The sequence below is a fragment of the Neovison vison genome, chromosome 2, assembly GCF_020171115.1.
Source record: "Neovison vison isolate M4711 chromosome 2, ASM_NN_V1, whole genome shotgun sequence".
Taxonomy (NCBI): domain Eukaryota; kingdom Metazoa; phylum Chordata; class Mammalia; order Carnivora; family Mustelidae; genus Neogale; species Neogale vison.
In genome coordinates, this window is record NC_058092.1 from 108,245,346 (window position 1) to 108,388,966 (window position 143,621).

Below are 143,621 nucleotides of genomic sequence, written 5' to 3' on the forward strand. Positions count from 1 at the left end.
TATAGGTAGAAAAGAGGAAGGATCCCGGGTTCAAGGCTCAAGACTGAGCCCTGGGCATGCCAATATTTTTTTTTAAAGGATTTTATTTATTTACGAGAGAGAGAGGGGGGGGGGTTGAGAGAATGAATGGGAGAAGGGGCAGAGGGAGAAGCAGACTCCCCGCTGAGCAAGGAACCTGATGTGGGGCTCCATCCCAGGATGTTAGGATCATGACCTGAGCCAAAGGCAGACGCTTGACTGACTGAGCCACCCAGGCGCCCCAAGAGAGAAATTTTTAAATCACAGAAATAATGGTATATTTGTATGCTGATGAGAAAGATTCCATAGAAAGGAGGAAATTGGTAATGCAGAAGAGACCAACAAGAATTAATGCAGCGATATTCCTGAGTAGACACAAAGAAATAGGTTTTGGGCATGGGAAATCAATCTAGGGGTTGTCCTTTGCCTGATAGGCGGACAGTTCACCCAGTTACTGAAGGGAAAAGAATAACTGAGTAGAGGTAGAAGGTGAAGGAGTGGGTGGTGGGAGCTTGTTCTCTCTGAAAGCTCCTAATTGCTCATGAAGCAGGATGCAAGGTTACCAGCTGAGAGTGATGATGGCTGGAGGAGAAGGTGACTCTAGGGTTTGGGTAGGTACCAGGAGAGGAACAATCACCCAGGAGGACAGGGGAGTGAAAGCTCTAGGGAAACGCAAGCTGGCAGCTGGGCAGTACTGCAGGCTTGCCTGGAGGATAGCAGCCGTAACTTTATGCTGCAACCAAACAGCACGGTTGTGAGAGTTTTCTCTAGCTGTATTCAGTTATACAAATGCAGGGAGAAAATGGGCAGAGATTTGGTTCAGGATTGTGCTCAGTCATTGATAGTTCACTTTCTGGCTCCCTCTCTCCTTCCATTTCCTTCTCTTGGTGGATAAAATCAAGGGCACATACAAGTGCACCCACTGCCTGGGTCGCACAGCAGTGGGACTGAGAATGGAGTCTAGATAATTCACAGCCTCGCTACCTCAGTCAGGGTCAGGTGAGGTGAGGAAAACAGCACCTGCTGGGCAGTTCAACAGAGGGAGTTTAACACAGGGAACTTGTTACGAAGGTATTGAAAGAGCTAAAAAGGCAGATAGGCTGGTGAGCACAGTCTAGCAGAATCTGGGACTTTGGAGACACAGCCTTTCAAAGCAAAGAGAAGGGGAGAACTCTTAACTTCTTGCTACTTCCCGCCTTCCAAATGGTCACCAGAGCCTCTCAAAGGTGACAATGGGACACCTGGGTGGCTCAGTCGGTTGAGCGACTGCCTTTGGTTCAGGTTATGATCTCAGGGTCCTGGGATTGAGTCCCACATCCAGCTCTCTGCTCAGTGGGGAGCCTGCTTCTCCCTCCGTCTGCTGCTCCCCCTGCTTGTGTTCGCTGGCATTCTCTCTGACAAATAAATAAATAAAATCTTAAAAAAAAAAAAAAAAAGACGAGTGACAATGGAGCCTGGTTTCCCAGGTTGTGGGCACTGGCTTTGCCCAATCCAAGGCAGAGGAGGGATGGAGGAGGGATCTGAGAGCCATCAAGCAAATGACTGCTGCACAGAGGAACCACAGGTGAACTTAACGAGAACAAGATGTCAGACCTGGAAGGAACTTAGACGTCACCTCACCTGTCCTTCCATTTTTATAGAACAAGGAACAGAGCTAGAATGCCATGATGTGCCAAATAGTAGCAGAGTTAAGGCTAGAAGCTAGATCTATGTTAAAGAGCATTTTTTGTTTTCTTGAACCCTAGAGGTCTTTGGATTGGAGCAGAACTGCTCCCTTCAATGAGGCCCAGAGTGCTGCCTCCTTGCCTCCACCAGCACTATCACTGCCACTCCTGGAGAACATCACATGTGACCCAGGGCCCTGATCGCCTTATTCCTGCTGGTGCCATTGTAGAGGGACCCCTGGAAGACTGGGCATTACAGAAGTTATCTGGGTTCAAGCCTGATGAAGAGGCAGGCAGGACTTTCTCCCAAGTAGGCAGGCAAGTGCTATAAGACTCCCTGGGCTTTTGGGTCTTGCTAAGCTCTCTGCCCCATGGCCTTGAGTAGTGGCCTCAGCATGATTTGCCACAATGTTCACTGTGGGCACTGGCAGGTGATGGAGTTGGTGATACGCTGTGTCTTACAGCTCTGGCTCCTTACCTAAGACCTTTGATGAATGACTTAGCTCTGCAGTTCCAGGAAGGTCTTAGGGGCCCTTTTTTTAAGAGCTGATATGAGCTAGTGTCTCCTGCCTTCTTGACCTGGTTGCTCTTACAATTGCATTATCCACTCTTCGGTTCTCTTGGCCCTGGACTCAGACATCTGGAGAAAACATATCCTCTGGTTTTTTTTTTTTTTTATTTTTTAAAAAAATTGATTGATTGATTTGACAAAGAGAGAGAGAGAGAGAGAGAGAGAGAGCGAGCGCACAAGCGGGGAGAGCAGGAGAGGGAGAAGCAGGGTCCTTGCTGAGCAGGGAGCCCGAGGAGGGGGTCTGTTCCAGGAGCCTGGTGTGATGGCCTGAGCCAGAGGCAGATGATTAACTGACTGAGCCACCCAGGCAGCCCTATCCTCTGCTTTAAGCAGTATAAGCTGCCTCATTTGCCAGGATGGCCAGTGGATTCCATTCCATCTACCTTTAGTGTAGTTGCATTTCCGATGACTTTTTTCAAAGTGTGGAGGCAGCAACTCCCCTTTCCTACCTAGAAAGCTGTGATACTTGACCTCCTGGAAAGGAGAGGGACTTCTCAAAGCCCTAGAGCCTAGAGAAGTGTGCCAGCAGCCGATAACCTTATTTCCCTTACCAGGATCCCTGCCTGCTTTATCCAGTCAAGCCTGATATTCCCAGCCCTGCTGTGGGGTCTTGCCTGAGACATTCCCAGCTCTGTAGATTTCCAACCCATGCCTGTTTCTGTTAGAGGTGCCGGGGTAGGGGCCCCAGCTCCTGGAACCTCAGCCTAGGCCCGAACTTGAATTCTTTACTTTCCAGGGTGTGGGTTTGGATATAGACTCTTCCTTCCTCTGCCCATTCTCCTCTCAAACGGAGACCATGGTTACCAGCTATTCACCCTAACCTTTTCCCTTTCTTCCCCAACATATAGTTAGACCATGTTCTCCTTTTGTTGTTTAGTGGGGCCTTGTGACTGAGTTCTGGTCAATGGAAATATTTTGAGGCTTGGTCCCTAAACACCTCTATTATGATTCTTTCTTCTCTTATCTGGCAACTATATGTTAACATCAGGATGATCTTGGAAGTCATGTGTTAAAGACAGCAGAGCTTCCATCTGCCAGATTCCTGAATGACTCCTACACACCAACAGCTGGACTTTATGTCCATTCTTTTTAAAATATGGTGACACTTCAGAGATGTAAAGGTATACCTGTCTCAGTATTTGGCTTTACCACACTTGATAATAAAGTCCTTTGTGATATGCCCCCTTGGAGTTCTCATTCTTTGGTAAAACTTCTCAAGCCCTTGACCTCTTCTTGGGCCTCACCTGCACCCCTTTAGTTTGGATGGCATTCTGCCCATCCCGGAGGCCGCTGCTCAGTTTCCCACTTCTCTTCTCTGCAGGCTCAGAGGAGGCTCTGGCTTCTCCTTGGTGATGATTTCCTCCTTCAGTCTGTATTCTTCTTCATGTCAGACCATTCCTTCTTAAAAATATTCTCCGGCCATATTCTTTTTCCTCTGTCACTGCTGTTTCCTTGCCTGGCTTACTGGCCATTGTCCCGTAGTCTTGCCAGCTGGCTCCCACCTTCCATTCATCCCAGGTCAGTACACTCCAGACCCCCATTTTCCATCAGCAGTTGGGCCTTCTGCATGCTTTGGCCCACGTGTACCTGGTTGGTTTGTTCTGATCCCCACAGTGGCATATGGCAATCATTGCCCTTCTTCCAGACCCCTCTCCCCACTGAGGGCCTCGCCTCCTGTTTCACTGAGGATGCTGAAGTCCTCTGGCATGAAGCTCCTTCCCCTCCCCGCTACTATGCACTCCCCCTTCTACTAATTCCTTTTTTGGTATCAGAGTCACTGATTCTGTCTCCACCTGTGCTCTCAATCCATCTCTGAGACCAGACAGGTGTTCTACTGAATGACACCTCTCTCCCTCCTAGAGTGTCAGCCTTTCTCCACTAGCTCCTTCCAAAGCAATTTATAAATATAGTCAACCCTCTTTCCTTAAATAACTTCATCAACAACAACATTCCTAGAAAGAATCATCTAGATTCACTTGTCATTCCCACCCATCTTTTCACTCACCGTAATACTGATTTTGCTCCCACGTGGCAAAGAAGACCCTCATCTTCCTCATTGCCAAAGGCAAAGGCCTATTTTTAGTCCTCATCTGTCTTGCCTTCTCTTGAGTGTTTGACACTGCTGAGCTCTTCCTCTTCAGAATGGTCACTCCTGTCCTATCCCCAGTCTCTGGTGGCTTTTCATCCTTTGCCCCAACTTTAAGGCTTAGCGTGACTAAAAGTTCTATCTGTGACCCTTTCCCTATCCTTCATTTCTCCCCCCCCACCTTTCCCTCCTTTCACTCTGCATGCTTCACTCCCCATGGTTCCATGTCCCTTTTTATACTGACCACTTACAGACCGAGTCAGTTGCTCATCAGTCTGGAGCTCCAGACCATAATATCCAGGTTCCTGCTGGTGCCTGCCATGTGGCTAAAACACCACGAGCACATCAAGCTCCATGGGTGGAAAACTAAGCTCATTATCCACCCCCACCTCAAAACTGCTCCTCTCTACTCCCGATAATGCCCCTTGCAATTCCTAGGCCAGAAACCTGGTGTCATCCTGCAGAGCTTTTCACCAGTCCATGACATGTAATTAGCAGCAAAGTCCCACACTCTTTTGTTTGTCCCATGTTCCATCTCTTTCATCTTCAAAGCTCTGACCCATGTCAGGCCCTTACTATCTCTAGCTGGGGGCCGTGATGGGGTCTCCCAACCAGGGTTCCCACCTTTGGGCTTACTGACCCTTGCTTCACTGCCACCAGAGTTCTCTTTCTAAAAAACAAAACTTTATGTCCCATGCACCGCTCCCCCCGCCCTGCCCTTACTGACCACCACCAGGCTATACCCTTTAAAGTCTTTCCTTGCTGTGTGCTTGGTGCCTCACCCAGAGCCTGGAACCTGCAGGTGCCCAGGAGATCTCTTGGTGCTAAATGGGAAAGTGGGTGTATGGGAGGTGCTGGTGGGATTCTGATTTCGGGGCACAGAAGGGTCTCAGCCTGAGAATGAGGCCATAAATCTATTTATTCAGAGGAGTGCGCCCTCTCCTTTACCTCACCAGTCACTTCCTGGGGACCCCTCCCTGCTGTGTAGTGGGTCCCTAGCAGGCAAGGCAGTCAGAAGGAATGCTTAGTGACTATTACTGGGATGATTCCTCTTCCAGTTGCAGCTGAAGGAAAACACCTGCGGGGGAAGAGGACAGGCTGAATGGCAGGAGCTGGATGGGGTGCCTGAGCATTTGCATCTTGTTATCTGGCGCCCGATCCTGTCCCTGTGAAACAGGTCAGGCCACTCATACATAGAAAAAACAAAACAAACCAAAAAACCCTAGCCTGGTTCTACAGATGCCAGTCCCACTCTAAAAAGCTGGTCCCTGCTTGGGCCAGCATCATCAGCGTTCTTCGTTCTGTTTGCCTTGAGGGTGATGGTGGCAGGGGGTTGAGGCTGAGAACCTCTTTACCTGAAGACTTGGCATAGACTGTCTGCTGGTCCCTACTCTGGGCGATGCAAGACATGTAAAGCTTCTGGTCCTCGATCTTTTCCACGTCAACATTCAGGATAGCCACAGAGCCCACAGGGATCAAGCTGGAAAAGGAGGTGGTTTAGCCCGTCCCCCATAGGACTCCCCAGCAGCCATCCCTTCACCCCTCCATTTCCCCCAGCCTTCTCTTCATTCTACTCTGCCTCAGGGAATAAGTGGCTCAGGACGCAGGGCCCCGTTTGCAGACTTGCAGAGTCTGACAGCAGAGGCTGTGCTCTGGCTGGGACCCAAGGAATGGCTGAGCAGTGGCTGGGGAAGGAGGGCAGCAGACAGGGCTCCCACACCACCACCGCTGAGCATGGCCACTCCTCAAGGATAATAAGGGCATGACTTTGGCCAGGGCCCCAAGGACCCATACTTACTTTTTGAACCTGATGTTGAGGCTTACTGTGAACAGCCCCTCTCCAGCCAGGTAAGCCGTTTTAGAGAAGGTCTCGTCCATCAGGGCAGCCAAGGACCCTCCATGTGCAAACCTGGGGGTGGGGCAGGAGCTAGGCGGGGGCGCAAACTTCCCCGCCCCCCTCCCTGATCCCGACAAGGAACCGCCCTGCCTCTGCCTCTCTACCGGAGAGAAAACAAGCAGAGCAGCATCCCAGCTCATCAAACTGGTCCCAGTCACTTCAGCTTTTCTACCATGTTCCTTCAAAGGTGTCAGCAACCACCTGACATAATTCTTTTATTTTTCCAGGAAAACTTGTTGTTGTTGTTTTTCCAATAAGGTTAATGGGAAAACATTTTTTCTGATTCATCACCTAGTGGCTGGCAGAAATGGCCATCATTTGGAAAGGTGCGCTTGTACAGGGCCTGGAAAATGCCTGGTGTCTTTCAGTGTGGGCTCCAGGGAATGGCCTTGGGCCAGCTCCCACCTTATCCATCAGTACATCTGGGGCCGAGCCCACATTTTCAAGGCAGAGAAATGTGAACTGTAACTTATGTTCTCTACAGGGCCAATAGGACAGACTCCTGAGCAATCCTGCCTGCAGAAGGCCCAGGCCCCCCTTTGGCAGGTTGCTGCCAACACCCGCTTTCCTTAGAGCGAGAGAATTTCTCAATCTCAGTTGTGTAAGCCGACCTTATGCCAAAGCTGCTTTGTTGGTGGTGAAGTTGGGAAAAAGAGAAGTGCGCTGAAATCTAGAATGCAGATAACATGAGACAGATTCAAGCTTCTGATTTCCAGAAGCATGATTCTCCACAGACCAGGCCAGCTGTCCCCGCTGTGCTAGCGTGGATTACCTACCCTCCGGTTCCCTACCACCAGGAGGGGAAAGAGCTGGAAGGCTGTGGAACCACCCTCCACCTGGTTTGACTTCCTGCCCCACCTCCCACTACCTGTCTGATCTTGAGCAAGCTGCTAAGTTGCTGAGCTGCTAAGTGGCTAAGCTTTTCTGAGCCGAAGTTTTTTCACTATAAATTCTGAATAGAAATAATTCCTATTTCAGCAGATTACATGAAGTAATGTTCATAAAACCCCCTACTTCTACATTGCTTTAAAGAGGGGAAAATAAGTTGGTGCCAAAGAACCCCAAATCTGCTCTTCCCTTGGCATCCTCATTGGGCAGACAGGGACCCACTGACAGGCTTGTGGATTCTGCAGGATAGCTCTTGGCCAGCCCGCAACCTAGCCCTCCTCATTGCCTAGGGGCTGGGTGGACACTTGTGATAAGATAGGTGATATATATTGGTCTCTGCCCTGGATTCAGCACAGTGCTGTCGAAACCCTTGTAATTTCCTGGGTGGTGGGAGTGTCTTGTTTTACTGAGGTGGCTCTGGGCAAGCTTCTGGATGACTCCTGGATGAGGGCTGGTCCCCAGAAAGACCAAGCCATGATTAGAAGCTTCTAGAGAAGGGAGAAGGGCTAGAAATGGAATATTTGATGGATCACACCTGGTGAGGAAGTCTTCATAAAATCCCAATGGTACAAGGTTCAGAGAGCTTCCAGGCTGGCAAACACAGGCCCGGGGGAGGGTGATGCATGCCAACCCCACAGAGACAGGAGCTCCTGCATGTGCTTAGGACCCTCCCAGACCTCGCCGTATGTGTGTCTTCATCTGGCAGTTCTTCTGTATCCTTTATCATATCCTTTAATAAACTGGTAAATATAAGTGTTTCCTTGAGTTCTGGAGGTCTCTCTAGCAAAGTAAGTGAGCATGAGGAGGGGGTTGTGAGAACTCTGACTGGTAACTGTAGGGGCCAAGGCAAGCTGCCCCAGGATGGACCACTCGAGCACAGATATTATTTTGAGCTGAAGGCAGTTGAGACCCTATGGAATTCCTTCACTACATAGAAGAATTTAAACTGGGAGTCTTTCCCAGAGTAAAGGTTATTACCAGAGATTAAGTTTTACCTGAGTGACCCATCTGTAAGGCAGGATAAGCATCTAATTACCACACATCTGCTCTTCTTCTTATTACCATGCAAAGTGCATTCCTTCCCTTCTAAGTCCCAGATCCCTGCCCTCTGCTCCTTAGTTCAGGATGACAGATAGGCTTCATTTTGCCTGTCTTTGGAATTCCCATGTCTATGTGAATTTCCTGCATGTACACTATTAAATTTGACTTTCTCCCTGTTAATCTGTCTCAGGTCAATTTGATTCCTAGTCCAGCTGCAAGGACCCTTGAAAGGGACGGGAAAATCTTGCTTCCCAACATAGCCAAGTCAGACAAAAGTTGTGGGAACCTGGCAACCTGCCACTTGCTCTTGGCGTCTTAAGTGGGGGGCAGTCTTGTGGACTAAGCCTTTACCCTGTAGGATCTGATGCTGTCTCCAGGTAGATGGTGTCAGAATGGAGTTAAATTGTAGGACACCCAGTTGGTGTCCCAGAATTACCTGGTGTGGGGAAAAGCCTCTAAACATTTGGTGATCAGAACTACCAGAAGTGTCCTGTGTGAGCCGTAAAGGAGATGCACAGGAGAAAAAGACATAGTAGTTGAGAACTGTTGTTCCCCCAACCCCCCCCCACCCATGCAGTAGATAGACTGAACTGGGTATCTCTTTCTCTTCAGTATTCATCTCTTCTCTGAACCACTCAACCCACTGCCTTCAGTGTTGGGTGGTCCTCTGCTGCCTTTCCATGAGCCCCTAAATAAAAATCAGCTATACTTCACCCCTTAGCCCCGCCTTCTATAGTTTTCCTCTTGAGAAGGACAGGCATTCCTGACCTGTGTAGGGCTCTGACCTAGTCCCCCAGTGCTCAGTGGGAAAATCAGTGTCCTCATGGAAGATGCCTTTGGGATGGCCAAGGTGGCCAAGGGCTGCAGTCTGAATCCATGGCCTGTGGAGGTGCTGACATCTTTTAAGATCTCTGAATTTAACTGCGAGTTTCTCCCAGGCCTTAGGACCCTAAAGCTACCCCCCACCATTCTTTTTTTTTTTTTTAAAGATTTTATTTATTTATTTGACAGAGAGAGATCACAAGTAGGCAGAGAGGCAGGCAGAGAGAGAGAGGAGGAAGCAGGCTCCCCGCTGAGCAGAGACCCTGGCACCACTAGCAGGCTTTGGTGACTGTCTAAAGAAGGAACAGGGATGCAGGAGAAGGCAGACAACCATGGACTTGGTGGCCCAGTGGCCTTGGGCAAGAGGCTCAAGGCCAGCTTGATTTCCCTTGTGGAATTTACCTAGTGTGAGTTCCTTCCTGGGCCTATCCCAGGTTCAAAGGCAGCAGAGTATAATGGAGAGATCAGTGGCTTGGAGTCCCAGATCCTGGACTAGAGACCTTATTGGTTGCATGGGCTGCTGTGCTACCTTATCTCTGTGTTTGCCTCTAGGCAAAAGATGAAGTCTGGAGAGATGGTGTCTGAGAGCTAAAATTGTGTCATATGATTTGTGAGTACATAGACATGGTCCTGTAATACCGTATCTCTCAGTCATTCTGGCAGCTAGGTATTATTGCCCGAGGTTTCAGGTAAGAAGGCTGAAGGCCAGAGGTTGAAATGCTTGCTTAGGATGCCAGCAAGGCAGAACAGAACTGAAAGCCTGGCTCCAGATCTTGTCCTCTTCCAAGTTCACAGCACATTTCTCCCAAGTGGCCTCTAAGACCACCTTCTAATTGGAAAAAATTTCAGGCCTCCATACAGAGGCTCTCCTTATCTGCCCAATGAGGCCTGGACCAGGTGACCCAGAGTGCCCTTCCAGGCCTGGTGTGGAGACAGAAGCCCAGTGCCCACCCTCCCATCCCCCAGCTCCGAGGAAGAGGGACAGACTCTGGGGCCCTGTGTGTGGCCCATCTGAGCCGAGCCCAGAAAGCAGCCAGGGACATCCACACAGGCTCTGTCTGCGGCTTACCCTGGGGGCCCCTCCAGGTAGGGGCCAGGTTGGAAAAGACAGATGGACTTCTTCTTGGATGGGTGGAAAAAAATGACATACTCGTAGCCTTGTCCTTCCTCTTGGATACATCTGGTGAAGATGCGCCAGTCGCTTTTGTCTAGGGAGAGATGGGCAGTGCTGTAGCTCGAGAAGTGGATGCACAAGTGTGTGGGGCCTAGTTGGGATTCAGCACCACGGTGGAGCCCTGCCTTAGGCACAGGGTCCAGGAGAGAACCAGAGGATGCCCTGGCTCTGCCCTCAAGGAGCGTTCAATCTGAGAGTGGAGAGTCTGCCCTTTCCTCAGGGAGCCCTTGGTCTGGAGGGGGAAACACTCAGGAAGTTCCCTAGCTGAGGGGTAGAGACAGGCTCATGGCCAGATCAAGACTTTAACAGACCTTACACCTGGGAAATTAAAAATGTAACATGTACTGCACATATAATTCAAAATAACAACAGTACTAAACCATAAAATCAGGATGCCTGGCTGGCTCAATTGGTAGAGCACATGACTCTTGATTTGGGGGTTTGAGTTTGAGCCCCATGTTGGGTGTAGAGATTACTTAAAAATAAAATCTTAAAAAAAAAAAAAACCACAGTAAAATAAAATGCAGAAAAGTCCTCCAAAGTCCTGATTTTTCCCCCAAGATGACTACTACAACAACTACATCCTTTTTTGGTGGACATAAAATTCTTTGAATAAAATTAATTTGGTGACCCTGCTTTGTGGTATAAATGCAAAGGTCATGTGCCTACCGTACCACAGATTCATCAGTGGGCTGGAAAACCACATGCATGAATGAGAGAGACAAGAAAACAGGGACATGTGTGCGCACAGGCACACATACACGCACCCACACACATGAAGGAAGGTGAAGGTGGAAAGTTCTATCCATCTGATCTGGTGGGAGTTTGGGGAGCCTGGCTATGGAGCCAGTAGAGTGGGGACGCTGTGTTGGGGCCTGCAGTCGGGGAGGCAGGCCCCAGGGCCCCTACTGGGTGGAGAGGAGGACTTGGGATAAAGCTTGACGGCATAGGAAGAACACCCAGTGGGAAGGCAGAAGGGTAGGGGGCTAAAGGCTGTGCTCAGTGGGGGCTCTTGGCTGGAAGCAAAGGCCAACACTAGGTTGTGTTCTCTCAGATACGAGGAAAGAACCAGAAATCGGAGGGAATACTCTTCTCTTTTCCTGGGTCAGACACAGAAAGAACTTCCTGCTGAGAACTAGAAGGGAGGTTATGGATCCCCTTCCTGAGGGTCCTGACGGTCAACACAGTGAATGGGACTGGCTGAACTCCCCGTGGGCTGGGGAGCAGATGTGCCCACAGGCCCTCCCAGGCCAGGCCTTACCTGAGGCAACTGCTAACCCAAATGGGAGTTTCAGCCCCTGGATGTGGTCTCTGTTGGACTTGAAGGAGGGGAGTTTGACCCAGCCATCGGTCTTGGTCTTCTCCAGAAATTCCTGGTATAGGTTCAGCATGTCTGGACACCAGCTGGCATTGGGAAGGGCGTAATCCTTCAAATCCGTCTTCTCTGGACAGAACCTTGAGACCTGGGCAGGAAAAGTCAGAGAGATTAAAGAGCTTCTTGAGGGATGGGGGCTGCTGCTTGTGCTGTGGGACCTCTAGGTGGTTTGCTCCTGGATTCACTGGCTCCACCAGTGTCGACTTACAGGAAGCAGCCCAGGTTCCTTGCAGAGGGTTAGGGGACTCCTGTGGTGATGGGCAAGGGGACCCTACAGTGCAAAGGAAGGATAGAAAAGGAATGGGGGCTGACAAGTAGAGGCATACCGCTCTGTGGTGTGCCTTGCAACTGTCCTGTTTAAAAACCCATGAGCTGTTCTTTGAGGCTGAGAACTACTAGTCTAAGCCTCACTGTACAGATAGGGAAACTGAGGAAATATGGCTAAGGTTGCCAGGCTTGTGAGTGTGAGAGCTGATGGTCATACTGGAGCCTGTCCTGAGATACTGTCTATCCCAGAGGGTGCATCCAGTTGTTGAGGGCCATTGCTGCCACCTGCTTGCTTTGGGGGCTAGTCCAGGTGTCTATAGCTATGGGCATGCCCTGGCAAGGTGGCTCCTTTTTTTTTTTTTTTTTTAAGGTGGCTCCTTTGAAACATGTTTCAGGTGTCCACACAAGGGTGTTACTATCTGTAGGAAGAGTGAGCCCTCTGTGGTGTCAAATACTCACAGACCTGTCACAACTATGGGCAGTGGGCTGGCTGCTGGCCAAACCACACACAGGTCTGTCCATCGGGAAATGCCCAAATGCAGCTGCAGCAGTCTGAGTTCCATGGGAGGAAAGTGACTCATGCATGGCTGCACAAGATCCAGACCAGGATACAAGTGTCCTGGTGGTCTTAGTTTTGGATTGCTTGCCCTTTCTTTCTTTCTCCCTGCTTTCCTCCCTTCCTTCTTCCCTCCCTCCTTCTCTCCCTCTCTGCCTCCCTCCCTCCCTCTCTCTCTTTCTCTCTTTCCCTTTCTTCCTTCCTTCCTTCTTCCTTCCTTTTTCTTTTTCTCTTCCTTTCCTTTTCTTTCTTCCTCCCTTTCTTCCTTCCTCCTTCCTTCCTTTCTTTCTTTCTTTCTCCCTTCCCTTCCCTTCCCTCCTCCCTTCATATCTTTAGGCCCATCATGGGGGTTGAACTCACAACCCTGAAATCAAAAGTCATGCTCTACCAGCTAAGCTAGCCAGGAGCCCCTTGGTCTGGGTGACTTGATATCCCAAGAACACCTTCCCTTTGCCAAATCACATAGCTCCCCAACACACTGCCCACTTGCTCCAGCCATCATCTGGAAAGAAGAAATTTGGGGTGTTCCTTATGCCCTAAGCCCCCAAGAGAAGGAGGACTGCCTACCTGGCTGAGCTGGGAACTTACCAGGGAGTCCGCAGAGGATCCGAATGCTGAGGTGGGGCTGAGTCTGGGTAAGACCTGGGGGACGCCAGGAAGGACCCTGTGCTGGCCAAGTCTTACTGCCCCCAGGAAGCTTCTCCTGATCATGGCTGAGTTCTGAGGCTGGGGCTGGTGGGACCACTGGCAGACTCTTGAGAAAGCAGCAAAGTGAGTGAGTGCTTTTTGGATGTACCTGGGTGCTGCGGGTATCGCTGCCACCTCTGGTACAAGCCTCTCACCTTTTCGGTCACCAGGCTTCCAGCAGCAAGCTGCCTCCGCAGATGATTAGGCAAGGCTGGGCTGGGTTGACACAAGTCCACAGATGTTTGGAGCCTTTCACTGGTCCCAAGCCCCGCCTAGCGCTTGGGGAGGAGCGAACCCTGCTTGGGCAGGAATGCTTAACAGGACTGGGCTGAGTCCAGAAAGAAACATTTGTTAAAGAGAAAGAAGCACATAAGGAAATAGCATATGGTACACGGGGCCTCAGAGGGCTGCCCTGAAGTGTTTGGGGGGGCGTGATATGAGAAAATTCCCAGAAGGATAAGGGAGGTCTGTCTCTCGATTGGAAAGTGTTGGTGGAGTGTCTGTGTGTGTTGGTGGAGCCTTTGTGGCATGTGCTTTGCAGCAAGACCACTTAAGTCCCCTGGTATGGTCATGGCACCTCTTCGTATATCGCAGACAAGGGGTCGCACAGAGAAGCCTCCATCTGCTGATCCCCAGAGGGGATTCTGGCAAGGAGGAGATGGTCTTAGAGGCACAGACAGAAAATCATTTGGGAGCAGTGAGCTTAGCAAAGGTACTTTCATGCTTTGGGAAGCCCAGCGAAGGGCATGAGTGCTGGGGGTGAGGTGGGGAGCTGGGCAGTGGAGGCCTTGTTCCTGACAAGCCTGGAAGAAAGACAGCTTTCAGGGGAAAGTGGAGAGGAGTGTTCAGCAAAGTGTCTATGAAGTTGCAGGCTTTTCTAGTGCTGGTATTTTTTCTATTGAATTAAAACTGCCAGTTTTCCACTAGAAGTCCTGGTTTTTAATTTACTGGAGAAAAGCATGTTCTGACGGTCAGAACCATGTAAAGGTGGAATTCTGATGACGATGGTGGAGATGGTGGTGATTGGGGCAGTTTCTAAACAATCAAACTGATTTAATAGGAAAGTTTACAGGGTTTGTCCCACTTTCGGTATTTGGCTTCCCCAGAAGACTAGAGTATAACTATTTCCCTCATGTCCTCTCAAGATTTGAATGAAATTTCTTCAAGGACGGGGAAACCAGGTTTTTGATTGAGTTAGTCTCTCTATCTAGCCCAAACAATTAGAATTAGTTGCTAGCATTTAAAAAACAGGGAGTTTCACACAAAGCAGGTCAAGGATCTCCAGATAAGTAGGAAGATCTGGCAGCAGTGTCCTTCTAGCACTGTGCTGCAGCAGCTGGCCGGGGGCAGGCATTGTGTTCTCTGGCTTGGCCCAGGCCTCCCCCGGTGCCTGGCATCCCTTCATTCCCTTGAAGCCTCTATATGTGATACCTGATGGAAACGACGGGGCCTGAGGAGGCGACGAGAGAGGAAAGAGGAATCTCAGAAAGACTGGAGAAGGGTCTGAGGAAATGGGAGTAGGGAGGAGGAAGGGCTCCACAGGGGCCTGATCCCAGAAAGGTTGCCGTTTTTGTCCAGATTCCAAGAAGAATCAGTAGCTGAACCTGAGAAAGGAAGTCCTTGTTTTCTTGCTCAAGAGCCATGTGGAAGCTAGGTTATCGCCCTTGCACAGCCTGAATTCCCTTGCAGATCACATACCCCAGCGGGATCAGCTTCTCTTCTTGTTGGACTAGCAGAGAAATACTCTCTGCAAAATAATAGAAGATATATATATTGGTTTCTGAGCACAGCTCCTAAATCCCTTGGAGTTTTCTGGATGATCCAAGTGTCTTTCATTCTAATGAGGCAAATCTGGAAAAGGAGTCTCCTGGATAGCTTCAGGGTGGAGACTGGTCAGCGGAAGGACAAACCCAGGATGAGAAGCTTGGAACTTACAGTCTCTGTTGGTTTGAAACCCCTTGGGGGCACCTGGGTGGCTCAGTGGGTTAAGCCTCTGCCTTTGGCCCAGGTCATGATCTCAGAGTCCTGGGATCAAGCCCCACATTGGGCTCTCTGCTCAGCGGGGAGCCTGCTTCCCCCTCTCTCTGTGCCTGCCTACTTGTGACTCTCTCTTTCTGTCAAATAAATAAATAAAATCTTAAAAAAAAGAAGAAAAAGAAACCTCTTGGGAGCTTCCCTGTGTAATCTGAAACTAGCCCATAAGGTAACAACAAAGAGAGACTGGGGAAAAGAGGCAGGCCACGCCAGGTTGGTAGGTGGCAGTTTTAAGGAGGCAAGGGAACTTATAGGAGAGGCTAGTCTTGGGTGGCAGCAAGACAAATGGAACCCTGCACCCACCTGGCACCTTTTAGGTTCAGGGAAAGAGGGGCCCTAACTGGATTCAGTCATGTAGACTATGCAGGGCTTCTCAACAGCACATTGTTACTCAAGGCTGTGTCCTTGGATCAGCCTCTCAGAGTAGGAAAGGCAAATGAAACCCACATTCCAAGGACAGGGGTGGAGGCAAGAACCTCTGATCACCAGGTTCCAACTTATGGTTCAATCGGCAGTCATGTCTTCTTGATGACCTTCCCCAACAGGTACCCTCCTCCATTCTTCCAGAAGGGGACGGAGGCTGGAGATTGAGTTAATGATCCACCATGCCTATGTGAAAGCCTCCATACAAATACCAAAATTATGGGGTTTGGAGAAGCTTCCAGGTTGGTGCATCTCAACCCAGTGGGAATAGCAGTTTCCGAGCTCAAGACCCTTCCAGACCACATCTTACATATCTCTTCATCTAGCTGGTCATCTGTGTCATTTATCACGTGCTTCATTATATAATAAACCAGTAAGTGTAACTGCTTCCTGGAGTTCTGTGAGCAGTTCCAGCCAACAATTGAATCTAGGAAAAAGGGTATGGGAACCTCCGATTTGTAGCCCAGACAGACAGATGTTGTAATTAACCCAGGGATCTACCGCTTGCCATTGGCATCTGAAGTGGGGGGTAGTGTTACAGGACTAAGCCATTAACCTGTGGTGTCTGCACCTAATTCCAGTTAGTGTCAGGATTGAACTATAGGGACGCCTGGGTGGCTGAGCTGGTTGAGCCTCTGACTCTTGGCTTCAGCTCAGGTCATGATCTCAGGGTCATGAGATTGAGCCCTGCATTGGGCTCCGTGCTCAGAGCACAGTCTGCTTGGGATTCTTTTCCTCTTCCTCTCCCTCTGCCTCTACCCCTCTCCCTGCATGCTCTCACCATCTCTTAAATAAATTAAAAAAAAAAAAAAGAAAAAGAATTGAATTGTAGGACATCTACCTGGTGTTGCAGAGAATTGCTTGGTGTTGAGAAACCCCACACATCTAGTGTCAGAAGCGCTGTGCAATTAAAAAGGAGAAATGCAGGAACATTTTCCGATGGACATCCTCCCACTTAAGTTGTTTCACAACTTTTGGTTAAATCTGCTTTCAAGTATTTACATCATTATGCTTATGTAAGTTTTGTTCCCAGTCTGCTCAAGCCCTATTGTTAAATTTCCTTACTTGTGTAACTAATTTTCCGTGAGCTGATGATTCCCAAGGTTCTGCTGGATGCTGTGGTCCGGGGCAACACAGGGAACTGAAGGAGCTGTGCTGCAGATCAACCTTCATTTCCCTGAGAGAACATCTATGCTGATGGCAAATGCATGGGTATGGCCTTGCAATTGGTGAATGGAGGAAGTTATTCAAGGCCATTCCACATATCTTGCAGGTTCTCTGTGCAATACGGAGCCCCTTCTAGAAATGGGCTGGGAGGTCAGCTATGCAGGGAGGTGGAAATGTGTTGGCTAGGGCCTTCAGTGGATTTTGTTACAACATGAAATTTGGCCCTGATCCTTCACTGTGAACTCAGCTTAGAAAGAACAACAACAACAACAAAAACCAAACCCAACTCAGCTCAGGGGAAAGAGAGCTTCTCCCAGACCTGGACTCTCTGGAGAAACAATTAGAAAAAAGAGGGAGTGGAGTGCCTGGCTGGCTCAGTCTGAGGAACAGGTAACTCTTGATCTCAGGGATGAGTTCAAGCCCCATGTTGGGTATAGAGATAAAAATAAAACTTAATGAAGTACTGTCTGATGACTAACATAACATAATAAATAAAAATAAAAATAATTAAAAGGGAAGAAAAAAAGAAAACAGAAGGAAGCCAGTGAAGGTTCATTATAATTTAGAACTCCTGTTGAATTCTGATTCAGCCTGTTTGCCTGTTCGGTTCATTTCCTATTTGGGACCCATGGGGGGATGTGGAGTCTGGGAATTTCTCTCACCAGGGTTCGGCCTGTCCCCAGAAGCATGTCCTAGGCCAGATCTGACAGGTGGGTGGTCCATCAGGAGAACCAGATAATTTACAACTGCCTCTTGGGGGTGGGGAGAGCTCAGAAGTTTACCAACTTCTGGGGTGGAAATATTCCCATGATGGCTGGTTTCAGGCTACTACTATGAAGCCACGGACTCTGACTGTGATGCTGGGAAAAGATGTAGACAGTTGTCTCCTGCAAGCTGGTAGGTATTGGCTCCAGCACTCCACTGATCTAGGAATTTCTCTGGTGTGTTGTAAAGCAACAGGGGTGATCAAGGGCTGGTAGATTCCGTGGATCACTTCCCAGTCCCAGGACTCTTTCTTCCTTATAGCAGGTTCCCAAATCTGAATGCACACCCACCTCTGTCTCTTTGGGAATTTCTTTCACTGTAAGACTATGTGGTAGCCCTTAGTCTCCCCAGCCTGCCCTCCTTCCCTGCTCTCACCAAACAAACTCAGAGGACCCTTTTTGCTTAGGGGGATTTACTGTAAATCACAAAAAGGAAACAGGTAAAGATGAACATTGCCAGAAATCTTACAAGGTCCTTCTCAACTTGGGGGCTCTGGAAGCCCTCTCAGATCATTCTGGACATGTAGTGGAACTCCCCATATGGGCTGGCCGGCTCCCACCTGTGATGGTGGGTTCTGGGCACTTCAGAGTTGTTCTGTCAGAATGGCCCCAGGCCCTTCTGGATGAGGAAGGGACTTCCTAGATGTCTTTGCTCTTCTGTGATCTCGATCCCTCCTGAAGACTTGGCTCTTACACTCATCTCTGCAATTTCTAGAGGGCTCCCAAACTACCCCAGGCCTCTCTCAGTCTGTGACTGATCTTCAAACTTGTCAGGCTAGCCCCAACCTCAGGGAAGCTTGGTTTCTTGACCTTCTGAGTTAAGGGTCAGGGGCCAGGCTGAGTGATGTGAAACCGAGGGCACTCAGAGGGGGCTGCCCTGGTCTTGCTCCCCTCAGGAGTTGCCGTGAAGGAACACAGGCTCAGTTACCAGCTTTCTAATTTCTCCAGAAAAACTAATATAAAATCAGACTTTTATGTTTTGTGAAACCTTCCAACCTGCAACCGTTGCCCCTAATTTATAAGTACACAGCATACACCAATTCAAATGCCTTTGCCTGGATTCTATCTGGCAGGCTGCTTGATGACGCCAGCTGGGTGTAAGTTCATGTCTGGACCTTCTCACACTACTGCTCTCCCGGGAGTCCGCTGCTCTTCTCTTCGGGTCCCATCTCTCTGACTATCCCCAAACAGTCCTCTTTTTATGGCTCCCTGAGGCAGGGACCCTCCTCAGATGCATTTATATCCTGGACACTCACCATGGGCACTTTGGAAAGGAAAATAACTGTCCAGTGTTGAAACTGATAAATCAGTTGCCTTAAGAGTTTTTCCCTCCATCCTGTTGCTAAGAGGTTTTGTCTGTGCTGGTCATGGGACCTGTGAATGAGCAGCCTGGGGAAAGGCAGAGGCTCAGCCTCAGGATAGCCAAGACTGGAAGGGGTGGGGGAGGCTGCCTTCAAGGACTGTGCCCAGAGGGGCCCTGACTAGGTGGGCTGGTGGGTGTTGCCTGGGGGAAGGGTGAGCAGGGCTGTGGCAGGAGACCTTGTGTCCAGGGGAGCTGGGCAGCCGATAAGCAGACACTAGATCCTGATATGATCATTGCACTAATGGAGGGGGTCGCAGCAGAATACAAAGCAGGGACTGCGCCGGGACTGATGGGGACCTGCTCTCCTCCTCTGAGATGTGAGTGCCCCTACCTCAGCTCAGCCAGAGTTCCTATTTGTGAACGGCCAAGAGGCAGAGAGTTGGGACCTCTAAGCTCGGAAAGTGACAAATCCTGAATGGGTGTGTGTGGGTGTGTGTGTGCACACTCAGGGTAGGGCTCCCAGTTCCCAGCCAGGCCTGTATGTAAAATCCTTTCTTCTTCAAACCCAGACGGTCACTCGAGAGATAGCACCTTCACATCAAAGGGACAGCCACATGGTGCCACTGGCAAATCTGCTTTTACGATCTTCGGACACAGAGTAAGGTCACATTGCCTTTTGAAAACATATCACACGGCTAACACAGATCCCATGATACCTGGAACCTTTTCTTCTCCAAAAGCTCTGGAACAGGGGTGTCAACGATCTATTGAACGAGTTCAGGGGCCAAGTCTGTGAGGCCTCCAAGTACAGGGGACAGTGGCTTCACTAGCTGCTGCGGTGTGTCCCATATTTCAGCCCACTTTCCTCAAGTCACGGGCATCCCAGTGGTAGAGTGTGTGTCTATCCCATGGGCATGGAGCCAAGTCCTGTGGCCCTGACACTCCCTGGCATGGGCTAGGGGAGGAGGGTGTGAAGGCAATTCCTCTTCAGGCCTCCAGGAGGAGCCTCCTCTAGGCCTTGGGAGTGGGCTCACAGGATGAGTCAGTGGCTGACTAGGTCCTCGGAGGAGGCCTTGAATAGTGACCTTACAGGGTAGCTTCCTAAGACTGTCCCCTTCAAGGTCCCACCTCTGTGCTTCCCAGGCAAGGAACCCCCTCCTTTTTGGGGCAGTTTCCCCTGCCAGCTTCCTTGTAGCCCGCCGTCTCCACCTCCCCTTCTCTCCAGCCAGTCCTCAGACCTCCACTTAGTCCCCATGTGGAAGGCCCACTTCCTTCTCCAAATTCTTCCCATAGAGTTCCCAGAGCCCATAAACCCTGAATGATTAGCATCTGACAAAAAAAAAAAAAAAAAAAAACCCAAAACCCAAAAACCAAAAAACCAACCCAGAACAGTTCTTCCTTTTGTAGGGTATTGTAGGGCACTATTTCCCACCAGCTCTGGGAGATAAGAAGAACCATCCCATCTTTGAGTGGCAAGTAAAGATTAAGTTTGATATTAAACCAGCCTAACCTTGGATTCCCTCCTCAAAGCCAGGCTGCCCAGGAGTGCCTGGCTGGGGCTCTGCCTTGGGTTCTACGAAGACAAAGAACCCAGAGGGAGGTCCCTTCCTGAGGTCGGGGCTCCTGGTTCAGTGGGGCAGGGGAGCTCGGAGGATGTGGCCTCCTCAGAAGGCGGCTCTCCTGACCACGGCTGGGCACTGGGCACACGGCATCAGCACTGGGCCTTGGTGGTCCTGTCAGCAGAGTGTTGCAGCCACTCCCTGGTGTCAGGAAAGCATTGCTCCCCCCGTTGGTGTCCCCTGCGAGGCTGAGCTGGCCTGGCTCCTGGCCACCATGAAGCCCAGGGCTTTACTCCTCTCGCCTACCTTCGGCCCAGCAGCCTGAGTCTCCGCCGTCTCAGTGCATACACACGCACATGAGCGCACACACACCCACACATGGGCACGTGTGCTCATTTACAAACATACTATGCATGGCTACACACACTTACACGTGCACACACATACTCACCTGCTGGACTGGGAGAAATTACCAAAGAAAGGCTTTCCCCTCATCTTTCACAGCGTGAGGGGCAGTGAAGTCCGTGAAGGGAGGGGAGCCCGTCACAGGCCATGTGCTGTAGCTGCCTTCTGGCCAGGGGCATCTCTGGCCAGGTGTCTGCAAGTGACATTGGTGTCATCACCCCCTAATGGAAGCAGGTGGAAAAAAATAAAAATTCTTTTGTGAAATGTTGATTTGATGGACATAAAGTTCAGATCGGTAGAGGAGTTTCAAGGGCAGGAATATTTGGCCATCCTCATCTCTACCGTATCATCAAATGAAAACAGATTTGAAGATTATAGATATTTTTGGGGTTTCTTATCCAACTCAAAAAGATCTAATGTTGCGATCACCAGACCCAAAGCCTTGCTGGGAAATCCTCATGTTTTAGATCCCTGCTTTGGTGCTTTACTGGAATACAGCATTACTAGGGGTGTCCACACGGGGTGCAATTCACCTCCTGAACTGCAGTTTCTACAAAAAGCCAGGATCAGAGGAACCCACAGGACCAGGTCCACAGCCTCTGCTGGTACCACATCTGAGGGAGCTGCTATCCTCACCTCTGTGCCAGGGCCCCTGCAGCCTGCCTCGTGTCCCGGCCTTCGCCATGAGCATGGGGGCCATGGGGTCCGAAAAAGCCTGCTGTCCGTTCTCCACACCAGCTGATTCCAGCCACTGGGCAGTTACTACAACCTGTCACTGAAATAAATGCTCACATGGGACACCCAGCACGACTGGCTGGAAGAGGCGGGCATCAAAGTGCAGGTTGTCTGGCTGAACGGCTGAACGGCGGGCCACGTCCTGGTCAAAGACTGCAAAGACCTGGACTTGATCTTTCACGTAGCTCTTCCCACAGAGGCCGAATTTTAACTGGTCAGGGATGTGCTGCTGAGCTCCCTTCTGAACTTCCTGCCAGAGGGCGTGAACAAGCTCAGAATCAGCCGGGTCACTCTGAAGGAGGCGTACATGCAGAAGATGGTGAAAGTGTGCACGGACACGGACTGCTGGAGCCTGATCTCCCTCTCCAGCAAAAAAGGCTGGAACGTGGAGCTGAAGTTTTCGACTCCATCCAGTGCCAGTTTGAGTTTGACGTGGACTCAAACTCGACTCTCTGCTCTTCTTCTCAGATCATCCTGGACTCTCTGCTTGTCTTCTACGACAGCAGACCCTGAACCCCATCTCCCTCCTGGCCTCACACGTGCTGGCAGAACAAAAACATCATCCCCAACGCCACCAATGTCACCTGTTACTACCAGCCAGCTCCCTACGTCAGTGATGGCAACTTCAACAACTACTACGTTGCCCATCCTCTGGTCACCTACAGCCAGCTGTACCCTACCTGGCTTCCCTGTAGCTAAGCTTGAGACCTGAAGACTTCCACAGTGGGAATCCCAAACGGGCAAGGGTTTTTAGGGAGGGGTGCCTCCTTCTCAGTGTAGGTGTTTGTCAGCTCTGATTCTGCTCTTTTTTTTCTTTGTGCACCCATTGGAATGGGTTTACAGTCTATCATGAGCCAACCCTAAAGGGACCCGTTATTCCACTGCCACTCTGGAAAATGCTATAGAATGGACGACCTCTCCACATCTTTCCAGGATCGACAGTAACACACATGTCCCCAACACCCGCATGGGGAGATTGGAGCTCCATGCTCTAATGGAATCTGGGAGAAAGCTTGGTCAGTGTCTCTTCTTTCTCACTCAAGCTGAGAGTATGTTGGCCCTCACATGGGATTCTCAGCTGTTCTATGAAAGTTGTGGTTGCAGTCTATTTTCTTGTACCGATTTTAGTCACGCAGAAAATGGTGGATGTGAGAGTGGTCTCGTGGCTTCATTTTTGTTCAAGGGACTGAATTGCTTATGTTTGTTCCCTATTAGCAGAGCTGAGGATTTCTTTCCTGAACAAACCAAAGCTGGTAGCTGGAGAATTGAGATATGGTTGCAGTGGTTTATGGTTTAGCAGCTGTGTTCTCATGAGGAATTGCTTAGGAAATATCTCATGAGATATTGCTTAGGGAAAAAATGACCTTTGCTTGAAATGTAACTTGAAAACAAAATAAAATGTAGAACGTAATGTCTTTTGTTTTTGTTCGTTTTGCCAAACGCTTTGTTTTTTTTTTTTTTCATGCTGGGCCCGAAGGCCCATGGGTGTCCTTCTCCACCATTTCACCAAGAAAGTAGCACTGCCCACTCCCAGTCTCCCATGACCTGGTCCCAAGGCCACAGAGCAAATGCCTAGAATCAGAATTGTTTTCTGAATCGAATGCAAAGTTCTCCAAGGGCCCTGAGGCTGCCTGGCTCAGCCTTGGGTCAGGCTGGCTCTGCCCGCAGGAGAAGCAGGGCTGGGGGTGTGCAGTGGGGTTGCACAGGAGAATTCCAGGGTGGTCTTCCAGGTGACGCTGGGGACAGAGCCTGGGGTACTTAGGAAGGCCACGGCTTCCCTCTTGTTTTATGCGGCCTGCTGTGATGCTCCCTTTGAAACAGAGCAGGGAAATCAACCCGAGAGCCTCTCTCCCAGTGGTTGCAGGTTCCATGTTTGGGCAAGAGTGGATGACGTACAAAGTAAGAGGAGGGGTAACAGCACTACAATTCCAGTGGTTTCGACTCTAGAGTAGGCTCTTCTGAAATTCGGGGATGTTTGTGGGGCATGTCACAAATGGACAGAGGACTTGGAAGCTCTTTTTTTAATTCCCCCATATTTTAGATATGGGTGAAGTGGATATTATTCTTGAATCTTGTTTCCAGTTGCTTTCCTTCATCACATTTATTCTTACCTGTGGTGGCTGATTAATTTTTCCTGAGAACAGAAAGTTACTTCAGAGGAAATCAACAGCCTGAGTCTCCTCCCCTTACTTAGAGCATTTTGTTTGTATTCCTGACAGCACTGATGTACTCAGCTAATCAGAAACAATTAGCTACAACTCTGTAACATTTACCCCTAGCCCTTTACACTTACTTTACTTAGTATTGTTTACTTCAGAGGTTTTTCTCCTTGACCCTTAAAATGGACACTAGTGATATACTACTATTAAAATTTGCCTTATGATTAAAACTTTACCAATTTTTCTTTTTTTTTTTTTAAGATTTTATTTATTTATTTGACAGACAGAGATCACAAGTAGGCAGAGAGGCAGGCAGAGAGAGAGAGAGAGGAGGAAGCAGGCTCCCTGCTGAGCAGAGAGCCTGATGCGGGACTCAATCCCAGGACCCTGAGATCATGACCTGAGCTGAAGGCAGAGGCTTAACCCACTGAGCCACCCAGGCACCCCAAAACTTTACCAATTTCTTGATTGGAGTATCATTCTTAATAAAGTAGAAAGTTTTCAAAATTCAAGTTTGTAAATTCTGGCCTGAAATCAGTGATAAAGGAAATGTCTTCCGCCTTTGCCTCCTTGTGGACCTCTGTGCATCACACTTACACACCTGCCTGGGTTTGTAACAAGAGGAGGACAGTAAATCCTGGTGGTGGAGTCTTGAGATCTGGAGTTAGAATGACAGATGCAAATCCCAGGTTTGCCTCAGCTTCCCCATCTGTAAAATGGGAACATCAAGAGTTCCTACTTCATGAGGTGGCTATGCGATTTTGGGAAATTTACTTAACCTCACAGTTTGCTCACAGGTACAATAAGAAGTAAAGGAGGTAAGGCAATAATGTGTTTACACAATGACTGAAAACTTGTAATTTTAGGCAATAGCTATCCTTTTTTTTTTTTTTAAATAATTCTTAGACTGTTGCAGGCTTGAACCACCCCAGAGAAGCCCTATGGGCCAATTTGTCTTCGTTTCATTCACACAAGGATACAGCCTCTGTAAACAGCCTGTGCACACCATCTCTAACACTGCTTTTCCCAGGGGCAACTCAAGACACCGTCAGCCAATGAGGGCAAAGGCCTTGTAAAAATCTATTGTACAGGTTCTGAGAAAGAAGATTCCTATTTTTTTTTTTTAAGGTTTTACTTCTTTATTTGACACAGACAGAGAGAACACAAGTAGGCTTAGCGGCAGGCAGAGGAAGAGGGAGAAGCAGGCTCTCTGCTGAGCAGGGAGCCTGATGCAGGGCTCGATCTTAGGATCCTGGGATCAGGACCTGAGCGGAGGGCAGACGGTTAACTGACTGAGTCACCCAGGCACCCCGAGAAAGAAGGTTCTTTTTTCTTTCTTTCTTTCTTTTCTTTTTTTTTTTTTTTAAAGATTATTTATTTATTTGACAGAGAGGTCACAAGTAGGTAGAGAGGCAGGCAGAGAGAGAGGGGGAAGCAGGCTCCATGCTGAGCAGAGAGCCCGACGTGGGCCTTGATCCCAGGACCCTGAGATCATGACCTGAGCTGAAGCAGAGGTTTAACCCACTGAGCCACCCAGGCACCTGAAAAAGAAGATTCTTAAGGTCCGTGTAGATTGCTGCCATCTTGAATTTGATAGCCCTTGGGTTTGGGTCCCTTTCCTCTCCTCTCCATTTCTGTCCTTGCCTAGATTGCCATGCTGTGGAAGCACAAGGCTGAGGGCAGAAAAGGGTTTACAGGAGGGTGGGTGGATTGCCACAGTTCAAGGCTGACCACAGTTTCCCCTGGGGAGCTAGCTGGGACCTTCACATTTATAATTGTGCACACACTAGTCAGAGTGTTTAATGCTAGTTCTAATAGTATGGGGTAGGGATAGCAAACACAGCGTAGGGGTGCTGAGGGAGCCTATCTCTGTGGCGGTGCTCTGCTATTTCTCTAGTTGACCCTTAGTTCACTGTAGTGACTGAGACATGTCCCCCCACCGACCTTGTCTTTCTTCCACGGTTACTAGGAGTCACCTAGGCACATCTTGCTTTCATGGTGAGAGCCACCACTGCTTTCTGAGGGGAGGATGGCAAGTTGTTTTCCCAGAGTGAGGCTCACCTCTTTGTGTTCCTGCCAGCTGGGCCTGGGTTCCAACTGTGCTCTAAGGGTAAATTACAGATAGACACCGTTCTTCAGCAGGGGTCCCGGATGTGACCACTTCTGGGTCTGCAGACCAAAGGACTGGGTCTGGCACCCAAAGGGCTGAAAGGAGTCAACTCTAGAGTCCAGCCCTCTCATACACCTTCCAACTCTTGCCCATGACTTCTGCCTCTTTCTGCCCCTCTGCCTCCCACCGCACCTTACTCCCCCACCTGGATACCTCCAGACATGATTAAAACACTCGACTCTTAGAAAGGTCCCAGGATCCTTATGCAATTATCTCCCTACTTCCTCACGGACTCTCTGGGCTTCACATGTCAGTAGTTGAAGGGGAAGAGTTTGTGAGGGGGTGGAAAGAAGGATGATTTGGTTCCATTTGTCCCTCTGCCAGTCTGACAAGATTCCACTAGAAGAGACAGAAATGGGGTGACATGTCAACCAGAAATGACTAATCCTCTTCAAAAGATGTTTTGCTATATTAACTCACCAGGCACTTCTCCATTAATTGTAGGTTGAGTTTATCTCATATAAGTTATATGAGGCTATATATATGGTTCCTGGACTATAGCTATGCTTATTTAACATTTAAACTCTAAATACTTCACACATTGCTGCATCCTGTGGGCTCAGTAGTGTGCTGGCATGGCTCCCAACCAATGTGGTGAAGAGGAGAGTGACAGTAACAGCAAACATGCATTTTACATTCATTTACTCACTTAATTCCCCTTACAATCAAAACTAGGGACTAAGATTACTTAACTTGCTCCAAGGCACAGTCAGGGATGTGAAGCTAGGCTGTTAAACTCTGAAGAGTAGGCTCTGACTTTCTTTCCCTGTGACAGACCCTGACAGACCTTGACTGACAGAGCCTGAAAGACCCTGACTGACAGACGCTGACAGACACTGATGAATCGTGGGCTACCAGAAGACTTCTCTTTTGAGGAAACCTGGGCGGATGAGAAGCTACCAGTAAGAGGAACTATAGTTACCAAGCTCTTCCACCAGCCAGAGGCCATAAATTACTGCGTAAACGTCTCCTTAGATGAGCACAGAGCCCAGCCCTAGCCAGCAGAAGCCAAATTTCAACAAGTTTTGTCTTCTTCTTAAGGGTAAGGGTGTCCTATTCAAATCGCTTCTCTACCTGGGAATTCATACACATTTTTGCTGAACTCTTTCTCTGCATCATACTAAATGCTGTGTATGGATTTGCTGTTTTAAGCCTCATATCCTCATGAGGTATGCATTATTTTTAAAAAATTTTCTACAAAAATTAATTTATTTAACAGAGAGAGAGAGAGTGATAGAGCACAAGCAGGTGAGGGGAAAAGGGAGAGGGAGAAGCAGGCTTCCCACTGAGCAGGGAGGTTGATGTGGGGCTCAATCCCAAGACTCTGGGATTAAGACCTGAGCCAGATAATTAACTGACTGAGCCACTCAGCTGCCCCAGGTATGCTCTATTTTAAAAATCCAACTTCTATTTTATCAAAGTAATTTCTTCTTCTTGTTCTTCTTTTTAAAGATTATATATATTTATTTGACAGAGTGAGAGAGATCACAAGTAGGCAGAGAGGGAGGGAGAAGCAGGCCCCCTGCTGAGCAGATAGGCTGATGACGGGCTCGAACCCAGTACCCTGGGATCATGACCTGAGCTGAAGGCAGAGGCTTAACCCACTGAGCCACCCAGGTGCCCCATCAAAGTAATTTCTTGCATAGAGTTTAAGGTTAAGCTTTATGGAAGTAAATTTTTTTTAAAAAGATTGTATTTATTTGAGACAGAGTGTGCGTGACAGAGTGAGAGCGCGAGTGGGGAAGAGCCGAGGGAGAGGGACAAGCAGACTCTGTACTGAGCCCAGAGCCTGATGTGGGGATTGATCCCATGACCCTGAGATCATGATCTGAGCCAAAATCAAGAGTCAGATGCTTAACTGACTAAGCCACCCAGGCCCCCACCCCCAAAGTAAGGTTTATTATTAAAGACAACATATTCCCTTCACACTGCTCCGTTTTTCCACTTCCATAGATTCAATCACTTTTAACTATTGTAGTGTTCCTTTGGTTTTTTAAAACTTGATTAAAATGATTTTCCATTGTTGGGTTTATACTCTGGGTTTATTTCCGTAATATTTCCATATTTTATTTTGAATTAGAACTTATGAAACTTCAAAAATATTTAAGCTATATTTTTAATAGGAGCTTTGTAAGAATTTGTGTATTCAGCAATTAAATATTTGCGATTTTTATTATATTAAATTGTCTCTTAAGAAACTAAATTTTAAAACTCAGTACTGGCACTGGGAGCCTCAATCCTAGTTTTATATTATTTTTAAAAATATCACGAACTCACAAGATGGGACTGGGGAGGGAGACAAACCATAAGAGACTCTTAATCTTAGGAAACAAACTGAGGGCTGCTGGAGGTGTGGGGGGAGGGATAGGGTGGCTGGGTTATGGACATTGGGGAGGATATCTGCTATGGTGAGTGCTGTGAATTGTAAAAGACTGATGATTCACAGACCTGTACCCCTGAAGCCAATAATACATTATATGTTAATAAAAAAATGTATCACGAACTTTGGTCTTCTGTGATTTATTTGCCAATATTTAACCCGTATTTTTTAAAATTTAAATTCAATTAATTAATGTATAGTGTATCAGTTTCAGAGGTAGAGTTTAGTGATTCACCAGCTGCATTTAACATCCAGTGCTCATCATATCACATGACCTCTTTAATGCCCATCACCCAGTTACCTCCTTCCCCGACCTACCCTTCCCTCCAGCAACCATCAGTTTGCTTCCTATAGTTAAGAGTCTCTTATGATTTCATCTTATTTTTCCTTCTCTTCCCCTATGATCCTGTTTTCTCAAATTCCACATCTGAGTAAAATCACATGATAATGTCTCTCTGATTGACTTATTTCACTTTGCATAATAACCTCTAATTCCATCGGTGTCATTGCAGTTGGCAAGATTTCACTTTTGGATGGCTGAGTAATATTCCAACATATACATCACGTCTTCTTTATCCATTCTTCTGTCGATTTGGTCTCTTTCCATAGTTTGGACATTGCTGCTATAAACATTGGGGTGCAGGTGCCCTTTTGGATCACTACATTTGTATCTTTGGGGTAAATACTTAGTAGTGCAAATGCTGGGCCATAGGTAGCTCTATTTTTAACTTTTTGAGGACCCTCCATACTGTTTTCCAGAATGGCTGCACCAGTTTGCATTCCCACCAAGAGTGTAGGAGGGTTCCCCTTTCTCTGCATCCTCTCCAACATCTGTTGTTTCCTAACTTGTTAATTTTAGCCATTCTGACTGGTGTAAGGTGGTATCTCATTGTGGTTTTGATCTGTATTTCCCTGATATCAAGTGATTTTGAGCATTTTTTTCATGTGTCTGTTGGCCTTCTGGATCTCTTCTTTGCAGACATGTCTGTTCATATCTTCTGCCCATTTCTTGACTTGACCCCTATTTTTGTATCAACATCACCCCCACACTTTTATCACAGATAAATACAATGTACACTCAGGAAATCACTCACTCCTCCTAATATCAGTCTATTAATTAGACCTGAAAACTTGCTACATAAAAACTTTTCTAAAAATTCACAAAATATTCCCTCTATCATTATCTATTTGGAATCATCTGTGCCACTAACATTTATTCACCTAATTCTCTATCAATTGTCTAGTGCCACATTACAAATTACCTAAAATTTTAGCTCAAAATAACATTTATCTCATATCATTTCAGAGGGTGAGGAATTTGGAAGTGTGTTAACTCTGTAGTTGTGGTCCTGTTTCTCAGGAGGTTTCGGTCAACCTGTTGGGTGGGGTGGAGAGAGAGATCGTATGGGGAGAGGGAAAAAGGAAGGGGGGACGGGAAGAGAGGGAGGGAGAGAAAGGGAGAGATAGAGATGGGGAAAAGGAGGATTCAAGATGTAAAGATGTAAGCTTTTTTTTCTTTTAAAGATTTTTATTTATTTTATATAGAGAGAATACACAAGCAGGGAGGAGGGGCCGAGGGTGAGGGAGAAGCAGACTCCCAGTTGAGCAGGAAGCCCTGATGTGGGGTTCCACCCCAGGACCCCAGGATCACGACCTGAGCTGAAGGCAGATGCCCAACCAATTGTGCCACCCAGGTGCTCCAAGATGTAAGCTTTCTATTTGTTAGACGTGCCATTAAGTCCCACCCACACTCAAGGGGAGTGGAATTAAGATATAGTATAGTTAACATACAGTGTTAGTTTCAGGTGTACAATATACTGATTAAACAATTTATACATTATTCAGTGCTCATCATAAATGTACTCCTGGGTGGGGGGATGGGTTAAATGGGTGATGGATTAGGAGGACACTTGTAGGGGGTCCCTGGGTGGCTCAGTTGGTTAGGCATCTAACTCTTCATTTCAGCTCAAGTCACGACTATCGTGAGATCAAGCCACGTCAGGCTCCACACTAGGCATGGAGTCTGTTTAAGAGTCTCTCTCTCTTTCCCTCTGCCCCTCCCCACCACTTCCTTCTCTTAAAAAAAAAAAAAAAAAAGGCTAGCACTTGTTGCCGTGAGCACTGGGTGTTGTGACTAAATTCTGTACCTGAAATGAATATTACACTGTACATTAACTAACTGGAATTTAAATAAACTTAATTTAAAAAATAAAATTTATAAAAACTTTAAAGAGATAAAAACATTTATGCAAGAAGTTGTGGGAAAATATATAATACAGTATCAGCCATTTAAACCATGTTCAAGTGTACAATTCAGTGGCATTAATTGCATTTATGATGTTGTGCACATGAAATGTAAAACTATTTTCCAAAGTTTTCAACACCTGGAACAGAAACCATATCCATTATGCAGTAACCCCTCATTCTCAGCTCCCCCCAAGCCTCTGCTAACCTGTAATCTACTTTGTGAATAAATTTGCTTATTCTAGGTATTTCATACAAGTGGAATCACACAATATTTGTCCTTTGGTGTCTGGCTTATTTCACTTAGCATAATGCTTTCAAGGTTCATTCACGTCAGAATTTAGTAATAGCATTCTTTTATATGTATATACCATATTTGTTTATCCATCCGTTGATGGACACTCTGGTTATTTCTACCTTTTGGCCACTATGAATAATATGGTAATGAACACTGGCATCCAAATATCTAAGTCTCTTTTCTTTTTTTAAGATTTTATCTGAGGGGCACGTGTGTGGCTCAGTGGGTTGAAGCCTCTGCCTTTGGCTCAGGTCATGGTCTCAGGGTCCTGGAATCGAGCCCCGCATCAGGCTCCCTGATTGGCAGGGAGCCTGCTCCGCTCCCCCCACTCTCTGCCTGCTTCTCTGCCTACTTGTGACCTTTGTCAAATAAATAAGATCTTAAAAAAAAAAAGATTTTATTTGAGAGAGAGAGAGAGAGCATGAGCAGTGGGGAGCAGCAGAGGGTGAGGGAGAAGTAGGCTCTCTCCTGAGCAGGGAGCCCGACATGGGGCTTGACCCCAGGACCCCGGGATTGCGACCTGAGCTGCAGGTGCGTCTCTCTTTTTAATTCCTGTGCATTGCCAGGGAATGTGGGAGGAGAGAAGAGGGTGTGACTACTAATGGCGCTGTCTTCTGGGGTGATGAAATTTTGAAACTAGGGAGAGGTGGTTGTTGTACAACACTGGAAATGTACTAAATGCCCTGAGTCATACATTTTATTTTATTTTAAAGATTTCATTTATTTGACAAAGAGAGAGAGAGAGAGAGAAAGAGGGAATACAAGCATGGGGAGTGGGAGAGGGAGAATCAGGCTTCCCGTGGAGCAGGGAGCCCAATGCAGGGCTCAATCCCAGGACACTGAGATCATGACCTGACCTGAGAGCAGACGCTTAATGACAGCCACCCAGGCATCCTGAGTCATACATTTTAAAAGTTAATTTTATGCTATGTGACTTTCATCTTGATTAAAACACACATGCACAAAGTGGTTTCTCTTCACATCTACTGGGATGGCCATATATACATACAGGTATGCGTGTATGTACGCATGCGTGTATGTATATATAAATATATAGATACAGATTTATTTATTTTTAAAAAGATTTTATTTATTTATTTGACAGGCAGAGATCACAAGTAGGCAGAGAGGCAGGCAGAGAGAGGGGTGGAAGCAGGCTCCCCATTGAGCAGAGAACCTAATGCAGGGCTCCATCCCAGGACATTGGGATCACGACCAGAGTGGAAGGCAGAGGCTTTAACCCACTGAGCCACCCGGGTGCCCTGATTTTTTTTTTTTAAACAAAGAAAAAAACTAAGTGTCGGGAAAGATGTGGAAAAATTGTAACCCTGACATGATGCTGGTGGGGATGTAAAACGGTGCAACCATTATGGAAACAGCTCAGCAGTTCCTCAAGAAACTCAACAGAATTACCATATGAACCAGCAATACCACCTATAGGTATTTACCCACAGGAATTGAAAAGAGAGACTCACCTGCATCATATGGGGGTTACAATTTCTCCACATCTTTTCCAACACTATTTCTTTCTTAAAACAGACAAGATACAGACACATGGCCATCCTGGTGGTATGAAGAGATACCTCCTTGTGCATGTGTGTTTTAATCAAGGTGAAATTCATGTAGCATAAAATTAACTATTTTAAAATGTATGACTCAGGGTATTTAGTACATTCACAGTTGTACAACCACCTCTCTCTAGTTTTAAAATTTCTTCACCACCTCATCAGTAATCACACTGAGTTCTCTCCTCCCCCATTCTCTGGCAACCACTAACTTACTTTGGGCTCTGTGGATTTTCCTCTTCTGCATTTTAACTTTTCATTTAGCATTTAAAAAAATATTTTATTTACTTATTTGACAGAGAGAGAGAGATCACAAGCAGAGAGGCAGGCAGAGAGGGAGGGGGAAGCAGGCTCCCTGCTGAGCAGAGAGTCAGGCTCCATCCCAGGAGCCTGAGATGATGACCTGAGCTGAAAGCAGAGGCTTTAACCCACTGAGCCATTCAGGTACCCCTCATTTAGCATGTTTTCGAGGTTCCTTCAAGTTGTAGTATTCCTCAGTATTCCTTTTTATGGCTATATTCCACTGTATGGATATACCTCAATCTGTTTATCCACTCTTCCACTGCATTTGGGATGAATAATGCTACTATGAGTATCTGTGTCCAGGTTTCTGTGTGGGTGTGTTTTCATTTTTCTTGGATTAGAATTGCTCAGTCACATGGTAATTCTATGTTTAGCCTTTTGAAGAACCACCAAACTGTTTTCTAGTAGTAGCCGCACCATTTTCTAACTATGAACAGCAATGTATGAAGAGTTCTCATTTCTCCACATTCTTGCTGACACTCATTTCCATAAAAAATACCTATATATATGTGTATATATACATATATATCTCTCAGTGACTGTGAAGTGGTATTTCATTGTGGTTCTGATATGCACTTCCTTAATAACCCAATATGTTGAACATCTTTTCACATGCTGACTGGCATTTTCTTTCTCTTCTTTGGAGAAAGGTCTATTCAAATCCTTTACCCTTTTTAAAAATTTTAAAGATTTATTTATTTTAGAGAGAGCGTGAGCAGGGGGTAGGAGCAGAGGGAGAGGAAGAATCCTCAAGAAGACTCCCTGCTGAATGTGAGCTCGACACAGGGCTCAACCCCATGACCCGGAGATCAAGACCTGAGCTGAAATCAAGAGCCAGCTGCCTAACCAACAGAGCCATTCCGGCACCACCACCCCACCCCAGCTCATTTTGAAACTGGGTTTTTGTTAGGTTGTAAGAATTCTATATTCTGGATACTAAACCCATTATCATATAAATGATTTGCACATCCTTTCTCCCATTCTGTAGGTCATCTATTCACTTTCCTGATGGATAAAAGTTCTTAATTTGTATGAAGTCTTTGTATCCTGCAACTTTGCTGCATTCGCTCATTAGCTCTAGTAGTTTTTTGGTGGATTCTATGGGATTTTCTACATATGGAATTATGTCACCTGGAAATAGTTTTACTTCTTTCCAATGTGGGTGCTTTTTCTTTTCGTTGCTCAAATGCTCTGCCAAGACTTCCAATACTATGTTGAATAGCAGTAGTAAACTTACAAATCCTTTTTTAAAAAAAATGTTTTTTAAATTTTAATTCAGTTAATTAACAATGTATTACTGGTTTCAGAGGTACAGGTCTGACTCATCAGTCTTATGTAGCATCCAGTGCTTTTTACATCACACGCCCTCCTTAATGCGTATCACCCAGTTACCCTACCCCCCACTCCCCTCCAGCAACCCTGTTTGTTTCCTATGATTAAGAGTCTTTTGGTTTGTCTCCCTCTCTAGTTTCATCTTGTTTCGTTTTTCCCTCTTTTCCCCTTTGATCCTGTTTTTTAATTCCATATAGTAAAAAAAAAAATAAATTCCATATATCAGTGAGATAACTGTCTGATTGACTAATTTCACTTAGCATAACAGCCTCTAGTTCCATCCACATCAGTGCTAACAGTAAGATTTCACTTTTTGATGGCTGCATATTGAATCCTTATCTTGTTCCTGATCTTTGCAGGGAAGCTTTCAGTCTTTCACCAAGTATGCTAGCTGTAGGTTTTCCATAGATACCCTTTTATTATGTTCTGCAAGTATTCCTAGTTTTCTTGAGTGTTTCTTCATGATAGGGCATTGAATTATGTCAAGTGCCTTTTTTGCATCAATTGATCATGTGGTTTTATTCCTTTGTTCTCTTAACATGGTGTATTACATTATATTCTTTTGAACTACCCTTGTATTTCTGTGATAAATCCCACTTGGTCATGGTGTTTAATCTTCTAAAATGTGCTGTTGGGGGAGGTGGCCCTGGGTGTTTCAGTAGGTTGGATGTCCAGCTTTTGATTTCAGCTCAGGTCATCTCAGGGTCCTGGGACTGAGCCCCAATCCAGACTCTTTGCTCAGCTGAGTCTGCTGGAGATTCTCTCTCCCCCTCTGCCCTTCCCCTCCACTCTAAAATAAATAAATCTTTTAAAAAATAAATGTGCTGCTGGATTTAGTTTGTGTTTTGTTGAAAATTTTTGCATCTATATTCATAAAGGGTATCAGCCTATGGTTTTTCTCCCTTATCTGTCTGCAGTTCACTTAATTTTAAATCCGTAACTAAGATGAAAAATAAGCCAATTCTGTAATTCTGAGCTGATCTTAGTAGTGACAAAGAATATTATCAAAAGAAATTTTGAGGGATGCTAGGTGGCTCAGTGGTCAAGCTGCTGCCTTTGGCTCAGGTCATGATCCCGGGGTCCTGGAATGGAGTCCCACACTGGGCTCCTTGCTCGGCGGGGAGCCTGCCTCTCTGCCTGCTTGTGTGCCTTCTCTGACAAATAAAATCTTAAAAAAAAAAAAAAATTTAAATCTTCCTGAAACATAAAATCCAAGACTTTAGTGATTTAAACTTGAGATTTTCTTGTGTGTACCATAGAGAATGCTGTATGGTTGGCATTGGAAAGAGGGGTTTGCCTAGGGTTCCATGATGGCTGGTTATTAGATAAAATAGTCATTTGGCCTCATGACTCCCTGTGATAGGTGGTCAGCATCTTGAGGAGGAAATGCGATTTGAAACATAGAACACGAAGGACATCTGTACCCTAAGAACAATAGGTTTTTCTTGACTTCCTTTTATGTTTCATTCCACCTTCCCACTGGAGAAAAAGTTAATTTTTAAAAATTCCTTCAATGTACTTCTGTACATGACCATCTATTATATTTCCTAGGCATTTAGAAACCTGGGGTTAAGAGCAAAAGCTGGCTGCCTAATTGTTTGCCCTGATAGTTCAAAGGTATTTTAACACCGACCCACATCAATTCCTATCTTTATTCAAACTGTTCCCTACCGGCCAGGGTAATGAGGGGAAACGGGCATGGAGGAGTATCTGCATAGCAACAGCTACATAGCAAGCTAGTGACTGAGCAGAACTGGCCCAGTTCTCAGGAGACCTCCCTCCTAAGCCACTGCCCTCCAGCTTACAGATTTATCAAAAATGAAGGCAAGAAAGCAAGCTTGGTCAAGCCTAGGAACAGAGTCTACTGCATAGCAGGGAAACCATTTTGCCCTTGCTGGCTGTGGAAGGCCCTGCGTAGACAGCCGCCAAGCCTTTCCCGCGGCTGACCCTGTGCAGGTGCAAGCAGAACACCCGCAATACAGACAGCCCAGACACCAGCAAAACAGTGAGACGAAAACCTTACATGTGGATGGGAAGGAAGGTATGCACATATGTAATAAAACCTGGTCCTCTGGGAATCTTTGTTAGGTTCTTTTTAGCTTGGACGATGGCCTGGTATGCTTTAGCAGTTTGAAGTACCTTCTCTGTCTAAACTCCTTTCTAGATGGCAGTGTTGGCTCATTCCTTCAGCTTCACATTTTTACACATGCCTACTATCCATGAGAAGCTATGAGAGCGGCATCAAGAGCCCACAGGCTCCAGTATCATTAGATGGAAGATCTGGAAGAGAGGCTGTTGCCAGACATGCAAACTACACAGATGCGGGCCAGGCACCTGCCCAAGCTCTGCCAGGATTTCAAGGAAGAAGGAACTGTTAGCTTCACCTTTACTGTGACCCTGATCTTCTGCTGGGGCCTTTCTTGCAGCCTGGAAACTGCAGGTGTGCCCTAGGGATGGGAATCTTCTTTGGGCTTGGCCATCCCGTCTAGCTGATCTTTCAGCTGTGCAAGGATGACTGGGTAGGGGGCTGCAAGGGTATCCCTAAGTCATTAGGTTGAGCCACAGGAAATTGTATTTGACCATTCTGACCTTTGAAAATGGCTATTTTGTGTGGTTCAACCTAAACTTTCGTAAGGGAAAAGAAAGACAAGAAACCGAAGCCCCAACTATTGTCTGCAGTAGATTCTATTTGATCTATTAGAAGCAGAATAGGTTTCCTAGAACATTAGTCTCCCAATTCGTTTTTTCATCTTTCATCTTGTTTAAGGTTCTGTTATGGGGTGAACCATGTCCTCCCAAAAGGCATGCTGAAGTCCTAATTCCCCTACCTCATAATGAGAACATATATGGAAATGGAGTGTTTTTAAGTAGGGTCCATGACCCCCGTGCAGGGCTTGAACTCATGACTCTGAGATCAAGACCTGAGCTGAGACCAAGAGTTAAATGCTTAACTGACTGAACCACCCAGGTGCCACAGAAATGGGATCTTCATCAAGGTAATGAGTTTATTTATTTTTTAAAAAAGATTTTATTTATTTATTTGACAGACAGAGATCACAAGCAGGCAGAGAGGCAGGCAAAGAGAGAGGAGGAAGCAGGCTCCCTGCTGAGCAGAGAGCCCGATGCGGGGCTCGATTCCAGGACCCTGAGATCATGACCTGAGCCGAAGGCAGCGGCTTAACCACTGAGCCACCCAGGCGCCCCAAGGTAATGAGTTTAAAGCAAGGTCATTAGTGTGGGCTCTACCAATGACTGGTGGCCTTATAAAAAGGGGAAATCTGGCCAGAGGGAAGATGATGGGAAGGCAGGAGTGATGCATCTACAAACCAAGGAACTGCTGAGGCTACCAGCAGCTAGGAGAGAGACTTGAGCAATCCCTTCCCTAGAGCCTAACTCTTGATTTTGTATTTCTGGTTCCAGAACTGTGAGGCAATGAGTTCCTCTGTGGTTTTAAATCACCCAATATGTGATACTTTGTCATGGCAGCCCTGATGTGAAGGTCTGAATGTTTGTTCCCGCCACTGCCTTCGTGTGTTGAAATCCTAACACCCAACGTGATGTTATCAGTAGGTGGGCTGTAGAGAAATATGTAATAAAGTGGAACCCTCGTGTGTGGTTAGTGTCCTAATAAAAGAGGATCTAGAGAACCTCTAGCCCTTCCTACCATGTGAGGACACAGTGAGAAGTCATCAGCTCTAAGCCAGTTAAGCTAGCCTTCACCAGGTGACTGTGCTGGTGTTTGATCCTTGACTTTCTAGGTTTAAGAGCTGTGAACAATAAATTTCCGTTGGTTATTTTGTTCTGTATTTTGTTATAGCAGCCTGAATGGATGAAGATACCTGGGAAGTAAATACAGGTTCCTTCCAGTGAAGATCAACTACGCTGTTGGTTAAGACACAACAGGACAGCTTACGTTGGTACAGCTATTTAATCCCTAGGATTCAGAGTTGAGGTATCATTCATTCCTAGGAACTAGTTGTGCTTCCTACTGTGGCCAAAAAGATTTTGTTCGGATATAATAAAGCTAGCTTTGTAATTTACCTCTCTCTCTCACACACACACACACACACACACACACCCCTTCCTTCGGTTTTCTGGCATTTTCTAGTTTGTGGTAAGAGTTTCAATATGAATTTTCTTCAGTCTGTAATGGGGAAGACACTATGCTTATGCAACCATAAGAAGCCCATTCAAATTTAGGAGAACCAGAACTTATTCTGAGGACACACAAAAAACTGCTGGTACTGTCACAGAGAGTCCTTCCGTGTTAAAAGAGTTTAGAAGGTGCAAACACCTCCTGGAGTTGTATTTCGAAGATTTGTTCAGGAAGATCAGTGTTAGCAGCCTTCACCTGCTGGGGGGGCCTCAAAAGTGGGTAAGCGGGGCAGGATCAGAGACACCAGCTTCTTCTGGAGGGAAGGAGAGCCCAGTGCAGGTTGGTGCAGAATGCACCAGAAACTTTTATGGCGAACTTTTTTTGGGATCCAATTTTACAAATAAGCCTAAACAAACAAAACAACAGAAGGTGATTATAAGCTGGCTGACTCCAGTCGGATGGGACTTCTCTGAGTAGAAATGTATACATAAGGAAAGGGATTTTCATTCATATTTGTACCTTCCCTCTTTGGGCCTACTCTCCTTTCTTAGCCAAATTAAGAGTCAGCTTTTGACTATCCCAACACAACAGCGCCTCCAGGAACCGTCCGCTCCCACTTGGGTCATTTTCATGGTTCATTACCACTTCCATTAGAGAGAGTCAGGAAGTGAAAGGAGGTGAAATTACAACTAAGTCATATGGAACCTTTGATACTGAAAGCTTTAGGGAGACAGGACATATAAACCACAGCCTGGAATGGAGTCTTTAAATTTGCTATGGATTCAAATTATTCAGGATCCTATTCCTGCTTCTTTTACCCATCATTTCTGCAAACAGCTACTAACTGGCAGGGGGTGGGGAGGAGGAATAAATATTAAGACACAAAAAGGAGTAATTGTAAAGGAAAAAAAATTAATAAACACAACTACATTAGTGTGAAAAAAAAACAAACTTCCATTCATAAAAAAGATACTTCAGAGCAAATAAAAGAAAACTTACATACTGGAAGGTGAGGCTTGTATGTCCAACAAAAACACTAGTTTAATACAAAATAAAGAAAGAACTCCTATAAATCAGGTAAAAAAAACAATAGAAGAGGCTGAACAAATAGGAATTTTACAGAATGGGAAACTAATATAGTAGAGAAATAATATGATGAAATGCTCATCTTCATGGGTGATTAGGAAAATGCAAATCAAGATCACACAAAAATAACATTTTACAACCATTTCACTGGCAAAAATCCAGAAGTCCAACTTTACCAAATGCTAGAGAGGACAGGGCTCAACGGAATCTCATATATTGCTGGTGGGAGTATAATTTATTAACAGCTTTAGAAAACAAGCTAGTTTCCTCTCTGAAGCTGAACACTCCCATACTCTACAACCCAGAAATTCTACTACCTATATGCCAAGCTCTTGCCCGTGTACACCACCAGAATGCTCACAGCAGCCCATTCACGAGTCCAAGGCCCATGGGAGACTTGAGTGGCTCAGTCGGTTAGTTGACCAACTCTTGGTATCAGCTTAGGTCATGATCTCAGGGTCCTTTGATTGGCCCCAGGCTGGGTGTAGAGTCTGCTTAAGATTCTCTCTCCCCACCCTGCCCCCCACCCTCTACTCTCCCTGCCTCTCTTTAAAAAAATAAAGTAAAATAAAAATAAAAAAGAATCCAAAGCCCAACATCAGAAGAGGATATAAATCCACTGTGGTATAGTAACACAATGGAGTATCACTAAGTAGAAAAAACGAGGAAACTACATGCCAACAACAGAATGAACTTCAGAAATGTGAAGCTGAATGAAAAGACCATCAACTCTCAGAAAAATACATACAGTGTGTGATCTTTTTACAAAGTTCAGAACAACTAAACTGTACATTCCTTAAGTACACACACATATATATTCTTGATAAAACTTATTAAAATAAAAACTAGGTATAAGCAAATATAACTTTTTTTTTTTTAATTTATTTGACAGAGAACATAAGCAAGGGGAGTGGGAGAGGGAGAACAGGCTTCCCGCCAGAGCAGGGAGCCCGAAATCAGGGCTCGATCCCAGGATCCTCGGATCATGACCTGAGCTAAAGGCAGACACTTAAAGACTGAGCCACCCAGGCGCCCCTAACATTTTATGTTTATTATACTTCAAAAACCTCAGGAAAGCAGGAGGATGAGATGGGAAAATAATTAGATAGAAAGATGATAGTAGGATTCTGATTCTTGGCTGATGGTAGGTTTTCAGAGTGTTTCTTATTAAACTGAAAAATACTTTAGTGAATAAAGAAATAAAAGATGACTGTTTCATGCATCAATGATGCCTACTGTGTCCTAACTCAAAGATTCTGATTAAGCCAAATGTGGACATCTGAGGTCCATTAAATAAAACGGAACAGGGGCGGCCTGGGTGGCTCAGTGGGTTAAGGCCTCTGCCTGTGGCTCAGGTCACAATCCCGGGACCCTGAGATCGAGCCCGGGATTGAGCCCCGCATCAGGCTTTCTGCTTGGCGAGAAGCCTGCTTCCCCCTCTCTCTGCCTGCCTCCCTGCCTACTTGTGATCTATCAAATAAATAAATAAAATCTTAAAAACAAAAAACAAAAACCAGAACAGAAACAAACAAAAAGCACTGGATATCTTAATTAACTCGTCTACCAGCTTAAGCTAAGGAATGTAAGGCTTCAAGGGCTCCTCCCTTGCAAAGGCCCAGTCAGTCGAGGGGCCGTGAGTGCGCAGGGAACCACTTGTGAACAGCTTAGAGAGACCACAGAGGGAAGGGACCTGCATGTCCAGACAGCAGCAGCAGTAGCAGCAATGCTGCAGTTTCTTTCCTCTTTTTAAATAAAGACTCACATTTGTACCCAATTCTGCATTCTTTACACTGTTCAAGTTTTAGGTGCCACGAAACCTAGCTCTTGTCCTGCTAATCCACTGACATAATCATGCCACAAGCTACACACAAGGGCCTATGGTGGCCTCTCCCTCCAACCTACCTGGTCCTCCTCCCAGAGGAAACCAAAGTTTGTGTGGCACTCCTGAAGGTCTATTCAACACAAGAATATACAAATACTTCCCCCTCTCTCCCACTTTTTACCTTGAAATGTCAAGCTGCCAGAAAATTGTGAGACTAGTACAAAGAATGGTCTCCTCTGGCACCACTGGAGTTTAACTTGCCAAAATGTGTGTAAAATGACAACATACGAAGTTACTCACACTGTTATTTCTAAGAGCAAGAGACTAGGAAAACATTCATGTCCAAGATCTTCAATTCCAACCAACATCACAGCATTCATTCTAGTTTTCTCTTTCCGTATCTGGAAATCCCTTCTCTGACAGTAAGGCACCTGGCTCCCCTCTCGGCAGCCAGCCTGTATAGATGCCACCGTCCCACAAGGCTCTGACACCCTGCACTGGGCCACCTGCCCTTCATTCCACTCGGGCTCCAACATGGTGCTAAGCCATCATAGCCAGACCTCACCATAGCCATACCTCACCGCAGCCTTTGGTCAATCCCAAGCCTATCTTGCCCACTCTACCTAATGGCTTTTGGAATAAATTATTCAGGAAGGAGGGAAGGAGTAAAAGGGAAAGAGGAAGAAAAGGGTAAGAGAATGTATTTTCTGTATTAATGATAATGATACCACATTCACAGTCCTGTATCTTGGGGTTTTCATTCAATATATATTAATGAGATAGCCCCATAGCTAAAGAATTTCCTTATTATTTATGGTACCATAACATTCCACAAAATTTCTTGTGGCACACAGAAAAATGGTTGCTCAACCAGTCTCCTACTGATAGGTATCTGTGTTCTGCCAATCCTTTGCTCTCCCAAGTATCTTTACAAGAGTAACACAATTACTGTGATAGTAGAGCAACATATACATTGTAATTTTGCTCATTTTAGTACACCTGTGGGATAAATCCTAGAAATAAGTGAAAAAGAGTACAATGACTATGTAGGGGTGTTTGTTTTTTGTTTTTAGATTTTATTTATTTGACAGAGAGAAACACAGTGAGAGAGGGAACACAAGCAGAGGGAATGGGAGAAGGAGAAGCAGGCTTCCCACTGAGCAGGGAGCCCCACATGGGGCTCGAACCCAGGACTCTGGGATCATGACCTGAGCCGAAGGCAGATGCTTAACGACTGAGCCACTCACGTGTCCCATGACTTTATAGTTTTGGTAGATTTTTGCAAGTAGCTCTCAACCAGTGTTTAAGAATACCTTTAACTTTTATTTTTACATGATAGGGAACTAAGAATTTCTGGGCATTTGTGGGTTATAAAGCCAAAGCAAAACAAAAACAAAAACAAAACCCAACCACTTCCAAGTCCCCAAACACAAAACCCAAGAAACTAAACCAAACCAAAAAAAGACATAGTAGCAGTTTCTTACTTGTTGCCTCAGAGTATAGAGTCTTTTCATCCACACTTTGGACATTACAGGAAACAAACAGTTTCCTTCCTTCAATTTTATCAAGCTGGCTATTTATCACAACAACAGAACAAAGGGGGATAGGCCTGCAGGAAAAAAAAAAAAAAGGAGACAAAATTTGTTTTTATTAAATTTATATAACACTGAAATGACCAAGTGCTTGTGAAGTGCTGGAAATCTCTGATAGCTGGTATCAGCATGTGTCAGATAGAACTACCTTCTCAGATCAGACACCCCTACCCTGGGCTGAACCCAGGCTGCCCTTGATGTTAGCTTCAGAGACCCTGAGGGATTCCAGCTTTTCAATGGCACAGGCTGTCCCATCTGAAGACCCAGAGCAAACTCTGAAGCATACTGGAATCCTTTAAAGAAATGAAAACAGGGCCACGGGAGGTCTCATTTTCTATCATAATCCAAATTTCTCACCCAATCCCCTTTAGAGTGACTGTCACTAGAAAGACACCCAATAACAACAAACTGCAGGTAACAGCTTAATGTACTAAGCTAGGGCCATCCAAGAGAACTTTCCATAGTAACAGAAATGTCCCACCTCTGGTGTAGTTGTCCACTACAGAAGCCACCTTACAATGAATACCCAAGAGGAACTGCTGTGAGTTAGAAACTGAATCTTTAAATTTAATAAATTTGTATTTCATTTTAAATAGCTACACATGACCAGTGGCTACAGTGGCCTTTGGGAATCCTGGAGACAGAGTGCCATGATGAAAGAGGTACCTTTTCAAAGGTGAAGTGTTACTTGGCAGAAATGTAACGTGGAGCAGGATGGGGTCTCTGCTCCTACAGTGCCACCACAGAAAGGAACTACTCCAGGTGGACGGGAAGTCATCACAAGTGATTACCTCTGCCCTGGTTTTGCTCCCAATTAGCTTTTCCTGAACCTCCTGACAGAACAACCTAATTCCACTTTTATTACTTTAAACATATTTAAATATATTCTTTATCATGTAGAAAAACCATCTCTAGGATCTAATTTTATAGTATAAATAGTATAAAACTATTTGTTTAATGTCAATGTATAAAATATATATATACTGTATAATATATTTAAGTATAAATGTATAGTAAAGTGTATATATATAAATGTATAAAATAAAGTCAATGTAAAAAACCACTGACTATATGTAAAGATGACCATTTTTCCCAAGTTGATTTTTAAGTTAATGCAACTGCTATCAAAATCACATTTTGTTTTTTGGTAGATTTTAGCAAATTTATTCTAATTTTCATTTGATTCATTCAAATGATACAGAGGTGGCTGGTAAGACACAGGATTATGTAAGAGAAGGTATGACGACAGTTTGGATGAGGAGTTAAAAATCTCAAATACAATTAGGAATAAAGGAAACTACCTCAACGTAATAAAAGCCATGTAAGAAAAGCCCTCAGCTAACACCACCACTCTATGAAGACAGACTGAAAGCTTTTCCTCCTAGATCAGAAACACAACAAGGATGCCTACTTCTGTCACTTCTATTCAACAATTCCACTTCTATACATTAACAATGAACAATCAGAAAAGAAAATCAAGAAAATAATTATATTTAAAGTAACAGAAAAATAAAATACTTAGGAATAAACATAACCAAGAAGGCAAAAAAAACGTGTACACTGCAAACTACAAAGCCCTGTTAAAAGAAATTAAAGACAGAAATAAATGGAAAAAGTATCTGTGCTCATGGACTAGAAGAAAATACTAGTAAGATGTCAGTAGTATGCAAGCCAATTTACATATTCAATGCAATCTTAGAAAATCCCAGTAGCTTAATTTTTTTGCAGAAAAAAGAAAAATCCATCCTAAAATTCATAGTATTCTCACGGGACCCTGAATGGCAAAAACAGTGTTGAGGGGTGGGGAAGCAAGCTCCAAGTCTCACACTTTCAGATTTCAAAACATATTACAAAGTAATAAAAACAGTGTGGTACTGGCATAAAGACAGACATACAGACCAATGAAATAGAACAGAGAGCCCAGAAATAAACCCTTTCATCTTGGTCTAATGATTTTCATTAAGAGCATTAAGACCACTCAATGGACGGTGCCCCGGTGGCTCAGTTGGTTAAGCGTCTGCCTTCCCAGGTCAAGTTCCTGGGACCAAGTCCTGCATCAGGCTCCCTGCTCAGCGGGGAGTCTGCTTCTCCCCTTTCCCTCTGCCTGCACCCCCTACTCGTGCTCTAACAAATAATATCTTAAAAAAAAAATGCAAATCAAAGCACAATCATGTATCACCTCATACCATTAGGATGGCTACTATCCAACAAAAGCAAAAACAAAATATCCAAGATAACACAGGCTAGCAAAAAGATAGGCTGCCGATGGGAATGCAAAATGATGCAGCTGCTATGGAAACTTGTACAGTGGTTCCTCAAAAATTAAAAATAGAGCTACCATGTAATCCAGCAATTCTATTTGCTGTTTAGTACTTACTCAAAAGAACTAAAAGCAAGATTTCATGGAGATATTTGCATACTCACGTTCATTACAGCATTATCTGTAATAGGTCAGCAGTGGCAACACCCCAACTATTCAATGATGGATGTATGGATAAACAAAATGTGATATATACGTGATGGCATATTATTCAGCCTTAAAAAAGAAAAAAAAAATCCTGGGATACCTGAGGCTTAGTTAAGTCTCCCAACTCCTGATTTCAGCTCAGGTCATGATCTCAGGGTTGTGAAATCAAGCCCTGTACTTGGCTTGGCACTCAGCGGGGAGTGTGCTTGAGATTCTCTTCCTCTCCCTTTCTTTCTCTGTGTATCTCTCCCACCTGCTCTCTCTCTCATATATATATATATATATATATATATATATATATATATATATCAATCTTTAAGGAAAAAAGAAAGAAAGAAAAATCCTGTTACATGCTACAACATGGACAAAACATGAGGACATTTTGCTAAAATAAGCCAGTTACAAAAAGAGAAAATGTTGTATGGAGTCCAGATATATATATATATATATTAGTCAATTCATAGAAACAGAAAGAAGAATGGTGGATGCCAGGGGTTATAAGGACAGGAAAATAGGGAGTTAAGGTTTAATGGGTATAGGGCCTCAGTTTTGCAAGATAAAAAAGTTCTGAAGATTAGTTTCATAACAATATGAATATATTTCACACTACTCAAAAAAATGTTAAAAATATAAGGCACAGGGGCATCTGGATGGCTCAGTCATTGAGCATCTGCCTTTGGATCTGGTTGTGAGATCCTGGGATCCTGGGGATCAAACCCCGCCAGGAGACTCCCTGCTCAGCAGGAAACCTGCTTCTCCTTCTCTTACTCCCCCTGCTTGTGTTTCCTCTCGCTGGGTTTCTGTCAAATAAATAAATAAATAAAATCTAAAAAAAAAAAATATATATATATATATATATATGGCACAAAGCCCATTAAATCTAATCCACTGTGGGGATCCCTGGGTGGCCCAGTCAGTTAAGCATCTGCCTTGGGCTCAGGTCATGATCCCAGGGTCCTGGGATTGAAACCTGCTCCTTGCTCAGCAGGGAGTCTGCTTCTCCCTCTGCCTGCTTTGCTTGCCACTCCCCCTGCTTGTGCATGCTCTGACAAATAAATAAATAAAATCTCTAAAAAAAAATTTAAAATACTATAAAGTAAGATACCAAAAAAACTAAATACCATGTGAACTCATAAACTTACTAAATGTTAAGAATTTTCCAGCTATGACACAGAAATGGCCCAGCAGCAAGGTTATCCTGCCCACCATGAGAACACATCTAATATTTTCCTAGTCTTCTGCACTATTCTCCACTCAAAAGAAATCAGCTATCTTTACAGAGTAGCTACTATACATCTTGGCATAGATACACCTCGTTGTTGCTAAAATAAAAGTAATGATAATAACAACACTAATAATAATAATAATAAGCAGCCAACACTGAGTACTTATGTGGCCAGGTATTGTTTTAAGTGCTCTACATGCATTCACTCATTTACAGCTCATAATGACCCTATATTTATGGTGGGTATTATTAACCTCTTTTTAAAGATGATGAAATTAAACAGAGAGGTTAAGAAACCTGTCCAGGGCCATGCAGGTAGTAAGTGGCAAAAGGGGCATTTGAACCTGCTCCAACGTCTGTCCTCTTAACCACTACATTATACTGTCACTCTGGAGATAAAAGTACTTAAAATTCCATCTGGAAAGAACTGAAAGGGCAGGACCTAGGTCCAAAGAAACTCCTAACAGGCCAAATGCAATTTAAGCTGTCGGGGACCGCCTCCGGCCGGGAAAATCCCCGCCATTACAAGATGGCGTTGGCTCACTGCCAGCAAAATACGCTGCAAGTGAACACCGAATTTTCTGGTGAAGCCCACCTAAAGGAGGACATAGTCATTGGCTGTTTCAAATTTAATCAGCATAGTAACAGGACTCTCATTGGCTCTCCCCATTGTTTGGCCCCTTATTGGTCACCTTGTTCACTGATTGGTCATGTAAACATACATAAGTGTGTGGACTTGGGGAAATAAAGAGAGAGAAGATAGATCTGAACCGGGGCTTCTTGTCGTCCTTGTGGGTCGAGGGCGACAAAAGCACAGAAAAGAGTGTGATAATTATGACTATGTTATGGAAAGCCAGGAGTCCCTAATGATTCTGAAAAAAGGGAAAAATTAACTCAAGAACTATAAAACTATAGCTGTAATTAAAAAATAAGGATAGCTATAATTGGATAGGTTTAATTTTTTAAGCAGTTTACATATAGAGAACAATGAAGATAAAAGAAAGGTCATGGTTAACAGCTGAGCTGACAGGTGAAAAGAACACCTATGCACATTGGTGGATTTACACCCAGACAACTGCCATTTGGGGGTTTATGTATGTCTCGCACAATCTAAGAGCCCTCATTAACCCTCTCCCCACATCAACAGGCAGAGAACTGTCAGGAAGCCAAACAATTCCAGAAAATGCAGGAATGGTACCCTTTACAGAAAGGACTGATTTCAGAAAAGAACCAAGTAGAAAGAAGGCAAATGTGTTGCCCAACTGAGTATCTCTGAAAGAGAAAGCTAGCTTCCATAAGAAGCATTTCCTTTACCGTGTGCACACCAATCTCTGTCTCAAGGTATGCTGCCTGATCCAGGACATGTAAGAACCAGGTAATACCCAGGAATTTACCTTCTAAAATTGATGTTGAGATTGGCAGTCATGACAGCTCCCCCAGTTAAAACTGCACACATACCAACAGTAGAATCAATCATGGTTGCAATGGCACCTCCGTGAAGGAATCTAGTTACAAGAGAAAAAAAAGAAAAACGTTTTCAGGAAGGTCTAAAAACAGAGCCTCTGGAGAGAAACTACCCAAGCACATCTCCATATAATTTACTTATGAAAGGTCCATTTGGTCCATGTTCAATGAACTCAAATATCCACGTCCACAGATTTATTTCATTCTTAGCATAATACTATAGTGTTGCTAATACACCAGAACTTAATGGTAATCGGATACCAAATCATTTGTTTTATTTAACTGTATATAACACTGTTTAAAAATATAAGAAATGCAGGGGCGCAAGGATGGCTCAGTTGTTATGTGGCTGCCTTCGGCTCAGGTCATGATCCCAGGGTCCTGGGATCAAGGCCCACATCAGGCTCTCTGCTCAGCGGGAAGCCTGCTTCTCCCCTCCTACTCCCCTGCCCCACCCCCCCCACCCCCCGCCCGTGTTCCCTCTCTCGCTGTGTCTTTCTGTCATATAAATAAATAAGGGATCCAGCCCTCCGTAGGGCTCTCTGCTCGGCGGGGAGCCTGCTTCCTCCTCTCTCTGCCTACCTCTCTGCCTACTTGTGATCCCTGTCTGTCAAATAAATAAATAAATAAAAATCTTTAAAAAATATATAAAACAATAAAATCTTTTAAAAAATGTAGGAAGGGCAGATCAACAAAGAAAAATAAATTAAAAATTGGAAGGCCTATAATGCCACCATCTAGTGACAAATCAGCTAACATGTTAATGATACTCTCTTGTCCTCATACTTTTGAAATTTAGTATTTATAAACATCTTTCCATGTCAATAAATATGTATCTACACTGCCACTTCAATGCCTTTATTGTAGTCTATGGATATGTATGACTACAAGCTAGCCATCTTTCAGATGCTACTAATCAATGGGATGCTATCATTCTTACCCAGGTATTCCTTGCAGGTAAGGACCTCCTTGCAATATGCAAGCTGTCCTGTTTTCAACATGATTATGGAACATCGCATATTCAAACCCCAGACCTTCCTCAAGGCTTCTGGGAAAGAGCCGAGCCTGTGACAATGATTCTTCTTTCACAGGCTTTGCATCTGTAGGGAAATGAGGTGGATGAGCATATGAGAAAACAGGATGAGAAAGATGCCCTGACAGAGCTAAGCATCTGTACCGTGCAAGAACCACGTTAATGGATGACTGATTAAAACGTCAACGAGGTATAAAATTAGAGGGAATGGGAGCATCCCACAGAAACAGAATATAGGGTCTTGGGGCACCTGGGTGGCTCAGCGGATTAAGCCTCTGCTTCGGTTCGGGTCATAACCCCAGGGTCCTGGGATGGAGCTCCGCATCAGGCTCTCTGCTCAGCGGGGAGCCTGCTTCCCTCCCTTCCTCTGCCTGCCTCTCTGCCTACTTGTGATCTCTCTGACAAATAAATAAATATAAAATCTTAAAAAAAAAAAAAAGAATATAGGATTTTTGTCCTTACGGACTTAACAGTCTAATTGGGGACAGAGTAAACATAAATGAAATCAAAACGAAGTACTTACTCACACATGGCAATCAGGAAATAGAGCAGATCAATGCTGAGGGTACACTAAATGAAACAGTAAATAAGGTACAAAGTCTTCTTGGAACAAGTACGGCTTAAATGGGATTTAAAGAAAATTAAGTGTTAACAGTAGGGAGGTTTTCTCTGCAGAAGTGAGTCTAGCCTCAGCAGAAGAAAAGTTATCATACTGAATCAAAATCAGGTCCAGTTCAGTTGAATATTCTGTGTGACTAGGACTCTAAGGCCCCAGATTCTGGGTTAGAAGCATTAAGGTTAGTAAAATCAAATTAGTGAGTTGTAATCAGACTTTAAAAGAAATAGAATGCTTCACATATATCCCAGGCAATAAACAGTATTCTTATTTAGACACGCTTTTTCAGTTACACATCTGTGCCCAAGTTGTGTGTTAGTGGGCTGCGAGTCAAAAAACACAGGTCACTTCCAAGCAAAGACTGAAAGCTATTGTTCTGAAGGCAGGACGTGTTTAAACTTACACACCAATGTTAAGATTTAATTCCCCAATTAAATCTTGGGTGACTCAGTGGGTTAAAGCCTCTGCCTTCGGCTCAGGTCATGGTCCCAGGGTCCCAGGATGGAGCCCCGCATTGGGCTTTCTGCTTAGCGGGGAGCCCGCTTCTTCCTCTTTCTGCCTGCCTCTCTGCCTACTTGTGATCTCTGTCTGTCAAATAAATAAATAAATCTTTGAAAAAAAAAAAAAGGTTTAATTCCCCAAACTCTACTTTGTCGGCTCATCATGATTTGCCATGCCTAACACTAATTTCTTTTGTTACTAAACTTGTATTTACAAAGTTTGAAAAGGATATGAGATGAGACTACTTGGGAGAAGAGGGGAGAATGCCTTTATTTTAGGCCATGAACATCCCCTGGGGCAGGTACCCTTTTAGACTCTGTCCGCTCTACAAGTGGCATACATTGTGTATGCACACACTATACACACTCTAGTGGTTGTGGAGAAAATTAAGGAAGCCAGACAGTTAAAATGGAGGACCAATATCATAGGAGTTGGGAAAAGTGAGTTCTTTGCCTAGAACTTGTTCAATCCTCCACACTCTATCCAGGCAGTGAGGAAATAAACCTCAATGACTCGGAGAGCCATCTAACTCTGACACTGGAACTTCAGTTACTAAGCAACAAACCCTTCTAATTTTTTACTTAAGAGTTCAAAATTTCTGGGGCGCCTGGGTGGCTCAGCGGGTTAAGTCTCTGCCTTCGGCTCACTTCGGATGAGTTTGGATCCCAGAGTTCTAGGATCAAGCCCCGCATGGGGCTCTCTGCTCAGCAGGGAGCCTGTTTCCCCCTCTATCTCTCCCTGCCTCTCTGCCCATTTGTGATCTCTCTCACTGTCAAATAAGATCTTAGAAGAAGGGACGCTGGGTGGCTCAGTTGGTTGGACGACTGCCTTCGGCTCAGGGCGTGATCCCGGAGTCCCGGGATCGAGTCCCACATCCGGCTCCCAGCTCCACGGGGAGTCTGCTTCGCTCTCTGACCTTCTCCTCGCTCATGCTCTCTCTCACTGTCTCTCTCTCTCAAATGAATAAATTAAAAAATCTTTAAAAAAAAAAAAAAAGATCTTAGAAGAAAAAAAAAGTTCAAAATTTCTGATCTAGATTACCAAACCCTGAGGTTACCTCACAGAAATGAGAAAACAAAGATGCAAAGTAAGTTCTGTTAGAAATGCAGACTGTCAGGCTCTACCCTGACCTACTGAAGTGCGGTCTGCATTTTAACAAGACTCTCAGGTGCCTCATATTCATGTTCAAATTTGAGAGGCACTGGCCTTTTAAAACACATGATAGCAATGATGGTAGCAGGAGTGACATGATTGGACTTGCATTCTGAATCACTCTGCCAGCTGGATGAAAGGAGGGATTGATGACGATGAGAAAGATGAGTGGAAGACCACTGAAACACTACAAAATCATGGTCACCAGCTTATTCCCTAGGTGAGGTGACTGTCCCCAGTGTTAGAGAGAGATGATGCAGCTAGATTCGTCCAGGGTTGGGGTTTTCGTAGATGAGTAGGACAGAAGTTCAGACAAATGAGGTCAAAGAATTGCTTCTGTGAGCCTTAAGCAAGCAAGATGGAAGGAAGACAACCATGGTCAGGAAACTGTCTAAATGTGTGAATGTGGAGGCTGTTAACTTGTTGCAGACAAGGCTCAGGATGTCTCCGGCTTGTACAGCTGGGGCTGGGTAAAGAGTTCACAGCTGACAGGAAGCTAAGTGAACTGAAATGATGGGGACTCAGATGGTGAACCAGGTATTGAAATACTCTGTGAGGGAGAGGTTGGCAGAGGACAGCCAACACAGAGGGTGACAATGTCAGACGGTAGAAACCCCGTTCAAAGGGCACACACTTGTTACCCACACTTTCCTGTGTGGATAAGGAAATATGGGTTGAAAGCAAGTGTGGGTAACAAGGAGAACCTCTGAAAGACTCCGCATATAGACACCCCCCCCCAGCCATTGATTAACTAACTGCTTCTTGCCTTTCTGTAACCGCTTGGCTTTTAGGGGGTGATACTGGTCTCCTGTTTAAACAGGATACCTTATGCGCATAGTCACGTAGGCAAGGGGGGTCGCCTAGGTACGTGGGCCTAGTCACGTAGGCAGGATGTTTCTCTGCTGAGTAATAAGGTCCAACTCCCCCTCCTCACTCCCCCTCCCCGCCTTTTTCTTCGCGCGCGGGGGGTCCTCCAAAGCCAATCCGCAAACACCAAGTATGCCTTTTCTAAATGTTCAGATTGTAAGCCAATCAGCTCTGCCCCATCCAAAACTTGTTTGAATCTGTCCATAAAAATCCTGCACCACCCCAGCCTGGTGTGCTCAGCTAGCAGGAGCTGCTGACCACCCACAGGCGCCTGCGCTACAATAAAGAACCTCTTGCTGTTTGCATCCTGTGGCAGTGTTGAATTCTTGGGTAAGGGGATCCGCGGGTCTTACACCTCCAAGTCCCCCGCACCAAATTCAGATATAGTAAAGTTTCAGGCAAGAACCATGAGCCATGTGGGAAAGGAGCCCTGGAAAACACTGATATTTAAGGAGCAGGGAGTAGAGAGAGAAGACTAGTCAGAGAGATTTGTGAAAGCCAAGAGAGAAGTTCCAAGGAAATTGAGATCAACAGAGAGGTCAAGTACTGTAAGGGCCAAAAAAATGCCCTCCAGGGCACCTGGGTGGCTCAGTGGGTTAAGCCGCTGCCTTCGGCTCAGGTCATGATCTCAGGGTCCTGGGATTGAGTCCCGCATCGGGCTCTCTGCTCAGCAGGGAGCCTGCTTCCTCCTCTCTCTCTCTCTGCCTGCCTCTCTGCCTACTTGTGATCTCTCTCTGTCAAATAAATAAATAAAATCTTTAAAAAAAAAATGCCCTCCAGATTTGGTATTTAGGTCACTAGTAGTTTAAGTAAAGAAACTTCCATAGAGCTGTTAGGGGAGAAGCCAGATCACACTGTTAAAGACATTCAACTGTGTGACAGGATAAAGAGCTAGAATGGAGTTAGTAATACAAGTTACTAATTTTCCCCTTTATTTGTAAAACAAAGTAATTCTTATTTTTCTCTATTGGCAGTTCTATAAAGAAACTTGTGAACTCTACCATTTTTCTAGGTTAAAACTGGTTTTATTTTTCTTTCCTTCGTTCTTTCAACAAATGCTGAGGTACCTACCATGAGGAAATGGAGGCAAGGAATAACTTGCTCAAGATCATACAGCTTTTAACTGTGGAACCCAACTGGAACCCATACACTAAATTTCAACAGTAAAGTAGGAAGCTGTCAGCTTCTGGATGGTGTCCAAAGCCATGTGAATGAATGGGGTTACCAACAGAGTAGCTGAGATGTGGGGCACCCTAACATGAAGAGTTAGAGGACAATGAGGAACCAGCAAAAGACATGGAGAGGAAAGGACCAATGAGGCAGGGGAGTGTGAGGTCTTGGAAGCTAAGTAGGGGAGTGTGCAGCCTTGGAAAGGAGGCACTGGCTGTGCCAAAAGCTGAGAGGTCACTGGTTAGCATCGTAAAGGTCACTGTGCCCTTGACAAGATTAGTTTCAATGAAGTGATAAAATTCTGACTGGAGTGGGTTCTAGAGCAACTGGAAGAGAGAAAGATAGAGTTGTGGCATGTCTGGCACTGATGACAAAGACCCAGCACAGTGGGAGGTCTGTAAGTAGGCCAAAGGAGGGGGGGATACAGTGCACAGAGACAAGGCTTGGCTCCCCTAAGAGGAGCCGTTAACAGGAAAAACAGGACAAAGCAGAACACCAGGCACAGATGCAGGGAGTGGATAAATGAGGCAGAGGGTGGATGGAAGTTCTTTTCTGAATGCTTTTACTTTCTCTTAGGGTTACAGGAGGCAGATCAACTGAAAGCAAGGCTTGAGAAGGTAGGATATAGTCTTCTAGGACAGCAGGAGCATGAGCAGATAGGCAAAAATGAAAAATGCTTCTCAGGCAGCATTAAGGGCCTACTCAAGGTTATTTTGTAAAAAGTCCTACTAATCCCGGGCGTCTGGGTGGCTCAGTCAGTTAAGCGTCTGCCTTCAGCTCAAGTCATGATCTCAGGGTCCTGGGATTGAGCCCCACCCCACCCCCACCCACATCAAGTTCCCTGCTCCACCAGAAGCCTGCTTCCCCCTCTTTCCTTCTCCCTTTTCCTCTCTCCTCACCCCCAACTTGTGCTCTTTCTCTCTCACAAATAAAGAAAATCTTAAGAAAAAACAATCAAACAAAACCCTATCACAATCCCCAAATTATCCTCAGGGATGAGTTTGGATGACTAAAAGATGATGAGTAAATTAGGAAATACCTGTATAAGCTCTGTTTACCATCTGTTTACTAAGACCTATTCTAGAACTACAGTACTTAGGGCAGCAGAAATGCTCAAAAGATAGTTATCAAAGGAAAAAATCCTGGATTTGCAAATAAGCAGCCTAGAAGGTCTTTATAGGCTGACTCAAAAAATGAAGAATATATTAGGTATATACATAAACTTCAGTAAGGTTCAAAGATTTGGCCACGTAGGTGCAGAAAAAGGGAGACCAACAGTTCACACAAACACCACAGGGTGTTTAGCTGACTCTTAGTGGAAAGTGGGACATGGCTACCCACCTACTGCTAGTATCTTATTCTAAACTGAAAGGATATAAATGGCTTCAAACTTAGTTCTGGGAAACACACACTAAGAATTCTGAGAAACTGGAACATGTCCTGGAAAAAGCAACCAGGCTTATAGAACAAACTGAAATGTCCTCTGGGAAAAATACCTGAAAAAACAGAGAAGAGAAGCCTGGCAATAAGAACTGTCCAGCACAGGTGCGAGATGCATATATCTAACTTCTACACCAGAAAAGGATGTGAAAGGATGCTTACTCTATGTGTTCCTAGATTGGCTCCTCTGGGACCTCTTCCTTCCTACTGCTTCTGTCTTCTTTTGTCACCTTCTATCTTCCATTCAGTTCCCTGAATCCTTGATAAGTCCCCTACTTCAAACTCCTGCCTCTCCAAACCTTCTCCACCCCAGCCAGATTTTCCCTTCCCACTTTACCCCCTTAGTTCCTTACAGCCACCTGAGCCCCCTCTACTGGGGGCTCTCCGGGGACCCAGATGATGAGGGAGCACGGGGCTGGCTGAAGACAAAGCAAAAACTGGCGCCTTGCACCCCCCTCTCCATCTGCTCCCCCTCTGTCTTATGTGTAGCATCCCTCAGGCAGCCCTGACAGCCATGAACAATAAGCAAATAGTTAACTTGCAGAGCTCACAATCCTGCTAGACAGGTGTCTCCCTTGGCTTACAAATGTCCTAAATCTCACTAACAAAGACGATTGATAGCAGGATTGTGATACCCCACCAAAAAGTCTCCCAACTATCTTAATGTTAATGGCTGGTCTAAAGACAACATTGATCCACAGGCAAGGCCTCCGGTAGGCCTGAGACATCCTGGCACCTTGTAGGCCCTCTTTAGCATATGAACACTCTACTGAAACCTCCCTTACCTTCCCCCAACCCCAGGGTACATAACCTGCCATCCCTCACAACCCGGGGCGGCCGCATCTCGGCCTGCCCACGGGTCCTGTACCCGTGCTCTAATAAACCACCTTTTTGCACCAGAGATGTCGTAAGAATTCTTTCTTTAGCCGTCGGCTCCGAACCTCACCCCACCGAACCCGACCTAGGTTCTGGGACTTCATCACAGAGATCCCAGGCAACTCTCTGAGACTGCAAAGAAAAAAAGGAGCTATTTGGACATGGGGCAAATGAAAAACTCTTCGAAGTCTTCTACACAGGGACGCCTGGGTGGCTCAGTAGGTTAAAGCCTCTGCCTTCGGCTCAGGTCATGGTCTCAGGGTCCTGGGATCGAGCCCCGCATCGGGCTCTCTGCTCAGCAGGAAGCCGGCTTCCTCCTCTCTCTCTGCCTGCCTCTCTGCCTACTTGTGATCTCTGTATGTCAAATAAATAAATAAATAAAATCTTTAAAAAAAGTCTTCTATACAAATGTTTGTAAAAAGCTTTAGCTGAGTGGGTTAACCCCAACTTATTCCATTTGCCTGAAATACAATTTGGATTCAACTGTACTTTCTAAACTGAGTATAAGATTTCTGTTTGCATTTATCTGTATGTTTATGTATGTCTGTTCTAGATGTATGGTATTTTTCTACCTCTAGGTGGCACTGCCAAAATTACTCTGTAAAAAGAGCTCTACTTAATTGGCTTAAAAAAAAGTGCTTATATGTTAATTAAGCATTCCTCAAACTCAGAAAAAAGAGACTAAGCCGGGCGCATGGGTGGCTCAGTGGGTTAAAGCCTCTGCCTTTGGCTCAGGTCATGATCTCAGGTTCCTGGGATCGAGCCCCCGCATCGGGCTCTCTGCTCAGCGGAGAGCCTGCTTCCCCCCCTCCCTCTCTCTGCCTGCCTCTCTGCCTACTTGTGATCTTCCACTCTGTCAAATAAATAAATAAAATCTTTAAAAAAAAAAAAAGAGACTAAGCCAAATGTTTTTCAAATTCACATGACTTGGGTAATCTTTTGTAAATATAAGTACTGTTGGTTTACTAAATATAAGTACTGTTGGTTACTAAAAAACAGATAGGTTTTCTCAGAATTGTCAGCACTAAATGCAGACAAGCAACTTTTACTACCTCGTTTGCTAGTCAAATGAGCTCCTGTTATTTGTTATACAAATTTGTTAGCAAGAAAAATAACTTAAGATGATGAAATTTTTATGAATAATGTAAACATTGCTAAGAACAAATGAATTAAATGGATCTAAGCTAAACATTTATAAATGAACAACAGCAATTAGGCTTTAAGTCTACCTAAAAATGGTTTCTTAAATCTCTTTGGTAACTTACATTCTTAGAATTTTGCTAAGTTATGGGTAATCATTAAATATCGAGATCATTTCCAAATAAGATAAATACGGAAACATTGTTAAATTATTTAGTGCTTTTTTTTTGTTTAAACTTTTTTTTTTTTTTTTTTTTTTAAAGATTCTGTTTATTTGACAGAGAGAGATCACAAGTAGGCAGAGAGGCAGGCAGAGAGAGGAGGAAGCAGGCTCCCTGCCAAGCAGAGTGCCTGATGCAGGACTCAATCCCAGCACCCTGAGATCAGGACCTGAGCGAAAGGCAGAGGCTTAACCCACTGAGCCACCCAGGCTAAGTTTACCTGCTGTGGCTTCTTATTACAGAAAAAATAAACATACTGGGGTCTGTTAGTAAACATGTCCTGTGCCACACTGAAAAACTGTACTATGAGGAAGTGTATGCTTCTAGAAATTGGAAAATTTGTGAATACATTTTTATAATCTCCACAATGCTGGCATGACACAGTTCTTAACTGCTTACTTCTTCATTTTCACTAGAAATTAAGTTGTCTGTGGGTTAAGAATTCTAATATATGGTATTAAACGTACTAGAAGTAATAAGGGAAACAACTCTATGCAAAGCAAGCAGAATGTATTTTTAGTAAGAAAATGTATGAGGTGTGGAGATGTATTTTTGTTAAGGGAAAAAAAGGTAAATCTGTCCTCAAGTAAAGTAACTAGTTGTTTCAGAATGAAAAGAGAAGAAAGGACAAACTAAGTAGATAAAGTTGGGAGGGGAGAGGGAGAGACACTCTTACCTTTCGTGGTCAAAGTGGCTAGAACTGAATGAAATTATTATGAGGGTTTTTTTTTTTTTTAAAGATTTAATTTTTAAGCAATCTCTATACCCAACATGGGTTTCTAACTCACACCCCCAAGATCAAAGAGTCGCATGGTCCATCAACTGAGCCAGCCAGGTGCCCCTATTTTAAGAGTTTTTAAACTAAGTTTTAACTGAATGGCTGTACAAAGTTATAATTTCACCACCTTTCCTCATTAGGACAGAGTTTTCTTAAGACTATTGGTCTGCTCTTGGTAAGAGACTGTGGAAGGGATTTTTTTTGTTTGTTTTGTTTTTTACCTTTTAAACAATCTGCCTAGAAAGCACAAATTCTGTATCTTACCAACATCATTTCCTATGCTCTATGTTGTCTTTTGCAGGTCTTTACCGGAGAACCCAAGTCTTCTCTAGTCACAGAGATTAAGTTTTTGGTGTTTTAACAACTAAGTATTCTTCTGGTTTGCCTCTGACATCTTTTTTTTAAAGATTTTATTTATTTATTTGACAGAGATCACAAGTAGGCAGAGAGGCAGGCAGAGAGAGAGAGAGAGAGAGAGAGAGAGGAGGAAGCAGGCTCCCTGCTGAGCAGAGAGCCAGATGCGGGGCTCGATCCCAAGACCCTGGGATCATGACCTGAGCCGAAGGCAGAGGCTTTAACCTATTGAGCCACCCAGGTGCCCCGATACTGAACTATTCAAATCATGTTATTAAATTCCTAGTGATCTGCTCTGTTCTGGTATAATGTTATCAGTCATAATTCTAGTTATCTTAAAAATCTCTGCCACAGAAATAACCACATTTCCTTGTCATTTACATTAGAATGAACTCTCATCAGATCTTTAAAACCATGGCCATTTTAAAGTCCGTCATTTACAGCTTTACTGATGATTTTTTCAAGTGCTCGGTCTTCTGAGATTCAAGAAAAGGACTCTGATATGCATAGATTTCTGATGAACTTTAAGATCTTACCACTGAACTGGGTAAGAATTTCCTTAACTTTAATGGAAAACTCAACTCACAAAACTGCCCATGATGAAGTTTTAGAATGTAGGTGAGGTTTGGTGGGATGAGGTCCAGAGCCGATGACCAGGAAAAAATGGAGACATCTTTGGTGCAAAATGGTGGTTTTTTAAAGCACGAGGACAGGACCAGTGGGCAGAAAGAGATGCTGCCCCGGGTTATGAAGAGTGGCAGGTTCTGTACCACCATGAGGGTGGGGGAAGTAAGGGAGAGGGTTTCAACAGAACTTTCATATGCTAAAGAGGACCTACAAGATATGGGATACCAGAGGCCAGGCCATTGCCAAGGTCGTTTTGCCCTTTTAAGCAAGCTATGAGATAGTTGGGAGAGTCCTGAAGAATGTCACATATGTCCCACCAAGGAGTGGGGTTGGGGGGTGGGTTGCAAGGTGTCAGCCTTTTGGTTTGTCCTCAGCCAGGCTTCAGTTCCCTCATCACCAGGATCAAGCAAAACAAGAATCAATTACAAGGGACTAAATGAATTGATGAAGATAAACAGAACTGAAACATTTATCTTTCTCCTTACCTGATCTCATTAGAATTTGGAAATGCTTATTAAGTATTCTTATTTTTATGGTATTAATGTATTTATTTGCAGATAATCTGTTCCTTATAACAGACACAGACATGACCAAACAGCCTCAAGAACTAAGGCTGACTTTATAGAGCCAATAAAAGCCCTTCAGAACACTGCCTGGTATCTTGCTTACTGGGTTTCCGGCATCACAAAGGATAAAGATGGTCCCCTCCTGGCAGCCAGAGAAGTTCAGAATACTTTGGAGGCTCTGAGGAGAGAGGAATCCATTCAAATTCATAGGTATTGCAAGCAAGGGCAGTGAGTCCTTGGCTTGGCTTCTAGCCTTGAGTGGCTTTTCCAAGTACAATCTGAGGAGGGACCTGGGTGGCTCAGTTAGTTAAGCCACTGCCTTGGGCTCAGGTCATGCATGATCCCAGAGTCCCGGGATGGAGACAGCATCAGGCTCCCGACTCCTCGAGAAGTCTGCTTCTCCCTCTGACCTTCTCCCCTCTCATGACCTCTCTCAAATAAGTAAGTAAAATCTTAAATTAAAAAAAAAAAAAGTATAATCTAAGGGATGCCTGGGGTAGCTTAGTTCGTTAAGCATCTGCCTTTGGCTCAGGTCATGATCCTAGGACCCTGGGATTAAGTCCCACAAGGGAGCCTGCTTTTCCCTCTGTCTGCTGCTCCCCCTGCTTGTGTGTGCTCTCTTGCAAATAAAATAGTAATAAAATAGACGTCGAATCAGAGATTCCGTAGAAAAGCAAAGGAGCGCCTAAGTGGCTCATCTGGTTAAGCATCTGGTCCATGTCATGATCCCGTCATGATCCCAGGGTCCTGGGATTGAGCCCTGCATCAAGCTCCTTCCTCAGGAGGAAGCCTGCTTCTCTCTCTCCCTCTGCTGCTTCCCCTGCTTGTGCTCATTCACACTCTCTCACTGAAATAAATAAAATCTTAAAAAAAAAAAAGCAAATCCAAAAAACCCATGTGGCCAATAACTATTCTTGTGGTAGTGAGATGCTTAGGGAATAAAATTATGACCATTATACACCTAACCGCTATTTCTGCTTCTGTACCTTCGCTTGCTAACCCATGAGGAGATGGAAAAATACCAGCCGACTTTCTATGGACACTCTGTAACCAAACATCCCCCGCCCAGAACTGAACCTGGCAGAGTGGCTGCTCCCGGACCCCCCAGCGGGCTCTGGGCCCAGAGATAACAGCCATCTGGCGCCAGAGAAACCCCCACCCAGAATTGGACAGGACAGAATGACTGCTCCCGGACCCCCCACCCAGCTCTGGGTGCAAGAGGTAATAACCATCTGGCGCCCCGCGTCTTGACAGGGAGACCCTGGCCAATCCTGAGGTGACACATACCCTAGCGGTGCCAACCAAGCAGTTTAAAGAACGACAGCCCTTTGACCTAACCAATAATCTGTTCCCAGCCTTCTCCCGCTCTGTAGCATGCCAGTCATATTATAGAGTTGCTTTTTGATTTTCCCGTGATATGTGGCGATCTGTTACAAGACACTATGATGTATGCTAAGTCCCTGCCTCCCCCAAAATAGTGTATAAAACGTGTTGGGACCCCGAGCTTGGGACCTCTTAGAGTCACCAGCAACGAGTGCGTGGAGGTCCGGGTTCGAACTTGTAATAAATGACTCTTGCTGTTTGGCTTTGACTCTGGACTCTGGTGGTCGTCTTTGGGGGGTCTCAGAATTTGGGCATATTCAGTAGCTATGTAAATAATCAGACCATGTTTAATGAGACCAGATTTATTTTGCAAACAAGTTTGTCTTACTGCGAGTATCTCTGATACAAATGGGATGACTGCAGAAGAGAAAAGTATGTTTCAATAGCACACCTCTGTGGATATCAGATGCCACTGCTGTCGCTGTCTTTTAAGTTGTTATCTGCAAAGTGACCTGGATCCTAAATTCTTCTGGTTTTCTCAAATATTTATCTGATTAAAACTCTCCAAACAAACATTTCCAATTTTCTTCCAGCCTTCTGACTTGAAATCACTAAGAACAAAACCGCTTTTCTTGAGGTCCTGCAAACTGAAACTGGACAAGTGGACAGAAATTTCCTAGAATCACCGTTAACAGCCATGCGTGGACGATGTTCTTGCCTGTTGCAGCTGGGCTATTCGGAGGGTTCACACCTGATCACATCACCAGAGATCGTCCAACTGCACACAAGGACAATGAATGAGACTGCTCAAAGCGGGCTTTCAACTACCTCCATTTTGACCTTGAGTTTTCTTTCCAGCTCATCCTTAAGGCAGGCAAAAAGCCCTCCAGGCAAAGTATCCTGCCCAGGGAACCAAAACTGCCCCTCAAGCAATAAGGACTGCATAGACCAGCAATAAGGTCTTGCCTAGGCCAGGAACACCCCCACCTGTGATTGATGCTAAGCTAATCATCAACCTGACCTTTATATAATTGAAGGAAGGAGGGAATGGAAGTCAGGAGGGAAGTTGACCCAAGTAAAACCATTTTGGTTTTTAGTTTGTAAGTCAGCAGGTCATAGACCCAAAAGACCCCCCTCCCTCTGGCTATAAAAGACACGTTCAGTTGGACATTTTTGAAACTGTTCCCTCAGAGTGTTGTGCTGACAATACTCAATCCATCTTTGGCGGTCCATCTTGTTCACATTTGCTCAGTAACCTCACTTGGGACTACATGTTCTGGGCCACTAGGAGATTAATGTATATACCTTAGAAATGCCTGGTAAGGCCACAATTGGTGGAGGAAGAGGGAGGTTTATTTTGGCCTCCCATGAATGAGAGATGATGCACGGGGGTGCCCCAAGATCTAATTGGGCATGAAAGCCTTTGGAGGTGTGTGTAAACCTTTTGGTCTCACTACAATGCCCTTCTGTGTCCTCCCCACTCTACATAACCTCAGGACTAAGGTCTGGATTTTGTGAATAACTATGCAGCTGCTGTGGACTGTTTTCCACTAGAATTCCTCTGTCAGTAAGTCACCCTCAATAAAACTCTATGTAAACCATCAAGTGGCCTGCTTTGTCTTCTGGTCTCAAAGTGCCGTCTTAGCTTGGGAATAGTTTACTGATCATCCTCTACCTTCTAACATACTCCCTGCAGGTAATGCTAAAACTCTATGTAGGACAGTAGAAAAACCAACCACCAAAATATAGGAGATACACCCAAAGTTAAAGAGTAAGCTCCTCCCTATATGGTTAGCTACTAAAAAAAAAAAAAAAAAAAAAAAAAAAAAAAGACAAACAAACAAAACCCTATCAAACCCTTTACCAGAAGCAAAGGGGCATAACTCTTCTTCACCCAGGAGGAGAGACCATTACTTTGTGAAGCAGCTCCTGATGTGGGAAACAAAGGCAAAAGAAAACATTAAAATTTCCTACTGCCTGTAAGTCCTTGAAACAGGCAGAGTGACATTTCCTCTAGGAACTCAGCTGCCTTTATGTTAATACTTCGCTAAGGACAATCTTAGGCCACCCCCAAGATCCTGTAAGTCTACTTTAAAAATTTCCTTGGAAGGGGCACCTGGGTGGCTCAGTGGGTTAAAGCCTCTGCCTTCGGCTCAGGTCGTGGTCCTGGAATCGAGCACCCCCATCGGGCTCTCTGCTCGGCAGTGAGCCTGCTTCCCTTCCCCTCTCTCTGCCTACTTGTGATCTCTATCAAATAAATAAGTAAAATTAAAAAAAAAAAATTCCCCTGGAAACTTTCATTATCTCTACTCCCCACCCCAAGATACATGTTAACAATCATCCTCTAAGTGATGAGGGAGCAGGAGGTTGGCTGAGGACAAAGCAAAAGCTGGCACCCTGCACCCCCTCTCCACCCGCTCCCCTCGGTAATGTGTGTGACATTCCTCAGGCACCCCTGACTGCCATAAGCGAGAAACAAAGAGTTAACTTGCAGAAATCACAATCCTGTAAGACAGGAGTCTCCCTGGGTTTACAAATGTCCTAGAGATCTACAAAGAAGTTACCTTATCAATAGCACAATTTCCAGAGGCAAATAACTCAGTTCCTCAGCCCTAAATAAAGTTAAATTTCTTCTAAACCCAAATCTCACTAACAAAGACGCTTGATAACAGAAATGTGAATGGCTTGCCAAAAGACAACATTGATCAAGCAGCAAGGTCCTCTTTAGCATATGAAAGCTCTGTTGAAACCTCCCTTTCCCTCACCTTCCCCCAACCGCAAGGTAATAACCTGCCATCTCTCACAACCCGGGGCAGCAGCTCTTCCTGCCCACGGGTCCTGTCCCCGTGCTTTAATAAACCACCATTTTGCACCGAAGAGGTCTCAAGAATTCCTTCTTGGTCATCGGCTCTGGACCTCAGCCCACTGAACCTCACCTATGTTCTAGAACTTCATCATAAGCACACTGCCCACTGATCTACATCTGAAGGGTCTCATGATTCAGGTTTTGACAGTAATAAATGACCTCTTCCCAACAACAGTCAGCCCCCTCCAGGTCCTAGACTTTGCTTCCAAAATTCCTTACAACTTATGGTATAACCCTAACCCCTCCCAACTTGAAGGCATATTATCAGTCACCCATCACAATCCCAGTGCAGCTCTTTCTACCTATGAGTCCTGTCCCCGTGCTTTAATAAAACCACCTTTCTGCACCAAAGACATCAAGAATTCTTTTTGGGCTGTTGGCTCCGAACACATCACTTGGCGCCTGAGGGTGTGGCTCAGTCATTTCATCTGAAGTCTGAGCTTCTCAGACTCACTTTCTCCTTTCTTCCTTTACTATCATTTCAGGGGCTTTTCAACAACTACGGTCGTATTGGAACACTTTCAGGTCATTGCTCTGGCTGCAATCCTCTATCCTGGGGCTGCTCTATGGGGAGGAGAAAGCCTGCCTTTTGGCTGGTAGGACCCTGGACAGAATGGTAGTTAGACCCAGAAATTTGAAGCCTTCCCTTTATTCCTGTCTTTATACAAAGTTGTCTTTTGGGGGCACAGGACAACCACCTAAGTTGCTAGCATAGCTGCCAATCTTTAGACTTCCGTGGGAGGATTCTTCTCATTGGTTTAACGTGATGATGTTCTCCACATCTCTAGTCTAGTGATCTCTGGAACTGGTTGAAACCAGTACCCACTAACAAATTAAGTTTAACTGGGACCGTTTCCTAGAGAAGATGGCTGTAAACACTACACGCGTGGAATGTCACTTAGACCATGATAAATTTCTATCTCTACTGTCTTCTGTCAGAGTCCTCCACTTACAACTTTAATAGAACTGGACAATTTCGCCTTGTAAAAACTTTCCTAACGTTTTTCCATGGGTTAAAAATAGTGGGTTGGGGTGCCTGGGTGGTTAAGGACCTATTTAGCCAGAGGATTCCATTAAGGTTAAACAATACTCTTGTTGTGTAACCCTTGAACTGTCCCTGCTTCCCTTCCCCCAGGGGACTGACTTAAAAACAAGTCCCAGAAACCAGCCCCAAGTAACAAAGTCCAGATGCAAGGGTGGGTCAGGCCAGGTGGAGACATTGATCAGTGGGGGGTTGCATACGGTCTCCTAGCTACCAAGGAGTATGGGCCCCGCCCTTTGGGCACCTTTTGGATGCCAATTCTAACGAGGGTGATAGGTGAGGTCAAATGTCTACTATAGGGTAAATTGTAATTCAATTGGTCACTTATGTGTAACCTAACATGACTGTGGAGTTTTCTGTGTGTATTACAATCTCATTGGCCACCTGTGCATGGCCAGGCCCAACCACATGGTCTTTGCCCTTAAAAGCCAGTCTGTGAAACAGAGAAAGGTCGCTCTCTCTGTAAAGGGCGTGGCCCTGGCCGGTCAGTCTGATTCTTGATGCCTGGTGCAAAATAAAGCTTTGCTTGACCTTCGCTTTCTATCAGTCTCGCTCCTTTAATCACTGACCCATTACTGGGGGACCTAACAGGTGGCTCAGTGGGTTAAAGCCTCTGCCTTGGGCTCGAGTCATGACCCCGAGATCCCAGGATCGAGCACTACATCAAGCTTTCTGCTTGGCAGGAAGCCTGCCTCCCCTGCCAGCCTGTCTCTCTGCCTACTTGTGATCTCTGTCAAATAAATAAAATCTAAAAAAAAAAATGGTGGGTTCTTCAGGGCAAGGCAAGGTTTGGTATCTCAGTCCACAGGTCAGCACCCATTATACAGTCTAGAATGCAATGGGAAAGCTGGGGAATGCCAAGAATCCTTCCTACCAGGACTTTAAGGGCAAGGTGATGATCATAGCAATTTCACTCAAGGGATGTCTGGGGTTGCTTTGACACCAGGCACCTCTGACAAACATGGAACTGTCTATACATGAGCTATTGCAGAAATTTCTCTAAAATTTACCTCAACTTTTCTAGGTTAGGCAAACAGCAAACATTCAAAGACAATGAGAACTATAATTGTCTATAACAACTGTAATTGTCAATAACATCTGCAAAGGTGGGTTACTGAAACATAAATTTTTCTCTCTAGAAGCACTCTCATTTCCAGAAATAGCTAAATTAAGACTAATCTGTATGTAGAACAAGTCACAGTCTTAGCCTTACTTTTTCCTTTTGCCTTTGTTTCCCACATCAGCGTCACTTAGGCCAAGTCATCAAACTAAGGTTTGCTTATTTATTTTTTAAGACTTTTATTTATTTGTCAGAGAGCAAGTGCACACAAGCAGGGAGGAACAGGAGAGGGAGAGTGAGAAGCAGGCTCCCTGTTGAGTAGGGAGGCTGATGCAGGGCCTGATCCCAGAATCCAGGGATCATAACCTGACTGGAAGGCAGATGCTTAACCAGCTGAGTCACCCAGACTGTTCTGAAACTGGGGTTTAATATCTAATCTACCTGCAGTGTCAGCCTCCCCCAGAAAGGTTTTAACTGAGTCAGGCATCATCCAGTCATCACCAATGAGGTAATCTATTACCTAGGCCCTCTCCACCCCCAAAAGCAAATGAGGTCATCTGCATGATAAGACCCAGTACCCTTTCCTCCAGGTGATGGTAAGCTTGCCTGCAATCCTTTTCTTCTGCTATTAACTCCTTGCCCCACCCTCCTTCTTATAAAAACCTTCTATTCTGTATAACTCCTGGGAGCCCCTCTCCGCTTACCAAACGGGGTGCTGCCCGATTCATGAATCGTTTAATAAACCCAATTAGATCTTCAAATCTGCTCAGCTGAATTTTGTTTTTTTGGCAGGGCCCTCACTCCGATCTGAGATGCTTTGAGCCCAGTTATCTAAAAATCTTAACTATCCTCTGGACTCAAAAACAGAGTTTATAGTTTGTTCCAACTATTAACCTTTGATTTAGTTTTATTTCTATAAAAAAATGCCTCTTATTAAATAGGTGATTGATTGATTGATTGCTCACGTTATGCAGAATGCCCCCTGCAATACCACCTCCTGAAATGGGACACAACTGTTTAACTGAACTAACATATTCTCAGGACTAACAGAGTGGTTCAAAGACATGAAACTTCTTGGGAAGCTTCAAAGAGGGGAATGAAGGCTAGCAGAACGTGCCAACCCAAAGTATGGCTCTTTGGCATCAAGCTTATTCTGAGGAACAGCAGACACAGGGGAACCTCCGAAAACAGAGAAGTTAACCTTTTGAGTGGAAAATTTACATTTCTAAAGGAAATCTCCATTTGTAAAGGTGTCCCCCACCCTGCCCCATGCCCTTTCCAAATAGAAGAGGGCTCTACATTGAAGAGAATCTTATCTATGGAGAAAGCACCAAGTTAATTCTGCCTAACCAACCTTATCCTGTTTACTGTGCTTTTTGCTGGTTACTTCCCCACAACTTCCCCCCTTCTCCCATGCCCTGCTTCAGTCCTGAGCTGAACATGGTATTTAAACTGGTGACTAAGGCCACCCGGGGAATTACTCACTTTTCCCTAGGTATCTTCCATGTACACCTGAGGTAAACCTGTTCAACTTCATTAAAAAAAAAAAAGAAGAAAAAATTTTTTTAAATAAAGCAATGGGCCTCCCAATTCCTATACCAGAGATCTGGCACCACATTTTAGGGACTAAAAAGTTCTCTTTGGGAGATGAAAAGAACTGAATAGGGACTGCAGTCAAAACTGCTGTGATGGCAATGTGCAGTAACAGAGGGTAGCTACCCTTATAGTGATGAGCACTGAGCAACGTACAGAACTGTTTAATCCTATGTAGTATACAAAGAACTACCATAACATTGTTAGGTCCGTTTAAAAAACTCTTTTTTTAAAAATTAAGGTGCATTTATTTTTTGTATAGCACTCATCACCATTTGACATACTTTGTATTTTCTTTCTTTAATTGTCTGTCTCTCCCTCTATGGTGTTAGCTCAATGAGGGCAGAGATTTTAGGTAAAGAATTTTACCTTTTAGGTAGAGCACCTTAAACAGGTCTTCTGGGCTTGTTTTCTCTTTCCTTTCTTCCTTTCCTCTCTTCTTCCCACAAATATTTGTAAGGCACTTACTAGGTAGTTGGTACTGTTCTAAGTACTGGAGATCCCAGAGAGAATAAAACAAAAATCTCTGTCCTCAGAGCACCGGGGTGGCACAATAGGTTAAGTGATCTCAGGGTCCTGAGACCATGACACCGAGCCCCTGTAGAGCTCTGAGATAGCAGAGAGTCCGCTTAGGACTCCCTCTCCCTCTGCCCCTCCCCCCATATGTGCACACTCTCTCTCAAATAAATCAATCTTGAAAAAACAAATCCCTCCCTGCCCTCCTGGAGCTCACACCCTGGTATGAGACAAAAACAGTCTGTCAAACGGTGGTTAAGTGCTATAGAAAAAATAAATGCACCTGAATAAATGATTATTAAGGGAAAGAAAACAATTTGAAGAAACCACATACTGTAGGATCCTAATTATATGGCATTCTGGATAAGGCAAAACTATGGACACAGTCAAAGGATCAGTCATTGCCCACAGTTCAGAGGGAAGGTGGGGAGGGTGAACAGAGGGGGCAGGGGGGTTTTGAGGACAATGGAAACATTCTGTATGATACTCTGATAGATACCAGGCATCATACATTAGCCAAAACCCATAGAAAGCACAATCCAAAGAGTTAACCCCAATGTAACCTATGGTTAAGGATACTGTTATCGGGGCACCTGGGTGGCTCAGTGGGTTAAGCTTCTGCCTTCTGCTCAGGTCATGATCTTAGGGTCCTGGGATCAAGCTCCACATTGTGCTCTCTACTCAGCGGGGAGCCTGCTTCCCCCTCTCTCTTTCTGCCTGCCTCTCTGCCTATTTGTAATCTGTCAAAAAAATAATCTTAAAAAAAAATACTAATACTATTAGCAATAGTAGTTCATCAATTATCAATTACACTTTAATGCAAAATGTTAATGATGTGGGAAACAAACGCAGAAGGAATGTAGATAAAATTAAATCTTATAACCAGATTGTTAACATTCCTTTTTATGAAAGTCCATTTGGAACTTCCCCTATCTTTACTTCTTCCAACCAGAAGGTATAAAATCACATGCTCCTCATAAGCCCGGAGCAGCAAGGAGCAAGAGCCACAGCTCCTTCCACCCACAGGGCCTGTCCCAGAGCTTTAATAAAACCACCAGTTTGCACCAAAGACACCTCAAGAATTGTTTCCTGGCCGTGGCTCTGGACCCCAACATTTCCACATCAGTATCCAGTGCCTCAGTATTTCCTGTTTTGCATTTAACATTTAAATATTCTTTAAGAGAGTGGTTGTTCCTACCAGGAAAAAAGATTTTGACCTCTTCAAGCCTTTTAGAAGATGTAAATTTATATGAAGGCAAACGTTTCCAAGAGCCATCTTCACTCTTCTTCATGAACTGGTCAAAAATGAGTCTCATGTCCTTGCTCCAGCTGGGGTTGGGGAGAGAATGGTCCATGTGAACAACCTCTGATGAATATGACCTCTAGAAGAAAGATAAGAGAAAAAGAAGAATGGGAAGGGAACCCTATCTTGTAACATATTTTTCTTTTTCCCTGAGACTATCTGGCTGCCTCTGCCTCTCCTCTTTCCAGAAGGTGGTCATTTCAGAGTAGAAGCAAATTTTAAAAATCAGCCAGACCAACCTCCTTGAGAGGAGAGATTGAGATTTGCTCAGTGTCACCCAACTAGCTTGTTAACAGAGCAGCATTTAGCTCAGGTCTGTGGATTCCCTTTCTTTTTAAACAAAACAAAACACCTTAAGCACAAGGTAAACCAGGAACTGGAAGTAAACAGATGAATCTAAAAGAGTTACTATGGGGCATGCAGGACCCAGAGCACAGGGAGAGGTTATTTAGCTCAGATGTTGTTGTGGAGGGCAGGAGGGGGGCAGTGGTGGTGGTTCAGGAAGGAAGTTTGACCTAAATCTTGATTTTGATGCAGGGAAGATGTTAGGCTTCGAAGTCAATGGTCAAGAAAGAATTCTTGAGCTGTCTCTGGTGCAAAAAGGTGGTTTTATGAAAGCACGAGGACGGGACCCATGGGTAGAAAGAGCTGCACTGGGATTGTGATGGTGACTGATTATATGCCTTCAAGTTGGGAGAGGTTAGGGATATACCATAAATTGTAAGGAATTTTGGAAGCGAAGTTTCCAGGACCTTGAGGGGGCTGACTGTTGTTGGGAAGGGGTCATTTATTACTGTCAAATGAAACCCGAGTCCTGAGACCCTTCAGGTGTAGATCAGTGGGCAGTAAGCTTAGAGGATGATTGCTAACATGTATCTTAGGGTGGGGAGTAGAGATAATGGAAGTTTCCAAGGGAATTTTTGTGGGTTTAAGTAGACCTTACAGGATCCTGGGGGTTGGGCTTAGATTAAAATTGCCTTTTGCTCTTAGCCAAGTATTAACATAAAGGCAGCTGAGTTCCTAGAAGAAATGTCCCTCTGCCTGTTTCAAGGACTTCTTAATGGGGTACAGTAAGGAAACTTAATAATTTTTCTTCTACATTTGTTCACCACATCAATTAGACAGCAGAAATTAGCTAGCTAGAAAGGGTACTGTAGACAAGGGGAAACTATATGCAAAACAAGGAGGTATAACATAGTTTTATGGGGCCTCAGAACAACCACACTTACCAAATACTTATGAAGCAGGTACTAATTTATCCTCCCCATTTTACGGATGATGAAACTAAGGCCTAAAGAAGTTTGGCTTTGTTTCAGTGCAAGAGGAAGAGCAGATGGCTGCAGAAAATTCCATACTATACTAGTTGGCCTGAACTGGTCTGTAACCCTGGTTGTTCCCAGAGAGATTTTCACAGGGAAATAACAAGAACTCATCTGGCCATCATATGAAAGATAATGGGAGGGACCAAGACTGGATCTGGGGACTCCTGTGTCAAGGCTTTGGGAGATAACTTACCCAAGTGAAAAATTATGACTGCATTAAGCAGATAATGAGTAAGGGAAGAGTAAAAAGACAATACCAGCTTCAGGTTTCTGACCTATGCAACACAGTGAGTGACAGAGCCAATTACCAAGAAACAGAATAAAAAGCGGGGGTGGAGGCTGGGCAGACAGGTGCTTGCTGTCAGAGTAACCATGGCTTCCACCCATGCTATTTCTCTGCAGCACTGGGCCACGCTACCACTCCTGTGCCCAAGGCATCAAGTGGAATGGTGCAGAGGTCCCAGGCCCTAGAGGGGGAGAAAAGGTGACTTATTAAGGAGCAGGACAAAGCAAATGGCCATAGGCACTGGAAAGGAAAACTGTTTTTATTTTTGGGGATTTTTTTTTTTTTTTTTGGCTTCAGCAGAAATCTTGGAATGTTTAAGATCACAAAAGCTATCAAGTCTATGGCATTCCACTTACAGTCAACCTTTTCAGTTTAGATTCAATGTATCTATAACACTTGGACCACACCTGAAACCAAAACATGATGACATGATGGAAGAACAAACAAACTAGCCTTCCACTGACACTTGATACATGACACCTCCACTGGCTCTTATCTAGCTGGCTCTGATCCTGGCCTGATGGTTGAGAATACAAGCAGCCTGTCTCAAAAACCCTACAGAATTAAAAACTCCTTGGCTGAGGAGAAGGAAGTAACTATTTCATGAGGGTAACGTGAGTAGGGTTAAGACAACTCCACCCCTAGCCAGGATCTGTACCTGTTTTTTTCCTACGGCTTTGAATTTGCTCATCTCTTTAGAACCTAGTTCAGAAAATCTGGTAAAGAAAAGAGCGAGCAATTTATAGGTGCACGGGTGGCTCCGTCAGTTAAGTGTCTGCCCTTGGCTCCTCATGATCCCAGGATCCCAGGATTGGGCCTGAATCAGGCTTCAGGAAGCCTGGTTCTCCCTCTGCCCTTCCCCCCACTCATGCTCACAGACATGCACATTCTCTCTCAAAAATAAAGCAGTTTTAGAGAGCGAACGAGCCTCTGTATGGGAGAGCACAAGCTGTAGGAGAAGCAAGCCGCTCATCAAGCAGATAGTCCAATGTGGGGCTGGATACCAGGACCTAAGGATCATGACCTGAGCCAAAGGCAGACACCCAGGAGCCCCCAAAATAAAACGATTTTTAAAATCCACCATTATTTCTCCATCTCAAGACAATGATAGATGTTGGGGCATCTGCTTTTGGCTGGGGTCATAATCCCTGAGTCTTGGGATTGGGCATCCTGCTCTGAAAAAAGCCTACTTCTCCCTCTTCAACATCCCCCCCCCCTTCATTCTGTGTTTCTCACTATCAAAATGAAATCTAAAAAAAAAAAAAAAAAAGAGACAATAATAAATGTTTATGTCTTTCTACCAACTTTTCTTAAATGTGATCTTTCTCGTATTTATTTATTTATTTATTTATTTATGAGAGAGCAGGGGTGCTTGAGGGTGGGGGAGGAGCAGATGGGGAGGAAGGAGGAGAATCTCAAGCCGACTATCCACTGAACTGAGCATAGAGTCTGACACAGGGCTCAATCTCAGGACCCTGAAATCCTGACCTGAGCAGAAATTAAGAGTTGGATGTTTAACCAACTAAGTCACCCAGGTGCCCTTCAATGGAACCTTTTGTTTTTTTTTTTTAAGATTTTATTTATTTATTTGACGAGATTACAAGTAGGCAGAGAGGCAGGCAGAGAGAGAGAGGAGGAAGCAGGCTCCCTACTGAGCAGAGAGCCCCTTGGGAGGCTCAATCTCACCACTCTGGGATCATCACCTGAGCTGAAGGCAGAAGCTTTAACCCACTGAGCCACCCAGGCGCCCCAAATGTAACCTTTCTTGATATACTCGTAATTTCAGTAAGAAATTTATTTTTCCTTTCTGCCTCACCACTTAAAATTATGTAGTACCCACTTTTTCACATCCTTAAATCTCAATTATCACCATTTTCAACAGCAGAAAAATAGTCCTTTAGACTCATGTACTATAATTTACTTAACCATTTAAGTTAGGCATTTAAAGCATTTCTAATCTTTTGCAGCTTTAAGTAAGAATGTTCACTGGAAAATTTTGAATATAGGTTTTTCTCTGCTTTGGATTATTTCCTTAGAATCCAGTCTCAATCACATGGCTTTTAAAGGGCATGAATTCTGGAAATAAACTGATCTAAGCAGTCACAGATAAATATGCACTGAGCAATACATGTCAGCCGAGAGGTAGAAAAGACTGTAGGATCTGGTTCATCTACAGGTCTCAACAGGTGACTCTACCAGAGCTGGGGTGGCTCAGTCCTTTGGTATCTGCCTTTTGGCTTAGGTCCTGACCGAGCCCCCACATCCAGTTCCCTGCTGGGTGCAGAGACTGCTTCTCCCTCTCCCACTTACCCTGCCTATCTGTGCTCTCTCACTGTCTGTCATATAAATAAATAAAATCTTAAACAGACAACTCTAGGATGGATCAGTTCCACCTTCTTTTTATGTACCAGGATGAGAGATAATTGAAGACTTTTAGGAACAAGAACGACCCCTTGGCTGCGGACTGTCCTACCGGATTTTAACTTTGAAGGGTGGGATTCAACTACATGCAGTGAACTTTTTAAAATCTGCTATATGCCTGGTTTAGTGCTAGGAACTGGTTGAGACAGAGAGGGAAAAGAGGACTTGGGCCCTGCCCTCAAGTGGTGGCAGCTTCAGATGTGAAAAATACTGTAACAGGAGTACATACAGACACAAGAGTGACAGGGATGAGGACTGATGGAGTGGTTTCTAAAGTATAAGAAGTGCACTAAGGACAGAATGGGAGAGCTATACCAAGCAAAGGCACAGAGAGATGACACAACTGTTTGACACCTTGGGGAACTGCCAGGATTTCAGTCCTCAGGATGTAAGGTGCAATGAGAATAGCAGCCAGATGTGGATGGCAAAGTAGAAGGGAACACTCACCACCGAGCCTCTGTGGCCTTAACATAGGGCTTAGATTTCATCAGCTAGGTCAATGTTTCCAAACTTCAAAATGAAAGTTGATTTTAGGTAGCACAAGGACTACAGCAAATGTATTTTTAGAATGCCTATTATCAAAGGACATAAATAACATGTCATATTTGACGATCTCACAAATGTCTTATTTCTTAGGATGAAGTTCATTAAAGAAAGGTAGTCTTTAAAACACCACGAAGGTGGTATTTGAATGATAAAATACTTTTTTTCCACTATGGGGAGCTTTAAGCAAAGCTGTAACATGAACTTAGGTTTAAGAAACCACTCTCTGGTGTAAAAGATGAATTGCTAGGTGAGAAAAATGGCAGGGAAAGCTATTAAAACTGTTGCAAAGATCTAGATGAGATATGGTTAGAAGCCAAACTAGGTAGAGAGAAATGAAGGGGAAAAAAAGATTAAGAGACTTTTAAGATACTGGGACCAAGGGATGTGGAGAGAGACTGATCATGGGGAAAAAGAAAGTAGGAGTGCCTTGGATGATTCCAGAATTGCAGCTTTGCAGATTGGGGTGGAAAGAAAGGAGATTTTTGTTAGTCTCTGTGTGTGTTAGGAGGGGGAAGAGGAGGAGTAATCTGTTAATTTTAGAGGCATGTAGAGTGTAGGACCTCAGATGAACACTGTGATGTTGTGAGAAATTAAAAAAAAAAAGTTTCAGTTCAACAGGGTAGGACTCAAGAGATACTTGATGTAAAGGCACTTGCAAATTCCCAGCACAGACTGTGTACGTGAGGGATAAATGTTAGGGATAATCATTACCTTTTGTAGTTCTCTGTAGGGGAAAAGTCTCTGGTTATTATGTTTTTTAAGGGGGACTTGTTAACTGAAGTTATGACTTCTTTTTAATGTGTTTCCTTTTAAGATTAAATTACTGGACAGGAAAAAAAAAAAGGACTTACAAAGCCTCTAAATACTATTGTTAAATATTCTCAACACAGATTACAAGGCACCAACATGTAATTAAAGTAATAAATTTATCTTTGCTGTGAGAGCAGCACAGGCTATTTTCTTTCTGAGGTGAAAGACGGTATAGGATTAATAACCAGTCTGCACACATTATTCTTTAAAAGAAAAGTGTGACAGCTTGCAGTTCTTGCTCAGTACAGAACTGTTCCTTCCATGTTCCCTTAGTACTTCATTATAACATACAGCCATTCACCCTTTTCTCCCAAACTAGACTGTGATCTCCTTGAGAGAAACGGTTTTCTTACTCATCTTTATATCATGAAGACCAATGTCTTACATGTTGTTGGGGTTCGATTAGTAATAATTGAATACTGGGGTGCCTGGGTGGCTCAGTGTGTTGGGCCTCTGCCTTTGGCTCAGGTCATGGTCCCTGCGTCCTGGGATTGAGCCCCACATCAGGCTCTCTGCTCAGGAGGGAGCCTGCTTCCCCCTCTCCCTCTGCCTGCCTCTCTGCCTACTTGTGATCTCTCCCTCTCTCTGTCAATGAATAAATAAAATCTTTAAAAAACAGTAATAATTGAATACTTCAGTGAAGCTAAACATAGGGAAGTAAGAACAAGCATTATTTAGTACAGGCAGTGCATTAAGCGTTGCCTCATTTTCCTCTTACAACGGCCTTTAAAGTTGAGAAAGTGGCTTATGGGACAATTATCCGCTGGGCAGAGATGATCAGGAGGAACTCTCGAAGGGACACCGCTCTTCTGGCGAGCACATACTGGAATGGTCAGGAGCAGTACCGCCTAGGTCAGACCCCAACGTCACTACCGACCTCTGTCTGACCTTGCCCAAACCAGACCGCTTTTCTTTCTTTTTTTTTTTTTTTTTTAAGATTATTTATTTATTTGACAGAGATCACAAGGAGGCAGGCAAGGGGGTGGGGTGGGGGAAACAGGCTCCCCACTGAGCGGAGACCCTGACGCGGGGCTCGATCCCATGACCCAAAGATCATGATCTGAGCCGAATGCAGAGGCTTTAACCCACTGAGCCACCCAGGCGCCCCCACGACCGCTTCTTTACCGGTCTCAGCCGCAGCCATCCTCCCCGACCTGCAGACAGTCCAATATCCCGGAGGCTGCATCACGCCGGTGTCCCCTTCCTGTCCCTCTCCGCCTTTGGCTCTCAGGGCTGAAAGCGACCCCGCTAACAACAACGTCAGGCACTGACATTAGCTTTTACCCCGCGGTCAGCGGATCAACAGGTCAGCGCGGCCGTCCTCACCCGCTCCCCCCAGACACAGGCTGCCCTGGCGCGGCCGCCCGCTCCCGACGCCCCGCCCCCGGACTCACAGGCAGCGGCCTCGAGTCCCTCGCCAGCGGGGACGCGCCTCCCAGCCGGCCGCAGAGGACTCCCGGCGTCCGCAGTCGGGAGACGCAGCTCCGCAGCATCGCTCGGAGGGGACGCAGGGTTCCGACACAAACGGCCTGGCGGTCGCCGGCTCACCGGCTCTTCCCACTCTCCGAGGGAACACGTGAGCAAGGGGGCGCGGCTTGAGGCGGGCCGGGCGGGGGCCTTTGGTGTTGTCAAACTTTGGCCCTCGCCGGGTCCGGGCCTACTACTGTTAAACCACCCGGCTGGAGGGCAAGGGGAGCGAGGCCCCGGAAGCGGGGAGGGCAGGAGGGTCAGCCCACAGCCCGGCAGCTCCAGTCTGCCTTCGTCCCCACGCCCGGTCCCACCCCTCCCTCCCGGCGCTGGGATCTCGGGGCGTGTTACCCGGAAGTCCGTCCGGCGGGAGACGGAAGGGCCCTCGGCGGGTGGGAGCAGACACGCAGAACGGTAGCGATGAGGTCTTTGTAGGCCACAGACGTTCCCTGGGATCAGACTGGTATTGATTTATAGAGAGCCTTCCAACTACTGAGTGCGTTTATACGCGTAAAATGCTCCTTTTCAGCCTCTTCCGCTGCCCCGGGTCTCCCGCCCCCTTAAAGCCCCGGGCAGAGCTAAAAGTTCTAAGTCTTGCTTTTTTTTTTTTTTTTTTTTAAAGATTTTATTTATTTATTTGACAGAGAGAGATCACAAGTAGGCAGAGAGGCAGACAGAGAGAGGAGGAAGCAGGCTCCCCGCTGAGCAGAGAGCCCGATCCGGGACTCGATCCCAGGACCCTGAGATCATGACCTGAGCCGAAGGCAGCAGCTTAACCCACTGAGCCACCCGGGCGCCCAGTCTTGCTTTTTTCAAAAAAAAAAAAAAAAAAAAGAACTCTTAAGAGTTCTTACTCTTAACTCTTGAAGGACGCGTTCATCTGTAGCCTTGGAGACAGGCCTGAGCTCCAACTCCTCTCCATGCCTGGCCTCTGTTTCTTCATCTGTTTGTGGAGAAGACTAAAGGTGCACAGAAGGATGTTCTCTTTCAGTGGGGGAGTCACGAAGTTAGAAGTCACCCTAAGTTACCAAAAGTTACTTGGTACTTCCCTCAGGAAACTGCCCCAGGGGCCCCTGGGTGATTAAGTCCTTTAAGAGTCTTCCTGCCGTGGAGGTCAGGAGGGGCCTGGCATCCAGCCCTACCCCTGGGGTTCCCTGCTCAAGGTGCCCTCTGGCCTGCTTGTGCTCTCCTGTGCTCGCTGGCTCTCTTCCTCAAATAAATAAAATCTTAGATTTAAGAAAAAAAAAAAAGAGGGGCGCCTGGGTGGCTCAGTGGGTTAAGCCTCTGCCTTTGGCTCAGGTCATGATCTCAGGGTCCTGGGATCCAGCCCGGCATGGGGCGCTCTGCTCAGCAGGGAGCCTGCTTCCCCCCTTCTCTCTCTGCCTGCTTCTCTGCCTCCTTGCGTCTCTCTCTCTGTGTCAAATAAATAAATAAAATCTTAAAAAAAAAAAAAAAAAAGAAAGAAAGAAAAGAAAAGACAAAGAAAGAAAGGAAAAGGGAAAAGGGAAAGGAAAGGAGAGGAACTGTCCCAGGCCGGTGGTGTGCTGGAGCTGGCTCCTCCTATAAGCTCCTGGCAGCAGACTTAAAAATTCAGAATTTGGGGGTTCCTGGGCGGTTGAGTGGGTTGGGTGTCTGCCTTGGGGGGGATCCTCCTCCTAGGATCCTCTAATGGAACCCAGCGTGGGGCTCCCTGCTCAGTGGAGAGCCTGCTTCTCCCTCTCCCTCTGCTCCTCTCCCCAGTTTATGCTGTCTCACTTTCTTTCTCTCTCAAATTTTAAAAATTCAGAATTTGGCTAGCCAATCCTTAAATACTGCTATTATTGAAATTTAAATTATGTCATGGGGCGGGAGTGGCTCAGTTGCTTAAGCAGCTGCCTTCAGCTCAGGTCAGACTCTCAGCGTTCTGGGATGGAGCCCCAGCTTAGACTCCCTGCTCAGCCAGGAGTCTGTTTCTCCCTCAGCCTTTGCCCCTCCCCCATGCTTGTGCATTCTATCTCAAATAAATAAAATCTTTTTAAAAACTTATGTCAACTTACAATTGAATAAGTTATATTAAAAATGAAGGTGTTTGGGGTGCTTGGGTGGCTCAGGTCATGATCTTAGTGTCCTGGAATGGAGCCGCGCATCTGGCTACTTGCTCAGCGGAGAGCCTGCTTCCCACACTCTCTCTGCCTGCCTCTCTGCCTACTTGTGATCTTTGTCTGTCAAATAAATAAATAAAATCTTTTAAAAAATCACGAAGGTGTTTGATGGTAGAGTCTGTAACTTCCTAATTACTGTTGGGTCCCCCCAAAATGGGTACCCCAATAATGGGTCTGTGATTAAAGGAGCGAGACTGATACAAAGCAAAAGTCAAGCAAAGCTTTATTTCATGCCAAGCATCGGGAATCAAACCAAACCGTCAAACACTCCCGTCGGGGCTGCTCCTTACAGAGAGGAAACCCCCTCCCTGCTTTCCAGACTAACTTTTATAGAGCAAAGGCCATGTGGTTGGGCCTGGCCACGCACAGGTGGCCAATGAAATTGTAACACACAGAGAAAGCTGCACAGTCATGCTAGGTCACTCATAAGTGACCAATTGAATTACAATTTACCCTATAGTAGACATTTGAACCAGCCTATCACCTTGATCAGAATTGGCGCCCAAAAGGTGCCCAAAGGGCGGGGCCCATACTCCTTGGTAACTAGGGAGACAGTATGCATCCCCCCACTGATTGGATATCTCCATCTGGCCTGACCCACCCTTGTATTTGGGCTTTGTTACCTGGGGCAGGTTTCCAGGACTTGTTTGTTTTTTTTTTTTCCAGGACTTGTTTTTGAGTAAGTCCCTTGGGGGAAAGGGGACAGGGACAGTTAAGGGTTAAACAACAAGGTTATTGTTTAACCTGGATGGAAGCCTCTGGCTAAATAGGTCCTTACACTACCTGTGCTCTTGGGGTTATTTACCTCTATCCTATTTGTGTGGTGGGAATAGTAGGCATATATTTTCCCAATATCACTTTCAGTCACATGGTGGCTTGAAATTCACTTCATGGGAGTATTCACTCAGATATTGCAAATGAGGGCCTTCTCTCCCCTTTTTATTAAACATTTAGCAATAATATGCCATTAGTCCGTTTAAGAATTGAAGTCTTAAAACACTAAGTCTTAAAACACTAGCATAATAGGTTATTAAAATTGCTTACACTCAGCACATCATTCATTACATATTTTCCCAACAACACACCTCTGTCACCACTCACATAGTTAAAAGGTGGAACTGGAGGGACCATTATGAGGAAAGAGTCATCAGAGGTAAGAAAACTTTGCTTTGGGCTTGTTGTTAAGTTCAGAGAGCCCCCTTCTACTTTTTTTTGTGTGTGTGTGAGAAATGAGTATCTGTGAAACTAATTTCCAATTATTCCAGCATCCTTTATCAAAAGGCTCTCTTTTCTCTGGTCAGGTGTCTTTGCTCTCTGGTCAGGTGTCTTTGCACCTGGATCAAAAACTGATTATTCATAGATGTTTGGGTCTATTGCTAGACTCCGTATTCTGTACGTTAAGCTAGTTATCTTTCTTTTTTTTTTTTTTTTAAAGATTTTATTTTATTTATTTGAGAGAGAGAGACAGTGAGAGAGAGAATGAGCGAGGAGAAGGTCAGAGAGCGAAGCAGACTCCCCATGGAGCTGGGAGCCTGATGTGGGACTTGATCCCCGGACTCCAGGATCACGCCCTGAGCCGGAGGCAGTCGTCCAACCAACTGCGCCACCCAGGCGTCCCAGCTAGTTATCTTTCTTGATGCTAATCCCATACTATCTTTATTCCTGTGACTTGAAATTATTTTTAATTTTGTTTTTCTTAAAGTTGTTTTGGCTATTCTAGATATTTTGACTTTCCATAGAAACTTTAGAATCAGCTTGTCAATATCTACAAAAAAAAACTGCTGGGATTTTGAATTGACATCTCAGCAAATGGAGTCTCCTCATGAAAGTTGTTTTTCATTGATAAGGCTTATGAACAAGTTATATCTTCCCATGTATTTAAATCATATGTAATGTCTCTCAACAATATTTTGTAATATAGATCTAGTACATCTTTTGTCACACAGACATACTTGTTTTTGTATGATTCTCTTTATTGTGCTTTGCAGATACTGTGTTTTTACAGATTGAAGATTTGTGGCCACCCTATGTGGAGCAAGTCTGTTGGTGCCATTTTTCCAACAGTATTTGCTCACTTCTTGTCTCTGTGTCACATTTTGGTATTTCTTCAATATTTCAAACTTTTTCATTATTATTATATTTGTTATGGTGATCTGTAATCAGTGATTATGACTCTGAGTGCTCAGATGATGGTTAGCCTTGTTCAGCAATACAGTGTTTTTAACTTATGTATCTTGCTTTTTTAGATATAATGTTATCACACATTTAATAGACTACAGTATAGTGTAAACCTGACTTTTATATGCACTGGGATTAAAAAAAAAAAGCATTTGACTTGCTTTATTGTGATATTTGCTTTATTGTGGTGGTTTAGAACCCAACCTACAATATCCTGAGGTATGCCTGAATTTATCTTTAAGTATTTCGTGTGTTCTTATAAATAAGATTTTTTATTTCAATCCCTGATTGTTTACTGCTAATATATGGAAATACAATTACTTTTAAGGGTGCCTGGGTGGCTCAGTCAGTTGAGCAACTGACTTTGATTTCAGGTCATGACCTCAGGGTCTTGGGATCAGGCCCAATACAGAGCTCTGCACTCAGCCTGGAGTCTCCTTCTCTGTCTTTCTCTCCCTCTACCCCTTCCCCCAGTCTCTTTCTCTCTCTCTCATAAATAATCTTTAAAACAAAAGAAATACAATTACTTTTTATATATTGATCTTATATTTACAAACTTGCTAAAGTCACTGGTTGGTTCTAGTAATTTCTTAATAGATTCCTTACATTTTCTACCTAGATGATGATGCTATTTCTGAATACTTTTACTTCTTTATTTACTATCCATACAGCTTTTATTTCTTCTTCTTTTTTTAAGAGTTTATTTATTTATTTCACAGAGAGAGACAGCGAGAGAGGGAACACAAGCAGGGGAAGAAAGAGTAGCACAGTTCCTGTGGAGCAGGGAGCCCAAGGCAGGACTCAATCCCAGGACTGGGGTCATGACCCTAGCCGAAGGCAGACGCTTGACAACTGAGCCACCCAGCCACCCCTGTACAGCTTAAATTTCTTATTTTGGCCTTATTGCACTGACTAGAATCTCAGTACAATATTAAATAGTAGTGATGAAAGCAGACATCCTTGTCTTATTGTTGATCTTAGAGGGAAAGTATTCAGTCTTTCACTTTTAAGTATGATCTTAACTGGAGGGTTTTGTAGATTCTCTTTTAACAGGTGGAGAAGTGCCTCCTATTTCTAGTTCACTAAGAGCTTCTGTTAATGGGCGTTGGATTTAATCAAATGCTTTTTCTACATATTGAGATGATCAAGTTGTTTTTTAAAAAAAATTTGTTTCATATCAGGGTGCCTGGGTTGTGCGGTTGATTGAGCCTCCAACTCTTGGTTTCAGCTTGGCTAGTGCTCTTGGGGTCATGGGACTGGGGTCCACTTTGGGCTGTGCTCTCAGTGCAGAGTCTGCTTGAGTTTCTCCTTCTCTCTCTCTGCCCCTACCCCCTTCGCCTCACACGCACTCTCTCTCTCTCAAATAAATAATCTCTAAAAAAAATAAGTAAAATAAAATTTGTGTCATATCATGAATTACGCTGATTTTTTTCTCTGCCCCAACCATGTGTCTAATGAATTCTACATGTGAATCTATTCTTCACAGCAGAGATCACATAGAGCACTAAACACATGGTTTGTAGAGGAAGAGCAACAGCATTTCAAGACTAAATGTGTGGAAGAGATTAGTGCTAGGTGTCTTCATGTTTGCTAAAATAAAGTTTAGAGATGTAACTGAGACTTATGCTCAAAAGGGAAATAATGTATAAATAATTCAGATCAATTAAGACTCAGGCTTTTTTTTAAAAGATTGTATTTATTTGGGACGCCTGGGTGGCCCAGTTGGTTAAGCGGCTGCCTTCGGCTCAGGTCATGATCCCAGCGTCCTGGGATAGTCCCGCGTCGGGCTCCTTGCTTGGCGGGGAGCTTGCTTCTCCCTCTGCCTCTGCCTGCTACTCTGTCTGCCTGTTCTTGCTCTCGCTTCTCTCTCTGTGACAAATAAATAAATAAATAATCTTAAAAAAAAAAAAAAAAGATTGTATTTATTTATTTGACAGAGAGAGAGAGAGACCAGAAGCAGGGAGAGCAGCAGGCAGAGGGAGAAGGAGAACAAGACTCCCCGCTGAGCAGGGATTTCCCCCCCCCAATGTGGGACTCGATCCCAGGATCATGACCTGAGCTGAAGGCAGACCCAGGTGCCCCAAAACTCAGTTGTTGATAAATAAAACCTCTACAAGTGTATGTGGTTTCAAATAAAGAAATAGAACAGATAACAAAAAACATGTATGTGCATATGTGGAAATTGAAGTGCAGTGTAGGCATGTCATATGAAAGAGAGTGCGTGTCAGTGATTAAAAGTGCAGATGTGGAGGTGCCTGGGTGGCATAGTAGGTTGAGGGTCCAACTCTTGGTTTCAGCTTGGATTGGGGTTGTGAGATCCAGCCCCACATTTGGCTCTGTACTCAGTACGGAGTTGGCTTGGGAGCCCCTCTGCCTCTGCCTCTGCCCCTCCTGCTCGTGCTCTCTCTCTCTTCCACTCTAAAATAAATAAATAAATCTTAAACAAAACAAAACAGTGAAGTTGTGGATTCCAGAATCTAACATCTGGATCCAAATCCTATCTTCAACACAATATGTGTGGCCTTAGGCAAGCTAGTCATTTAACTACTCTGTGCCTCAATTTCCTAATTTGTGAAATTGAGATGAAAAGAGTACCTATTTTCTAGAGTTGCAAAAAGGATTAATGAGACTATACATATAAAATCCTGGAAACAAAGCAAATGTCTAATAAATATTGGTTATTATTGTGTACAAAATATATGTAAGACTTAATTCATGAGCACTGCAGGCAGTTAATTTCATATGATACTGATTTTTTGGTATATTTCCACTCCTCATGCTTTTTCAGCACTCCTGGGAATATCTGAAATACTCAACAGACGTGTTCCGCTTAATCCATTTCTTGCCGCTCTTATTACAAACTCCTTCCAGGAAAGCATCTCATAATAGCAAGGAATAAGCATTGGATGCATAGGTGACTTTTGAAAATTGAAATTTGTACCTTCCCTACATCCAGCCTGTGGAAGACTATTGCCCCATTCCCTTGGTGGCTAAGGATGTCAGAAGCACTTGGCTGTGGTTCCTGGCTGACTCCTGTTGAATGTTGTCTAAGGCGGGCCTCTTGGTTCTTTCACATGCCTAGAAGCCTCCATTTTGGGCATCCTCTAAGCAATTCTGTCATCTGTTGTGGTGCATTCTCAGCTCACAACTTGGCTTTCTGGATAATTTTGAAAGCTGACACTCTTCTTTTTCACTCATAATGGAGGAAAAGGAGGAAAGGGTTAAAGCATGATTCTTTTTCTTTTTTTTTTTTAAGCTTTTATTTTTAAGTAATCTCTATACCCAACATGAGGCTCAAACTCACAACCCTGAGATGGAGAGGGGCATGTTCCACTGACTGTGCCAGCCAGGCCATGCCTTACACATTATTATTATTTTTTTTTGAGATGTAATCCATGTATAACATTATATTAGTTTTAGAGGTACAACATGAATCAATAATTGGTATATATTATGAAATGATCACCATAATAAGCCTAACTAAACTTGCTTTCCTGGGTTAAAACCACATGAGGTATTTCGGACTGTGCTTTTCTTTCTTTTGTTCGTTCATTCTTTCTTTCTCTCTTTTTTTAAAGATTTTATTTATTTATTGGACAGAGAGAGATCACAAGTAGGCAGAGAAGCAGGCAGAGAGAGAGAGGAGGAAGCAGGCTCCCCACTGAGCAGAGAGCCTGATGCAGGGCTTGATCCCAGAACCCCGAGATCATGACCTGAGCCGAAGGCAGAGGCTTAACCCACTGAGCCACCCAGGTGCCCCCCTTCTGAAATATTTAAACTGCTGTTAAATTCCATCTGTGTATCATGTAAGATTTGTAGATTTTTATCTCTAGAAGTTTGATTTGGGTCTTTTTTATAACTGCCTTTCTCTACTAACCCTTTTGAACTTGCAGATATATTAACTGTTTTGTGTCATTTTTGCTACTTCTGATATCTATGTCAGTTCTGGGTTGGTTTTGGTTGGTTGATTTTTCTCCTTAATATGGGTTAGATTTTCCTGAGTGTGTATGCCTGGTAATCTTTGTTTAGAAGAGGAAGAGCTGAATGTCAGACATTGTGAATTTTACCCTGTTGGGTACCTCATCGTTTTGTATTCCTGTAAACCTCTTTTTTTTCTGTTTGTTTTCCGGTAAACCTTCCTGAGCTTTGCTCTGGGATACAGTTAATTTATTTGGAAACAGTGTAATCCTTTGATCCTTTTGAGTCTTGCTTTTACGATTCCTTAGGAAAGACTAGAATAGCCTGTAGTTTGGGACAGGGTTTCTCAGACTCAGTACTACTGACTTTGGGCCACATGGTGCTCTGTTGTCAGGAGTCTGTTCTGTTACCACAGGATGCTTACTAACATCCCTAGCCTCCCCACTAGGTGCTGGTAGCACCTCACTGCTAGTCCTGATAGTCAAAAATGTGCCTAGATGTTACCAAATGTTCCCTGGAGGAGGGGAGCAAAATCATTCTAGGCTGAGAACCACTGGTCTAGGGCTAATTATTTCCAACTACTGAAGAAAGACTCTATCCAATGTCCCGTGAACCATGAGGTTTTCCATTTTAGCTGGGGGGAACAGGCTCTTTTATGGCCCTATGTGTGTGGTGGGCAGTGCTTCCCCTGATTCGCTCAATAGTTCTTTCCCTAGTCAGTGGGGTAGTTTCCTCAGACACAGGCACCTCTGAATACCCTCCATAGATCTCAGAGTATTTTCTCTGTGTAGGTCCCTCTTCTCTGGCCCTCTGTCCCACAAACATGGCCACCTTGGGTTCCCATTCTCTCACCTGGGTTCCTCTTTTCTATGTCTTGCCCTGGAAACCTTCTTGAGTTCATTGTAGGGCTCTCTGCTACAATCCCATGTTCTCAGGAATCACTGTCCTCTATTGCCTAATGTCCAGTGTCTTGAAAATTGTTGTTTCATATATTTTTTGTTATGTGTGGGTTTTTGTTTTTTGTTTTATTTTTTAGGTTGGGGGGAGCGTTTTAAGGTGAGAGGGGTAAATCTAGTCCTTGTTACTGCATCTTGGCCTTAAGCAGATCCTTTAATTTGTTTTGTGTTTTTTGTTTTGTTTTGTTTTTAAAAACCAGGCTTTTTTTTTTTTTTTAAAGGTTTTATTTATTTATTTGTCAGAGAGAGAGAGAGAGCACAAGCAGGGGGAACAGCAGGCAGAGGGAGAAGCAGACTCTCTGCTGAGCAAGGAGTTTGATGGGTTTCTCAATACCAGGACTCTGGAATTGTGACCTGAGGGGAAGGCAGATGCTTAACTGACTGAGCCACCCAGGTGTCTCAGATTCTTTAATTTGTAACCTTGAACTGGGTGCCTAGTTTCCTGATAATCATTCCCCCTCTACCCGATAAACTTTTATATTACATTTTAAAAAGTTGTGAACTTGGGCCTTTTTACTGAAACAAAAGTCAGAATGAATATGAGCATGTAGGCTTGTGGACTTTAGATCTTGAGAGTTAACCCTTCACAAATCTTCAAGTTTCCCAATATTACCATAATATCCCTTTTCTGCCAAAATAAGATAAAGTATAACTGAAAACATTTAAAAGATATCTTAAGGAACCATAAACATAATTGAATTTTGATTGGCTCTCAGACGTATACTTCCTGGTTAGAAATTTAGGAATCACTCTTGACTTGTCCTTGTTCCACAGCCCTCCCCACATCCAGTTAGTAGATATTCTGGAGTTACCTTGTAAGCCAATTGTCTTCATATTTCTGGTTTTTGCTAACATAATCTTAAAATAATTTTGAAAAATTGTGTGTTCTTACATGTCTTAAAGTTGATATTTAAAATTGTTTCTAATTTATTCAACAAAGAGAGCAGCAGGGGAAGAGGGAGAAGCAGAATCCCTGCTGAGCAGAGAGTCCCATGTGGGACTTGAGTCCATGACCTGAGTAGAAGGTAGATGCTTAACCAACTGAGCCACCTAGGCACCCTAATTTTTTTTTTTTTAAGATTTTATGTATTTATTTTTATTTTTAAAAATATTTTATTTATTTGACAGAGAACACAAGCAGAGGGAGAGGCAGGGAGAGGGAGAGGGAGAAGCAGGCCCCTCACGAGTAGGGAGCCTGACGTGGGGCTTGATCCCAGACCCTGAGATCACAACCTGAGCCAAAGGTAGACACCCAACCAACTGAGCCACCCAGGCTACCCCATTTATTTATGTTTTAAAGATTTTATTTATTTATTTGACAGAGAGAGAAAGATAGAGCACAATCAGGGGATCAGTAGGCAGAGGGAGGGGGAGAAGCAGGCTATCTATTGAGCAGGGAGCCCAACCATGGAGCTCCATCTCAGGACTCTAGGATCATGACCCTAGCTAAAGGCAGATGCTTAACTGACTGAGCCACCCAGGCACCCCTGTATTTATTTTGAGAAAAAGAGAGAATGGGCAGGGTGAGGGGGAGAGGGAGTGGGAAAGAGAATCTCAAGCAAACCCCATGCTCAGTGCAGAGCCCGATGCAGGGCTCAATCCCATGACCCTGAGATCGTGACCTCAGCCAAACTTGAGTTTGATGCTCAAGCAGCTGAGCCATCCAGGCACCCCTGGTGTTTAAATTTTTTCCCGTAAATTTAAATCGTTGTAAATTTTATAGTATTTTGTGTGATGTATAATGAATATGTACTTCAGATGTATTTTCTCTTTTTTAAAAAAGATTTATTTATTTGAGAGAGAGAGTGTGGGGGGAGCGGGGGTAGAAACAGAGGCAGAGGGAGAGGGAGAGAAGCAAATTCCCTGCTGGCCATGAGCCAGATGTGGGGCTTGATCTCACCATTCTGCGATCATGACCTGAGCAGAAATCGAGAGTTGGGCGGTTAACAGATTGAGCCACCCAGGTGCCTCCCCTTTCAGGTATATTTTCATCAAAATCTTATGGGCTGCAAATGCAGCCCATTCAAGTTGTGAAAAATGTTTGCTCTGGGGCACCTGGGTGGCTCAGTGGGTTAAAACCTCTGCCTTCAGCTTGGGTCATGATCCCAGGGTCCTGGTATTGAGCCCTGCATTGGGCTCTCTACTCCTCGGAGGGCCTGCTTCCTCCTCTCTCTCTGCCTGCCTCCCTGCCTACTTGTGATCTTTCTCTCTGTCAAATGAATAAATAAAATCTTTAAAAAAAAAGTTTGCCCTATGAACTAATTGGCAAAATTAATCCAAAATTTTCCATTAGAAAGTGTCATTTTAAATTGGACAGCTATGTATAGATATGTATACATATGTATAGATATACACCTATGTATAGATATATAGCTATGTATAGAAAGATCTATAAAGAACTCAAACTCAATATCCACAAAACAGATAATCATGTTAAAAAATGGGCAGAAGACATGAACAGACGCTTCTCCAATGAAGACATACAAATGGCTAACAGACACATGCAAAAATGTTCATCATCATTAGCCATCAGGGAGATTTAAATCAAAACCACATTGAGATACCACCTTACATAATGGCCCAAATCAACATGACAGGAAATAACAAGTGTTGGAGAGGATGTGGAGAAAGGGGCACACCCTCTTACACTGTTGGTGGGAATGCAAGTTGGTGCAGCCACTTTGGAAAACAGTGTGGAGATTCCTCAATAAATTAAAAATAAAGCTTCCCTATGCTTTATTTTTAATTTCTTGAGGAATCTCCACACTGTTTTCCAAAGTGGCTGCACCAACTTGGGGCACCTGGGTGGCTCAGTGGGTTAAGCCGCTGCCTTCGGCTCAGGTCATGATCTCAGGGTCCTGGGATCGAGTCCCGGATCGGGCTCTCTGCTCAGCAGGGAGCCTGCTTCCCTCTCTCTCTCTCTGCCTGCCTCTCTGTCTACTTATGATTTCTCTCTGTCAAATAAATAAATAAAATCTTTAAAAAAAAAAAAAAAAGCTTCCCTATGACCCTGCAATTGCACTACTGGGTATTTCTCCCAAAGATAGAGATGTTGTGAAAAGAAGGGCCATCTGTACCCCAATGTTTGTAGCAGCAAAGTCCACGGTTGCCAAACTGCAGAAAGCCGAGATGACCTTCAATAGATGAATGGATAAAAAAGATGTGGTCCGGGGCGCCTGGGTGGCTCAGTGGGTTAAGGTCTCTGCCTTCAGCTTGGGTCATGATCCCAGGGTCCTGGGATCCAGCCCCATGTTGGGCTCTCTGCTTGGCAGCGAGCCTGCTTCCCTTCCTCTCTACCTCTGCCTACCTGTCTGCCTACTTGTGATCTCTGTCAAATAAATAAAATATTTTTTTTAAAATGTGGTCCATATATACAATGGAATATTATGCAGCCATCAGAAAGGATGAATACCCAACTTTTGTATCAACATGGGAGGATCTGGAGGAGATTATTCTGAGTGAAATAGGTCAAGCAGAGAGAGTCAATTATATGGTTCTGCTTACTTGTGGATCATAAGGAATAACATGGAGGACATTAGGAGAAGGAAAGGAAAAATGAGTGGGGTAAATCGAAGGGGAAGATGAAAGATGAGAGACTGTGGATTCTGGGAAACAAACAGAGTTATCGAGGGGAGAGAGGTGGGGGGATGGGTGAGCCTGGTGGTGGGTATTAAAGAGGGCATATATTGCATGGAGCACTGGATGTGGTACATAAACAACGAATCTTGGAACATGAAAAAAATAAAATTAAGATGCTAAAAAAAAGAGTGTCATTTTTTAGTTTAAATAATGGTGTTAATATGTATCTCTCTGATAAATCATTTCACTTCTGAATTTTAAGTTAAATTCTGAAGATGGCTTTAGTATTTCTTGCTGAATTTCTCTGAGATTTGCTGTCATAAGACTCCCTTATGAAAGATGCATCTTATTTATTTATTTATTTATTTATTTTTAAATTTTAATTCCAGGGGCACCTGAGTGGCTTGGTCAGTTAGGCAGCTGCCTTCAGCTCAGGTCATGATCCCAGAATTCTGGGATCAAGTCCAACATTGGGATCCCTGCTCAGTAGGAGTCTACTCCCTCTCCCCTCTGCCTGCCACTCTGCCTATTTGTGCTCGCTCTCTGTCAAACAAATAAATAAAATCTTAAAACATATATAACTCCAGTGTTGTTAATGTACAGTGTCATATTAGTGTTAGGAGTACAAGGGTGCCTGGCTGGCTCAGAACATGCAATTCATGATTTCGGGGTTATGAGTTTGAGCCCCATGTTGGGTGTAGAGAATACTTAAGAATAAAATCTTTAAGGGTGTCTGGGTGGCTCTGTCAGTTGAGCATCTAATCTGGATTTCCACACAGGTCATTATCTCAGGGTTGTAGGCTCTAGTCCCATGGTGGGCTCTGTGTTCCATGGGGAGTCTGTTTGAGATTCCCTCTCTCCTTCTCCCTCTACCCTTCCCCCCGTTTGTGTTTTCTATCTCTCTTTAAAATAAATAAAATAAATAAATACATAGATAAGTAAATAAAATCTTAAAAAAACCCAAAGATGTATAATATAGTGATTTAACAATTCTATACATTACTCAGTGCTCACCATGATCAGTATACTGCCTTGTGCTCTCTTCCAGGAATATTGTGGTTTCAAGTTTCACATTTAAGTCCTTGATTCATTTTGAGCTTATTTCTGTGTATGCTGTAAGAAATGGTCCAGTTTTGTTCTTTTACATGTAGCTGTCTGGTTTTTACAATATCGTTTATTGAAGAGATTGTCTCTTTTTCCATTGGATATTCTTTCCTCCTTTGTTGAAGATTAATAAACCATATATATGATTGTGTATTTATTTCTGCAATTTCTGTTCTATTCTATTGATCTATGTGTTGATTTTTGTGCCATACTGTTGTGATTACTGCAGCTTTGTAATATAACTTTAAGTCTGAAATTGGGATGTCTCCTGATTTCTTTTTTTTTTTTAAGATTGCTTTGGCTTTTCTGGTTCTTTTTTGGTTCCATGCAAATTTTAGGATTATTTGTTCTAGTTCTGTGAAAAATGCTATTGGTATTTTGCATTAAACCTGTAGATTGTGTTGGGTAGTATAGACATTTTAACAATATTTGTTCTTTGGGCCACCGGGTGGCTCAGTGGGCTAAAGCCTCTGCCTTCAGCTCAGATAGTGATCCCAGGGTGCTGGGATTGAGCCCTGCATCGGGCTCCCTACTCTGAGGAGAGCCTGCTTCCTCCTCTCTCTCTGCCTGCCTCCCTGCCTACCTGTGATCTCTGTCTGTCAAATAAATAAATAAAATAAAATAAAAACCAATATTTGTTCTTCTAGTCCATGAAAATGGAAACATGGAATCCATTTTTTTAATTTCCATTTTTTAAAAAAAGATTTTTATTTATTTATTTTAGAGAGAGACAGAAAGTGTGAGCAGGGGAAGAGGCAGGGAGAGAGAGAATCTCAAGCAGACTCTGTGCTGAGCACGGAGCCCAGTGTGGGGCCGATCTCATGACTCTAAGATGGGGACCTGAGCAAAATCAAGAGTCCAACGCTTAACTGATTGAGCCCCTCAGGCACCCTGTCTTTCCATTTCTTTGTATTGTCTTCAATTTCTTTCCTCAGTGTTTTATAGTTTTCAGAGTACTGGTCTTTTACCTCTTTAGTTAAGTTTATTTTTAGGTATTTTATTATTTTTGATGCAGTTATAAATAAGATTCTTTTCTTTTCTTTTCTTTTCTTCTTTTAAAGATTTTATTTATTTGACACACAGAGAGAGCAATCACAAGCAGGGGGAGCGGCAGGGAGAGGGAGAAGCAGATTCTCTGCTGAGCAGGGAGCCTGATGTGGGACTTGATCCCAGGACTTCAGGATCGTGACTTGAGTTGAAGACAGATGGGTAACCAACTGAGCCACCCAGGCATCCCTTGGACTGTTTTCTTAATTTCTCTTTCTTTCGCTTCATTATTGGTGTATAGAAATGCAACAGATTTCTGTATCTTGGTATTGTATCCTGTGACTTTACTGAGTTAATTTACCAGTTATAGTAGTTTTTGGTGGAGTCTTTAGGGTTTTCTATATAGAATATCATGTCATCTGCAAACAGTGAAGTTTTACTTCTTCCTTATCAATTTGGATGCCTTTTATTTCTTTGTGTCATCTGATTGCTGTGGCTAGGACTTCCAGGACTATGTTAAGTAACAGTGTTGAGAGTGGACATCTTTGACTTCTTCCTGACCTTAGGCTAAAAGCGTCCAGTTTTTCTGCATTGAGTATGATGTTCACTGTGGGTTTTGTTTTGTTTTGCTTTGTTTTTCACATAAGGCCTTTATTATGTTCATCTAAACTTACTTTTTAGAGGGTTTATCATGAATGGATATTGTATTTTGTCAAAAGCTTTTTCTGTATCTATTGAAATGATCATATGGTTTTTATCCTTTCTCCTGTTATGTGTTGTATCACATTGACTGCATTGCAAATACTGAACCACCCTTGCATCCAGGAATAAATCTCACTTGATTGTGGTGAGTGATTTTTTCAAATATTTATTGTTTTGGGGTGCCTGGATGGCTCAGTCGGTTAAGCCTCTGCCTTCGGCTCAGCTCATGATTTCAGGGTCCTGGGATCAAGCCCTGCATGGGACTCTCTGCTCGGCATGGAGCCTGCTTCCCCCTCTCTGCCTGCCTTTCTGCCTACTTGTGATCTCTCTCTCTCTCTCTCTGTCAAATAAAAAAAATAAAATCTTTAAAAAAATTTGTTGTTGGATTTTATTTGCTAGTATTTTCTTAAGGATTTTTGCATCTATGTTCATCAGAGATATTGGCCTATAGTTCTTTTTTAGTGGTGTCTTTATCTAGTTTTGGTATCAGGATAATTCTGACTTCATAGAATTCATTTGGAAGTTTTCTTTCCTCTTCTATTTTTTGGAGTAATTTGAGAAAAATAGGTATTAACTCTTTTTTAAATGTTTGGTAAAATTCACCTGTGAAGCCATATGGTTCTGGACTTTTTGTTTGTTGGGAGGTTTTTGTCTTTCTTTCTTTCTTTCTTTCTTTAAGAGAGAGGGCATTGGTGGGGAGGGACAGGAGGAGTGGGAAAGAGAGAATCTTAAGCAGTGTCCATGGCCAGCAAGGAGCCTGATGTGGGGCTTGATTTCACAACTCTGAGAGCATGACCTGAGCTGAAATCAAGAGATGGACACTTAACCAAATGAGCCACCCAAGTACCCCTATTGGGATTTTTTTGATTACTGATTGAGTCTCCTTGCTGATAATTGGTATGTTCAAAATTGCTATTTCTTCTTGCTTTAGTTTTGGTAGGTTATAAGTTTCTAGGAATTTATCCATTTCTTCCAGGTTGTCTAATTAGTTGGCATATAATTTTCATAATTTCTCTTAAAATTATTTGTATTTCTGTGGTATTAGTGACTTGGTTTACTTGGGTCCTTCATCTTTTTCTTTTTGATGACTCTGGCTAGAGGTTTATCAGCTTTGTTGATCTTTTCACAGAACCAGCTCCTGGTTTCATTGAACTGTTGTATTGTTTTTCTAGGTTTTTGTATCTTCTGCTCTAATATTTATTATTCCTTTCTTTCTGCTGATTTGGGGTTTTGTTTCTCCTTTTTCTAGCTCCTTTGGGTGTAAGTCTATGTTGGCTTTTTTGAGATTTTTTTTGTTTTCTGAGGTTGGCCTGTATTGGTATTAGAATTGCTTTTGCTACATCACAAAGATTTGGGACTATCACGTTTTCATTTTTTTTAAATAAAGATATTTATTCATTTGAGAGAGAAAGAGAGAATGAGCAGTGCGGAGAGTCAGAGGGAGAGAGAAAAGGAGACTCCCTGCTGGACAGGAAGATTGACATGGGGCTCCATCTTAATCCTGGGACCCTAGGATCATGACCTAAGCCAAAGGCAGCTGCCTAACCAACTGAGCCACCCAGATGCCCCATTGTGTTTTTATTTTTGTTTTTTGAGACAGAGAGAGAGAGTGTGTGAGCAGGGAAGGGTAAAGAGAGAGGGTGCTAGAGAATCTTAAGCAGGCTCTAAAATTAAGAGTCAGATGCTTAACTGACTGAGCCACCCAGGTGCCCCTCCATGTCATTTTTTATTTCTTCTCTGATTTCTTGGTTGACCCATTCATTGTTTAGTTTGCATGTTATTTAAACTCCATGTATTTGTGTTCTTTCCAGATTTTTTCTTGTGGTTGATTTCTAGTTTCATAATGTAGTCAGAAAAGGGGTGCCTGGGTGGCTCAGTGGGTTAAAGCCTCTGCCTTCAGCTCAGGTCATGTAAGGGCCTACTTAGCCAGAGCGAGCCATTTTGTTGTTATGCAGTAAACTTAGATTGACCCTGCCCCCCACCCCCCCAGAGGAACTTACTTAGAAACAAGTCTGAGAAACCAGTTAAATATGACTGACCAGCCCCTCATAACAGAGCCCATATACCAGGACGTGTCAGGTCAGGGGGAGGTAACAGAGCCCAGAATACAAGGATGAATCAAGCCAGGTGGAGACATCTAATCAGGAAAGCACCTCCCTAACCACCCAAGAATGTGGGCCCTGCCTTTTGGGTGCCAATTCTAACCAGAGTGACAGGCTAGTTCAAGTAGTTACTATAGGGTGAATTGTAATTCAGTTGGCCACCTGTGTGTGGCAGGCTCCACCACATGGCCTTTACTCTTCACTCTATAAAAGTTAGTCTGTGAGGCTGGGAGGGGTTGCCTCTTTGCAAGAGATGGCCCTGGCCAGTCAGTTTGCCTCGATGCTTGGCGTGAAATAAAGCTTTGCTTGACCTTCGCTTTGTATCAGTCTTGCTCCTTTGACCATGGACCCAACAGTCATGATCCCAGAGTCTTGGGATTGAGCCCCACATAGGGTTCTCTGCTCAGCAGGGAGCCTGCTTCCTCCCCTCTCTCTCTGCCTGCCTCTCTGCCTACTTGTGATCTCTGTCTGTCAAAAAAATAAATAAAATCTTTAAATAATGTAGTCAGAAAAGATGTATGGTATCACTTCAATCTTTTTTGAATTTGTTGAGATTTGTTTTGTGGCCCAATATGTGATCTATTCTAGAGAACATTCCATGGGCACTTGGAAAGAATGTGTATTCTGGACCTCCAAAGCTCACAGCCAGCTCAGAGCGCTCTTGGAGAAGCTGGGCAAGGACACTCACTGGGTGCCTATTAGTTGGGCCAGGTAACTGTATGCTAGAACATCTGGGTTGGAGAGGAGCTGGAGGAGGACCCCCTCATCCATCAAGGAATCCTAAGTGTGGAGAGGAGCAGAATTTTCCATAAACGTCCTTGTGCAGAAGAAAAAAAAAGAATGTGTATTCTGCTGTTTTAGGTTAGAATGTTCTGAATATGTTTGTTAGTTCTATCTAGTCTGATGTGTCATTCAAAACTACTCTTTCTTTGTTGACTTTCTGTTTGGATGGTCTATCCACTGATGTAAGTAGAGTGTTAGAGTCTCCTCCTATTATTGTATAACTGTTGATTAGTTCCTTTGTATTTGTTATTAACTGTTTTATGTATTTGGGTGGTCCTGTGTTGGGTGCATAAATATTTATAATTGCTGTATCTTCTTATTGGATTGTTCCCTGATATTAGTATTTCTGCCCCACCTTCTTTTTGACATCTGTTTGCATGGTAAATGTTTCTCCATCCCCTCACTTTCAATCTGCAGGTGTCTTTGGGTCTGAAATGAGTCTCTTCTGGCAGCATATAGATGAATCTTGTTTTTTTTTTTTAATCCACTCTGTCACCATACACCTTTTGATTGGAGCCTTTAGTCCTTTTATACTTAAAGTAATTATTAATATGTATTTATTGACTTTTCCCCCTTGTTTTGTGGTTGTTTTTATGAGTTTTTTTTTTCCCCTGGTCCTTCTCTCTTTCATGGTTTGCTGGCTTTATTTAGTGATATACTTGGATTCCTTTCTCTTTATTCTTTGCATATCTGTTACTGGTTTTTGACTGTGGTTACCATTAGTTTTTTTTAATATAACATCTTCTGCATATAATACTCTATATAAAGTTGATGGTTGCTTAAGTTTAAACCCATTCTTTACTCTGTTCCTCCCCATATTTTGGTATATGGTGTCATATTTTGTATCCTTTTATTTTGTGAATCACTTGACTGATTTTTTAAAAAGATTTAATTTATTTATTTGACATAGAGAGAGAGAATGGAGACAGAGAGAGAGAGATAATGAGCAGGGAAGGGGCAGAGGGAGGTGCAGACTCCCCACTGAACAGGATGGACCTTGGGATCATGACCTGAGCCAAAGGCAGATGCTTAACTGACTGTGCCACCCAGGCATCCCTCCATTTACTGATTTTTATAGGTATATTTATTTTTACTGGTTTTATGCTTCCTATTTTTTGTATTCTCACTTATGATCTTCCTTTCCACTCCAAGAGTCCCCTTTAATATTTCTTGTAGCTGTGGTTTAGTGATCATGAATTTCTTCATGATCTCTAAATCTCTCCTTCTATTCCAAATGACAGGCTTTCTGGATGAGTAGTCTTGGCTGCAGATTTTTCCCATTCAGCACTTTGAATATATCATGCCAACGAAAGATGCATCCTTGAATTGTTATGCCCAGCATAGTGCACCAAAGTGACATACTGCATGGCAAAGAGTACAGGTTGGTGGGGAGCATGTAGTGAGGAAAGGAGAGGTTAGAAAGAGGGCCACTTCAGGCAGCTGCAATTCATGTGTGTCATTACTATGTTAATGTATCTAGACACATTAGATGGTTCTTATCATCCTTTGAACCACATGGCAAGAGGGCAAGTTCTGCCTTGAATGGCCAGACATAGAGCATTGTCATTTTCTAACAGTCATATGTGCTTCCTACATGGGTTCTCTTTCAGGGAATACCCCAGAAATTTCCTGCCTCGGGCTTTCTTATATGCTGTTCCTCTTCTGGCGTTGCTCTTACCCCCAACTTTTCACCTGGCTAGCTCCAACTAATCCTCCAGTGTCAGCATACCTGTCACTCTTTTAGTGATGACTTCCTTGACCAAGTGTATCAGAGGCAAAGCTAGGTGCTTTACATTTGATAGTTTATTTAATCCAATTAGGTCCTTGTTAAGTTCTCCCATAGTAGCTGGGACTTTTCCTTTGAAGCATTTAGCATAGTTTGTAATTAAGTATGTATTTTTGTGCCCTCTGCCTCCCTCAGGAGAGTGTGAGCTTTCTCCAGGTCTCCAAGCTCAGCCCTGCATCTCTAATGTTTGGCACAGTAACGGACAGATCATGGCACTCAGAAAACTGTTGTTGGATGAACTAATGAATGGGAAACATTTGGAAAGAGGCTGAGGACTCTTTTCCTCTCTCAATCCCTCTCTCTCTAGATTATCTCATCAATTCCCAAGGGTGTAAACACTATCTATATGCTGATGCTCCCAACTTTTATCTCTAATTCAAAGCTCTCTTCACTTCATCATTAGGACAATTGTGTGTGATAACCATTATTATCCCTATTTTAGAGATGAAACACCTAGAGAAAATTATATGTCCTGGTACTGTCATCAAAGGTATGGTTTCTTGGATGTTAGGATACATTCCTAAGAATGTTCTGCTATGTCATTCTTATTACAGAGTGCTGGGTCAGTCTTTTTCAACATTGCCTTTGCTGACTTCAGAATTAAAAGCTCCCATAAGGTTTGTAATGTAAAGACACCTGGATTGATAGATCCAACCATGCTGTTAGATGAAGATTCTGGTAGTGAGTGGGATCTGCTAAGCTGGATAAACAGCATTCTTTACAGAATTATGTTTTAAGAAAGCTTGTTTTTTGCCATGGTATGCCATGACTAATAAAAAGAACCATTTAAAAATACTTATAAATGGGGGTAGTTCAGTGGGTTAAGCATCCAAATCTTGATTTTGACTCAGGTCATGATCTCAGGTTGTGGGATTAATCCCTGTGTTGGGCTCTGTGCTCACTGTGGATTCTGCTTGTCTCTCTATCTCTCCCTTTGCTCCTCCCTGCACTTGTGCTCTCTTTCTCTCTCTCTAGAATAAATAAATAAAATCTTTTGAAAAATAAATACTGACAAATGCTCAATATATATTTTAAAGTACTAGCATGTGACTAAAGAAGCACGTCTACTTCCACAGTTTTAGGATTACTGTAGGCCATACTTCCTTTGCTACTGTATGAAACTATTTGGGTTGGGCACTAGCCCAAATATCTTACGAGTCTTGAAGAGGAAAGCTGCAATAGGTTAATAGTGAAACTGTCCCTGTATAAGACACTAAGTCCCTGAGTGGATGAAGTCTGAGTTAAGTCTTGTGGGGCTAAGATGAGTTGGCCCAGCAGGTGAAGCAGGAGAGGACATTGCAGGTACAGGGTGTCCAGGATCAACTCCCAATGCCAAAGGAGAGTGTGGAGGTGCTTTAGCAAGCCCAGGGAACCACTTGTGGTTTCTGTGGGGTTTGGGGATTAGGGAGGAGAGGGATGTATGTAAAGATGAGGATGGAGCAGCAGGTAGGGTCTTCAAGATCCAGAAGGACCATTACTGCCCAACTGATGTCTTGGTGTTTAGGCCTTGGGGAGCTACAAGGGTCCTGTTAGCAGAGGAGTGACATTATTTGGTCTATATTTTAGAAGGATCACCATGGAGGTTTTGTGGAAATTGCATTAGAATCAAGGATGTGCTCGAGAATAGAGGATACTGCTCAAAGCGGGAAAAGAAGTGTGTTTGGGGACAGAGGAAAGAAGGAATATCTATTGAGTTGGAGATACCCATGGAGACAGCCAATGGGCAAATGGAAAAGTCAGGAGTTTGAGAGAAAGACTTGAAAACGTCTTTTGAGATACTCACACAGAGCACACTGCAGGCCTTCCCAAGAGCTGCGTGAGTGGAGTGAGGTTGGTGGCCAGACTGGAGAGGGGTGTGGCATGGTGGGGAGTAAGCAGGCAGGACATAGATGGGAATGGACTGACTGCCCCTCAGAAGCCTCCCTGTGAGGAGAAGGGGCGGCAGCAGCTGCAGCAGAAGAAAGGTCTGTTTGTTCTTAAAAAATGAGGCTCATTTCTGTTGTTGTTCTTTCTTCTTTAATACAGAGAATATCAACTATACATGCTAAGAACATTCAAACAACTCAAGTTATAAAAGTAAAAGTAAAAACTTTTCAACCTGCTTGGTGACCAGACTCCTGAGCAGGCAGCCTGACACCTATCCTTCGGTGCTTTCTGCCCCTTTTTGTTTAAATCTGCACATTCACCCAAAACAGCAATAATGCTAATAGACAGCCACTCTCCCAGTGTGGCCCCTCTCTTCCGCCAATTTCTCAACCCGTTGTATTCTTCCCCAGGTACTCCTGAATTTTCCCTCACAGTTGCCGTATTCAGTGGGGATTTGAAGGCCTCTTCTTGCTGGAGTCTCTTCACAGCAATTAAACATACTGATTTCTTTTCTTAAAGCTTCCTTTTCTCTGGTTCTCTCGCCTTTTTTTTTTTTAAGATTTTATTTATTTGGCAGACAGAGATCACAAGTAGGCAGAGAGGCAGGCAGAGAGAGAGGGGGAAGCAGGCTCCTTGCTGAGCAGAGAGCAGAGAGCAGAGAGCAGAGAGCAGAGAGCTCCATCCCAGGACCCTGGGATTATGACCTGAGCTGAAGGCAGCGGCTCAACTGACTGAGCCACCCAGGCGCCCCTTCTCTGGTTCTCTTAACTCCACCTCATCCAAGTTTAATTCTTGGGTCTCTGGAAAGTTGCTTCTGTGTGGAGTCATCAACTTTCTCATTACAGCTTGGGACATCTATCCTCGGCTGTCTTCTTTTCATGGATTGTGATCAGGCAAACTTGGTACTCTTTAATTCTGGTAAAAAGCTTGGGTTCAAATTTGACCGAGTGACTTTTTTTTCCGGGCCCTGTGGAGTAAGGGCTCAATCCCACACCACTGCCCCTACTTCAGATGCAATCTTCAAATGGGACACTCCAGCTACTTTCACTTCTGCCAGGTGACTAAAAATTCAGAGGTTCTCACACCCATCTCCCCACTAAGTTCAAGAATTCACAGAACTCAGGAAAGCACATATTTACTGTAACAATTTTATCATAAAAGATGTAACTTAGGGACAGCCAAATCCGAGGAAGGTGTGTTGGGGGAGAGGGTGATGCAAAGTTGCCATGTCTCTCTGAGCTAGCCACCCACCCAGCACATCAGGTTCACCAACCTGGAATTTTCCCCAAACCCTGTTTTTAAAATTGATCTCTCATTTTGTAGGCATGATTGGTTAAATCATGGGCCACTGGTGTTTGAACTCAGTCTCTAGCCCCTTTTCCATCTCCAGAGGTCCAGATGTGGGACTGAAAGTTCCAACCCTCCAGTCCCAAGGTTGGCTCTGAGGTCCTGAAGGTACCTAGGAGCTCTGCCTTGAGTCCCGTCATTAGCTTGTTACACTCAGGTGTAGTTGAAAGGGCCTATTATGAATAACAAAAGACAGTGTAGCTCTCAGGAAATTCCCCTTTGTGTCTGGGGCACGAGACTCTCTTAGCTTTTTTCCATCTTCTGGGTTGCTCCTTCTCAGTCTTCTTTGAAAGTCAAATTCCTTGACTAAACTATTAAATGTTGGAGGTCTTTAAGACAAGTTTGGTTCATTGATTCTATTTGTTGAGTTTATTTAATAAAATGTTTATTAGACAACTATATATTTGTTTCTTTTCTAAGTGCTGAGGATATAGCAGCGAACAAAATAAAAACTTTTTTTTTTTGCAGAAACTATTAAATGTTGGAGGTCTTTAAGACAAGTTTGGTTCATTGATTCTATTTTTTGAGTTTATTTAATCAAATGTTTATTAGACAACTATATATTTGGTTCTTTTCTAAGTGCTGAGGATATAGCAGCAAACAAAATAAAAACTTTTTTTAAAAGTCCTTATGGCTGTTATGATTTATTCCTCTACTGTATGGTTTTCATTAAAGAGTGCTGGCTTGGTCTTTCTCAAAATTGCTTTTGTTAGACTTCAGAGGTAGAAGGCGATCAGAACTAAGGAAAAAAAATAAAGCAGGAAAAGCAGAGAGGGAGTACTAGACTGGGGGTAATCAGGGAAAGGACCCTGAAAACATGACATTTGAGCAAAGACTTGGTGAAAATAAGGGAGGTTTGGGGAAAATGACAAGTACAGTGGCCTTGAGGCAGGAATGTGCCTGGTTTTTCAAGGAAGAGCAGAGAGGCCACTATGGCCACATCACAATGAGTAAAGGAGAATATTATATGGAAAGAGCTAATGGAAGCCAAATTACACAGACTTTTGTAGGGCATCGTAAAGGCTTTGGCTCTTACTCTGAGCAAAATGGGGCACCATTGGAGGCTTTGGTGTAGAACAAGGCATGATGTGACTCACAAGAGCTAACTTAACAGTGTTACTCTGGCCACTCAGTAGACAGTTGACAGCAGAGGGGCCTTTCTTCCCTCTGCCCCCAAACCAATTCCTTCCCTAGCTCATTTTGGAAATCAGTTTCCACCATTCATGCCCAGAAACCTGGATGGCATTCTGAGTACTTCTATCTCATAACTCACATCCAACCAGTTACCACGAGTCAAGGAGACCAGTTAGGAAGTTAATGCAGTAATCTAGATGAGAGAGGATGGCAGCCTGGACCAGGAAGGGAGTGATGGAGGTAGTGACTCTTGATCTATTTTGAAGGTAAAGACAGCAGGGTTTGCTGATGAATTGCAAGTGGAGTGTGAGAGAAAGAAAGGAGTCAGAATGAGACCAGGGATTTGGCCCTGGGCACTGGAAGCATGGAACTGCCAGCAACTGAGATAAGGCAGACAGTAAGAGGGGCAGATTTTAGGCGGAAGATCAGGAACTCAGTTTTGGATTCATTAGGTTTGAGACAGACAAACAGATCCAAGGAATAGAAAAGAGCATGAATGCAAAGACATTTATATATATATATGTATATATAGACATATATATATATTTATATACATAGACACCTGACTTAAAACCAACGTGTCACTGCAACAGAACAGGGAAAATATGTTCTTTTTAACAAGTGATGCTGGATCCATTGGATGGTTGATGGGAAGAAATGAGCCTTGACCCTCTTTCATGCTATGTGCAAAAATCAATTCTGGTTGGGAGTGCCTGGGTGGCTCAGTAAGTTAAGTGTCTGCATTCAGCTCAGGTTATGATCTCAGGGTCCTGGAATCAGGGCCTGAGCTGGGCTCCCTGCTTAGTGGGGAGTCTGCTCCTCCCTCTTCCTCTGCCCCTCCCTCCGACTCTTGCTCACATGCGCTCTCTCAAATAAATAAATAAATAAATAAATAAAATTTTATTTTTAAAAAAATTAAAAAAAAAATCAACTCCAGGGGCACCTGGGTGGCTCAGTGGGTTAAAACCTCTGCCTTCGGCTCAGGTCATGGTCCCAGGGTCCTGGGATCGAGCCCCACATCGGGCTCTCTGCTTGGCAGGGAGCCTGCTTCTCCCTCTCTCTCTGCTTGCCTCTCTGTGTACTTGTGATCTCTCTCTGTCAAATAAATAAATAAAATCTTAAAAAAAAATCAACTCCAGATGGATTAGAGACATAAGCAGGCAGATAAAACAATAAAACTTAGAGAACATGGAGGAAGATGTTTAAGACCTTGGAGTAGAAACAGTATTTCTTAATGAGATATAAAAATCTCTATCCATAAAAAGAAACCCAAATTTGGTGGCATCATAATTTTAGACTTCAAGCTCTATTACAAAGCTGCATTCATTGAGACAGTATGGTACTGTCACAAAAACAGACACATAGATCAGTGGAACAGAATGTGGAGCCCAGAAATGGACCCTCAACTCTATGGTCAACTAATCTTTGACAAAGCAGGAAAGAATGTCCAATGGAAAAAAGACAGTCTCTTTAACAAATGGTGTAGGGAAAACTGGACAGCCACATGCAGAAGAATGAAACTGGACCATTTTCTTATACTGCACACACACAAAAAATAGACTCAAAATGGATGAAAGACCTCAATGTGAGACAGGAATCCATCAAAATCCTTGAAGAGAACGCAGGCAGGAACCTCTTTGACCTCAGCTGCAACAACTTCTTCCTAGAAACATCACCAAAAGCAAAGGAAGCAAGGGCAAAAATGAACTATTGGGACTTCATCAAGATCAAGAGCTTCTGCACAGCAAAGGAAACAGTCAACAAAACCAAAAGACAACTGACAAAATGGGAGAAGATATTCACAAATGACATCTCAGATGAAAGGCTAGTATCCAAAAATCTATAAAGAACTTACCAAACTCAACACCCAAAGAACAAATTATCCAATCCAGAAATGGGCAGAAGACATGAACAGACATTTCTGCAAAGAAGACATCCAAACGGCCAACAGACACATGAAAAAGTGCTCCATATCACTCGGCATCAGGGAAATACAAATCAAAACCACAGTGAGATACCACCTCACACCAGTCAGAATGGCTAAAATTAACAAGTTAGGGGATAACAGATGTTGGTGAGGATGCGGAGAAAGGGGAACCCTTCTGCACTGTTGGTGGGAATGCAAGCTGGTGCAGCCACTCTGGAAAACAGTATGGAGTTTCCTCAAAAAGTTGAAAATAGAACTACCCTATGACCCAGGAATCACACCACTGGGTATTTACCCCAAAGGTACAAATGTAGTGATCCAAAGGGGCAAGTGTACCCAAATCTTTATAGCAGCAATGTCCAAAATAGCCAAACTATGAAAAGAACCTAGATGTCCATCAACAGATGAATGGATAAAGAAGATCTGGTGTATATATACAATAGAATACTATGCAATCATCAAGAGAAATGAAATCTTGCCATTTGCAACAAAGTGGATGGAACTAGAGGGTGTTATGCTTAGTGAAATAAGTCAATCAGAGAAAGACAATTATCATATGATCTCTCTGATATGAGGAATTTGAGAGGCAGAGTTGGGGGTCATGGTGGATAGGAAGGGAAAAAAAAAAGTTGGGACCGGGGAGGGAGACAAACCATAAGAGACTCAATCTTATGAAACGAACTGAGGGTTGCTGGAGGGTAGTGGGTAGGGATAGGATGTCTGGGTTATGGACATTGGGGAGGGTATGTGCTGTGAAATGTGTAAGACTGATGATTCACATACCTGTACCCTTGGGACAAATAATACATTATATGTTAATTTAAAAAAATCTAATCATAAATGAAATATATTGATAAATTGGACTTCATTATAATTAAGAACTTTTATTAATCAAAAGATACCAATAAGAGAGTAAAAAGGCAGGCCTAAGGGAGGCTGAAGATACTTGTAGAAATGCATCTGATGAAGGGCTTTATGTAATTATTATTATTATTATTTTTTAATATTTTATTTATTTATTTGACAGAGATCACAGGTAAGCAGAGAGGCTGGCAGAGAGAGAGAGAGAGAGAGAGAGAGAGAGGGAAGCAGGCTCCCTGCTGAGCAGAGAGCCCGATGCGGGACTCGATCCCAGGACCCTGAGATCATGACCTGAGCCGAAGGCAGCGGCTTAACCCACTGAGCCACCCAGGCGCCCCTGTAATTATTATTTAAAAAAATATTTTATGTATTTATTTTTGTGTGAGGGAGAGAGACTGAGCAGGAGGGAGGGGCAGAGGGAGAAGCAGACACCCTGCTGAGTATGCACGTGCTTGTAACTCAATCAAGCACATCAGAAAAGAGGATATCCAATGGTCAGTAAGCAAATGAAAGGGTACTCAGCTTTATTAGTCATTAGGGGAATGCTAATTAACCAATATGCACCTACCAGAATGCCTACTGAAAAAACCCTGACAATACCAAATTTTTTAATTGTACCAAGAATGGGACAGGCAACTGGAGTTCTCATTCTCTGCTACTAAGCGTATAAATTGATAAAACCACCTTAGATAGCTGTTGGGTAGCAACTGCTAAGGCTGAACATATGCTTTCTCTATGATCCAGCAGTTCCATGCCTAGGCTTACACCCAACAAAAGCGAATGAAAGAAACAAGGAAAAGAATGTCCATAGTATCTTCTTTTACAATAGCACTGAAGTAGAAACAGCTCCATACCCATAAGCAGTAGAATGGATAACCTGTGGTTAGCTCATACAAGACTTCTTTTATGCCTTGAAAAAGAATGAACCATGCTTTCCACAACAGCCTGGTGAACCTCATAAACAATATTGAGTGGAGACAAGCCAGGCACACAAGAGTAGGTTGAAGTTTCATTCATACAACCTTCAAAACCAGGCAAAACATTTAAAATCATAGAGTCAAAATTGTGTTATCTTTAGGGAGGGAGATTATTGATAAGGAAGAGATACATGGGAACCTACAAAGATGTGTGTAATGTTCCAATTCTTGAAACAGACGGTGGTTACAAGTATATGTCCCTTTGTATAAATCTATTGAACCACACTTGTGATTTATAACATATTCTTAATGTCTTTTTAGCTCCTTTCGAAATAATAGTCCATAGGGCTTTTAAAAATGTTTATTTACTTATTTAATAATCTCTACACCCCATATGGGGCTTGAACTCACAGTCCCAAGATCAAGAGTCACATGCTCTACTAACTGAGCCAGCCAGATGCCCCAAGGTTACAGTTTTGATCCATTTCGGGGACATATCTTTCTGGCATGTTCTATTGTTTATGGGGGTTTATTCTGTTCCTTAACTCTTTTTTAAAAAAATTATTGTTATTAAAACTTTGTGATGACTCAACTAAATCCTCTTTTGTTGCTCACTTTTGTATGAAAGTAGTTCTCTTGAACTTTTAGAGTGAGGTAAGAAAGTTTTTCCAACTTCACAGACCTTCCTCTTCTGTTTGGTGTAACGTTAAAAATATGAAGCCCACTTTCTGAGATTTCTGGACTCTGTTCTCCTCCCTGATCAGGGCCTCTGCCTTCTCTCTGTGCTAGGACACCTTGGGGGATGGGTACTGACAGTTTATGGGGGCCAGACTGCTCAGCCTCTTTGGTCCTTACTGGGGACCCCTTGTACTCACTTAGTATTGAGAGAGCAGAATCTCCCCAGTTACAGCTGGGCCTTCTGTGTCTGTTGCTGTTTTGAAGTTTTCCTGTTCTTGGGTCCATCAGACACTGCCGCCATTTCTTCCTTCTTCTTCCCATACTGATACTGATACTGTGCAGGTTTTGTGACTGCTGATTTATCTCTAGTTGCTTTTATTTTGAGGCACCTGGGAGATATTCTGCCATCTACTTTTACTATTAAAAGGTCCAAGGGCAGGCCACCCCAAAATGAGCCACTTCGGCATAAAGATTATTTTAAGTTAAAAAGCAATCCAAACCCAGCAGATTCAGGAAAAGCTCTCTACTGCCCCCACATCTACCTGAGAAGAACTGAGATAGAGGACCTGCTCCAGAAAGAGAGCTATCATGGTAGATAACTACCCTACACCATGAGCTAGGTCTGGTTGGCAGGAAGGAACCTAGCGAGGCCTGTTTGATCAAAGTCCTCAGTGTCCCATTATTTCTGAGGAGCCCAGCAGACGTATGTTTACCAAACATGGACTTTTTTTTATCTTCCTGTGAATCACATTCCTTTCCTTTGAAGTCCCAGACCCCTACTCCTCCTTAGTTCAGGACTGCTGTATATCTCATTCTGCCTGACTGTCTTTGGAATTTCCATGTCTATGTGGATTCCTCCTCGGTATAAAATTAAATTTGATTTTCTCCTGTTTAACCGTCTCTTGTCAATTTGACTAAGAAGTCCAGCCAGAGGGACCTTGAAGGGGCCAGAAGTTCTTCCTCCCCATGCGGTGACGGTCCGTGAGGTTTTGGTTTTGCTATTTCCTTGTTTGTCTGATTTTTTTTTTTTTTTTTTTTAAGTGGAGCCTGGGTGGCTGGATGGTTCAGTCGGTTGAGCATCTGCCTTCAGCTAGGGTCATGATCTTGGGGTCTTGGGATCAAGTCCTATGTTGAGATCCCTGCCCAGGGGAGAGCCTACTTCTTCCTCTCCCCTTGCCCCTCCTCCTGCTTGTGCTCTCTCTCTCTCTCTCTGTTTCAAAAATGAATAAATATCAATCTTTAAAATTAAAAAAAAAAAAAAAAAGGTGGCGCCTAATGTGAGGCTTGAACTCACAACCCTGAGATCAAGACCTGAGCTGAGATCAGGAGCTGGATGCTTAACTAACTGAGCCACCCAGGTGCCCCTGCTTGTCTGGTTTCAGGTGAGGATTCAGAGATTAAAAAAAACTGCTGCTGCCATCCCTGCTGAATCCCTTACACTCAGATGCATGCCCTGTGCTGTATAGATAGTTTATTTTTTAAAATTTTTATTTTATTTATTTATTTTTAAAGAATATTTATTTGAGAGAGAGAGAGAGAGCCAGTACAAGAAGTGAGAGCAGCAGAGGGAGAGGAGAAGCAGACTCTTTACTGAATAAGGAGCCCAATGTGGGACTCGATCTGAGGATTCTGAGATCATGATCTGAGCCAAAGCAAATGCTTAACTGACTGAGCTACCCAGATGCCCCATTGTATAGGTATTTTAGATATTTATATTTTAGGGCAATCTTAGCTTCACAGAGAAGTTAAACAGGAAGTATAGAGAGTTCCTTTGTACCCTTTCTTCCCCAAACAGTTTTACCTGTTATTAACAGCCTTTGTTACAAATGATGAACCAGTAGTGAGGCCATAACTAAAATCCATTATTCATATTAGGGTTTGCTCTTTATGTTGTACTTGGTTTTTGACAAATGTATCATGTCATATATGTTATATTTCCATAAGAGGTAAAAAGAGCCACCCTCTGCTCAGAAATAGCTTACCAGTTTCTAGTACTGAGACCTTGAGGCATGGATGTATACAGGGGTTCTCATGGAGGGGATTCTGTAAAATGTAACGAGTAACACCCTCAGTGACATCCTGGCTGTGAAAACAGAAAAAAGCCTCATCTAGTTCTACCATATAATGTCCCTCAACATAAGCTGATGGTCCCAAAGTCCAAGGAAGGAAATTCTGGGGGAATGGAGAGACCCAGCGGGGGAGGCAACAGGTATATAGCTTTCTGACAATCTGGCCTATTGTAGAGAAAAATGTACTGTAACTTACATATACTTCGGTTAATCCTACATAAAAATTTTGGTAGATACTGAGAAGTGAGAGCACATTAAAGATCTGTTCGCTTATGAGACATTCTTTGTCAAACGTGTGCCATTTTCTGCCTTTCTTTTGCTTGAGAAATTGTAAATGTGGGTTTTGGAGCTGGTATTCTATATGAAGAGAGGTGGGGTTTAAACATCATTAAAAATCTACTGACGTCTTCCCAGCTTGAAGAGAAATAGATTAGGATGTATTGTAGTTTTTTATGACCCATTTTTTTGTGTCTTTTTGTGGAACTGTTTGCAGCTCTACATCCCAGAAAGCTAGTGGTTTTAACACTTCCAAGTAGGCTATAGTAACTCTGCCTTCTATTTATGTATTACATTTTCCCGCCCTTTCATTTCTTTTGAAATTACTTATGGTATACCAAGAACACACAGAAGGAACATCACAGAATTTGTTGAGTTTTTTTCGGTATGTTCTCACCAAAACTGCACTTTAACCTGAAACAGCCAAGATAGTGTGTATTAGTCTCTTATTGCTTCTGACAAATTGCCACAAACTTAGTGGCTTAAAACAGTGCAAAGATAGTTGGGGAGGTCAGACACTCCACAGGGGTCTCATGGGCCTAAAATCTGAATGCGGGGAGAGGGGTGGGGGGGGGTGGGGGTATGGGGGGGTGGGGGGGGTGGGATTCAGGGGAGAGTCTAGGTTTTTGCCCTTTCAAGCCTCTAGAGGGCGCCCTCATCCCTTGGTTCTGGGCCCAGAGCCCGCAAGGGTCTAACTCCAGCCTTTGCTATAATCTGAGATCTCCTTTGATTCTTCTGCCTCCCTCTTCACATTTAAAGACCCTTGTAAGTATATCCGGCCCACTCAGGAAATCCAGCATAATCTCATTTTGAGTTCCTCAATGTAATTACATCTGGCAAAATCCCTTTTGCTACATGAGGGAACATTCATAGATTCTGGGGACTACAATGTGGACATCTTTGGGGGCCTTCTGTTCTGCCTAGAAGTGTTTTTAGACAGTTATCTGTATCTTCCATTGACTTTTAGCCCAAATCTTCTGAATTTGTAGTCAGTAGGTAAAATTTTTGACTATATGAATATCCTATGAGTAATTAGGAAGATTTTATACATCTTTATTTCCCTGCACACTTGTGGCTGATTTTCCTCAAGAAGTTAGTAAGTTGTATACCTAATAGTTTGTCCCTTTAACTGATGACTACTGTCTCATTAAGGGCTTGGAAAAACTTCAAAACTTCATCTGCTGAGGCTTACACAGTGATAAATTGTTATTTAACATTTTTGTTTTCCAAATTGGGTACAGAAGGGACATTTTATTTATTTTTTTTAGAAGATTCTATTTATTTATCAGAGAGAATGAGTGAGAGAGAGAGCGCGCAAGCAGGAGTAGCAGACAGAGAGGGAGAAGCGGACTCTGTGAGAAGCAGGGAACCCCACGTGGGATTCCGGAATCATGACCTGAGCCCAAGGCAGAATCTTAGCCCACTGAGCCACCCAGGCACCCCCAGAAGAGACATTTTATACAGATATAAACAATGAGATCTTGGAGCTGTTTCCTCTTCTATGAGGAGAGGTATAAGATGCTCCCTTCCTCTTTCTCCAGTACTTAAATCCATAGCAAGACTAAATGTGCCTGGAGGACAGTGAAGTATGTTTAGTGATTCAAAATAGTTCAGATTTTAGGAGTACCTGTCCTCGATCTCCTTGAACCTTGGACTGCAAAGTTGTCACCATCAAATCTTATGGGCTAGAAGAGGGGGTACAGCTTCTGGATTGTTGCTGTTTGGATTCTCTGCCAGGTGGTACTCTACAGCAGACACGTGAAGAGTGGGTAATGAGCAGTATCTATGTCCTCCTCTGAGTGGGCTTGAGGTTGTTGAAAGCAGGTTTCAATGTACGGACATGTGGTGTCTTGTAGGTGAATGCTCCGCCAAATTTCTAAGGCTGTAAGAAAAAAAGTACGATGAGTTCTAAGGATCGTCCTGGAAAATGAGGTATGAGTCACAGGATAGTCCTCCTCATAGGAGAGCTGGCAGCTGCAGGCAACGTGGGCTGTGCCTGTGGGATTTCTCCTTCCAGAGCAGAAACCACCGGAACTGCAGTTGCCTTCAGCATGAAGGACTGGGGGTGTGGGGTATGAAGAACATGACTATTATTTACATTTCCTTGGTTTCTGGTACCACAAGAGATACAGAACTCTTTTTTTTAAAAATTTAATTTATTTATTTGACACACAGAGAGAGAGAACAAGCAGGCAGAGGGGTGGGCAGAGGGAGAAGCTGACTCCCTGTTGGGCAGAGAGCTGGACGTGTGGCCTGAACCCAGGACCCTGAGATCATGACCTGAGCTGAAAGCAGACGCTTACCCAATTGAGCCACACAGGTGCCCTGATACATAACTCTTACTATATTCTTCTCTTTGGAAGAATATAACCACTTGTTAAGGAGCTCCCAGAGACTAGATACCGAATGAGGCACTTTTTACCCATATCGCATTTAATTCTCACAGCAACCCTGGAGTGTCTGCCTTGGTATGTCTATTTTAAAGGTAAGAAGACAGTTCCAGGAGATCAATTAACTTTCCCAGGATCACAGAATTAATAAGTTATAGAGCAGGAATTCAAACCCAGTGTTCCTGACAAATTACATGCATTTTCACTAAATTACAGCTAACTACACTGCCAGTCTTTTACCAATATTGGTGAAATCTCTCATTTCATTAATATGAGCAATTCCAGGGCACCTGGGTGGCTCAGTGGGTTAAGCCGCTGCCTTCGGCTCAGGTCATGATCTCAGGGTCTTGGGATCGAGTCCCGCATCGGGCTCTCTGCTCAGCAGGGAGCCTGCTTCCCTCTCTCTCTCTCTGCCTGCCTCTCCATCTACTTGTAATTTCTCTCTGTCAAATAAATAAATAAAATCTTTTTAAAAAAAATATGAGCAATTCCAGAGCATAATCCTTTAAAAAAAAAAAAGATTTATCTCTTTTTATTTTGAGAGTAAGAGCGAGTAGGGGTCGGGGGTGTCACAGAGCTGGAAGGTGAGAGAATCCCAAGCCAACTCCCCCACAAGCAGGGCCCTGAGATCATGACCTGAACCAAAATCAAGAGTTGGGTGTTTGACCAGCTGAGCCACACAGGTGCACCCAGAGCATAATACTGATGTCATTTCCAGAATCATACACTATTGAAACCTGTATTTGCTCTATCTTGTTGGACCCAGGTATATATATTCAGGTTAAATACAATCTTTTAAAAAAATAATTAAATTAAAATTAAAATTAAATTAATTAAAATCTAAAAATTACATTAAAAAATTAAGTTAAAGAAATTAAAATTAAATTAAAATTTAAAAAATACAGTCTTAAAAAATTTTTTAAAAGGGCAAGCAATTTGCCTTGAGGACCTGCAGGGGGCATCAGAGGCCCATTTGACCCTGGTACTCCTTTGTCTTTAGCCAAATTCAATTTTAGTATATGTGCTGCCGAAGCGAGCACTCTTTAGCCAAATTCAAAAAGAAGTCAAGGGGCCCTGGGACTAGGGCAGTATCAGCTATTTGGGGGATGTGGGCAGGAATAAAACAAAGTGAAGATTACAGATGGAAAGAGGTTGTGTCTCCCTCTTCTCCCTGCTGTTTTCCTACCACATTGCTCTCCCTTCCTTTAAAAATTGTTTTATTTTGTTCTTGTATTGTTAACTTCCCCCATCCAGTCCACCATAATTACATTTTGCTTCTTACTAAAGATCCTTATTTTTTATTACTTCTCTTAATTTAATTTTATATATTTTTTATATTTTAAAGATTTTATTTATTCATATGAGAGAGAAGGCAAGAGAGAGCGCTGTGCAGGAAGGGCATGGTAGCAGCTACAGAGGGAGAGGGAGAAGCAGATTCTCCCCCAAGTAGGGAGCCCTCCTATGGGGGGCTCCATCCCAGGACCCTGAGATCATGACCTGAGCAGAAGGCAGAGGCTTTAACCCACTGAGCCACCCAGGCGCCCCCACTTCTCTTATTTTTAAAAACCTCAAATTTGCCTCATTTAAAATCACCTCTGGGGACGCCTGGGTGGCTCAGTTGATTAAGCAGCTGCCTTCGGCTCAGGTCATGATTCCAGCATCCTGGGATCGAGTCCCACATCGGGCTCCTTGCTTGGCGGGGAGCCTGCTTCTCCCTCTGCCTCTGCCTGCCATTCTGTCTGCCTGTGCTTGCTCTCTCTCCCTCTCTCTCTCTGATAAATAAATTAAATCTTTTTAAAAAAAAAAAAATAAAATAAAATCACCTCTGTGCATGCGAAGATAACATAACAGCAGCACTGGTATTATAAAATAAGTAATTACTACCAAGAGAAGGTGCTCACTGACTTTTTAGGGGGAGGGGGCATGGAATTAAATGAAATTGAAAGTGATAGCAATACTTATACCTTAGTTTGGAAAAAAAGAAAGTTTCACAGAAATGCTTTGAGTTGAGATAAATTAAGATTGTGATTTCTTTGACTGTTTTGGAGAAACCTTTTCAGTGATCTAGCTTCAAATAACTGTTTCCTGCATTCTAACAAAACTTAAGAGCTCAGGGAATCTCTCACACACTCCTAAAAAGTAGTAAGCATCAAATTGTAATTAGACTCCTGGATTCGTAGTCTGTTGAAGCTGAGTGAGATCTCAGAGAGCGTCTAGACACCTCTCTTCTGGGGTGACTGAAATTCACCAGTGTACTAAGAATAGTGTACAGTGTACAAAGAATAGTACAGTGTACTATTCTTTGACCCCCTAAACCTCAGCCCAAATTCTGGTTGGGAGCAGGTGTTCTGTAAATATTTGTTATCTGAATGAGAACACTGGAGGCCCAGAAAGATTACAGATTCCTATAACTTCACATAACAACTCCAAAGACATAGGATGGACCCCGAATCTTGAAAGTACACATGGAATCCCTGTGATTGCAATAGTGCAGATTTGAGCTGATAGAGGTATGTTGGGGACTCACATTTGTCGTCAGTCACCTCGTTTTACAAAATGTGAACGGTTCAGATAGTCCTAAAATTTTGACCTACAGGAAGGCTAGGAGGACTTTTAAAGTTGTGTAAGACCTGGGGGGGGGGCGCGGTTACTGTTGCACGGAATGTAGAAGGTCCGTCCCTCACCCTGACCCTGCTGGCTGAGTGCTGGGGCCTGCCGATCATTGTGCAACCAAAGAACACACTTGTAAATTCCGCCCTTTTAGAGGTGACCCATCCTCGTTGAGAATGACTGGTCAAAAGGGTCAGCATTTTTTAGTTACCTATGATTTTCATCGGGAGAGATAATAATGTTGACATTTGTTGAGTACTAATTATGTGCTACCCACTGTTCTAAGTACTTAATCTATTTTAACTGATTTAATCCTGACAACAACTCTACAGTGTAGTGTCTGTTATTATCCCCCATTTACAGATGGGAGAACTGGTTAGGAGAAAACATAGCAAGGAAGTAAAGAAATTGGAATTCAAACCAAGGCAGTCTGGTGCCAGAGCCCGTGTGAGTAAACATTGCACCCATTGCCTTATGGTAGAAGGTGATCAGGCTTAAATCAGTTCCCTCAAAATACTTCAAAAAAAAAAAAAAAAAAGGTGATTCTCTTAAAATTTATCAGTGTCCTAAAGTAATCTAGGCCTGCTGTTGTGGAAATTGATGAAGATCATTTGACTCCGTTTCTAGATGCCCTGCTCCATTTCTCTCTCTCTCTCATTCTCTCTCTCTCTCTTTCTCTCTCTCTCTCTCTCTCTCTCTCTCTCTCACACACACACACACACACACACAGTACTTGCTTAACTTCCTCTGGCTCATTGGAAGAAATGATGATATCATAGTTCCTGCAGATCTGCAAATGCTGGTATCAAGGACTGGTGAAAATGAGTCAGGGGCCCTTTGTTGGAAAGATCATGAGGGTGTATGTGTATTGTATTTTCACCACTGAAGTCATAACTTGGTTACAGTTGCTTGGTAACCATACATGGTTGTAAGCAATTTGTAAAAATTGAAAATGGCTCTGGTAAAAGTCCATACAGACTTTTCCACCCCTTTTTATATAGTCTGTAGTTCTCACTAGTATCACAGAGAAACAAAAATTCAGTAGTCCTTCATGCTTTACCTTTCCCTCACTCCCCTGTGTTTGGCATCCACTTATAACATGCTTTTTGCCAAATTTTGTAAGTTTAGACATTTAAATCCATGGCATGGAATTGCTTCACAGTAGCTATTGAAATCACTACTTTCAAATATTTATTGGCAAAACTCCACACTGCTGTCCCTCACTAAAAAAGAAGAATTAAACAAATTTTGTGTTTGAGTGGTCAATGTGAGACCACACTGAATGACATGTGTTAGAACCCGTAGTCTGAGAGGTGGGCTCAGTGGAATGACAGCATATTAGGTCTGAGGTGCCAGTGAGTCCCACCCCTCAGCTAGAGTACATGGCTGCCCCAGGACAAATTTCACCCTATACTTGGTCTTCAACCTTGGTTAAGTTACTCAGATTCTTCAAGATGGAGTTTTCTTGGCTGTGGATGGAGATAATACTAGTTCCTAACTCATAGTGTTGCTGAGGCAGGGGGGTGAAATAAGGTGATGGGTATAAAATAACCAGGCCAGTCGGTGCCCAAGGCAAGTAGTAAGGTGGGGGATGAACTTAATACTACGAGTGCTCCAAGGTCACCAAACCTTTGAAGGTCAGAAGCAATGTACTTGGCATGTCCTTAGTGGCCATTGGTTGTGAATTAGTGGCCTGTACATATTTGGTCATCCATGTAGTACTTTAAAAATACTTTAGTAATTTGCCAGCCTTAAAAATCAGGAGATAGCATGTAATAACCTAGACTTCTGGCTTCTCTTGAGAATATAGGAATGTCTGAAATCCCCTGCCCTATTTCCTACTTGGCAGCAGTAGAGTGCAGCTGAAATGGGGTTGCCCCCATGGGTGAACTCTCTTTTCACTTCCTTGTCATCTGCCAGCTCCAAGACATTTGAGTCAGCTGCCGCCTGGTGCCCAGAACCTCTTACTCAATGCCTGTACCTTGTCACACATGTGTCACCAAATATGTGTCCAGCCCTTCCATGTGGAGGAGCTGGGTAGCAAGAACCCAACAGAGCAAAGTGACTGAAAAGTGCATCATCCAAGCCCTCCTGTAACTTCTTTGGAATGTCAGGAATTGTACCAGTTTTAGCACCATTAAGCCCATTCTTCAGAAACATTTCAAGTTAGTGGACAAGAGTATATTATATACACACCTGTCATGGTGGGACATTAGCTGAAATTTCAAGGAAGTTCTTGAATTAGGGAATGGATAGCATTTCTCAAATAGCTGTCAAATAGGATCAAATAGCATTTCTGTGGCATGTCTTTTCCTTTTTCCAATACATCAAGATACAGCCTAGCTTACAAACCCTCCAGGGTTCCTCACTGATCTCACTGGGGAAGAAGGGAGAGGGAAATAAGATATTCTTTTAATACTTAAAAAAAATATATTTTATTTATTTATTTATTTGGTGGAAAGAGTGAGTGAGAGGCAGAGAAGGAGCAGAGGGAGAGGGAGCTGAGTGGGGAGCCCAGTGTGGGGTTCCATCCTGAGACTTCGGGATCATGACCTTAGTTGAAGGCAGACATTTAACAGATGGAGCTATCCAGATAAACTCAAAATACTCTTGAAACATAATATAAACATAATATAAATCCTTGATGTGAATACTCCTGACATTGAGTGGGAAATGAGGAAAGTGGTGGTAACCAAGGGGTGGTATGGGGGATTCAGTCCCTCATTTTCTTCAAAATATCTTCCACAAAGGCCCTCCAAGTAAATATGCAACTATTTTGCTATCTCAAATGCTGCAAGAGAAGTATCCATGCCCTACCCTCAGATTGCTAACCCTAGAACCCTCCTTTGTAGAAATTTCTGAGGGCACATGGGAAGTTTGGTGACAGCCTGCATCCCTGCACTGAGGTGTTGTGAATTAAAACAATGCGGATTGGGTCCCATTCCTCAGAACTTGCTCTTCCCGCATTAGTAGATTTGTAGCAAACAAGGTGGGGTTATGGTTTGTTTTCCTGAAATCTGTCTGACCACCTTTTTGAACTTGATCTGGGTGCTTGGTTGAGATTATGATCAGAATTACCTTAAGGACAAGTAATATAAATAAGCCTTTTTATATAGTGGCATCCCAGTTAGCAGGCAAACCAACCTACCTCTCATACCCTATTTCAACATACTTAAGTCATGTTAGCAGGTAGACTGAACTCATGTGGAAACACAGTAAGCTCATCTAAATGGCAGGTATATATTTTTTTAAGTTTATTTATTTAAGTAATCACTACGCCCAATGTGGGGCTCAAACTCACTACCCCAAGCTCAAGAACCGTACATTCTTGTGACTGAGCCAGCCAGGGGCCCCAGGAACAGCAGATTCTTAAAGCCAAAGCTGAATTATGTGGCAGGCTGTCCCAGGAACTGTAACAAGCACTTGACATGAATTAGTTTCTTGATCCTCACAATAACCCTAAGAGGTAGGAACTATTACTGTCCCCTGTTTAGGAGTAAGCATACTGAGGGATAGAGAAGTAGAGTAACTTGCCCAGTTCCACAGCTAGTCAACCATCCACGTACGAACCCAGGCATTCTGTAGGATTCATGCTCCTCTGAAGATGAGATGAATTTCTTGGCAAGCACATTTTGCTGACCTCTCTAAGGAAGGTCTAACACGGTGGCCACTCCTGGCACACTAGCTTACTGTGGCACTAAAGTTTTGTAGTGTTGAGGAGCAGAAATTCCTTTCCCCTTCTAGGTCCTTCTTGCTGGATTAAGAATCAAATGGACTGGGGCACCCGGGTGGCTCAGGGGGTTAAAGTCTCTGCATTCAACTCAGGTCATGATCTCAGGGTCCTGGGATCGAGCCCTGCATCGGGCTCTCTGCTTAGCAGGGAGTCTACTTCCCCCTCTCTCTCTCTGCCTGCCTCTCTGCCTACTTGGGACCTCTGTCTGTCAAATAAATAAATAAAATCTTAAAAAAAAAAACCTCAAAAATAAATTAATTATTAAATATAAAAAGTAAACCTCATTTAAAAAAAAAAAGAATCAAATGGATTTGAGACAGATTAACAGGAGAAAATCAAATTTAATTTCATACCGAGGAGGAATCCACATAGACATGGAAATTCCAAAGATAGTCAGGCAGAATGAGATATACTCCCGAACTAGGGAGAAGGACTAGGCCCTTGGGACTTCAAAGGGAAGGAATGTGATTCACAGGAAGATGAAAAAGAGTCTGTATTTGGTAAACACATGTGTGCTGGACCACTCAGAAACAATGGGACACAGTGAGTGAATGGAGGACTTTGATCAAACAGGCCTCGCTAGGTTCCTTCCTGCCAACCAGACCTAGCTCATGGTGTAGGGTACTTATCTACCATGATAGCTCTCTTTCTGGAGCAGGTCCTCTATCTCAGTTCTTCTCAGGTAGATGTGGGGGCGGTAGAGAGCTTTTCCTGAATCTGCTGGATTTGGATTGCTTTTTAACTTAAAATAATCTTCATGCCAAAGTGGCCCATTTTGGGGTGGCCTGCCCTTAACCCCTACAGAATCATGATATAGCATGATGCTGTAAGCCTAGAGGAACTTTGTGTTACCTTTAATGACCTGAATTAGACCTATGGAAACTGCTAGTAAATGACAGAATACTTAACTCACTTTAGTGCCCAAGAAAAAAGTGGTTAAATGTAATTTTCGACTTGCTTTTGAATTTAGGTGCAACCAAACATTCACCCCCTGCTGTGCATTAAATGACAGTGGTCAGTGCCTCTTTTTTCATCTCAAATAATGGCTCTGGACCCAGAGCTAATAACCCTCCTTGAGTCCAAGCAATTCAGGCAGCTGAGAGGGGGTCCTGGCAAATGGCACTTCTCCAGGGCACAAGGCTGTCCTCTTGTGGCCCTGATGGCCCTCTCTCGGTAGGACAGGTAAGAATAGGATGGTGGTAGAGTTGTGCACACACCCAGAACCTGTCCCACCCTGCACCCCGCCCATTGTGGTCAGGGGCAGGATCTGTGAGCCGCCAGGCCTACCAGGAGGAGAATGTTGGCTGTGTGGTAAAGTAAAGCAGCCAGCTGTAAGGAGGGATTGGAGCTGATTAGCAACCAAGCACAGATCTTTCTCCATGTATCTGTGAACAGAGCATCTCTGTCCTACTAGCTGGCTCTCTCCTATGCCACTTGCTCAGTTTTTGCTTACTTAGCAGTTAGCTGTCAAATTAGAATTCCAGGGGCACCTGGGTGGCTCAGTTGGTTAAGCTGCTGCCTTCAGCTTGGGTCATGATTTCAGGGTCCTAGGATTGAGCCCCTCATCGGGCTCTCTGCTCAGCCTGGAGCCTGCTTCCCCCGCCCACTCTACCTGCCTCTCTGCCTACTTATGATCTCTCTCCCTCTGTCAAATAAATAAATAAAATTTTTTTAAAAAATCAAGATCCATCCTTGTTTAGTCTTCAAAGCCTTGATATAATCTAACTTTAATTGACAAGACCAAACAAAAAACCCAATCAGACAGGGGTCTTCCTGTCTTATAACCAGAAGCGATCAGATGGAGTGATTGGATGGGTGACTCAGGAGTCAGACTGCCTGAGTGAATCCTGGCTGTTACTTCCCACTTGGCCAGCCTTAAAGTCTGGTGTCTGTGTTTCTTCATCTGTAAAATAGGAATGATAAGGGAAAAACTGTACTCTAAGATGGCTGACCAAACCAGCATGGGAATTCCGGTCCCTGTCTCGAAGCCCTTTCAGGTTCTTCTTTCCTACCCCATTTCCTGTGCATGTCAAAAGTACCAAGTATGTATTTGTGGAGCATAACAAATAGCATGGAGGACAAGGGGCGTTAGAGAGGAGTAGGGAATTTGGGTAAATTGGAAGGGGAGGTGAACCATGAGAGACTATGGACTCTGAAAAACAATCTGAGGGGTTTGAAGTGGCGGGGGGAGGGTGGGAGGTTGGGGTACCAGGTGGTGGGTATTATAGAGGGCACGGCTTGCATGGAGCACTGGGTGTGGTGAAAAAATAATGAATAATGTTTTTCTGAAAATAAATAAATTGAAGAAAAAAAAAAAGTACCAAGTATGCAGAAGTAGAAGGGTATAGATTACCCTCCCTGCTCGTGCTTGGGGCTCAGACCTTTGGAGAACAGTCTCCTCTGAGCCTGCTGGTGTTAAATAAACCTCCAACCCTCCAAAGTCTCTAAGTGCCACTTGGTTCTTCTGTCAGGATCCAGTTCAGGTTCTGTAACATTTGGTTCCCTGACCGGGAAACCCCAACTATGCTGGCTCATTGTTGCCACTGGTTTGGGGCAATGGTGGGACAATGATGGAATGAGGGATCCTAACTGAGAAGGCACACCCTGCCTAATGCACATCTTACCTAATCTCCCACCCAGTCTCCTCAGACCAGCCAGCTCTGCTGTTTCCACCTGGGCTCAAAGGAGATTTGGCAGGTGAGGACCTGGTCCCAACAGTGGATTCTGGTAAGGCCTGGGGCCCCAGGACCCAGTGAGGCCCACCCATCAGGGTGTAAGGGGAAACTGATCACTTCTCAGAGACCTCTTAGAGGTCTCACAGGTAGGGACTCCTCGGGGGGAGATTCTTCAGGTCAGGAACCCACGAAAGGGGGGACAGAAAGGAATTTCCAAAAGGAATTCCACAGGTCAGGGCCTTCCAGTGGGGGAGGAACTGTAATAACTTCTGTGTGAATGCGTGAGTGAATGTGCAGTTTGACCTGGCTTGTCAGGCAGGACTGATTCTGTGGCTCCATGGGTGGGCAGAGCACTCTTAGGGTCCCCAGAAGCCTAGAGAGTCCAAATGGGTCCTAACCTGTTTCTGTGGTGACCTCATAAAGTCTGAGGTGAGCCCCTTTAGGGCATCAGTCCGGGGTTTATGTGGACTTGCTACAGCTAAGAGGCACCCAAGCCTCCTATGGGAGAGGCTCCTTGGGAGGGGCACTCACCCTTTGTCTCTGCACCACCGCACATGGGAAACACCACTATGGGATCAGGACAGAGCAAACCTATGGTCCTGGAGACCATGATCAAGAATTTCAAAAAAGGGTTCTCAGGAGATTATGGAGTTAAGATGTACCCCAGTAAGTTGACAACCTGTGTGAGTCAGAGTGGCCGATTTTTGAGGTTGGATGGCTGTCAGAAGGGACATTGGACATCCCAACTATCCATCATATATGGTGAGTCATCACAGGGGATCCAGGACACCCCAACCAGTTCCCATACACCCATTCCTGGCTGGATATTGCCCAGACCCTTCCCCCATGGGTGCAGTTCATTCACAACAGGCAGGGACAGGCTAGAGTCTTAGTGACCTCATCTAAGTGGCCCAAAGGGAATGGACAGAAGTCCCAGCCTCCACAGTTCTTGGCTGGAGATCCTGAGGATAAGACAATCCTGCCCCCCCCCATATGTGTCCCCAAGACCATCTGCACTGGCCTTCCAGTTTCAGACACTCCAATGCCGTCAGTCTCTCCAATGCCCTTGGGTCCAGGGAATCCACAGATGGATGCCCCTAGGCCCAAGGGATCTGCATTCTCTGGGACCAGGAGCCATACTGCTTCCCAGGCCAGGCATAAATGCCTTCCAGATGCTGGTGCGGGAAATATGGGAACCCAAAAGGTGCAATGAAGACTGAACGGTCCAATGCAACCACTCTATGACGTATTATGAGCCTTTCTCCACCACTGACGTCCTTAACTGGAAGCACAACACCCTATCTTACATCTTACTCTGAAAAGCCAAAAGCTTCGGTAGACCTCATGGAGTCCCTCTTCCAAACCCATAGGCCAACCAGGGAGGACTGCCAGCAACTACTCTGTACCCTGTTCAACATGAAGGAAAGAAGAAGAAGAAGAAGAAGAAGAAGAAGAAGAAGAAGAAGAAGAAAAGGGGCAAGGCAGTATCTAGAAGAACACGTGCCAATGGTAGTTATCGATCCTGTTGCGTGGGCTAGCGCTACAGCACCCGGGGAGCATACCATGTGGGACTTCACCATAAAGGAAGGACAGGCTCACATCCACTGATACCAAGGGTTCCTCCTCCAGGGAATCCGAGCAGGAGCAAAGAAACCCATGAACTTGACCAAAGTGTCCACGGTCACTCGACAACCAGAGGAATAATCTCCCAGGGACTACTATGAAAGACTGTGCGAAGCCTATTGGATGTATACTCCGTTTGACCCTGAGGCACAGGAGAGCCAACAAATGGTAAATACCTCTTTTGTGGCTCAAGCCACCCCAGACATCAGGAAGAAACTCCAGAAATGGAAGGGATTTGCAGGGATGAACATTACCCAGTTAACAGAGGTTGCTAATAAGGTCTACATGAATAGGGAGGTCACAGCTGAGAGGGAGGCTGAAAAGAAGACGAAGAAAAAGGTCAGTCTCTTGCCGCCACTCTGAGGGAAAAGGATGATGCAAAGGTGGGAAAACCACAACCACTGAAAGGGGGAAAGCCCAGAACCCCCCTGGCTAGAGACCAATGTGCCTAGTGTAAGGAAAAGGGACACTGGAAAAATGAATGTCCCAGCCAGAGAAAGCCTCCACAGCCCAGTCGCTATAAGGAAGAACCATAAGGAAAGGACCTCATAGGTCTGGCAGAAGTAGATTCTGACTGAGGAGGACTGGGCTCACTCCTCCTTGGCCCACTCCCCTTGGCCTCTGCGAGCCCACAGTCAGAATGAAAGCAGGGGGCCAATCAATGACTTTTATGGTTGACACTGGGGCTGAGCACTCTGTTTTCACCTCCCTGGTGGTCCCCTTCAGCACAAGAACTGCAACCATCTTTGGGGCCACTGGGACGAAAGCAATACAGCAACCCTTCTGCCAGGCACAACAATGTGAACTCGGGGATCACAAGGTCTGGCATGAGTTCCTTTATTTGCCTGATTGCCCCATCCCCCTCCTGGGCTGAGACATACTCTCCAAGCTCAGGGCTCAAATAACTTTTGAATCCACCGGGCATACCAGCCTCCGATTAAACCCAAGACAAGAAGCAGGGTCTTTGGTACTAGTGGTCACCACGCTGAGAGAAGAAGAATGGAGGCTATTTTGTGCTCAAGCCCAACTGAACAGCCCACCAGAATTCAGACTTGCCTTCTCTACAGTATGGGCTGAAGACAACCTGCCCGGACTAGTGGAGAACCAGGCTCCTATCACTGTTGAACTGATCCCAGGAGCCCAACCCAAAGACAAAGGCAATATCCCCTTCTACAAGAAGCCAAGATCAGCATCCAAGAACACGTGACCAAGCTCAAAGAAGCAGGCATTCTGCTAGAGTGTCAGTTGGCCTGGAATAGCCCACTCTTGGAATCAAGAAACCAGGAGGAGAACACCAACCAGTTTAGGACCATCTCTCTGCACCCTTGGGCCCAGATCCACACACCCTCCACAGTCAAATCCCAGGATCAGCCAGATGATTCACTTGCCTGAATCTAAAGGACGCCTTCTTCTGTCTCCACTTAGCTCCCTAGAGCCAGCAACTATTTGCCTTTGAATGGACTGAACCCAACACAGGGCCTCAGATGCAACTAACTTGGATGCGCCTCCAACAGGGGTTCAAGAATGCACCAGCCCTCTTTGGGGAAGCACTAGCTGCAGACCTCACCAGCTTCCCAAGAAAGTCACACGATTTACCCTCCTTCAGTGTGTGGATGACCTCCTTGCCAGTGATACACAAGAAGATTATACTAAAGGCACCAAGGCCCTCCTCCAGCATCTGACAGACTCAGGATACAGGGTCTCATGGAAGAAAGCGCAGATCTGCCAATGACAGGTCAGATGCCTCAGTTTCCTTCTCACCCAAGGGAAGAGAGAATTGGGGCTGGAAAGAGAAAAAGTCATCATCTCTTTGCCTAGGCCTCGGACAAAAAAAGGCCTACAGGAATTCCTGGGGGCTGCAGGATTCTACTGCATCTGGATCCCTGGGTTCTCAGCAATAGCAAAGCCTCTCTATGATCTCTTAGGAGGTCTAGATTGGGAACTCCCAGCTTGGACTGAGGAAGCATAAGCTGCCTTCACAGAGATGAAGACTGTTCTGGGACAGGCTCTGGCTCTGGGCCTGGCAGATATAGAAAAAACCCTTCAATCTCTTTGTACATGAGAAAGAAAAGATAGTGTTTGGGATACTCACCCAGACTGTTCCCGTGGCATATCTGTCAAAGAAACTGGACCCCGTGGCAGCAGGATGGCCACCGTGTCTCAGGGCACTAGCAGCCACAGTCCAGCTCATCAAGGAGGCAGACAAGCTCACCCTGGAACAAGAACTTAACATCAAGGTCCCTCATGCAAGTTAGTTGCAACCCTCATGAACACACAGGGACACCACTCCCTTTCCTGCTCCTGGCTAGTACAATACCAAGGGCTCCTCTGTGTAAACCCTTGAGAGAGTAAGGACATTAAACCCAGCAACCTTTCTCCCCACAGAAGAAGGGGAACCAGACCATGACTGCTTTGAGGTAACTGATGAAGTCTACATGAGCTGTCCAGATCTATGGGATCAAGCCATAAAGAATCCAGAGTTCACGCTGTTTAGCGAAGGCAGCAGTTACCTACAAGAGGTTGTCCAGAAAGCAGATTATGCAGTGACCACAACCACTGAAGTCTCAGAAACTAAGGGATTACCATCTGCATGATGAGTACAATGGGCTGAACTCTATGCCTCAGTCTGAGCCCTCACCCTCAATGAAGGCAAGAGAGTCAGCATTTACACTGACTCCCGGTACACCTTTGCTACTGTGCAAATACATGGGGCCATCTATAAGGAAAGGGGCCTCCTTACCACCGCAGGGAAAGCTATCAAAAACAAGGAGGAGATACTAAAACTCCTCAAAGCTGTCTGGCTTCCAAAGGAAGTAGCAATCCTGCACTGTAAGGGACACCAGAAAAGAGACGACCCCATGGTGCAAGGAAATTATCCAGCAGATGAGATGGTCAAGACCACAGCCAGTAAGGACATGGACAAAGTCCTTTCCCTCACCATGGCCCTGATGCCCACTTACACTAAAAAGGAAGAAAACAGGCCGTGGCGGAGGGGACCACCCTGACTAAAAAGGGATAGTGGATGATGCCAGACAGACACGTCTTTGTTCCAACAGCAACAGTAGGGCATCTAGTTAAGGAGTACTACTAAGTCACTCATCTAGGGAAAACTGCATTAGAGGCCCTCCTCAAGAAGCACTTACTACGTCAGCCAGCTGCCAGCACTATGCCGAGCAACCAGTGAGCGTTGCATAACATGTGCTAAGTAAGAATAATGCTCGACCTGCACCACAGCCCCCACCAGTTGTCCAGAGGATGGGAGCAACCTCCTTTGAAGATCTAGAAATAGACTTGAGCCAAGTACAGCCTTGGTACAACCAAGCAGGGGATACAAATATCTCCTATTAATGGTGTGTATATACTCTGGTTGGGTTGAGGTCTTCCTGTCCAGAACCGAATGGAGTCGGGAAGTAACTGGAGTCCTCCTGAGAGAGATTGTGCCCTGGTTTGGTCTGCCATTAACAATCTGCAATGACAATGGACCAGCATTTGTAGCAGATAGAGTACAGACCTTAATCAAATCTCTCAACATCACCTGGAACCTCCATACTGCCTACCAACCTCAAAGTTCAGGGAAAGTAGAATGGATGGATCACACCCTCAAGGGAAACTTAGCAAAGTTTTGCCAGGAAAGTAATATTCCATGGCCAGATCTGTTACCCCAGCCCTCCTGCGCGGTCGTTGCATGCCTGGCACACTAGGCTTCTCCCCTTCCACATAAGTGTACAGATGACCTCCCCCATACTTAGGGAGCCTTCCAGGGAACCTACATCAGACTGGAGATAAGGACGTAAGGGAACAGCTTCAGGCACTGGGAACTGTCCTAAATAAGTTGTGGAGGTTTACCATCGAGAGAACTACGACATCTCTAGGGTTGTAGATACACTCATGCCAACCAGGGGACTCCATTTGGGTCAAGGATTGGAAAAATGATGCCCTCAAACCACAGTGGACAGGGCCTTACACTGTTGTTCTAACCTCTAGACTGCCCTCAGAATCACAGGTGTCACTCCATGGGTACATCACTCCAGAGTGAAGAAAATTCATCATCTGGATGAGGAGAGGCACTAGTGGAAAGTCCAGCCAGACCCCACAGACCTGGTCTGGCTTTTCCTTCGACAGGACCCCAACTAATGGACATCTGCTTGCCATGGTCCCTAGCTCTCATCGGCTTGATATCCCTCATCTTAGGAGTTGGACTACACTGTTGCCCCTTCTGACTGGACTTTGCCCCAGAGACTTGCTATTGTTATTGCTTATTGGGCAACCTTGGGAACCTTAGGATGGATTGCTCCATTTACCTAATTATGGGTTTCCTCCCCCTTGCCACCCTCCCTGATACTTCTGGAGAGCCCCAATGTGCCTGAGTAAAAACAAGCTGATGGGGTACCAGGTTCAGTGCCTATACTTATATGCCAGCCAAATGTTATCAAAGGGCCGCCTTGTGTATATATAATGGGAAAAAATATTGGACTGGGCAAATAACTAATAACAGGATTGCCAAACCAGGGGTGACAAGGGCGCCACTGCCTGGTGCACATATCTCACCCACTTTGGAATGTGAGATGGAGAAGGGGCCCAGGATCAGGCATTAAAAGAAAAAAACAAAAGGGTCAAGGAGGTCCTAAAGGCATTGGTAACCCTAAACCCTGACTATCACAGGATCGACCTTACCAGGCTCCCACAGTGAACCCAGGTCCTGGCCTCCATCCACTAGGTTGGCCAGGTCCTTACAGCAGCTTATTCACTAAACCAAAACTTGAGCATAAACATGTAAGCATGCTGGTTATGGCTACCTTCTAGTACACAGAGCCTATATAGGGACCTCTGTACCTGCCTCTATCTATTGGGAGACGGACCTCTATAACAAGACCCAGAACTCCATGATATTAATTGGTCTAATGGCTTTCAATGTTCAGCTCTAACTGACTAGAGATAATTTTACCTGTTTCAACAGTCCCAGAGCAGGAAATATTAGCTATGGTTCAGTCCCAGCTCAGCTATGTACCAGTAATTGTGCTGTAAGCCATTCAGAGATTTACCGTACCCCGCCCAGAGTTTTCCTCTTGTGTGGAAATTTGGCTTACAGGAAATTTGGCTCCAGGAAAATTGGATAGGTCTGTGAATGCCTGTCCTCCTTACCCCTGACGTCTCTGTCTGGTCTGATCAAGAGGTTGAGCGAGCTCTCAGCCCCCTCCCAAGCAGACCAAAAAGGGCAGCACTAGCCATGATGACACTGTTAGGTGCAGGGGTACTTTCAGGCTTGGGAGCGGGTGCAGCAGGCCTCGGTACCTCATTCCAGTTCTGTTACAAACTTTTCCAGGAACTAAATGAGGATATGGACAGGGTTGCAGACTCTCTCCTCTCATTGCGGAGCCAAATAACTTCCCTAGCTGCAGTGGCCCTACAAAACCAACGGGCCCTAGATCTATTCACAGCTCAAAGAGGTGGGGCACGTGCCCCAGGAGGAGAAGAATGCTGCTATTATGTAAATGAGTCGGGGTGGTAACCACAAAAATCAAAGAATTAAGGGTAAGAATACCAACATGAAAAAAGGAATGAAAAACATGGGGAATCTATGGGCTCAGCCAATGGACTACCCGGTTGCTCCCTTTAGCTGGACCCCTGATCTCCATCTTTCATCTCATCTCACTTGGCCCCTGTGTAATAAACCCTTGCTAGGTTTATAGAGAACACTGTCACCAGGTGCACCACTGCCCAGATATTGGCTTGCAAAACTACCAACTCATAGTAGATGATGATGATGCCCTCTAAACCAGGTGTTTAAAGGGGCATCAAAGGGGGGATGATAAGGGAAGAACTGCAAGATGGCTGACCAAACCAGCAGGGGAATTCTAGTACCTATCTCAGAGCCCTTCTGGGTTCTTCCTTCCTACCCTGTTTCCCATGCTTGCCAAAAGTACTAAGTGTGCGGAAGAAGAAGGGTATAAATCCTCCTCCCTGCTTGTGCTCAGGGCTCAGACCTTTGAAGGGCAGTCTCCTCTAAGCCTGCCTCTGAACCTCCAAAGTCCCTGAGTGCCGCTTGGTTCTTCCCTCAGGATCTAGTCCAGGACAGAAATCGTAAAAAGTGGTGCAGTGAGCCTGTTGAATACCTGTTTGTCAGCCCTCAGGAGTTACCGTTGTCCTCAGGGTAGTTTAGCATTGTCCGCAACTGAAGTCCCATCAGAGACAGAAACCGAAGAGGAACTGTTAAAGTGGAGTTACTTTGGGTCATTTTGGATCTCCCTTTTTCCTCTTTGCTTTTTGCAATGCTATGTGGCAGCTCTCTCTGCCTGTGTCAAAGGGCCTTTCCCAGTGATTAATGTTTCAAATTTATAACTGGTCAAACAGATACCAGGAAAAAAAAAGGCAGTAGTACTTCATCTAACCACACCCACACGAAAGCAGATGCTGGGCTGTTGCCGTGGTGATGCAGAGTATTTTGTAAAACACTTGGCCTGGGGACGGGAGTTGACTCATACTCCTGCTGGGTGGGGAGAGGGCAACTGCTTTCAATTAAAACCTCCAGGACAGGGTTTGAGTTGGGGATTCCCCAGGTTCTTGCAATAAATCAGAGCTTTCTGGGGCCTGGGGTTTGGTTGTACATTTGGTTCAGCTGTCATGTGGATACTTTTTTCTGACTTCCTTCCTCCGGGTAGAAGGAGCCATAGATATCCCTTTGCTCTTCTACATACATCAAAACATGGCAAATTTAGGGGCTCCTGGGTGGTTCAGTGGGTTAAGCCTCTGCCTTCAGCCCAGGTCATGATCTTAGGGTCCTGGGATCGAACCCCGCATTGGGCTCTCTGCTCAGCAGGGAGCCTGCTTCCCCTTCTCTCTCTGCCTGCCTCTCTGCCTACTTGTGGTATCTCTCTCTGTCCAATAAAAGTAAATAAAAAAAAAAAACATGGCAAATTTAGTTCTCTTTAAAATAAGGTCCGTTTTCCTCTTAAATGCTGACACAGCTAAACCTAGGAAAAGGATTTTTATGAGCTTCTCCCATCTTGTCTGTTTACGCATATTCATTGTCCATAAATAAGGCCCACTGGAGCGTGTTATTCAGCGTTTTCTTTTTAGCTAGAGTTAAGTACACGGGAGGTTATTTTTCAGAGAGGTATTTGGACAGCTATAGGTATCATAACCTCAGAATGGAAAATCTGTACCAGATATGACTTCACTGGAATTTATTAGCTGCTTGAACTCAGTAATTCTACATGAAGCAAACTGAGAGGCAGACTTACATGCCGATAGAATGTACCAGGGCCTCAAGCACTTAGTCTGGATTAGTATTGCTCAGTCATCAGTGACTACCCACAGTATGCTGGGCAGGAGCAGAATGAGACATACTCTTTAGGAATTACGTGCTAATGAAAGTCAACCTCTCAGTCACCTAACTTCTCAACCTAACCATCTCAATGAGTTGCTGTCATGCCCAAGGCACCCTGCTAAGCCATCAGCAGGGATATAAACCCTCTAAAACACAGCTCTTGCCTTTTAAGCATTTCTAATACAGGGTAGGGAAAACAAAAAACAGAAAAAACTAACTAGCAATGATATGATACACAAGGTAATATAAACTGAATATTGGCAGCATGTGTGTGGAGAAGAGAGAAAGCCCCATGGGCTGTGGTAAAGGAAGGTGGGATTTGAGTTGAGCCTTGAAGGATGGGTAGAGGGGGCAAAGGGTATTCAGGAAGGGGAAAAGACAAGAGCAACAGTGCAGAGGTTGGGCCTCAGCATCACAACTTGGTCCATATATAGAGATGTTAGGACAGGCCCAGGCCCAGGAGGTCAGAAACTGGGGAAGAGAGAAGGCATTGGTGAGGGGTAGTATTAACATATAGTGGGGAGGGCCACCTGGGTGTCTCCATCGTTAAGCGTCTGCCTTTGACTCAGGTCATGATCTCAGGGTCCTGGGATGGAGCCCCACATCAGGCTCCCTGCTCACGGGAAGCCTGCTTCTCCCTCTCCCACTCCCTCTGCTTGTGTTCCCTCTCTTGCTGTCTCTCTCTCTATCAAATTAATAAATAAAATCTTAAATATATATATATAATATATATAATATATAATAAATAAAATCTTAAATATATTTATAAGATTTTATTTATTAAATATTATATTATACACACACACACACACACACATATATATAGTGGAACTTCATTAGCACGGCACCTAAAAATTGTGAGCCAAGAAAAACCAGGAAAGCCAGGTAGAATATAAGGGGGGGGCTATTTAAAAGTGTGTAAGTTATGGCCCTGCCAAGCAAGGAAAAGATGAGAGGAACACAGAATTCAGTCAACCCAAATCATGCAAGAGTGTAAAAGTTTACAATAGAATTCCATAATATGTGTGGGATCTGATGAATTGGCATTATGATGCTAATGTGACTTGAGGGCCCAATAGAAGCTCTTACTCAGAAGAAAAAATTTTAAAAAAGTTACAATATACCAAATCTACAAAGTCAGTTTAAAAATATTTAAGAGCATTTAATTAATTTGTGAAGGCACTCTGAGAAGTGATGGCCGAATTTTGCTTGATTAATAACTAGACTATGGAGATTTACACTAGAAATACTGGATTTTTAAATTTAATTCTAATAAACCAAAATGGTGTTTTTCTGTGCGTGACTGCTGCTTTGGAGGACACGGACAACCGCACTGAGCACGAGCACAGCATGGAAGTCCTGGCCGAAGCTGGTTTGATATGGCAGGTGGGTAGCACCAGGTCGAGGTCCCTTAGTTGTAGGGACTGAGGTTTGGGACGAGACTTTAGTTCCTGGAGGCATGGAGAGGAAAAAGAAACACTGACAGCCTAGGGCCTGGGGCAGGAAATGGAGACACATGTCAGCAATTCTAAGTGGCAAAAGGTTCTCTCTCTGAAGGTAAATGTTAGGGTACGGAGTCCACCACCCCTCAATTAGAGAACACTCTCGATAATGCAAGTCACACAGCGAGGTTTATTTCCAGCTAGCTGGGGTCCAAGTATCTGCCCGGCGCAGCGGGTTTCAACAAGGACCCCGAGCACTCAAAGCCAAGAGTTTATATAGCATTTTCTTTTTTTTTTTTTTTTTAAAGATTTTTTTATTTTTTTATTATTTATTTGAGAGAGAGAGTGTGAGAGAGAGCATGAGCGAGGAGAAGGTCAGAGAGCGAAGCAGACTCCCCATGGAGCTGGGAGCCTGATGTGGGACTCGATCCCGGGACTCCAAGATCACGCCCTGAGCCGAAGGCAGTCGTCCAACCAACTGCGCCACCCAGGCGTCCCTATATAATAGCATTTTCAAGGCATTTTTTTTTTTTATAGCTACATACATATCTTGCACCCCACTTTGACAATTTAACTTTGTTTACCTTTTGCCACCCTGGCGTCACCCTGGCGGTTAAGTGAGATTTAGGTTTAGAAGAAATTTAACTTTATTTACATTTCCCTCCGCCTCAGCCTCCTTCAGTTTTATGGTGGGGAGGGCGACATTAGGCCTCGAGGAACTGAGCCATTTTTCTCTGGAAATTGGGTGTTGAGAAGACAGCTTCTTTGTTGTAAATCACTAGGACATTCGTAAACCAAGGGAGACTCCTGTCTTGCAGGATTGTGATCTCTGCAAGTTAACTATTTGTTTTTCATTAACATCTGGTCCCTGTGGTGCCACCGCCTAACCGCCCTGGTGGTATATAATTAAGTTGTTCTTTTAGGTTTTAGCTCGTTTCTCTTATCTCAAGTCATGTACGCAGTGTCAGTGTCGGCCGGTTAGGGACGCTCAGTAAAATGGCTTCCTGGCCTTCAGGATGGCCATTCTTATGCTAACCCACTCTTAACAGTAAACAAGCACAGGGAAAAATGAGAACTTTTAGGGAAGAACAGGTGGAAATCCCACGAAATACTTTTCTTTTGCTTTGCGTCGTGTGAAAGCCTATAGTAACCAGTAATTGCCGCGGCCGGCGCGACAAGAGGGAACAGGGTTGAAGGATAGGAGAATGAAGAAAGGGAATGTGGGGAACAGGAGGGACACAGGCGAACGTATCAAGCAAGTGCCATAGTTTGTTTTACAGAGTTCTGAACTATACCACACAGTAAGAGAATCGCCTTCTGTACATCTAGTTTCTCTTTTGGCCTGAGAGTAGCTGGCCATGCAGAGATATCAGACAACCTTGACTTTCGTGGTTTGGACACTTAGGCCATAACTCAATATTCTCAAAACACAGGAGCCTTAGTAACTTAGTCTTGAGACAGCAGCTGCACTGGCAACAAGCCAAACCTTACAATGTTCTCATAACAATCCAGGGAAACACGGTGGCACTCTAGCTCGCCACCCGTGAAAGTCCTCGGTTGAAGAGGTTCCCAAGAACTGTTGCTCTATTGGGTTAACCCTTCTAGGCATGAGGCTCCCAACAAGTAATAAAACTGGTATTGGTCTCTTTGTTATATTAGAAATGAGTTATTAGTCTGGGGACCCTTAAGTAGAATTCAGTATGTGCTGAGAGCAGGCCAAAATTCAAAGGCCCATTAGAAAGGACAGCTTTTAAAAAAGAATGCTTAAGCCCCATCCCAGAACAATTGAATCAGAATCTCTGGGGATAAGCACTGGGTATCAGTGTTCTTGGCAAGTCATTTTAACTCTCTGGGTGTCTGTTTCCAACTATACAATAAGATTGGACTAGATGATCTCAAGGCCCCTAAGCAGCTCCAACATTCTGTGATTTGTGGTGGAGAAACTGCCATGCTGTTCTTTGTTGACTTAGGCATGGCGCTGCCCACAGCCGCAGCTTGATGGCCCACTCACTCTGGAGGAATGTCACACAGGAAAGAAGATGCTAGCAGTCATTCCAGAGAGACAGGCAGAGACTTTGTACTTGGTGAGGGAAACAAATGAGAAACAGAAGCAACCCCCAAAGCAGGCTCACTTCCTTTGGCTTGCCTGCATACCTGTTCCTAAAGTGAACTTGAATGAGAACTCTCAAGTGGAGGCTTATGTCTTGCGTTATTACTTATATTGGGGCCATAATAAATGACCAGAAACGGGGATGCTTAAACAACACCAACTTGGTATCTCACAGCTCTGTAGGTCACAAGTCTGCCTTGGTCACAGGAGGCTAAGATCCAGGTGTACGCAGGCCGTGTTCCTCTCTAGAGGCTCTGGGGGAGGTCCGGGGGTCTTGCTCCTTCCCGTGACTGGTGGGATTTAATTCCTTGCTGTCCTAGGAGTTGAATCTCCTCTCCCGGCCAGTCTTCTTCTTTCTCAGCTCTCCAGCACCAGGGAAGTTTCTCTGCTTTTATTGGGCCCACACAGACAATCTGGGATAATCTCCCCGCTTTGAGGCCCTTAATCTTAATCCCATTTGCAAAGTCTCTGGCAGGGTAGGATTCACAGGTTCCAAGGATTAGGATGAGGGCCTGGCGGTGCAGGGGAGGAAAGTATTATTCTGCCTACACTGGCCTCCAGGTAGGTAGTTGTTTTTTTCTTTCCTTTTTTTTTAATTTAAAAAAATAAACAAACAAATATATATATGTATGTATATATATGTATATATGTATGTATATATATATTTTTTTAAGATTTTATTTATTTATTTGACAGAGAGAGATCACAAGTAGGCAGAGAGGCAGGCAGAGAGGGGGAAGCAGTCTTCCTGCCAAGCAGAGAGCCCTATGCTGGGCTTGATCCCAGGACTCTGAGAGCATGACCTGAGCCAAAGGCAGAGGCTTAACCCACTGAGCCACCCAGGCACCCCTATTTATTTATATAAATAAAATTTATTTATTTATTTATCTATATAAATTTATTTATTTATATAAATAAAAACATTTATAAATAAATGTTCTATTTATTTCACAGAAAGAGAAAGCGAGAGCAGGAACACAAGCAGGGGGACTAAGGGATGGAGAAGCAGGTTTCCCACTGAGCAGGGAGCCTGATGCTCTGACCCTGCGATCATGACCTGAGCCCGATAGGGAAAAACTGTGCTCTAAGATGGCTGACCAAATCAACAAGGAAATTCCAGTCCCTGTCTCAAACCCCTTCCAGGTTCTTCTTTCCTACCCCATTTCCTGAGTGCACCAAAAGTACCAAGTATGCAGAAGAAGAAGGGTATAAATCCCTCTCCTTGCTTGAGCTCGGGGCTCAGACCTTTGGAGAACAACACCCTCTGAGCCCACTGGTGTTAAATAAACCTCTGATCCTCCAGAGTCCCTGAGTGCCACTTGGTTCTTCAGCCAGGATCCAGTCCAGTTTCCGCAACATTTGGTTCCCTGACCAGGAAACCCAAGTGTGCTGGCCCATTGTTGCCACTGGTTTGGGGCAAGGACAGGGCAGTGACTGAACAAGGGATTGTAAGGGAGAAGGCACACCCTGCCTAATCTTCTGCAGTCTCCTGCCCAGTTGCCTCAACCCCCACCCCCACCCGCGCCTCCTCTTCCCACCCAGATTCAAAGGAGACTTGGCAGGTGAGGACCTGGTCCCAATGTCAGATTCTGGTAAGACCTGGGGCCCCAGGACCCAGTGAGGCCCACCCCTGAGGGTGGAAAGGGAGACTGATCACTTTCCAGAGACCTCTTAGTGATCTTCACAGGTAGGGCCTTCCAGGGGGGAGGTCCTTCAGGTCAGGAACTGCACCCCCCCCCCACAATAAGGGAGGACAGGAAGGAATTTCCAGAAGGAATTCCACAGGTCAGGGCCTCCTGGAGGGGAGGAACTGTAATAACTTCAGTGTGAATGTGTGAGTGAATGTGCAGTTTGACCTAGCTTGTTGGGCGGACTGATTCTGTGGCTTCACAGACAGGTACCCTTAGGGTCCCCAGAAGCCTGTGGAGTCTGAGTGGCCCTAAACTGCTTCCGTGGTGACCTCATAGGGTCTAAGGTGAGCCCCTTTGGGGTACCAGTCTGGGGTTTGTATAGACTCGCTAAGGCTAAGAGGCACCCAGGTGTCCTCTGGGATGGCGGACAGAGGGGCATCTGACTGGTCTCTCCTTTGGAGGAACACCCACCCTTTGTAGTCCTCATGCCGAACACACAGGGTGGCCAAGAGAGCCTCCCTGCTCACCATGGTGGAAACCTCTTCAAAACCTATAGTCTTTTTTTTTTTTTTTTTAAGATTTTATTTATTTATTTGACAGAGAGAGATCACAAGTAGGCAGAGAGGCAGGCAGAGAGAGAGAGAGGAGGAAGCAGGCTCCCCGCCGAGCAGAGAGCCCGATGCGGGACTCGATCCCAGGACCCTGAGATCATGACCTGAGCCGAAGGCAGCGGCTTAACCCACTGAGCCACCCAGGCGCCTTAGACTGTATGCTCAAAATTTTAAGAAGCAATTCTCAGAAGATTATGGGATCAAAACAAGTCATCACGGAAGCAGTTTAGGGCCACTCGGACTATGAATTGGAATGGGCCACCTTTGGGGTCAACTGGCCCTCTGAGGGGCCCTAAGACCTACCCACTGTCCAGGTCATTTACAAAATGATGGTCGGGGTTCTCAGACACCCTGACCAATTCCCATATATTGATTCTTGGCTTCAGGTAGCCCAAACTCTGCCCCCATGGGTCCAATTCTGTGTTAATAGGAAGGACCAAAGTAGGACATTTGTAACCCAAGTAAAAGAGCCCAAAGGCTGCAAGGAGGCAAAGCCTATCATATCAGGGAGGCCCTGCCCAGAGGTATCAGGGGCAGCAAAGCAGATAAACTCTGGACAAGGATGAACCTGTCAGAAATTGTGGGGACCACAGTCCTCCTCTGACCAGGGGCCTAAAGCTGAGCTGCAGGAAGAGAGTGCTCCTGTTTTTTTGTAATTGGCACGAATAGGGGCTCTGATAGCCCACAGGAAAATTGATCCAGACAGAAAGAGAATGTAAAATAACAGAGGCTCTCATATTTACCTTTAAGAGAAAGTGGGAGAGGTACCTGGGTGGCTCAATGGGTTAAAGCGTCTGCCTTCCACTCAGGTCAGGATCCCAGGTGTCCTTCAGGATGGGGACTTTAAGGAATATTCCCAAGCAGCTGCCAAACCTCCTTTGTTTCGGGAAAATTCCCTGTCTTCTGTGGCCCAATATGGATTGTCTATCCCCATCCTTGTTGTCGGGAAAACATAGCATCTGCTCCTCTGGAGCTGATGATCATCTGAACCGGGAACCCTTTCTCTGCCCTCTGGCAGCACTTTGTCTCTTCTGCCTCCCCATCCCCCTTTTTCCTGTTTCTGCACCACCTTGGGTGGGGCCTACATTACTGGCTTCTAGACCATCCTCAGGGCCTCAGGCACCACTGTCAAGGAGCAAGAAGAGCACCCATTGGACCTACCACAACCCACTCCAGATTTCCCCACATGTCAGGTGAAAATTGACCATGGGAAAGATCCTGGTGGAACATATTTCAGCATTTAAACTAAGTTTGTTGGTTTAGTTCAGACAGATGTATCAGTGGTAAATGTGAAACTTTTATTCTATCAAGAATCAAGGTCAAATAAGCTTGTTATCTCTGTTGAAGTTTGTTAGCAAAGTGATGACTAAACTTATGATTAATTGTCTTAAAGTTTTCATGGGTAATTGTTAATATAGCTTTCAAAGTCTTTGGTAACCTGAAACTTTAAAGTTTTGGTTGAATGACAAATGGAATTAAATTCGTTGGATATGTAGGTCTTTCAAATAGGAAAAAATGCTAAGTCATTAATTACTGGACATAGGTTTGTACTTTGACTTACTGCAAAGAAACTAAGAATATTTAAATCTGTTGGTAAACATGTCTTCTAAAGAATTCTGTTGTAGGGCACCTGGGTGGCTCAGTGGGTTAAGCCACTGCCTTCGGCTCAGGTCATGATCTTAGGGTCCTGGGATCGAGGCCCACATCGGGCTCTCTGCTCAGCAGGGAGCCTGCTTCCTCCTCTCTCTCTGCCTGCCTCTCTGCCTGCTTGTGATCTCGCTCTGTCAAATAAATAAATAAAATCTTTAAAAAAAAAAAAAGAATTCTGTTGTAACAGTTCACAATGGTTAATACTTAGCCATCACTAGATGTCAAGGTGTTTCTTTCTTTCTTTTTTTTTTTTTTTTAAGATTTTATTTATTTATTTGAGAGACAGAGATCGCAAGTAGGCAGAGAAGCAGGCAGAGAGAGAGGAGGAAGCAGGCTCCCTGCTGAGCAGAGAGCCTGACGCGGGGCTCGATTCCAGGACCATGGGGTCATGACCAGAGCTGAAGGCAGAGGCTTTAACCCACTGAGCCACCCAGGTGCCCTTAGGTATTTCTAAGAGTACAAAATTCTGCTAACTGTAACTAAGATTGATGGAAGTAAGGGAAATAACCCTGTATGTGGAAAAGTAGGAGATATGTAAGAAAGATATAAGGAATGGGAATGCATTTTGTTGAAGGAGAAGAAGATAATTTTGTCCTAAATGAGATGGTTGTTTGGAAGGAAATGACTTGGGACAAAGCCTAAATGCAAAGGAAAGTTGTAGAAGGTTTGTGAAAGGAAATCTTCAGAAAAAGAATTTTAAGTGTGGTCATGACGGACTAAGATTGAAATGAATTTTAAAAAGACACTGGTATAGAAAGCTGGTTTTCTCTCTGTTCAAAAGGACAGTTTTCTTAGGTTAACTGATCTGCTTTTAAGAAGAAAATGCAAACAGTTGTTTCCTCTTTGCCTGTCCAGGAAAACCATTTTCTATATTTTGCCTATATTGGGTCTTTATAAATATCCCTAATTATATTTAGGCATGTGCTTTAAAACTTCTTAAGATTTTAACAAGTGTTGACAAGATTTAAATTATAAATGAAGTCCAGTCACATTTCCATTGGTTCTGGACCTGCCTGGGGGCCCTTCTTTTTCTCTTCTGCTGAGTAATGGCTGCCTCTGAGACCCAGGGGGTTGCTGCCGGAGGGGAGGAGGGCAATCACAGCAAAGTTGGGGGTGTCAGTTATGAGGACAGTAAGGATTGTATCCTGGAGCCGCTTTCCCTGCCAGAAAGTCCAGGTGGCACCACTGCCTTAGAAGGTTCTCCATCTGTGCCTTGTATTTTCTGTGAAGGACATTTTCCTTGGATGAACAAGACAAATTTCTGAAGCACATGATTATTGAACATAAGATGGTCATAGCTGATGTCAAGTTGGTTGCTGATTTCCAAAGGTACATTTTATATTGGAGGAAAAGGTTCACTGAACAGCGCATTACAGATTTTTGTAGTGTGATAAGAATCAATTCCAGAGCTCCCCTTGAAGAACAAGACAATTACTTTTTGTTATGTGATGTTTTACCAGAAGATCGACTACTTAGAGAAGGACTTCAGAAACAGAGACTGAAAGAAATTATGGAACAACAGCAGCAAGAAAGAAATGATAACCATTTTCATGGTATTTGTATGTTTTGCAGTGAGGAATTTTTCAGGAACCGATCTGTTCTTTTGAACCACATGGCCAGAGAACATGCTTTCAACATTGGATTGCCAGACAACATTGTAAACTGCAATCTCTATGAACATTACAGAAAAAGCTGGACAACTTGCAGTGCGGGTACTGTGAGAAGACCTTCGGGGACAAAAATACACTTAAAGATCATATGAGAAAAAAACAGCATCGGAGGATTAACTAAGATCAGAGAATATGACCGATTTTATGTCATCAGTTATTTGGAACTTGGAAAGTTGTGGGAGGAAGTTCAACTGGAAGATGACCGGGAGTTGCTAGACCATCAGGAAGATGACTGGTCTGACTGGGAAGAACACCCTGACTCTGCTGCCTATTTTGTGAAAAGCAAGCAAAAACCATTGAGAAATTATGTGTCCACATGGAGGATGCTCACGAGTTTGATCTCCTCAAAATAAAGTCAGAACTTGGATTAAACTTCTACCAGCAAGTAAAACTGGTCAATTTCATCTGGAGACAAATTCACCAATGTAGATGTTATGGCTGCCATGTGAAATTCAAATCCAAAGCAGAGTTAAGGACTCATATGGAAGAAGCTAAACATACATCACTTCTTCCTGAAAGAAAGACATGGGATCAACCAGAGTATTATTTTCCAACCTATGAAAATGACACTCTACTGTGTACACTGTCTGACAGTGAAAGTGACCTGACAGGTCCAGAACAAAATGGAAATATTACCATCATCAGTAAGATATATCTAAACTGCGTGCTTTGAAACAAAGCAGTATTTTGAACCGGTTGCTACTACACGAGGGCTTGAAAAACTAGAAGAAAACGCCACAGAAAAACTAGAAGAAAATGCAACTTCTCATGTTTTTCTCTTATGAGACAGAAAAATAAGGATTAGTCCTTGGTGAAATAAAATTTTAAAAAGTACTTTGCAAAAAATAAAATGAGGACTTTTTAAATTTTTGGCTATAAAGTTTTACTATGTGATCATTATAAATGATCTCATTTCATTAGGCTCAATTATCTATAATGCGGAAGACATATGGGGCACCTGGCTGGCTCAGCTGATGGAGCATGTGACTCTTGATCTCAGGGGTCATGAGTTTGAGCCCCACATTAGGTGAAAAGATTGCTTTAAATTTTTTTTCCTTTTTTAAATAAAGGGGACGTGTAAATCACACACACACACAAAAATAAATTGTAAATGAAATCTCTTTAACTCATTAGGCTTTTCCTTGGTATGTTAAGTTACTCAGGAAGTACTGCTAAACAAATGATAAACTCTGGGCTACATCTGGGTAAATGCTATAACTATTCTAGAGATTCTATGCATTTCCCAAAGTTTTAATGTTTTGATAGATCATCATTTGTTATTGTAATTATTGAAGTGTTATGTGTCAATGGGTCACAGGATAACTCGAGTTTCTTTGTCTACAGTATCATAGTGAACTTTCGAATCAGATTATTAACAATGCCCATTTCTGAGTTTTTTTTGTCATTTATAATTGTGCTAATTCTCCCATAAAATGAGTTTTATTTTAAAGATTTTATTTATTTATTTATTTGACAGAGAGAGATCACAAGTAGGCAGAGAGGCAGGCAGAGAGAGAGGAAAGGAAGCAGGCCCCCTGCTGAGCAGAGAGCCCGATGCGGGACTCGATCCCAGGACCCTGAGATCATGACCTGAGTTGAAGGCAGCAGCTTAACCCACTGAGCCACCCAGGCGCCCAAAATGAGTTTTATTTTAAAGGAGATTCATAAAAAGGACTTTCAGGACAACACAGGTACTCAATACCTTTAAGATCAGAATTGAAATGAGTAAGAAATTTCAGAACTAACTAAAGCTGCATTCAAACTAAACCAGAATTAGTAACATGGGACTAAATGAACTAAAAGATTTATAGTGTTATGTCTCTTATTTTAGACATTGCTCGTGCTCTAATGTTTGCTCTTCCAGACTAAGAAAAATTTTACTTAAGTTATCTGTGACTTACAGAAATGCAAAAATATTCATTTGTAAACAAATCAAAGTGTTCAGCTTTTCTATCCGAACCCTCTGAAACTCAAAAGGGCTTAGTAAGTATTCTTTCTTCCATGGCAATCAGTCATTTGCATAAGTTCAATAAGAATCTGTTCTCCTTGTAACAGGACACCATTGGAAACATGGGTTATTTTACCAAAGCTTTGACTGGAATGTCATATTTGAGAAAGACATTCATACACTCAGATATGACCAGACAGCTTTAAGGAACTTAGGTTGACTTTATGAAACCTGGAGCCATAAAGCCCCTTGGAACTGTTGGTCTGATACCTTGCTTACAGAGTTCCAAGCAGCCTCACCAGGTGAGTAAAGAATGTCAATTCCTGGCAGGTACAGGAACCTCAGGATACTTTGGGGACTTCAGGAAGAGGAATTTGCCCCAATTGACAGGTATTGCAGGCATGTCTGATGGCAAGTACTTGGCTTGGCTTCTGGCTTGGAGAGGCTACTAAAAGTTCAACCAAGAGATTCCTTATAAGAAGTTTCAGCAAAGCAGATTCTAAAAGATCTATAATGATCACTCAGTGTTCTTGCTGAGCTTATGAAAATAATTAGGCCAAATCTGTTTAAACTGGACTTGTTTTTCAGATAAATTAGTCCTGATTTGGCCGTCTCTGGAAATGAGGGTTATTTTAGAGAGAAAAATTGTGTTTTGTTTTTTTTGAATGTTTTATTTATTTATTTGACAGAGATCACAAGTAGGCAGAGAGGCAGGCCGGGGGGTGGGGGGGTGGGGGGGTGGGGGTGGGGGGTGGGAAGCAGGCTCTCCGCTGAGCAGAGAGCCTGATGTGGGAGCCTGATGTGGGGGCTGGATCCCAGCAACCTGGGGTCATGACCTGAGCTGAAGGCGAGGCTTTAACCCTTTGAGCCACGTAAGCACCCCTGAAAAATTATGTTTTAATAACATACCTTGTGGATTCTAGATTTGATTGTCTTTTAATGTTGTTTACCTAACCTAGACAACTTGAGGTAAACTTCAGAGAAGTTACACAATAGCTCATTTAGACGATCTTCTTGCTTTTTATTCAGTGGGGATAATAACAGGACTCCCTGGCACATAATTAAACTGAGGCTGATAGAGACTCCCGGCTCCAGCCCCTTTCCATTCCGTGCTCTCCTTTGCTCCTGCTAAAGCCAAGAAAAGACCAAATAGCCACCCCATTTGACTAAGATAAGATAACAAGTCATTGCTCCTGCTGAGACAGAAGAAAAAGACAAGATGCCCGATCCTGTTTGAATAAGAAAAAGAAAAGAAACAGTCCCCTGGAGTGATTTAGCACTCTCCTGAGACACCTCCACATAGATGATACTTCCACATGAAGGGGCCATTTGGCCTTGAGAGACTGGGAAAGTGTCCGGGCCTTGAGAGACCATGAAAACACCCTGTTACCACCCCCCATTACCTGTAATCATAAAAATTCACTCCTAACCCTGTCGGGTGCTTTGGGAAGGAATCCCGCTGAGCCCACTAGCATTAATAAAGCTATGTTTTCCTTCCTCTCCCGTGTGGCGTTTGAGTTTTCCTTGGTCGCCTCAGATTTTCCACAACCAAACATCTGGAAAATGGGATTGATTCCCCAACAATTATATAACTTAACTATCACCTTGACCAGTTCTGTGTGGCTGGGATAATAATATTGACTAAAAGCCAGAAGCATAACCCACCCCACAGGATTAACTATGGACTTGTGGTGATAATAGATGACCCCACTTTCTTTATGATTGGATTGGATGATGCATGTGGGACTCCCCTTATCTCTTGACAGGTTTTCTCCCACATGCCAGTGATCCTTTGTAATTAGGATATTGTTTTTTTTTTTTTAAGGCTGGACCACTCAGGAAAAGGGCTTCTTAATGGTTTCGTCCCTTAGTCATATTTATCCTAGAAGCCACCCCATTGAGGTACAATTACAAACAAAGTCTTTAGCTAAGCATGGAACAGCCCTCCTTGTAAAAGGAGCCTCAAAGTTCACTATGGGACAGTCCCTGACAGTTATGACTTTGCATCAGGTCCAGATTTGTCAACCAAAGGCTGCCGATGGATGACGGAGGCCAACTTATTAAATACCAGGCTACACTGATAGAGATGTCTGAAATAATACCTAAATAACACCTAAAAACTGTCAGACTTTAAAATCCAGCTACCCTTATGTCTGGACCTGAACGTCACACTTCTGTAGAGCATAACTGTTGGAGGTCATTGATATCGTTTATTCTAGTTAACTGGATTTAAAAGATTGCCGCAGCTATAATTCACCTCAAAAGCTCTATGGCAGGCCACCCCTCCCATAGTAAGTAGGCTTAGAGGAGACCTCAAACAGATTGGAAACTTAGAGGTGTCCTAACATCTGCAGGCTTTGGGAAAAACTCAAATGCGCATCTCCTGAGAAGCTTTAGACAGGACCCACTCAAACCATGGTGGACTGGGCCCCACACTGTTGTTCTAACCACCTCTATTGCCTTCAGGGTCTTAGGTGTCACCAAATGGGTCCACCACTCTAGAGTAAAGAAGACCCTCACCAGCTGGATGAATCACACAGTGGGAAGCCCAACCAGATCCTATGGACCTGTTCCAGCTCCACCTTTGATGAGACCCCACCGACTGATGGACATCTGTTCACCGTGGTCCCTGGCTATTGTTGGCATGACACCGCACCCTCACCTCGGGAGTTGGACTTTACATTGCTCTCCCTTCTGACTGGACTTTCTCCCAGAAACTTGTTATTGCTTATTGAGCAGCCTTAGGGGCCTTAAGACAGATTGCAAAGTTCATAGAAAACATTATTACCAGGCGAGCCACTGCCCAAATACTAGCCTTGCAGGGCCATGGTAATAGATGATAATGATGCCCTCCAAACTAGGTGTTTAAAAGGGCATCAAAGCAGGGAATGATAGGAAAATACTGTACTCTAAGATGGCTGACCAAACCAACAAGGGAATTCCAGTCCCTGTCTCAAAGCCCATCTGGGTACTTCTTTCCTACCCCATTTCCTGCCTGCGCCTAAAGTACCAAGTATGAGGAAGTAGAAGGGTATAAATCCCCCTCCCTGCTTGTGCTTGGGGCTCAGACCTTTGGAGAACAATGTCATCTGAGCCCACCAGTGTTAAATAAACCCCGATCCTCCAAAGTCTCCAAGTGCCGCTTGGTTCTTCCACCAGGATCCAGACCAGGTTCCACAACAAGCTGAAGCCAGACCTTAACAACTGAGCCCCCAAGGTGACTGCCTTTTTTTTTTTTTTTTTTTTTTAAATAACAGAAAGGGGGAGGGAGTGGATAAGAAACAGGAGTGGGAGATTGTGGTGCAGAGTGGATCTTAGGTTTATCTTCAGATTCACTGAATATTGATCTTGGACAGGATGTAAATATTTATCTGATACAAATTATTCCCCACCCCCACCCCAAGTAGGTAGAGGGGAATCCTGGACACTGACGGTGCTGGCTCTTCCCTTTCTTTAGCTCAGGGATAAGAAAATATTATGTCTAATTCTATTAGTGTATGTTCTCTGAGAACCATCAGCAATGGCTGAAAACAGCCTCCTTTCTGGGCCAGAGCTTTTCATTCCTGTCGCTGGAATTATCTGCTTTTCTAGGCATACTTTAGAAAGTCTGGCTTTGTTGGTCATGCCTTATTTGCTCCCAGTTCATCTTCTTCAGCACTAGCAACATCAGGGAATGGAATTGGGGCATTAACAAAAGAAATGAAGAAGACAACATAAATATAAAAAAAGAAAAGAATTTCTGTTTTTCAGATCCTTCATGTACTTAGGACCTGTCATGAGCGTGCTATGAAGGTGCACACATGAGTTGTGTCTTTCCACGATGTCAGCTTTACTCACTCATAAAGCAAAGTTAAATCGCAATGACAAAGCAGGTTCAGGATTCCAAACTCAGTGACCATTCACCATGGGATTAGACCTGGCTTCTTACACAGCTCATGTACGGGCAGAGAACACAAGCCACACAACAAACAAGCTAACAGAAGTGGGAAGTTAATGAACCAAACGAGAAGTCAGTCTGTGGGCATGCAGCTGAGATGAGGACTCAGTCTGGTCTGGGTTGGCTCTTGGCCCTTACTGCTTCTGATGTTCAAGCAGGGAAGGATCTCAGTTCTCTCCGGAGATCCATCAGGCAGAACCTTCGGGGGAAGTTGCCTTTTTTTTTTTTTTTAAAGATTTTTTATGTATTTATTTGACAGAGAGAAATCACAAGTAGATGGAGAGGCAGGCAGAGAGAGAGAGAGGGAAGCAGGCTCCCCGCTGAGCAGAGAGCCCGATGCGGGACTCAATCCCAGGACCCCGAGATCATGACCTGAGCCAAAGGCAGCGGCTTAACCCACTGAGCCACCCAGGCGCCCCGGAAGTTGCCTTTTTAAAGTGGTCAGACATATAGAGGTGTCAGGTCCGAAGAGTCTGATGGTTTGCTGCTCAAATCCTTCCTTTTTAAAGTGATTGCATCATTTTCAGGTCTCTGCAGACCTCCTCTGGTTCTGCTCCTGGTTCTGGGCAGTCAGCTGACATTGGTCCAGCAATGTCTCCCAGCCGCAGTGCCTGAGCTGCTTGCAGCATTGCTTGATACAGACTGCTGCTTGACACGAGGGACTCCATTTTGCTCTCCACAGGATCTGAACTCCAAATTACAGGGCTTTGAAAGCTTTTTTTTTTTTTTTTTTGGATTTATTTATTTTAGAGAGAGAGTGAGAGCACAGTGGGAAGGGCAGAGGGAGAAGGCGAAAGACTCAAGCAGACTCCATGCTGAGCACCCAGCCCCCATCACAGGGCTTGATCTCACAACCTTGAGATCACCAACTGAGCCGAAACAGCCGAAACTAAGAGTCAGATATTTAACAGACCACACCGCCCAAGCACCCTTGAACTCCTAATACAGGAATGACGAAGATGTAGTCATTCATTCAGTATTTATGGAGTGCCCACTCTGTGTAAGATGTGACTAGTCTGGTGATTTTTGGGAGGAAGAGGTTGGGCGTTGTTTATTCAAAAACAGTCATCAAGCCAACTTCAAATTCTTGTGAAAGGGCTGGACTTGTGGATTTGGGGTTTGTGCACCTCCCACTATGGTTTAATGATAGACAGGAACTGGAACCTCCCTGGAGTGAAGTCCTTTTAGTCAATTAATTATCCAAAAGATGGCTTCTAGTTTGTAGCAGGAGGAAAAAGGTGCTTCCTTTTGATGTGGGGAACATAGGAAAAAGAAATGTAGGTAAAATTAAATTTCCTTAAAACCTGCAGCTAATTACAAATACTTGAGGCAGGCAGAGCAGGACTTAGCTCCAGAATCTCATTCCTCCCAACTGTCCTAGCAGTAATGCTTTGCTAGAGGGAAAAACAACTTAAGCT

The 143,621-nt window shown here is 44.2% G+C and overlaps 2 protein-coding genes and 1 pseudogene across 11 annotated transcripts; 1 reads left to right on the forward strand and 2 right to left on the reverse strand.

Annotated features, from left to right (window-relative positions):
* Positions 1–5,240: 5,240 nt before the first annotated feature.
* THEM5 (thioesterase superfamily member 5) lies at positions 5,241–24,274 on the reverse strand. Of its 3 annotated transcripts, XM_044239271.1 has the most exons (8): positions 24,197–24,274; positions 20,748–20,922; positions 12,948–13,374; positions 11,423–11,624; positions 10,057–10,195; positions 6,138–6,248; positions 5,695–5,819; positions 5,241–5,417 (listed from the first exon to the last, which is right to left on the reverse strand). In XM_044239271.1, exons 3-8 carry the CDS (start codon positions 13,068–13,070, stop codon positions 5,374–5,376), a joined length of 744 nt encoding a protein of 247 aa, XP_044095206.1. In that variant the 5' UTR covers positions 13,071–13,374; positions 20,748–20,922; positions 24,197–24,274; the 3' UTR covers positions 5,241–5,373. The 3 variants fall into 3 exon arrangements, with proteins under 3 accessions (XP_044095206.1, XP_044095207.1, XP_044095205.1); XM_044239272.1 differs by lacking the exons at positions 20,748–20,922; positions 24,197–24,274 and having other exon boundaries at positions 12,948–13,113; positions 13,202–15,045; XM_044239270.1 differs by lacking the exons at positions 20,748–20,922; positions 24,197–24,274 and having other exon boundaries at positions 12,948–15,045.
* THEM4 (thioesterase superfamily member 4) lies at positions 24,022–75,812 on the reverse strand. 8 transcript variants are annotated; one of them, XM_044239266.1, is made up of 7 exons: positions 75,463–75,805; positions 68,579–68,762; positions 48,580–48,739; positions 47,570–47,680; positions 42,376–42,500; positions 25,657–25,699; positions 24,239–24,304 (listed from the first exon to the last, which is right to left on the reverse strand). In XM_044239266.1, the coding sequence occupies exons 1-7, from the start codon at positions 75,559–75,561 to the stop codon at positions 24,292–24,294; spliced, it is 735 nt and encodes a 244-aa protein (XP_044095201.1). In that variant the 5' UTR covers positions 75,562–75,805; the 3' UTR covers positions 24,239–24,291. The 8 variants fall into 8 exon arrangements, with proteins under 8 accessions (XP_044095199.1, XP_044095201.1, XP_044095197.1 ...); XM_044239262.1 differs by lacking the exon at positions 24,239–24,304 and adding an exon at positions 25,075–25,268 and having other exon boundaries at positions 75,463–75,812; XM_044239264.1 differs by lacking the exon at positions 25,657–25,699 and having other exon boundaries at positions 24,022–24,304; positions 75,463–75,807.
* A 59,882-nt stretch (positions 75,813–135,694) lies between these two features.
* On the forward strand, positions 135,695–137,080 carry LOC122898837 (annotated as a pseudogene).
* The last annotated feature ends 6,541 nt before the right edge of the window (positions 137,081–143,621 follow it).

Bases quoted from the DNA above. Each gene is read 5' to 3' on its own strand.
- THEM4 (XM_044239262.1), bottom strand. From the start codon at position 75,561: ATGCTGCGGAGCTGCGTCTCCCGACTGCGGACGCCGGGAGTCCTCTGC. The intron at 42,501-47,569 runs GTAAATTCCTGG...TTTTTCCTGCAG, and splicing joins CTCAACATCAATTTTAGAAG to GCCTATCCCCCTTTGTTCTG. The intron at 25,269-25,656 runs GTGAGCCTCACT...TTCTGCCCTCAG, and splicing joins GCTGGCAGGAACACAAAGAG to CCTTGTGCTTCCACAGCATG.
- THEM5 (XM_044239271.1), bottom strand. From the start codon at position 13,070: ATGATCAGGAGAAGCTTCCTGGGGGCAGTAAGACTTGGCCAGCACAGG. The intron at 6,249-10,056 runs GTAAGCCGCAGA...CCCCACCCCCAG, and splicing joins TACCTGGAGGGGCCCCCAGG to GTTTGCACATGGAGGGTCCT. The intron at 5,820-6,137 runs GTAAGTATGGGT...CTCCTTTTCCAG, and splicing joins CTCAACATCAGGTTCAAAAA to CTTGATCCCTGTGGGCTCTG.